The sequence below is a fragment of the Rousettus aegyptiacus genome, unplaced genomic scaffold (assembly GCF_014176215.1).
Source record: "Rousettus aegyptiacus isolate mRouAeg1 unplaced genomic scaffold, mRouAeg1.p scaffold_m13_p_6, whole genome shotgun sequence".
NCBI lineage: Eukaryota > Metazoa > Chordata > Mammalia > Chiroptera > Pteropodidae > Rousettus > Rousettus aegyptiacus.
The window spans coordinates 60,553,857-60,698,035 of NW_023416309.1; the positions used below are offsets into that span (position 1 = coordinate 60,553,857).

At 39.1% G+C, this 144,179-nt stretch overlaps 3 protein-coding genes across 3 annotated transcripts; 2 read left to right on the forward strand and 1 right to left on the reverse strand.

Moving 5' to 3' along the window:
• Positions 1-45,370: 45,370 nt before the first annotated feature.
• On the forward strand, positions 45,371-89,978 carry LOC107503324 (uncharacterized protein CFAP92-like). Its single transcript, XM_016131450.2, is given in 8 exon segments — positions 45,371-45,632; positions 49,756-49,946; positions 50,558-50,777; positions 64,194-64,325; positions 65,243-65,339; positions 66,451-66,575; positions 69,303-69,449; positions 89,717-89,978. Coding segments are annotated over 8 exon segments (1,215 nt in total). The 3' UTR covers positions 89,758-89,978.
• Positions 89,840-102,813, forward strand: LOC107503318 (uncharacterized protein FLJ43738). Its single transcript, XM_036223329.1, has 4 exons — positions 89,840-90,615; positions 100,189-100,383; positions 102,346-102,643; positions 102,790-102,813. The coding sequence occupies exons 1-4, from the start codon at positions 89,840-89,842 to the stop codon at positions 102,811-102,813; spliced, it is 1,293 nt and encodes a 430-aa protein (XP_036079222.1).
• A 15,369-nt stretch (positions 102,814-118,182) lies between these two features.
• LOC107503325 (zinc finger protein 25-like) lies at positions 118,183-119,737 on the reverse strand. The gene is made up of 2 exons (XM_016131451.2): positions 119,632-119,737; positions 118,183-119,164 (listed from the first exon to the last, which is right to left on the reverse strand). Exons 1-2 carry the CDS (start codon positions 119,724-119,726, stop codon positions 118,198-118,200), a joined length of 1,062 nt encoding a protein of 353 aa, XP_015986937.1. The 5' UTR covers positions 119,727-119,737; the 3' UTR covers positions 118,183-118,197.
• Between the last annotated feature and the right edge of the window lie 24,442 nt (positions 119,738-144,179).

Genomic DNA, 144,179 nt, shown 5'->3' on the forward strand with positions numbered 1-144,179 from the left:
TAAAAACACTGACCACTGACTAGTATTTTATGTACCCCCTATTTGAAGTTTTATCTACTTACAAGAACATCAGCTTTGCCACTTAGCCCCTTCCCAAGTTGTCAGTTGTAATGACTTGAAACTTTAAATAGGAACTTCTCATATTATGGAACAGCATATACAGCATATGCCCTGTATATGTTTCCACCACAAACCCTCATTTTCCTCTTTAATTGGAGGTATTATGAGTCTGTATGCCATGACACTATAATTGCCAATATTTTTATCAGTAGCCTAAGAAGGGGGGAAACACAGATTATAAATAATCAGTAAAAGAAAAACTGTTAGCAAAGGACTTATTTATGTTTGTAATAATGATGTTCCCTGTGTTGTAATAATGCAAAAAAAGGTCTATTTTTTCTGGATATTATATAGATTTATAGAATGATAATAACGATAATAATCACTGAATTCTGAATTAAAGGGCATAGACACTACCAGAGTCCAGTCCATGAATCTTCTTTTTATAATATTTTAAGTATACAAGTATACTTGGTGTTTTGACTGGCATGTCAAATGGGTTCATCTCTTGGCTGTGGTTCAAGTTGGTCTAAGGGCAGGATTGATTGTATACCTAACCATTGCTTTGTGTATAAGCATACTATATGATTGCATGTGTGTTTTTTCACAAACCTATCTGAAAGGGGAAAACAATGAAATAAACACATTGATACCTCCAACAACAATAAGATAAATCGAAGTTCAGAGCCTTTAACCTATAATCGAAGAGATGCATAAAGACATTCTAATTAGTTAATGCCATGTCATAATTTTAGAGGGTTAGGATACTAATCCAACTTCTTTTTTCATTATGTTGTATTCTGATTAACCATATTTATTCCTGGTGGCACATGCTTATGACCTACATGTTAAGGTTCTTAATATTTAGAATTTTAAAAAGTAAATAGCTGCTTACTATATGTTGTGTTTGTGTGTGTGTGTGTGTGTGTGCGTGCTTAATAAAGCTGTGAACATAATATATTAGGCTGGATTTATGGCTTCAACTTCAGGGAACATTTTCAGAATGCCAGTTTAAGAATTATTTCATAGTGAAATACTTAAAAGCAGAATTAAGATTAGTGAATTAATACAAAGCTATGTACACCTTACTCATGAAACTAGATGTATAAATGTTATGTTTTTATTACTATTTTCATTATCTGATTATTCTTAGTTTCATCAGTGACATTATTGTTAAATATCATGTATAAAGGATTTCTGTTTTGCCATTGCAATGCTAAAAGTTGTACAAAATAAACAATTTTAATAAAATAAAAACTTTCAGAGGAACATATTATTCTAATTGTATACATTAGTGCTGTCCAATAGAACTTTTTGCAATGATGGAAATGCTCTAAGTATGTTCTGTCTGACATAGAAGCCACTAGGCACATATGACTCTTGAACAATTGAAACAAGGCTAATGTGACTATGGAACTGAAATTATAGTTTAGTTTAATTGTAATTAAATTTAAATAGCAAAGGCTACATAGTAGGTGATAAAATTGTGATATAATATTGTCATTATTATATCACAACTGTCACAATATAAATGTGTATTAAGATGCAGCATGAGCCTGATTCTCTAGCTTCAAATTTAATACATATACTTAACCTGTTAAACAAGGTCACTTTGGGATAAAGTGTTCCTTGATTTTTCTAAGTTAAAATCCTCAACTTTAGAATAGGACAAGCTCTGACTACCACCAGATCCCTTTAGATGATCTGGATGGTTTACATAATGACAGAGTTTAGTTTGGGCATTACAGGAATGGTAATTAGATTTCAACATTAGTTCACCTTATTACTTCAAGAGAAAAAAAGAACAAAGAAAAATTAGTTAGCAAAGGTTCTCTTTTTAAGTTTGAACTTCAGAGTTTTTATTCATTTAACAAAGAACAGCATAAGAAATAAAAAAAAAGCCATTTCCAACAGAAGTTAAAATCAGAGTTTAAATCAAGTAATCAAAGACATTTCTTTTATAAACTATAAGCAAATTTAGGACAAATGCCAACTTACTCTAAGATTTGGTTCAATATTATCCTTTAACTTATGATTTACAGGGCCATTTCTGCTAATATAAACTTTTTATTGTTAATGCAAATTTATTGGAGTACAACAAACACACACCAAAAAAATGCAAACATCTTAAGTGTACAACTCAATAAAATTTTGCAAAATATACACATCCATAAGACCAGCATCTGCATCAAGAAATATATTACCAGCATCCTGGAATGTCTTTCATTCCCTTCCAGTCATACTTAGCTCCCCAAGGAGAACAATATCCTAATTTCTAATGCTATAGATTAGTTATGTGTATTTTTAAACTTTATATTGATGGGGTCATAATATCTGTTCTGTTTTCTAACTTCTTTTACTCAATTTGTGTTGTGCAATTCTAAACTTTTATATATTAAAATAGACCTGATAACACAACACAATCACATTTAGACAAGAAAAGATGGTTACGATGGAATCATTGTGATTGCTTGGTACATTAAGCTTCTTTGTACAGTTCTTAGTTATTAACTTACAATTTTAATAAATGAATAATTTCATTTTATAGTATTGCTAATTTATTAAATTATCACAAAATAGCCATATGTTACTTTAATGGATTGAGGTACTCTTTTAAACATACCTTTCATAAAACAGAAATTGTTTAATGCAGAAGTTTGAGTACGGAATGAATAATTAGAACTCAGGGATATCCATTTTCTTTTACAATTTTTCATAGCACATTTGGAGCAAATTATCAAAAATGAGATGAGATTTTTAAAAATCATATTTACTGTACTTTTTTTTTCAAAAATACAAAACTCTATCTGTTGTTAGTATTGACTCCACTTTAAATTTCTATTTCTTTGAAGAGGCTTGATCCTCTTTGAAATCTCGAAGTTCTCATTTCAGAAAAAACTTACTGAGAATAGTTGACAAAATCATTAGCATTCTTTCAAATCTCCCTTCTCTCTCCCAAATATATATAGTGGAATACTAGTAAGTTAAAAAGTAAATGAGAAAAATTCTCATAAGCACTATACTTTTAGGATTTTCAAGTTTAACATTGAGTCTATTCCATTTCTAATGAACAATGAATTTAAGACTGAAACGTTTATATAAGATGTAACTGGAAAATGTTGGATGTGCATAGTACAATCATGCATAGTTGGCAATGTTCTTTTTCTAAAGCAGTTACAAAATATGATTCAGTTAAATACATACCAAGTCACAAAAATACTGACAACAAAATTAAGAATACAATTTTAAATCTGGTTCAAGATGTGAACAAAGTAAGAGAATTTCAGTCCAGAGTGCATTGTATCTATTTGTTTTGCACTTTTAATAATTTTAATTTTACTTGTTTGTTTTTGTATTATGAGTTGGAAAGAGGTGAACTCGAAGGTCAGGTATAACATTTAAAAAGTCACTTAGAATTTCAAGTTTCCTTATAAAATGAGAATATTGATCCACAAATATTATATTAAGATATTATATAGCCAAGTACTGTATAATATCATAATTATCTAAATTTTTATTATAACATTAAAAAATAACATTTTGACCTAGATATTTACAAATGAATATGCAAATTTAACCACAAAACCAAGTAAAACTCTTATTACTTCAGACATATTATCATAAGATTGTAACTCCCTAAATTTAATGCATCGAACTTTTTTCTTCCTATTCAGCTCAAGATGCACGTACTTTGCTCTCCTTAAATATATATATTTTTCTTTTTTTTCTTTTCCTGCTCTCCTTATAGTTTCCTGGTCACTTTTGAATCAACCATGTATGACTGTTCTCTCAATCGGAATCCATGCATTTATATGTAGTATAAATTGTGCCCTTCTATGTTGCTGAATATAATGAGGCTGTGGGTACCTAGCTCTTAGTCTGCCTCTTTAACATCACCCTCATTTTTTATGAATTTTAATGTTTATATAGATGACACACCCCATAACCCATTTCAAATTTTTAGGCATGAAAAACCTTCAATCTTTAAATTGACTGACCGCATTAATTCAATTCTATAACTACACTCTAGTCTTTTGTGGGGTTTTGGGGGGGGCATTATTGTTTCTAAGAAAACTCTTCAGCTCTGGAAACATAAATTTTAATGTATAAATTTTTTACCACAATTTCCCATCACTTTCTTATTTAGTGAATTTTTAGTTCCAAAATATCTTCTCTGCTCTCACACTTCAGGGCTTATGTCTCTTCCTTCTCTATCATAGATTTCAAGTCACCTTGTTCTCATTTATTTTCTTTTTCCAGAGCTGGAACTTCCTCCTCTTGAATTAATTTAACTACCAACCTACTCTTGGGTGATGGACGAGTAATGAAAGGAATTAAATAATCAGGTAGACTAATGCTTCTATAAGTCCATGGTCCTGAGTATACCTGTGCTTTTATTTATTTGTAAAAATAGTGTTTTATGTTCTTTGTCTTGCTCCGAAAGTTCACCCTTTTATTCAAATCACATATTTTTGTCAGTCTCCTCCAGTAAAGTTGTAATTCACATAAAAATTGAGGCTATCAGTGTGAGATATCTCAACTTCTCAGCCTATAACTAGAAAGTAACTATATCTATACTTATCATATTTCTTCAGATCTCAGAGGAATAAATCAGCTCTTCTGTTCTGAAGTTCTAATTCCTTCATCTGAATCTTTCCCATATCTTTGATGTTTAATGCTTCGCCAGCTCTGTCTCTGTACTTTTGACCTTTTCCTTTGCAAACTATAAGACATCTACCTTTCTCTCTTTAAAATGGAACAACTTTCTTGTACTCTATACAAACTTCTGACACTATCTCCACAATTTTCACATCTATTTTTCAGTTATGTTCCTCAGAAAATATTCCCATAATCATTGCCTCCAATTTTTCACTTCACAACCATCCCTTAACTACAGCTGGAATTCTGCTGCTATCATGCCATTGAATCTGTTAAAGTCAATGACTGAGGCCAGCTCAGTCTCAGATCAGTTATCAGTCCAGTGCTCTTTAAACCAAAAAGTCCATTTGCATTATCTGCATGATGTTATTGCTGATGCCACAAGCTAATATATATTGAACATTTACAGTAGTCTAGGTGTTACATAAATATACACATTATAAGACAACTTTTCATTGAGTAAATTTTATTATTATTTTATAGGCAAAGAAATGGAAGCAGAGAGAGATTAGTAATTTGCTCATGATCACACAGATACTTGATACCACAGCTGGCTAGGTCTCACTCCAAACCACTACACAGAATATGTCAGACTAAGTAAAAAGACTGAAATCCCAATGTAAACAACTTTAAATACTAGAAAAAATGTTTTTTAAAAACTCAGGTTATGTTATGGTTATGGTTATGGTTATGGTTAGGATTTAGCGGAAGGGTTTAGGGTTAGAGTTAGGATTTAGGTTAGGGTTAGAGTTAAGGTTAGAGTTAGATTTTGTTTTAGGGTTAGCTTTAGGGTTAGGGTCAGGGTAAGATAGATTTAGGGTTAGAATTAGGATTATGGTTAAGGTTTAAAGTTAGGGTTAGGGTTAATTTTAGAGTTTAGAGTTAGGGTTAGGGTTAGGATTAGGGTTAAAGTGGGTTAGGGTTAGAGTTAGGGTTAGGGTTAGGGTTAAGTTTGAGTTAGGATTTAGGGTCAGGGTTAGGATTGGGTTAGGATTAGGGTTAGGGTTAAGTTTGGGTTTTGGGTTGGGGTGGGGTTGCGATTGAGGTTGGGTTTGAGGTTAGATTTAGGGTTATGTTTCAGGTTAGGGTTGTGGATAGGGTTAGGGTTGGGGTAGGATTAGGATTAGAGTTTTTTTAAGGTTAAATTTAGAGTTAGAGTTGGGGTTAGGGTTAGGGTTAGGGTTAGAGTTAAAGTTTCAATTTGAGATAGGTTTCTGGCTAGGGTTAGGGTCAGGGTTAGGTTTTGTTCTAGGGTTAGTAATATGATTAGGGTTAGGGTTATCTTTATGGGTAAGGTTAGGGTTAAAGTTTATAGTAGATTTAGGAGTAAGGTAGGGTTAGGATTAGAGTTAAGGTTTGTGTATAGGTTTGAGTTAGGGTAAGGGTTCGGGTCAGGCTTTTTTCTTAGGGTTAGTTTTAGAGTTAGAGTTAGGGTTAGAGTTAGGGTTATGTGTAAGGTAAGGGTTAGTGTAAGGTTTATGAGTAGGGTTTCGTTAAGGTTAAAATTAGAGTTAGCATTTGGGTTAATGTGAGGGTTACGGTAATGTTTCGTTTCAAGGTTAGGGTTAGGGTTAGAGTTAGCTTTAGTTTTAGGGTTAGCATTTATGGTAGGGTTCAGGTTAGGGTTAGGGTTTGGGTTAGGGTAAGAGTAAAGGGTTTGGGTTAGGGTTGGGTTGGGATTGGGGATGGGGTTGGGGTTAGGTTTGTGGTTGGAGTTGGGTTTTGTGTTCTGGTTGGGGTTGGAGTTAGGGTTACAGTTAGGTTTAGTGTTTGGTTTGGGTTTAGTGTTAAGATTTAGGGTTAGTGGTGATGGTTAATGGTTAGGGTTATGGTTTATGGTTATTTTAGGGTAGGGTTAGGGTTAGTGATAGTGTTAGTGTTAGTGTTAGGGTTTCGTTAGGGTTAGATTTAGCATTAGGGTTAGGATTAAGTTAAGGTTTAGGGTTAGGTTTAGAATTAAAATTAGAGTTGGATTGGGTTAAGTTTAGGGTTAGGATTAGTCTGTAGATTTGGTTTATAGTTAGGATTAGGGTAGGTTCAGGTTTAGGGTTAGAGTTTAGGGTTACTGTTAGGTTAGGATTTAGGGTTAGGGTTAGAGTTATGGTTTAGAGTTAGGGTTAATGTTAAGGTTAGTGTTAAGGTTACAGTTAGGGTCCAGGTTCAGGTTAGGGTTAGGATTAGGGTTAGGTTTCTGTTTGGTTTAGAATTTTTGTTGAGAATTTTTGCATCAATACTCATCATGAATATTGGGCTATAATTTGCTTTTTTTGTAGTGCAGTTGTCTAGTTTTGCAATCATGGTAATTGTGGCCTCATAAAAAGAATTAGGAAGGTTTTCTCTTCTTAAAAGTTTTGAATACTTTGAGAATAATAGTTGTTAATTATTCTTTGAATGCGTGGCAAAATTTACCTCTGAAGCTTTTTGTTCCGGGACTTTTCTTTTTTGAAAATTTTTTAATTACTGATTTGATTTCATTGGTGGTAATCGGTCAGTTCAGATTTTCTGTTTTTTGACTTAGTCTTGGGAGATTGTATGTTTCTAGAAATGCATCTATTTCTTCTAGATTGTCCATTTTATTGGCATATAACTGCTCATAGTATTTTCTTATAATCTTTTCTATTTCTGTGAACTCCATACTTAATTATCCTCTTTTGTTTCCAGTTTTATTTGATTCCTCTTTCTTTTTTTCTTCATGAGTCTGACTAAATGTTTATCAATTTTGTTTATTCTTTTATATAACTAGCTCTTGGTTTCATTGAACTTCTGTATTGCTTTTTTAGACTCTATATTGTTTATTTCCACTCTGATCTTTATTATTTCCTTCCTTTTACTCATTGTTGGTTTTGTTTTCAGTTCTTTTTATCATTCTTTTAAGTGTAAGGTTAGATTCTTTATTTGAAATTTTTCTTGTTTCTTGAGGTAGGCCTATATTGTATGAATATCCCTCTTAGGACTGCTTTTTCTTTGTGTCCTAAGATTTTGTCATTTTCATTTGTCTTTAGGTAACTTTTGATTTTTTCCTTAATCTCATTATAAACCCATTCATTGTTTAGTAGCTTATTGTTTATCTCCATGGTTCATGTATTTTTCAGGTTTTTGTTGTTGTTGTAGTTGATTTCTTGTTTCATATCAGTTTGTGGCATAACATTTTATCTGTCTTGGAAAATGTTTCATGTGCATTTGAGAAAAATGTATATTTTGCTGCTTTGTGGAGAAAACTCTGAAAATATCAATTACATCTATTTTGTACAGTGTGTCATTTAAGGCTGTTGATTTCTTACTGAATTTCTGTCTGAATGATCTGTCCATTGGTGTCAATGGGGTGTTAGTGGTATAATTGATGATCTCTACCTTTAAGTCGGTTAATAATTGCCATATATATGTAGGTGCTTCTATATTAGGTGTGCATATTGATCCCTCTTATTGTTATGCACTTCTTTACTGTTATTGTAGCCTTTGTTTGAAAGAATATTTTGTCTGATAGAAGTATTGGCACTCCAATGTTTTCTTATTGCCATTTGAGTGAAATATCTTTTTCTATCCCTTTACTTTGGGTCTGTGTGTGTCAGCTGATCTGAAGTGGGTCTCTTGTAGACAGCATAAGCATGGGTCTTGTTTTCATATTCATTGAGCTGTCCTAAGTTTTTTGATTGGAGCATTTAATCCATTAACATTTAAAGTGGTTATTAATAGGTATGTATTTACTGCCATTTCATTATTCACATTTGTGGGTTCCTCCTTTTTTCCTTTTTATTTTGTTCCCTTAACAGTTCTAGTATTGCTGACCTGTTGGTGATGCATTTTTCCACTTTATACAGTCTAGTAAGATCTTTATTTCACCTTCAATTTTAATTGATGGCCTTGCCAGATAGAGTATTTTTGGTGGTAAGTTATAGTTTTTCATAACTGAATATTTCTTGCCAGTCTCTTCTGCACAGCAAAGTTGAAAAAATCAGCCATCATGGCAGTTGACATCCACCACAATAAAGACTGAAAGGTTTGGCACAAGGAGCTCAAGAGCTAGGACATCTACCTAAGGCTATTGGTCAAGTAGTACAGATTTCTAGCCAGACGAACCAACACCACCATAAAACAGGCAGTGATGAAGAAGTCGTTCATGTCACATTAACTGGATACCTCTGACCATTTATCACATGGTCTTGAAGATGAAGATTCCTGGCTTGGAGGGAAAAGCCATTGAAGTTGTAGGGAGTATAACCGATAATGCAAGTGTCCAGGAAGTCCCCAAAATAAAGATATGTGGACTTGTGTGAGCAGCCATGAGGGGAGCCATATTTTTAAGATCTAGGATGAGATCCTTACCATTGAAAAGCTAGACTTGAAATCCACAAAGGATGTAGTACTATCCTGCTCTGATCCTCAAAAGGGCTGAGTGGTGTATAGGAATCTCAACAAAAAATTTCCCTAAATGAATAGTAACTGTGTTGTGGAATGCATATAGAAATTCATGAAGTCTCCTAAAGACTTTTTAGATCAGGCAAAGAAACCCTGGGAGAGCCTTAAAACTAGAACTCAAGTGTGCTTAATGAGGATATTAGCTCACTCTGAGGAATAATGCTTGAGGCAATGGCTTTGAATTGAGCTCCTTCCATGCTGCAAACTTCTACTTCCTCATAGTGTTCCAAAGGCATCCTATATGATAAGTGAAAAGAAGGTAATTTGAATTACCTGCAGTATTGTTCTAAGAGGCCCACAGTATTGTTCTAAGAGGCAACTTGACTTTAGCAGTTTGTGAAGCAAACTTGGGCTCTTCAAACATCTACAAAGTGTGAAAGTTATTAGGGAAAACTGGCAGTTTTCATGATAGAAATTTGTACAAAGTGGGTTTAGGCTTCCATGTGTTAGAAGAGAGCATATATGCTGAAGAAAACTCATACTGTTGAGATAAAAAATGTTGTACACTATTTCAACATTGCGCTTCATTTGTTTTCGTGAAGTGGGGATAGAAAAACTATAAATGAGAGAGACAGTCAGCAGCACCTGCAAAGGAAACAGGTTTTTGAATACCTGAGTACTGTAATCCAGAAGGCCAATAAATGATTCGGTGTGAGTATTGGTGTGTGCTGTGAAGTCTAAGGAGTTACTTAAACAACACATAGGAAAGAATTAGAGTTCTTACCTGTAATTCATATAATATATTTTTGATTTGAACAATCTCTTTGCACCAGTGATCTTGACATGATTCGAAGTTCAAACCCAGTCTGACATGACTGTAGCTCTGTTTATGATGGGACTTGTTTTCATTACCAAAAGAGCAGGTTGGAAACAGTCTTTAGAGATCCATGCTCTCGAACTTACCATGTGTATAGACTGCATGAGCAGGTTCTAATATAGTGGCAGCTTGCTTATAATTTATAGTAGTGGCTCCTTAACAGCTGTCCTGTACAGTGTTTCTTTGCCAAGGAGAATGGAAAGCCACTGTGTCTTGTGTGTAGTGTGACAGTCGAATGTGATGAGAAATCTTTCTGGTGAGAATGTGTTTGTGAACTGTGCCCTCAGCAACACCATTCCATAAATGAACTGTAAATGTGTTGTGGAATGCATATGGAAATTGAAACCATCTCCCAAAGATATTTCTGATGAGACACTGAAATCTTGGTGGAGCCTTAATGCTGGGATCCAAATATACTTAATCAGGAAGATAGATCACTTTGATGAATAATGTTTGAAGCAATGCTTTCCAATGAGTCTTTCCATTCTTCAAGCTTTTGTTTCACATGGTGCTACAAACATATCCTATATGACGAGCAATCAAGAGATAATTTGCATTGCCTGCAGTATTATTCATAGAGGCGATTTGACATTTGCAGTGTGTGATGCAACCTTGGACTCTTCCAAATTCTACAAAGTGTGAAAGCAATTAGAGAAAACTGGCAGTTTCATGGTAGAAATTCTTACAAAGCAAGTTCGGGATGCCATGATTTGGAAGGAAGAGTATATGCTAAAGAGACCTTAAAGCATTGCAATAAACAATGTAGTATGGTGTTTCAATAGTATGGTTCATTTGTACCCATGAAGAGGAGATAGAAAAACTATAAACTTTATGAAAAATCCATAGTAAATGCAAAGAAAACATTTTTTAATACCTGCATTCTGTAATCTGAGGTCCAGTTAACAATTCAATGCTGGTATTGGTGTATGCTGTGAAGTCTAAGGTGGTGTTATGCCCCGACTCGTATCTCATGAACCACCAAGAAGCCGACACTGATGCAAGAGCAAGAGGGAGTTTATTTCAGACTTGAGTTGGGACCACAGTCCGCACACCAATGCAGCAGTGAGTAGGAGGCGGTCCCGAACATGGGGCTTCAGGGGTATTTGAAGGGAAATATCATAAGCACGGGTAGCGATGTCTTGGCGTTACAGGATTGGTACAATGAGCTTGTCACTTAGCAGGATTGGCTGGGTGATGGCGCCAAGGAACAAGGCGGGGAATTTGGAGAGTTACTTTCCATAGTTGCTCTGATTGGCTGAGCCTAGGGTGGGGTGATCGTCTCGCTATCTGCAGCTTTTCCGGGAACTGGCCTGTGCTTAAAATGAAGTCTTATCCCTAAGATGGAGTCACTTTGGTTGTTCAGTGGCACTCACACAATGTAGAGGAAGGTATTATAGTTCTTATCTATAATGTGCGTAATACGTTTTTGTTTTGAGCAAGTTCTTTTCCATACTGTTCTTGGCCAAAGTGAAGTTCAAGCCCAGTCTCATACAAATGTAGCTCTGTTTATGATGTGACCTGTTTTCAGTATCAAAGAGCTGAAGGGAAAACCTCTTTAGAGATCCTTGTTTTTTAAATTACCACTTGCATAGACTGCATGAGCAGATATTAATACACTGACAAGTCACCTGTAGTTTATAAAAGTGCTCTTTAACAGCTGTCCTATTCACTGTTTCTTGCTGAAGAGATGGAAAAGCCACAGTGTCTTGTGTGTAGTTTCACAGGCGAATGTGATGAGAAGTCTTTCTGGTGAGATTGTGCTTGTAATCTGTGTCCTCATCAATGTCATTCCATAAATGTATAGTAAATGTGTTGTGAAATGCATATGGAAGTTGAAACTATCTCCCAAAGATGTTTCTGACATACTGACAGAGCCTTAATGTTGGGATCCAAATATGCTTAATCAGGAAGTCAGATCACTCTGAGGCAATGGTTTTGCATTGAGCGGCTTCCATGCTGCAAGCTTTTGTTTCCTCGTGGTGCTCCAAATGCATTGTATATGCCAAGTGATAAATAGATCATCTGATTTGCCTGCAGTATTGTTGTAAGAGGTGACTTGACATCAGTATTGTGTAAAGCAAATTGGACTCTTTCAGCATCTACAATGTGCAAAAGCAATTAGTGAAAACTGGCAGTTTTTATGGTGGAAATTCATACCAAGTGGGTATAGGCTGCCATGTCTGAGAAAGGAGTATAAATGCTGAAGAGAACTGAAACCATTGAAATAAACATGGTGGTATGGTGGGTCAATACTGTGGTTCATTCGTTGCCATGAAAAGGAGATAAAAAAAACTATAAACTTTAAAGAATGTCTGCAGCACATGTAAAGGAAACAGGTTTTTTAATTCTTGCGTTTTGTAATCCAAAGTCCAGTTAACAATCCGGGATATGCTCTGAAGTCTAAAATGGCACTCACACAATGTAGAGGAAAGTATTACAGTTCTTACTTGTAATGCATGTAATACGTATTTGATTTGAGCAAGCATTTTGCCCCAGTGTTTTTGACCAGAGTGAAGTTTTAACCCAGTCTGATATGAATGTAGCTTTGTTTATGATGCAACCAGTTTTCATTACCAAAGAGCAGGTTGGATAAATGCTCTCAAACTTACCATCTTCATAGATGAATGAGCAGGTACTAATATGTTAGCAGCTTCCTTATAGTTTATAGTAGCAGCCCTTTAACAGACGTCACATACACTGTTTCTTTGCCAAGCAGAATGGAAAGCCACTTTATTGAGCATGTAGTGTGACAGTCAAATGTAATGAGAAGTCTTTCTGGTGAGGATGTGCTTATAATCTGTTTCCTCTGCAGCACCATTTAATAAATGAGCAGTAAATATGTTTTGAATGCATATGGAAATTTAAATCGTCTCCCAAAGAAGTTTCTGATGAGACACTGACATATTGGTGAAGCTTTCAAGCTGGTATCAAAATATGCTTAATCAAGAAGTTAGATCACTCTGACGAATAACGCTTGAGGCAATAGTTTTCCACTGATCCACTTTCATGCTTCAGTCTCCTGTTTTTGTCATGTAGCTCCAAACACAGTCTATATGCCAAGTGATCAATAGGTAATTTGCATTGCTTCCAGTATTGCTTCTAGCGTTGACTTGACATCTGCAGTGTGTGAAGCAAACTTGGACTCTTCCAATATCTACAAAGTGTGAAAGCAATTAGGGAAAACTGGCAGTTTTCATGATAGAAATTTATACAAAGCTGGTTCAGGCTGCCATATGTTGGAAGAGAGCACAAATGCTGAAGAGAACTCAAACTATTGTGATAAACAAGGTGGTATGGTAGTTCAATACCATAGTTCATTTGTTGCCATGAAGAGGAGATAGAAAAACTATAAACTTTAGCCTGTATAGGAAACAGGCTTTTAATATCTACGTTCTGTATTCCAGAAGTCCAGTTAATAGTTTGGTGATACTATTTGTGTATGTTGTGAAATCTAAGGTGGCACTCACACAATATAGAGGAAGTTGTAACAGTTCTTACCTGTAATTGGTGTAATACATTTTTGATTTGAGCAAGCACTTTGTCCCAGTGCTCTTGACCAGAGTGAAGTTCAAATTCAGTCTGACGTGACTGTATCACTGTTTATGATGTGACCGATTTCAATACAAAAGAATGGTGGGAAATACTCTTTAGAGGTCCATGCTCTCAAACATACCATCTGTTTAGATTGCACCAGCAGGTACTAATACAGTGGCAGCTTCCTTGTAGTTTGTAGTAGTAACTCTTTAACAGCTATCCTGTGCACTGCTTCTTTGCCGAGCAGAGTGGAAAGCCATGGTGTCTTGTGTAGAGTGTCATAAGCCAATGTGATGAGAAATCTTTCTGGTGAGGATGTGCTGAGATATTGACATAGAGGCAGTTTCTTCAATGTGTTCTGAAAACCCATGATTTAGGCCAGCAGAGGAAAATGAGGTGGAAGTCACCTGAAAATCTCATAGCAAGGAATAGGGAAGCTCCCTATGCATCATAGGAAGATCATTTGACATTGGGTAATAGCGTGGCACTCACTTACTTTTGAGTTACCTTTCTATACTTCTTGGTAAAATTTACATAAACATTGAGAAAAGTAGAATTCGTATGTAATAGAGTGTAACTGAAGTAGCCATCTCACTGCTCTTCAATCCAAAAGTCATATGTACATGAGAAGCCTTGCTTGAGGACAGCAGTGTAGGATACTAGACAATGATCATTAGATAACTGGCCTGAGGCTTCATCTGTGGTCAGGCAACCTGCTTGAAGGCAATGGGAGTGGTTGTTGCACATTAATCATGCTGAAATTTGGAGGCTGAGTCTGTTTGAGGAAGCTACTTTAGAGCGGTGGAAATGGCCACCATTGATTTGCTGTATTGTAGCAAAAATGCTGGGCCATTGTAAACATAACTTAACTTCTTCATGTCTGACTCCTGCACTATTCTTGGATGTGCACCTTAAGCCACTGCTGTTGAGAGGGAATTTCTTAATGGCCAATGCATCAATGCAGAAATATTGAAAATGAAGCAGTTTATGAGATGTGTTTGGAAAATACAGGTTGAAGATGCAGGAAGAGGAATGTCAGAGTCCAAGGTATTGCTGATCTGACCCAGAAGATTCGACATTGTGAAGCACAGTTGGGCAAATGAACAAAAAGCAAGCAGACATGAGGGTGAAATGGCAGGCACCCACTTTATTGAATGGAGGGCACTTCTGTTGGGAAGTGCTTTTATTGGGAAGTGCAGTCTATTGCATGGGGCACACAGTCTTGCATGCACTTCTCCTGCTCCCCTTTCTTGTCTCACCTTCTGCTCTCCCCTTCTTTCTCTCCTTCTTTCTCCTTCTACTCTCCAGGGAACCAAATGGCTTCTCACATAGCAGAGTACAAAAGTGGCATTCAGCCACCCATGTGTGATACAATAATCTAAATTACGTTTACATATTTTCTAAGTCTGGGATCTTACTCCTAGGTGCAGGCCTGGATTACAGCCAGACCTTGGACCAGCCAGACCTTGGGCCAGTCAGGCCTTGGATCAGCTAAGCCTTGGATAAAGCCAGACCTTGGATGACAGCCAGACCTTGGGCTAGTCAGGCCTGGCACCTACACTCTGCCCCTACAGAGTTATGGTGCTGGATCTGGACCAGAGGGCACTACCTTGGGCCCATAATCCACTTTCCATTCTTGGAGTATCCTAGCCACACAGGGTATCACTCCCAGGGTACTGTCTGTCTATCTGAGTTCTGCTCAGCACACCAGGGACATTGTGACATAGCAACTTGTGCTTGTGCCTGCGTCATTTCACTACCCGTTCCATGGTACAAGCCATCCGTGTACCAGGCATCCTCAGGGATGGGAATCTGACCCTTTACATAAGGACTCAGCATATCTCCCATCTCAGCAGGCTCTGCCAGGACCTCTGCTTGGAACTACACTCATCCCAGTAAGGGGTGCAGTTGACTGGACAGGGGGCTTGCAGAAAACTGCACCTGATGCTCCAGGTAAGTCATTCATTTCATCAGTGTGGGGTCTGTGCAATTTCCGTACAAAGAATCTTCCTTGAGGCCGCAGCCATCCCTCCACAGGTTTTGTAGACTGCACTATTATGGGATTTGGACCAGTGATGGCATCACTGACCCAGCAGGGCTGCATAATGACAGCAAGTTAGTTCTCTATCAAGAGAACATGCACTCCCATGCTTATCAAAAACAAACAAACAAACAAAAAAACACTGCACTTTCGTGTTTTTCCACAGTTGGAACCAAAAGTCTATCAGTGACTTCTGGGAATTGTGCTTCTGCCATTAGTCTCAGCTAAATCCTGCATTATCTACCTTCACCATATACAGGAATGGAAGGGCTTGATCTACTACACAAAGAGTTTGGGCTTTGTGCTATAGCTTGCTTTGTAGCCAGCCTTAACGGCCTCTTCTGTCTTAGGGGATTCAACCCAATTGGGCACCCCTTCACACTAAACAGTGGAAGGGTCAAAACCCCAGCAGTTCCAAATAGGTTTGGAGCTGCTTCACAGACTCAGGTGGGGGATATGTATGTATCTTATCAATCACTGCCTCTGGCATTACTTTTGTCTTACCCGACCAGACAACTCCTAAGATTTTAACAGGGAACCCGGATCCCTAGACCTTGTCCTCATTGACTGCCCAACCCTAGTCAGTGAGAGCCCCTCACAGGCTGGTCACCACTGCTTCCAGTCTTGCAAGAGAATCAGAAGTTAGCATTATATATAATACAAGTGCACTGAAGGTGGTCGTTTCCACATGGCTAAGTTTTGAGCCATGAGACCATGGTACAGTGTATGACCAGAGAGAAAGATCATTTGCCAAGTCCACCACATAATGATATCATCCAAGTACATGTGAGAACCAGTCCATGATGTCCGTGACATTCAGCACGGCAATATGTAAGGTCAGTGTAATTTAATTCAGCTCACAATAGTCTGTGCCAGGAACTGTCAGGCTTCTTAACTGGCCCAACCTAGATGGCCCCTCCACCCATACCCTCCAAGACCAATCACCACAGAGCCCCAGTGGAATCTGAGCAGACACTAACAAAATTGTTGCTAACACTGACGGGGACTGAAACTGATTTCATATGTACAAGAAAATTAAAATGACATTTAGGTTTTATATAAAGCAGGGATCCAAGAGGCTTAAATGCCATCTACTGGAAATTAAAAGAAAAGTCCCTGCTTTGCAGCAAGCTAAAGACAGACCTTTATATAATAAATCTTCTTTCTGGAAAAACAACAGAATACACGTCCATTATTGTCCACAAGCAGAAATAGTCCATTAAATACCATGAGCAACTGAGGTGACAAGGCATCTGCAAAGAAAGAGAAAAATCTCCACAAAATAAGCTTACAGACATAGAAATATGTGACTTAAATGCCAGAGAATTCAAGAAGACACTTCTGAAAAAAACTCAGTGAGATCCAAAACAATTTAAGTTAACAATTTCAGGAATTGAAAAAACAACTAGATGAGCAGAGCAAGGAGATTGAAACCCTCAAAAGGAATCAAATAGAAATTATGGAGATAAAGAACACACTGCAAGAGTTGAGAAATGAAATAACAAGCTTGGGAAAGAGAGTTGACCAAATGGAGGAAAGGATCAGTGATATCAAAGACAAATCTAGAAATATATTAGAAGAAAGAAGAGAGAAACCAAAGAATCAATAATAATGAAATAGAAATCCAAGAACTAGCTGATACTATCAAGAGAGGAAACATAAGAATAATGGGCATTACCGACATCAAGGAAGGGAAGCAGGGACTAGAAAGCATTTTCAGATAAATAGTAGATGAGGATTTCTCAAATTCAAGGAATGAGCTGGAATTCAAGAAGCCAACAGAACGCTCAATTATCTCAACCCAAAAAGGTCTTCACCAAGACACATTGTATTATAGTTATCAAAAACCAATGACAAACAGAATTCTAAGGGTAGCCAGGGAAAAGAAGACAGTAACATATAAAGAAAAACTCATTAGATGATCATCAGACTTCTCAGTGCAGACCTTACAAGCCAGAAGGGAAAGGGAATCAAATATTTAAACTATTAAATGAAAGGAACTGCAGCCTAGAATAATGTATTCAGCTAAGCTCTCATTTAGACATGAAGGAGAAATTAAGGCCTTTCCAAACGTACGAACGTTGAGGAATCCTACACTAAGAGATGTGCACTACAGGAAATACTGAAAGGGGTCAGCTCATCTAAAACAAAATAACAAAACAAAAAAATACATAATTAGGAGTAGTGACTATCAGGCAAATAGAAGCAGGGAGTGCAACCCTTACTAAAAATAGGGCATTATAAGCTTAAATACTAAGAAGAGAATTGCTATAACAAGATAGTAATGAATGTTCAGCATACATACAGACAAACTGAGACAACAATGACCGAAAAGGGGAGGATTTGAAGATCCAAATTTGAGAAGAAGAATGGAGATAAAGTACAACAGAAGAAAACTGATGACTGTATACATATAACTATTCTTTACATATTCATAATAGTAGCCACATGCCAAAGATTCAGAGCTGAAGTATATAACATAAAACAAGAAGGACCAGAGGGAAAACCCATAAAAGCTAACCAAAATAGAGAAAATAGAAACATAAGGATGAGGAAACCATGGAAACACCAACCTATCTGAAAGCAAAAGATAAAATGGCTATAAGAAGACCTCATATTTCAATAATCACCCTAAATGTAAATGGACTGAACTCACCAATAAATAGGCACAGAGTTGCAGAATAGATCAAAAAACAAAACCCAACCATATGCTACCTCCAGGAGACACATCTCAGCTCCAAAGACAAATATAGACTCAAAGTGAAAGGGTAGAAAATGATATTTCAAGCAAATAGCATTCAGAGAAAAGTGGGAGTAGCGGTACTAATATCAGACAAAATAGACTTCAAAATAAAAAAGGTAAAGAAAGATACAGAGAGACACTTCATAATGATAAAGGGAATAATGCACTAAAAAGACATAACACTTCTTCATATCTATGCTCCCAAACATGGAGCCCCAAAATATGTAAAGCAATTACTAACAGAACTAAACAGAGAAACAGACTAAAACACTATCACAGCATGGGACCGAAATACCCCACTGTCAGATATGGATAGATCATCCAAATGGAAAATCAATAAAGAAATAACATCCTTAAATTATACATTAGACCAACTGCACATAATTGATACATAGAGAACCTTCCATCTCAAAACAGCTGCTAATACATTCTTCTCTAGTGCACATGGAACATTCTCAAAAATCGATCACATACTGAAACACAGAAATAGCCTCAACATATATAAGAAAGTTGAAATTATATGAACCACATTCTCTGATCATAATGCTTTGAAACCAGAGATAAACTGCAAAAAGAAATCAGGAAGAACCCCAAATATATGGAGATTAACAAACATGCTACTGAAGAATAACTGGATCAGGGAAGAAAGAAAAAGAGAGATCTAGACACATAGAAAGAAATGATAATGATAGTACAGCATATCAAAACTTTTGGGACACAGCAAAAGTGGTCATAAAAGGAAAATTCATGTCATTACAGGCCTATCTCCAAAAACAAGAATGAGCCCAAATAAATAACATAACGCTTCTTTTTAAAAAACTAGAAAAGGAAGAGCAAATGAGGCCTAAAGTTAGAAAAAGGAAAGGAATTATCAACATTAGAGCAGAAATAAATGAATTTGAAGACAAAAAGCAATAGAAAAAATAAACACAACAAGAAGCTGTTTCCTTAAGAAGGTTAAAAAAACTGACAAACCCCTAGCTATACCCACTAAAGAAAAAAGAGAAAGGACACAAATAAACAAAATCAGGGATGAAAGAGGAGTAATTACAACTGACATTACAGAAATACAAAGGATCGTACAAGGGTACTATGAAAAAGTATATAATAACAAGTTTAATAACCTAGAAGAAATGGACCAGTACTTAGAAAAATACAACCTTCCTAGACTGAATCAGCAAATACAGTAAAGTCTCTGGATCCAAAATCAATGCTCAAAAATCCATAGCATTCTTATATTCTAATAATGAATCAAGAAGATCTAGATAATCTAAATAGACCAATCAGCAGTATGGAAATTGAAACAATCAGCAAAAATCTACCAAAAGGTAAAAGTCCAGGACCAGATGGCTTCACCAGCGAATTCTACCAAACATTCAAAGAAGATTTAATACCTATTCTCCTCAAACTCTTCCAAAAAATCTAAGAGGAGGCAATACTTCCCAGCTTAGTTTATGAGGTCAATATTTCTCTGATACCAAAACCTGGTAAAGATAACACACATACACACACACAAAAAAACCCTACAGACCAATATCTCTTATGAACACAGATGCAAAAATCCCACTATCAAGTGGGCTTTATCCTAGGGCCACCGAGATGGTTCGATGGCATGGTATTGATAGAACAACAGATACACAGACCCATGGAACAGAATCAAGAGTCCAGAAGTAAACTCATATTTATATGGGCAAATAATTTTTGACAAAGAAGCCAAAAACATATAATGGAAAAAGGAAGTCTCTTCAAGAATGGTGCTGGGAAAATTGGAAGGCCACCTGCAAAAGAATGAAACTAGACTGCTGTCTATCGCTATGCACCAAAATTAACTCAAAATGAATTAAGGACATGAATACAAGACTGGAATCAATTAAAATGCATAGAAGAAAACATAGGAAATAAATTCAAGGACCTTGGACTTAAAGAGGATTTCATGAATTTGACCTCAAAGGCAAAGAAGGAAAAGGAAAAATAAATGAATGGGACTATATCGAACTTAAAAGCTCTGGTCAGCCAAAGAAATTTTCAACAAGGTAAAGAGAGAACCACCCAAAAAAGGAAAATATACTTGCAAGCAATGCCTCTGATAAGGGCCTAATACCCAAAATATACAAAGAACTCATACTACTTAATAACAATAAAAAACAAATGATCCACTCAAAAAATTGGCAGAGGACCTAAACAGATACTTCTCTCTAGTGGATGTACAAATGGCCAACAGATATATAAAAAGATCCCCAACATCGCTATCAGGAAAATGCAAATCAAAACCACAATGAGATATCGTCTTACACCTGTTAGAATAGCTATAATCAACAAAACAAGTAATAACAAATGTTGGAAAGGATATGGAGAAAGAGGAACCTTCATACACTGCTGGTGGGACTGCAAATTGGTACGGCCACTATGGAAAACAGTATGAAGATTCCTCAAGAAACTAAGAATTGATCTACCATATGATCCTTCAATCCCTCTACTGGGTATTTACCACAAAGATTTGAAAATCTATATCCCAAAAGAAATTTATTTGCACACCGATGTTCACAGCAGTGGCCAGGACATGGAAGTGTCCTACGATAGATGATTGGCTAAAAGTGTCCTACGATAGATGATTGGCTAAAGAAACTATGCTACATATATACAATGGAATATTACTCATCCATAAGAATAGATGAAATATTGCCATTTGTGACAACCTGGATGGATCTCGAGATAATCATGCTAAGCGAAATAAGCCAGGCATAAAATGTTGAAAGTCACATGAGATCACTTATATGTGAGATATAAACCTAAAAGCAACAAATGAACAAGACAGAGACTCATGGACATGGACAATGGACTAGTGGTTACCAGAAAGTAGGGGGTAGGGGAGGAGGAAAGAGGTAGAAAGGATAAAAGTGGTCAAATATAGGGGATTGGGGAGAGGGTGAAGTGAGTAAAGGAGATAAAATATATGGTAGCTGGGTGGTAATCACACAATAGAATATGCAACTGTCAAATTATAATATACACCCGAAATTATATAATTGTATTAACCAACGTTACCCCAATAAACTTAAAAAAAAAAAGTTAATTGCTGTTCAGGGTGCAGCTGATTCCATAGCACCTGTGGTTTTTAATTAGTTTACTGTTCAATCTTTCTGCAGCAATCCCTGCTTTGAGATCAAACCGCATTTGCCTGTGGCTCACTATTACAGCCAGACGGGCTGGGTGCTGCTCTGCAACACTTTTTCACCATGCCTCTCTCCCTGCTCTGGCCAGTTTGGGAATGCAGAGCACAGTAGGGCGCGCACTTGGGTGGAATACACCTTGCATTTACTTCCACATCCCCCAACCTAGCCATGGTGGAATTCACCTCATGTATCTGCCTATCTATGTAAGGGGCCAGCAGCACCGCCATGGCGCCAAAAGTACTGGCTGAGCCTGAAGTCAAAATCAAGTCCTTCATATGGGTTGCAAATACTGCTTCATTGGGGATAATGTACTGGGTGCAAAACATCATCTGTTGCATGCCCATTTCCTGAATTATTTGGAGCTGTCTCTGGCAGTTCCCCCTAGTCAGCCCACACTTGTGTGTGCAGCTGACATGAGCCTGTTAATCAGGGAGTGATTACTTGCACCCATGCCATATGCGCCACATTCTGGAGGTGCTGCCTGAGGGACAGTCTCATCATTATGGAGACCAGCTGAGCCATCTCTTCCAGAGATAACTCGGACCCTTCGGCCCCATCATCCCACAGCCACAGCAGCCACATCGGAACTGTTTCCCTGGCTCTCTGCCGTACCTGTTTCATCAGGTCCCTGAGTTCTGCTGGGCTGTACTGGATCAAGGTGGTCTGCTTTTTGACCTGAGGGGTGCCATCAGCTTGCCTCACCAGGGCCAACGCTGTTCTACTTCAACCTGCTGCCTTATCACTGGCCGCTTTTCCAGTGCTTCTTCCTGGTGCTGTGGCTGCCACATGCATTGTGCCTGATTCTGAACCTCCAGGCTGGCCGTCAGGAATATCCAGGCTACAGGACTCTGGTGTGCAGTGGGTACATTCGGCTCCAACATCTCCAGGGCTTTCTGGACTTTCTCCAGACGCGGCTTCACTCCATTCCCAATCCTCCACAGGCTTCTCTGTAGCCAGATACGTGGCCACAGATACCACTCGGAGGTAAGGGGTCACACTGCTGGAGCCAGCCGGCTAAAGTTGATCAGTACCTGAAATAGGGGGGTGAAGCCTAAGAAAAAAGAAGACAGGAAAGGACTTTCTGGAGGGCATACAGCCAATGCTGCAGCCTCGAGTTTATTTAGCGCAGCCTTTATATAAGTTTTTGGATACAGTAGCAAAGCACAGAGTACAATAGCAAAGCACAATGTACATTGCCATAGGAATGCTGACATTCACATAAGTTCCTATATATCCTTCCCTCAGGGTACGAACATCCTTTTCTGGGCTGTAAAACATTCTGCTATCTTAAGAGAATTTCTTTAGGAGGCAAACCTCCCCTCCAGGGTCAGTAACGTTTAACTCCACACCCTGCTTCCTAGAACCATTGTTTAAACAGTCTCAACAGTTGCTTCATGGCTATCAGCTACGTGACTTCTTCAGTGTCTCTTAATGGCTCCCAACACCACACATCCTCCATACAGGAACCATCTGGAGCACTGACTGCGCCAATTGTCAGCAGGATGCTAATCCTATTCATGACGCCAATTGTCAGAGCCTAAGCCAAGCAACTCGATCCTGCACTACACCAATTATGAGTCCGAGGTATTGGTGACATGACCTAGCAGGTTCGACGCTGTGAGATGCAGTTGGATGAATACACAAAAGGCAGACATGAGGATAAAATGGCAGACACCCACTTTATTTTGCAGAGTGCACCTTTGTTGGGAAGTGCACTTCTTTGGGGGAGTGCACAGGGCACACAGTCTTGCATGCACTTCTCCGGCTCTCCTTTCTTATCTCACCTTCTACTCTTCCCTTCTTTCCTTCTTTCTCCTTCTGCTCCCCAGGGAATCAATGGCTCCTCACATAGCAGAGTATAAAAGTGCATTCAGCTACTCATGTGTGATACAATAACCTGAATTATGTTTACATATTTTCTAAGTCTAGGGTCATATTCCTAGCCACAGTCCTGGATTACAGCTAGACCTTGGACCAGCCAGACCTTGAGCCAGTAAAGCCTTGGATCAGGTAGGCTTTGAATAACAGCCAGACCTTGGATCACAGCCAGAGCTTGGGCCAGTCAGGCCTGGTGCCCACAAAGAATAAAGTGGAAGTCACCTGAAAATCATGTAGCAATCACTAGGAAATCACGTGGCAGTCACATAAACAGCTTACGGGATTGAAGTGGAGGTCAAAGAAGACCCCACAGAAATCCTATGTCTAGCAGGGGACTATTCTTGTTACTGTGGGTGTAGGGTTTCACTCTACTTCTTAGAATGAACCAGGCTTGAGCATGTGGGAACCATTTTCCACTTGAGTTTACCTTGAAAAAAATTGGCAAAAGGGAAAATTGGTGACGTGGGACCAGGTTGTGCTGAATGGACTGTTAGGATCACACAAGATTGGTTTCTTCAGCCCCAAGTTCTATTGTAAATGCCTTAAAGGGAAGACAGTCTTGGTGCCATCAACCGAGTTCTCTGTTCTTCTGCCTTCTAGGAGATGACAGCTTGGTTCTGTGGGCCAAGGTCTCCCCAAGAGTTTCTGGTAGCAGGGGCTTGGCTGGGTGTTGTGGGCCTAGGTCCTTATTCTGGACTTTGTTATAAATTACATGGTCTTGATTTTGTGGACCTGAGGCTGGCAACCTGTTCATTTTAGGAAGTCCAGGCTTGGTGCCAATTTCTGCAAACTCCATTCTAGTTTTCTTCCAAAGAAAGCCCATTGCTGTGTGCCTAGGACTCTAGGCAACTTTCATCATAAGGACTGACTTAGAAGTGTAGGTCCAGGTCGCCTGTTATGTCTCTATTAGGGAAACACAGAAGAAATGCTGTGGGCCAAGCACTTACCACTACTGCCTGGAAATAAGTGAAGAGATTGGAACTGGAAACCAAGGTCAGCACTCTGGTTCCTGATGAGAAATTCTAGCAGAAGAAAAGGTCCTAGGTCTTGAGGTAAGATTCTCTTAACTGAGGACAGGCTTGTCCTGTGGGATAAGGTCTTCTATACTAGTTTTCAGAGTAAATAGCCTTAGTGCCATGACCCCCAGTCTCCTTGTACCTTTTATTAGGAAAAGACAGGCATTGTGCCATGATCCCCTGTCAGCAATCCACATCCTTTCAAGGGAAGACAGTGTTGCTGGTATTAATGGAGGCCTCCATACTTTTATTTTGTGTGTGAGCTATATACCCCACATGAGTTTCTGTTCACAGGGGCTACCTTGGGTGTTGTGTGAATAGTTGTTTCATCTAGTCTGTTAAAATTAGATGGTCTTGACAGTGAGAGCCTGGGCCTGCACTCTAGTGTCTGTGAGGAGACTCCAGGCTTGGTGTAACAGGCCTATGTCTCCATTCCAGTTTCCATTGCATCAAGACAGGCTTGCTGCTGTGGGCTTAAGATACCTCTCGACATTAGTTCAGGAGGACAGGCTTAGAACCATGGGCCCAGGCCACCACTTCAGTCTCTATCAGAAAAGACAGAAAAAAAAATACTTTGGGCCGAAGTCTCAGCTCTACCTCCTGGAATAGGTGAAGGGATTGGAACTATAAGCCAAAGTCAACACTCTCACTCCTAACAGAAAATCCAGGCCTGGAGCCAAAGTTCTAGTTCTCCTAGATAGATCTTTTTACTGGAGAAAAGGATGGCCTTGTGACTTAAGGTCTCCAATCTACTAATTTTCAACAAAGACAGCCTTGGAGGCTTTAGACCAGGCCTCTGTTGTATTCGTGTTAAGAAGAGACTGTCTTTGTGTCATGGGCCTGGTCTTTATTCTTCACCATTTGAAGGGAGGACAGTACTGTCACCATGAATGGAGGTTTCCTTTCTTTTCTGTATGAGCAGACAACTTTGATATGTGGGCCATGTACTGCTTATTAGATTCTGTCACAGGGTCTGGGTTGTTGTTAGTATAAGTAGGACTTTAGCCTAATCTGAGCAAAATTAGACTGTGTGAACCTCAGGAGTATGGCCTAGCAGGAGAAGTTTTGAGAGGATCCGGGGACCACCCCGTGGGAATCATGGCCCATCAAGAGACTGGCTTTATGAAAAACAGGAAGATCATGTGACAGATGAGTATGACGTAGTGCTCCCTTTGGAATGATGAGTGCACATTACTTGAGAAAATTCACATGAACACTGAGAAAACATTAGACTGCATGTAATAGAAGGTGGCCAGGACAGCATCCTAACTGATATCCAATCGAATGCCACATCCACATTACAAAACTTCCTTGAGGTCAGTGATATATGCGGTCAGACAATGATCATTAATTTGCATCAGGTTTTGTCTGTTGTCAGGAAACCTGCTTTATGGCAGTGGAGGTGGCAGTCGCACATAGGCCACATTGAAAATTGGAGGCTGAGTGTGCTGTGAGGAAGCAACTGGATAGTGCTGGGAACAACAGCTGTTATTTTGCTGTATTGTAGGTAAAATGCTGAGTCATAGTGAGGCTATCTCTTCATGGTGGAAAGGACTGGTGCCTCAGAATTCCTCTATACCAATCCTCAGACTACAATTCTGAGTGGGACTGAATTAACTACCGTAGAAAGAAAGCTGAGGTATTGACATTGAGGAAGTTCCTTCAACATGTTCTGAAAACAATTGGTTTAGGCCAGCAGAGGAAAATGAGATGGAAGTCACCTGAAAATCTCGAAGCAAGAACAAAGGATTCTCGCGATATTTCGTGGCCGCCTCATAGGAATCACATGACTATTAAGAGACTAGATTGAGGGCATCACAGGGAGATTACGTGACATTGGGTGTTGGTGTGGCGCTCACTTTTGAGTTACCATTCTACATTCGTTGGTAAAATTCACATAAACACTGAGAATAGGAGAGTCCATGTGTAACAGATTGTGAGAGAGACAGCCACCTCACTGCCCTTTAATCAAAGAGTAATGTCTGCATGAGAAGACTTGCTTGAGCACAAAGGTGTAGGCTACCAGACAATAATCATTAGATAACTGGCCTGAGGTTTTGTCTGTGGTCAGGCAACTTACTTGAAGGCAATGGGTACAGCTCTTGCACATTAAACATGTTGAAAATAGGAAGTTGAGTTTCCTTGAGAAAGTTACTTTAAAGCAGCGAAAACAGCAGTTGCAATTGTAGTGAAAATGTTGAGTCATTGTGAGCATAACTCTTAAGGGCTTCAGGTATGGCTCTGCCTCTGTTGTCAAGAGGGAATTTCTTAACAGCCAATGGATCACAGCTGATATATTGAAAATGAAGCAGTTTATGATACGTGTTTTGAAAACACTCGACTGAGCATAGAGGAAGAAGAAGAATGTGGAAGTCACCTGAAAATCATGTAGCAATCACTAGAGAATCACAAGGTGGCCACATGAACACCTCACAGGATTCCTGTTGGGGTCAAAAAAGGCCCCACAGGAATTAGGTGTCTACCGAGTGACTAGTATCGCTGCTGTTGGCATATGTCTTCACTCTGGTTCTTAGACTGAATCAGGCTTAAGTGTGGGGAAAACATTTTGCACTCGAGTTTATGTTGAAAATGAGTCTGACATGGTGTCACATTTTCAGACATCCACTCTACTACCCCTTATCCAGGACTGCGTCCTGGGCCATGGACTTCTATTAATTTTTTTTCTACCATGGTCTTGTTAACATATGCCAATTCCTCCTTCTAAATTTCCATCAAGGAAATTTAGGCTAGATTCTGTGGGCCAAGTTATCCACTCTACTTCCTGGAAATAGGAACAATGATAGCCATGATTCCAAGCTCCTGAATCAAGTTCCTGAACGAACAGTCCAGGTTTGTGCCAAGTTTCTAAGTGTCCACACTACCTTCTCTTCCCAGGGGAAAGGCTTAGTGCTGTAGGTTGTCTTTCAATAATTGGCAATGGGAAAATTTGTAATTGGGACCAGATTGTGCTGAATGGACTGTGAGGATGATACAGGGTTGGTTCCATTGGCCCAAATTTCTCTCATAAGTGCTTTAAAGGGAGGACAGTTTTCCATGAACCAAGTCCTTTGTTCTTCCTCCTTCTTCGACATGACAGCTTGGTTCCATGGGCCAATTTCTCCCCAAGAATTTCTGTTAGCAGGGGACAGGGTAGTTGTTGTGGACCTAGGTCTTTAAACTGGACTTTGTTACCAATTGGATGGTCTTGACCTTGTGGTTGGGGCTTCCAACTAGTTCCTTTTAGGAATTCCAGATTTGATGCCAATTTCCACATTTTCTATTCTAGGGTCTGTGCCATTAAGAAGGCTTGATGCTGTGGGCCTAGGACTGAAAGTGGCATTCGTTCAGATAAGAACTGAGGGCTCAGGCCACCCCTTTAGTCTTTGTTATGGAAAGACAGAGAATTGCTATGGGTCAATTTCTTATTTCTACTTCCTGGAAATAGAAAAAGGTATTGGAACTGCAAACCAAGGTCAATACCCTAGTTCCTGATTAGAAGTCCAGGTAGGAGACAAGTTTCTAGGTCTTGAGTTAAGATTCTCTGAACTGAGAACAGGTTTGCCCTGTGGGGTAAGGTCTCCTGTCTACTAGTTTTCAGAGAGGACAGGCTTATTGCCATGGGTCCCAGGATCCCTTGTTCTTATTGTTAGGAAAAGACAGGATTTGTGCCTTGAGCCCATGTCACCACTTCACATTTTTTCAAGGGAACACAGTGTTGCTGGTACAAATGGAGGATGTCATTCTTCCTTCTGTTCAGAGAAGACAGCATTGTTTGTTTCTGTACACAAGGGCTACTTTGGGTGTAGTGTGAGTAGTAATTTCATCTAGTCCATTATAAATTAGATGGTCTTGACCTTGGTAACCTGGGCCTGCACTCTAATTCTTGTGAGGAGAGTCCAGACTTTGTGTCACTTAGGTATGTCTCCATTCTAGTTTCCTTGTATAAAGACAGGCTTGTTGCTGTGGACCTTGACTACCATTCAACATTTGTTCAGGAAGAACATGCTTAGAACCGTGAGCCCAGGCCTCCACTTCAGCCTCTGTTAGGAAAATACAAAAGAAATGCTGTAGGCCGAGGTCTCAGCTCTACCTCCTAGAAATAATGGAAGAAATTGGGACTGCAAACCAAGGTCAACACTCTGGTTTCTGAATAGAAATCCAGGCAGGAGACAAGGTCCAATGTCTTGAGTTAAGTTTCTCTTAGCTGAGGACAGAATTGCCCTGTGGAGTAAGGTCTCCTATCTACTAGTTTTCAGGGATAACAGGCTTAGTGCCATGGGTGCCAGTCTCCATTGTACTTATTGTTAGGAAAGAACAGACTTTGTGTGTGGGCCCATGTCACCACTCCATGTCCTTTCAAGGAATGACTCTGTTGTTGGTACAAACTAAGGCCTCAATTTTTCCTTTTGTTAAGTGAAGACAGCTTTGTACATTCCATATGAGTTTCTGTTCACAGGGGCTACCTTGGGTAGTGTAAATAGTTGTTTCAATTAGTCCATTGTAAACTAGACTGTCTTGACATTGGGAGCCAGGGACCACACTCTAGTTCCTGTATGTAGAGTCCAGGCTTTGTGTCACGGGCCTAAGTCTTCATTCTAGTTTTCCTTGTATAAAGATAGGCTTACTGCTGTGGGCCTTGGACACTGGGTGTCATTCCTTCAATAGGACAGGCTTAGATCTGTGGGCCCATCTACCCCTTCACTCTCTGTTAGGGAAAGACAAAAGAAATACTGTGGGCCAAGGTCTCAGCTCTACCTCCTAGAATAGGTGAAGGGATTGGAACTGCAAGCCAAAGTCACCACTCCACTCTTAACCAAAAGCCCGGGCTTGGATCCAAGGTTCCAGATCTCCAAGAAAGATATTCTTACCAGAGGAAAGGCTGGCCTTGCAGTATATGGCTCCAATCTATTAATTTTCAACAAGGACAAGCTTGATGTCTTTAGACCAGGGCCACATTGTATTAGTGTTAGGAAGAGACTGCGTTTGTGTTATGGTCTCAGGTCTACTATCTACATCATTTGAAGGGAGGATAGTACTGTTACCATGAAAAGAGGTCCATTTTCTTTTCTGTAAGAGCAGAGAGTTTTGATCTGTGGGCCACGCACTATACATTAGATTCTGTCACAGGGTCTAGGATGTTTGTAGTGTGAGTAGGTCTTTAGCTTAGTCTGTTCAAAATAAAACAGTGTGAACCTTGGGAGCATGGCCTCGTGGAGTTCACAACAGGGCCATGTGACCACCCTGTAGGAATCATGTGCCTATAAAGACACTGGCCTGTATAAAACAAGAGAGATCATGTGGCAGATGGAGGTGACGTAGTGCTTCCTTTAGAATGACAAGTGTATATCACTTGATTAAATTCACATAAATACTGAGAAAACATTAGTCTGTGTGTAACAGAAGTTGGGTGAGACAGCCTTCTTACTGACCTCCAATAGAATGTCATGTCCATGTTACGAAACGTATTTCAGGTTAATGCTGCCAGACAATGATTGTATTTCACCACAGGTATTTTCTGTTGTCAGGAAAACTGCTAAAATCAGTGGAGGTGGTGGTCACACATTGGCCACCTTGAAAATTGGAGGCTGAATGTGCTGTGAGGAAGCAACAGGATAGAGGTGGAAATAGCAGTTGCCATTCTCTTGTATTATAGGAAGAATGCTGGAGTATTGTGAGGATAACTCTTCATGGCAGAAAGAATGGCTGCTTCAGAATTCCTGTGTAGCAAGCCTCAGACTACAATTTCTGAGAGGGACTGGCTTAATGGCCATGGAAAGAATGCTGATTTATTACATTGATGCAATTTCTTCAATATATTCTGAAAACCCTTGGTTTAGGCCAGCAGATGAAAATGAGTTGGATGTCACTTGCAACTCTTGTAGCAAGAACAAGGGAATCTCATGATATTTCGTGTCTGTCATGTGGGAATTACATGACCATCAAGAGATTGGCCTGAGAGCATCATGGGGAGATCATGTAACATTGGGTGCTGGTGTAGTGCTCACTTTTGAGTTACCCTTCTACATTCCTGGTAAAATTTACATAAGCACTGAGAAAAGGAGGATCTGACCAAGACAGCCACTTCACTGCCCTTCAATTGAAAGGTCTGTTTGCATGAGAAGAATTGCTTGAGCACAGCAGTATAGGCTACTAGACAATTAGCATTAGATAACTTGCCTGAGGTTTCATCTGTGGTCAGGCAACCATACTGAAGGCAATGGGAGCACATGTAGCACATTTACCACATTGAAATTGGGAGACTGAGTCTGCTTGAGGAAGCTACTTTAGAGCAGTGGAAACAGCAGCTGCCATTTTGCTGTATTGTAGCAAAAATGCTGAGTCATGGTGAGCATAACTCTTAAGAGCTTCAGGTGCAACTCTCGCACTATTCTTGTATGGGGACCTTAGGCCACTGCTGTCTTGACAACTGCTTAACAGTTTATGCATCAAAGATAAAATATTGAAAATGAATCGTACATAGACGTGATTTCGAAACACTTGGTTGATGATAGGGTAAGAGGAATAAGGAAGAATCACCTGAAATCACATAACAATCACTAGGGAATCACGTGGCAGTCACCTGAATACCTCGAGGGATTTGCATGGGCATTAAAGAAGTTCCATGGGAATCATATGTCTACCAGGTGACGAGTCTTGTTGTCATTGTTGATGTAGGATTTCATTCTACTTCCTAGAATGATCCAGGCTTTTGTGTGTGGAAAATATTTTCTACTCAGTTTATCTAGAAAATGAGACTGGGAGTTGTGTTTTCAAACATCCATTCTACTAATCCTAATCCAGGCAGAGGACTGGTTCCTGCACTATGAATTTTTATTGACCTTTTTTTTTCTACCAAGATGGTCTTATTACTATGTGCCAAGTCCTCCACCTTAGGTTCCATTAAGAAAAGATAAGTTAGATCCTGTGGGCCAAGGTTTCCATTCTCCTTCCTGGAAATAGGAACAATGCTTGGTCGTGCTTCCAAGCTCCCCATTTGAGTTCCTGAAAGAAGAATCCAGGCTTTGTGCCAAGTTTCTAAGTGCCCACATTACCTTCTTTTCCCAGGGGAAAGGCTTGGTGCTGCAGGTTACTGTTACCTTTCAAAAACTGGCAAAAGGTGAAATTGTGACCTGGGACTAGGTTGTGCTGAATGGACAATACACCATTTATCAGCCCAAATTTCTATCATAAATGCTTTAAATGGAGGAGAGTCTTGGTGCTGTGAACCAAGTCCCCCATTTTGCCTCCTCCTTGGAGACGACAGCTTGTTTCTGTGGACCAAGGTCTCCCTTAGTTTCTGTAAGTAGGAGTAGGCTGGGAGTTGCGGGTCCAGCTCTTCATTCCAGACAGTTACCAATTGGATGGTCTTGACCTTGTGAGCCTGGGGTTGCCATCCAGTTCCTTTTAGGAGGTCCAGGCTTGGTGCCGATTTCCACAGTGTCCATTCTACTTTCTCTTCCAAAAAGAAGGTTTGTTGCTGAAGCCTAGGACTCTAGTTGACCTTCCTTCAGATAGGATAGTCTTAGGTCGTGGGCCCAGGCCACCCCTTTGGTCTCTGTTAGGAATAGACAGAAGAAATGCTGTGGGCCAATTTCTCAGCTCTACTACCTAGAATAAGGGAAAGGATTGAAACTTCAAAACAAGGTCAGCACTCTGTTTTTTTTTTTTTAATAGAAATCCAGGCAGTAGACAATGTCCTAGATCTCAAGTTAAGATTCTCTGAACAGAGAACAGTTTTTCTCTGTGGAGTAAGATCTCTTGTCTACTAGTTTTCAGAGAAAATAGGCTCAGTGCCCTGGGTCCCAGTCTCCCCTGTACTTATTGTTAGTAAAAGACAGGTTTTGTGCCTTCTGCCCCTGTCACCACTCAGGGGAAGACAGTGTTGCTGGTAGGAATGGAGGCCTCCATACTTTGATTTGTTTAGAGAAGACAGTTTTGTGTGTGAACCATGCACTCCACATGAGTCTCTGTTCTCAGAGGCTACCTTGGGTGCAGTGTGGGTAGTTGTTTTACCTAGTCTGTTATAAATTAGACGGTCTTGATCGTTGGAGCATGGGCCCACACCCTACTTCCTGTGAGGAGGGTCTAGGCATAGTGTCATAAGCCTAAGTCTCCATTCTAGTTTCCCTTGCATAAAGATGGGCTTGTTGCTGTTGGCCTAGGTTACCACTCAACATCATTCAGGGAGGATAGGCTTAGAACTGAGGACCTAGGCCACCACTTCAGTCTCTGTTAGGAAAAGACAAAAGAAATGCTATGTGCTACAGTCTTGACTCTACCTCCTGGAAAAGGAGAAGGAATTGGAACTGCAAGTCAAAGTCTCCAGTCTCACTCCTAACAAAAAGTCCAGGCCTGGAGCCAATATTCTAGTTCTCCAAGAAAGATGCCTTGACCAGAAAAAGGCTGAATTTGTGGTTTAAGGTCTCCAATTTACTAATTTTCAATGAGGATAGGCTTGGTGACTTTAGATCAGGGCTACATTATATTAATGTTAAGAAGAGACTGGCTTTGTGTCATGATACCAGGTATCTAGTTTACGTCATTTGGTGGAAAGATGGAATTATTACCATGAATGGAAGTCTCCTTTCTTTTCTGTAAGAGTAAACACTTTGATCCATGGGCCATGCACTGCACTTTAGTTTCTGTCACAGGGTCTAGGTTTTTGGAGTGTGCATAGGCCTATAGCACAACCTATTCAAAATTAGACTTTATTAACCTCTGGAGCATCGCTCCACTATAGTCATGACAGGATCATGTGACCACCCGGTGAGAACCAAGGGCTCATCAGAGACTGGACTGTATGAAACACAGGAAGACCATGTGACAGATGGGGATGATATAGAGATCCCTTTGGAATGATGAGTGTATATAACTTGATAAAATTCACATAAATATTGAGAAAACATTGGTCTACATGTAACAGAAGGTGGCCAAGACAGCCTCCTAACTGACCTCCTATGGAATGTCACGTCCACATTACAAAACTTACTTGAGGTCAATGGTATATGCCACCAGACAATGATGGTTAATTCACCTTAGGTTTTGTTGTCAGGAAATCTGCTTTGTGGCAGTGGAGGCAGCAGTTGCACATTGACCATGTTAAAAATTGGAGGCTGAGTGCGCTGTGAGGACATAACTGGATAACCATGGAAACAACAGCCACCATTTTACTGTATCATAAGAAAAATGCTGAATCATTGTGAGGATACTGCTTCATGATGGAAAGAACTGGTGCCTCAGAATTCCTCTATAGCAAACCTCAGACTACTAATTCTGAGACAACCTGGCTTAATTACCATAGAAAGAAAGTTGAGATACTGACATTGAGGCAGTTCCTTCAATCTCTTCTGATCCCTTGGTTTTAGGAAGGCAGAGAAAAATGAGGTGGAAGTTACCTTAAAAACTCATAACAAGAATTAATGAATCTCGCAGCATGCACGAGACAGTCCTGCATGAATCACATGACCATCAAGAGACTGCCTGTGGGCATCACAGAGAAATTGCATGATATTGGGGTGATGTTATGATGCTCACTTTTGAATTACACTTCTACATAGTTGATCAAATTCACATAAACACTGAGAAAAAAAGTCTGTGTAACAGAGCATTGCCGAGACAACCACCTCACTGCTCTTTAATCCAAAAATCATGTCTGCATGAGAAAACTTGGTAGAAGACAGTGGTGTAGGCTACCAGACAATGATCATTAGTTAACTGGCCTGAGGTTTTGTCTGGGCAGGCAACATGTTTTAAGGCAATGGGAGTGGCTGTCGCACATTAACTATGTTTAAATTTGCAAGCTGATTCTGCTGTGAGGAAGATACTTTAAAGTAGTGGAAATAGCAGCTGCAATTTTGCTGTATTGTAGACAGTTACACATTTCCACCTGCCTGGATATTTATACACCTGCATCTCTATCTCTCTCTTGGTCTCTGTCTCTGTCTCCGTCTCTCTCTCACACACACAAATGCACACAATCATAGAGTGGTACCAATCATTCTCAGCATGGCACTTATCTGAACTCATTTCCTCTGACATTTAAGTACAGGGCATAGCTCCACAACTCCCACAGCAGGAAAGGCCAATGAGGAAGGCCATGGCTGTGTCTGGGTCAAACAGGGACCCAGCCAGGTTCTTGAGGTCACCTAGTTTTGCTCTTCAAGGCTGTTGCAGGCCTTGGCCTTCTGCACTCTCTTCAGCCATCTGGCATGCCTTGCTGAAGGATAAAAAGGAGTATGTCTGGTGGCATGGCTGGGACAAAGACATGCGGTCTCCCTTTCCGAGCCACTTGACAGGCTATATGAGATATCACCAAACTCCATGTCCCTGGAATCCAGTCCCTGGCTGCCCTACCCTGGATGGGCTGTGGGTATGAAGACAGGCCTGCTCCCATAAGCCGGGCACTTTCCTGGGTCCCATAACCCTTCTGCGGGGAGGGGGTTCAGAGTGTCTAGGATGAGGCTGTTGGATAGGAAAAACAGGCCGGAAGTGGATTGTGAAATAGGTGGGGTGTGGAACATAGGACTGGTTGTCGGGGTCATGAAGATGGTACAATAGGTGACCCGAGGAATGTAGAACTGCCTGCAAGAGTAAAAGAAACCTGAAGGAAAAGGGAAATGGCCAGCTTAGAAATTCACATGAGATGAAATAGAACGGGGCATGAAGGTGGAATGTGAAAGAAGAAGGCCGATGAAATAAGGAAGTCAGGGGAAAGAAGAGGGCTTTAGGGTGATGATTAGACACAGCAAAAGGCTGAGGGAGGGGAGAGTCCACAGCCTGGCCAGCAATAAGTGCATGCACAACAGCTGTGATTGATTGCTAGCTAGTCCTCCCTCCTAGGAGCATTAGTTGGACAACTCAGCTGAGCCAGGCCAGTGGCCCAAAGGCTAAATTGATGTTAAACAGCCCCCACCCAGCCAGAGATCCCCTCTGAGCATTCACTTGCCCAGAGCCTGGACACTTCTAGATTGCAGAAGTGCAACCAAAGTAAGGGCCCAGAAAAAGAATAACCTCCAGAAGGGAAGATGCCTAGCTGAACGAGTGACTCCTGGTCCCTTGTTTGTCAGCCCAGAGACTTGGAGTGAAAGCATGAATATTGGTGAACTGGACAGTCAGGGAAGGATGGTAACAGGAACACAAATGGCCAGCTACCCCGCAGGTCCCCTAGTGTCCGGCCAGGTGCTGATTGCCCAAGTAGCGGAAGAGCAGTGACTCCCAGACCCCCAATGCTGGGACATTTGCTGGCCTGGCCCCCAGGGTGAAAGAGAACACTCAGCCAGCTCTTGGTCTGGGCCTGCACTGAGACATGTTTTCTTCCTCTCTGCTGACACTGAAGGCGGAAAGCCAGTGATAACGCCCCAGATGGAGCCTTGAGCAGAGGACTTCATTCAATAGCCAAGGTTGCATTTGTATGTCCTGAACTTCAAAGGAGTGTTCAGTATTTCTGCATGCAGCTGAGACTCCATCAATAGCACATTCTGCATTGGCCCCAATACTGAGTTGCACCACCTCTTACCCAGCCTCAGCCCAAGCCAGATGAGAGGAATAGGGTGTGCACTCTACTGGCCCCAGTGGTCCTGGAGACCTCATGAGAGCCAAGACTCAGGACTTCTTGGAGAGGGCCAGCCATCCACCTGCCTACTGGGAAGCCAGCCTCATCTGTCTTGCATCAAACTCTTTCTCCATTTAAGTCATGTCTGCATCTGCAATCTCTTGGCCTGAATCCCAAAGGTTGATTCCTTTGGCCCAGTGGCTTGTGCACCTGCCAGTCCTTAGTCCGAAAATGGCTGGTCACCAAACAGCCCTTGGGAATTTCTAGGCTGCCTTTTCCTGGAACTCCAGCCTCTGCCATTTCCCAGCTGAACAACTCACCTAAACATGCTATGACCCTGGCACTTTCAACCAGTTCCCCAGCCTGCCAAGTTCAGGGAATGAGGTCACTGAAAGAAACAGGGCCTTTCCACTTTCACTCCCATGTGGTCCTGGAACAAAACAAACCAAAGCAAATTCTGAAGCTCAGACAACAGACCAGGGCTGACCAGAGCCTCAGGGCAGCAGGAGGACAAATGCATGTGTAAAGAGAGTCAGCACCAGGGTGACGGTCTGAGCACACCATGAACTCAGTGGCTGTTGGCTAATGAGTTAGCACACCAGACATTTTCCTAAGGTTCCGAAGCCACGTCTTTCAGCTAGGTTTAATCTGGTTACAATGACAGATTGCAGTAGGCTTTAGGGTGCCAACCTCGAGTTGGGCTTTCTGGTGATGACAGAACTGTGGACAAACTGGATCGCTTTGTGGACTTGGAGGGATGGTTTTCCGATGAGTCACAGAGATGGTGGCAAAGGACACGGGCGGAAGGTGAGAGGAAATTGAAAATGACTGGTGGACCAGATTGGGACCATTTCATGGAAACACATCAAGCATTTAAATCCCCTGATTGGAAAAGGACTCTCAGTGAGAAGTCAGCTTCTCAAAGGCCAGCAGTGTGACAGCGTCATACTTTCTGGATGCAGTAGCCCAGAATGGAGACATGAAAACAAAGTTGGGATGCTGACTCAATGCTCCATTTCTCAGTATTCATTCCCACAAATGAAGCTTTGTGGGAAAATGAACATTCTTGTCAAGGACAGAGGGTGCTTTTGAGGCACCTGACTCCTAGGAATATCTAAGTCTTGGGAACCTAGGCAGTTCCCAAGACTTAGATATTCCTGCCCTGTCAGGGTTTGTACCTCTGCCTGAAACTCTGCTCTGATTCCTCTGAGTATTAGATTAAAATGGGGGTGGGGGAGGGTGAAAGGGGCCTAGGAAATTGACTGTGTGGTGATGGGTGATGCATAGCCTTCCTTATCATGGCCGATACATCAGGAATGCCCGAATTGCATGGCTGGCCACTGGAAATGCAGGTCATCGCAAACAACCGTGTTCCCACAATCACCTGAAATTCACCATAACGTTATGAGGGAAAGGCGAGATTGAAGCCTATGGTCACTTCGGAGCAAAGGAAAGATTCTGTACTCGCTATGTGGAAAAGCAGGTGAGATGAGCCACAGCCAGGCCCCCTCCTCAGCCATTGGAGCCTTGGGCCAAGCTTTAGCCTCAGGTGGACTGGGCCTCCTTTGGCCCCAAAGGCCGCATGGGGCTCCTTCCCGTTGGTGACAGGAGGCTCTAGTTCTGATGTGGATCCTGCCCTTAACCTGGGCAGGCCAGCCAACAGGAGCAGACAATGAGTCCCCCTGGTGGCCATTGGCATGCAGCAGCTGAAGCTCCCATCCAATGATGTGGGGTTGTGGTGTGGTCAGCGGTCCCTTTGGGCTGACTTCTTGGATTAAATTCCTGGACTTTTTGAAATCGAGATCCGTTATTGAAACATGGATGGAGTCCAAGTTCATATCAGTATCAGGTCCATGACGTCATGATCTGATAGTTACATACCTCCTAATGTGTTGCCTGCAGAAAGTCCAGTCATTCTCTGCCACCCAGAAAATTCTCACAATAGGACTGAGATGATTCCCCTCACTTATTACCCCTTCTTTCAGGCCAGGCCCCGCCCAATGTTTACAGGTTTCTCTGGCAAAAAATATAGAAAACGCTCACACACTTATCTGGACATTATACATGCAAAGGACACTTTGTGCTCACATGCTGATTTACATACCCACGTTAACAAAAACACCAAATACTCACATCATTAAACACCTGAAAATGTACCCAGAAACTCAAGAAATTTTCACACAGGCACACACATGCAGATAGTCACACATTTCCTCCTGCCTGGATATCCACGTTCCTGCATATCTCTCTCTCTCTCTCTCTCTCTCTCTCTCTCTCTCTCTCTCTCTTTCACACACACACACACACACACACACACACACACACACACACGCGCACAGACTGGTACCTAGCATATGCAGCATGGTACTTGAACTCAGTTCACCTGACATTTAAGTACATGGCACAGCTTCACAACTCCACAGCAGGAAGGGCCAGTGAGGCAGGCCATGGTTGTCCCTGTTTGACCCAGATGCAGAGGACACCTAAAGTCACTCTAGCATCCTACTAGCCAGGCCCTTAAGGACACCTAGTTTTCCACTTCAGGGCTGCTGCGGGCTCAGCCTTCTGCCGTCTCCTCAGCCCTCTGACATGCCTTGCTGAGGGATAAATGTGAGTGTGCCTGGCGGCATGGCTGGGGCAAGGACATGTGGTCTTGCTTTCTGAGCAATTTGACAGGCTATATGAGACATCACCAAACTCCCTGTCCCTGGAATCCAGTCCCTGCCTGCCCAACACTGGATGTAGAACATTTAATTCTACACTCAAAATTGGTGAATTTTATGATATTAATATACTTCAATAATGCCATTTGTAAGAGCTTTGGTTAGGATTGAGGTGGCAAAAAGAAATTGGTTGTAGCTAATATGCTTCTTACTGCCAGAATTTTGGTTTAACTTCAGAAAGCCCTCAGGGTGCCCATGAAAGTTTTGGGGCTACCCTATCCTGTGAGGAAAAGGAAGCAGTGACAGTTTGCTCTCAGATTGCTCCCATACATGGGATACCTCTTCGCAATATGTCTTTGCCTTTCCTTTTATCTAATGATAGGGTCTATTCTCCATTTCCTTGAATTTGGGCTTGTCCTTGTGACATGATTTAGTCAATATAATATGGTAAAGTAACACTGTGCCAGTTATATGCCTAGGTCTCAAGAGGCCTTGCAGCTTCCACCTTTGATCTCTTGGAACCCTGCTCTGAGAATGCCATATGAGGAATCCAGTCCAACCTGGGGGAGCGTCAAGGGCAACATGGAAGATAAATGAGGTGCCTCAGCCAATGGCATCCACTGTAAGACATTTGAGTGATGACATTTTGGACCTTCCAGCCCTGTTGACCCTCCAGATGGGTATAGCCTACACCAATTGAGTCCAGGCAACACCAATGAAGAACCATTCAGTTGATCCATAGAACCGTGAAAAGTAATAAGTGGCTACTTTATGCCCTAATTTTCGGGGTAGTTTGTTATGCAGCAATAGATAAGTGAAACAGATGCCCCCTTTGCTTTGACTTTGCTAGCTCTGAAGCCATCTTTGTTAAGATAAAGTTATTGACCCACCTCTTATACCTGAGTATCATGTGGTCTATCTTTGCCCTCATTCCATCCCATTATGACCTGTATTTTGACCTGGACACCAGATTTCTTGAGGCAGCGGTTCCAAATCTTAGCTGTACAATAAAATCTTGGTGGAGGTAACTTTTAAAAATATGAGTTTTGTTCTAGTTATTTATTATTGTGCAACAAAACATCCTCAAACTTAGTAGCTTCAAAGAACAATAATTTGTTTTGGTCATAAATCTGCAGTTTGAGAATGGCTTGGTGGAGATGTTGTAGCCGCCAGCCCCCAAAAGACACACGGACCACCAGAACTCACTGAGTGAGTTATAGGAAACACTCTTTATTCAGCCAGCTGGGTCTGCCAGGAGAATGCAGACCCCAAATTAAGCAGCAGCAAAATGCAGAAGTACAGGGTTTTTAAGCTCAAAATCCTATTCTTCATTCTGTCTAAACACAAAGGTCTATCCTTCTTTTATTCATTACCTGTTGACCCACAGGTCAGGTATGCAAGTGGGAGTACAGAAGCAGAAAGCATGTTATTAGAATGTTATGTTCTTCTAATTAAAAAGCTTGTGTTTCTATGGTGATAGTTAAACAGAGTTAAACAGTAATTTCCTGCAAGCAATAAATTTCTAGCAGTCATTTTTCAGCCACCACAGAGACAGTTAGTTTCTGCTACACACGGTGTCACCCTAGGTGACTCAAAGACTGGGAGCTGGAATCATTTGAAGTCTGGCACTCTCACATATCTAGTTGTTGAGGCCGGCAGTGATCTGGGACCTCAGCTGGGGTTGTTGGCCAGAATATCTATATGTGGTCTTTCCGTGTGGCTGATTGTGGTTCTTTACAACATGATGGCTGGATATTTTAGGATGAATGCCCCAAGAAAACAAGGCAGAAGTACAAAAAGCTTTCATATAATGTCAATGCCATTTGTTCAGCATCATTTTGTTGTAACATTAATGAGATGCCATAGGAACTTAACTCTTGTTTATATCAATTAGCTTATGGTAAAATTGGTTTTGTTATATATCATTTCACTTTAATTCACAGAACCTATTGATGACATTAAGTGAGAGCTTCCCATACATGGTAGTTGTATGACCGGGCCTCTGAAGCTTGAGACAGGACATCACTTGTGAAATTCTTAATCTTTTAGCAGGAAATAAAATGGGACATCTCTTGCAGAGTTAATCTTTTTAGTAAACCTGGTTGTTTTCCTCCCTCCTTTCTTTGGAAAAAGGCTCCCTCCTTCAAATCCTGATAATTTCCCTGGTGACTCAGATCCTCTGGCTATTGATAAAGGTCATCAGCCTATTATTAAGCAGAAATGGTATTAAGCCAGGCAGGGCCCTTAGACTCTTGCGGGGGAGGGGGGGAAGCAGGGGGAGAGACTTTAAGCCAAAGGTCTTTTTACCTTTGAAGAAATATATTAACCAAGCCTGTTTCCCTTTAGTCACTTAATAGGCAAATCAATAATAGAAATTAATAGTATGATTTAAATAACAAATTTGTATCTTCTTTTCCTTGTCTAAGGACTGAGGTGGCACTTCAGCAGGAAACCAAAGACCCCACCCTGACTGAGGCAGGAAGGGAAAGAGCTCCATGAAAGCCCTGTAGGTAGGGACTATGGCCATTCTAAGCAGGAAGCAGATACAGAAGAAAAGACCTCCCGTTCCTCAATATCCATACTAATGAGGTTCATAGCTCTTAGAAAAGAGGTAGGCAGGAAAGTTAGGGGGTTTCAGGTCTGCACTGAGGTCATTCTGAACAACCAAAGTGACTCCATCTTAGGTATAAGACTCCATTTTAAGCACAGGCCAGTTCCTGGAAAAGCCGCAGATAGCGAGATGATCACCCCACCTTAGACTCAGCCAATCAGAGCAACTATGGAAAGTAACTCTCCAAATTCTCCGCCTTGTTCCTTGGCGCCATCACCCAGCCAATCCTGCTAATTGACAAGCTCATTGTACCAATCCTGTAACGCCAAGACATCGCTCCCCGTGCTTATGATATTTCCCTTCAAATACCCCTGAAGCCCAAAGTTCAGGGCCGCCTCCTACTCACTGCTGCGTCGGTGTGTGGACTGCGGTCCGGACTCGAGTCTGAAATAAACTCCCTCTTGCTCTTGCATCAGTGTCGGCTTCTTGGTGGTTCGTGGAGTACTAGTTGGGGCATAGCAATTCTATCCTAGAAGGGGTCTGCAAGCCAGAAGGCATTTTTTAACTCACACAAAGAAACCAGTAAGCAGAGGTTTAGGTACCATTTTAAGTCAGTCACTTGCACCTGTGCAATGAAGACCCCAATGACCTTCAACTCACCTGAATCTCATTATACCATCATTATAATATGATGCATAGACCCAGAGGTTCATTAAAATCATTATAACAGACTCTATTCTAGAAACAAACATGTGCAGAAAAGCAACGTAATGAATCACTGAGCCCTGTCAATCTTAGTTGTCAATCAGGGAAGCCCACTCCTCTAAGAAAAGTAAGCACCCACAGCAAAAAGGGATAAAAACCTTTAAGTTTTTGTTACCAGGCCTTTTGAGCCATGCTTCTCTTGCTCAGGCCCGCTTCCATGTCTGGAAGTTTACTTCCCTTTCTAATAAAGCTTTTCTTTTCTACTGTATTTCGGTGTCTTGCTCAATTGTTTGAGACATCAAGAACCTGGACAACACACCGGGACAGAACCCCACTCTCTGGTAACAAAGTCACATATTGTCACTTCTGCCATACTCTATTGGCTGAGGTAGTCACAAAATTCAAGGGGACAAGACTACTACATTCATCACCAGATAGACATCATACAGTAAGAAGAACACATGGGAGGGACCCTATTGAAGTGGTGGTGATGCAAAATAGGGCAAATTTCCTCAAGTGACAGGGAGACCAAGCCCTATTCCAAAGAATAAGAGAGTCCTTTGGCAGAGAGTGAAAAAAGAATTCAACACACATGCCAAAGTTAGAGTCAAAAGGAAAGTTTATTAGAAAAGGGGTAACACTCCATGGACAGAGTGCGGTCTCCTCTCAGAGGCAGAGAGTGGGAGGGACATTGCAAGAGATAGAGAGATACAGAGTAAAGGCACTGAGAAGGACCCTGAGTGTTCAGGGAATTCAGTTTATATGTCATTCTTTAGTTCCCATTTCCTTTGATATGGACATACAATGAGGAAGAGAAAAAGTATGTAGCATGAAAAGGTAAGAATATGTAGAGGGAAAGGTTTGTTGGCAGTTTCCAGCCTTTAATCCTTAGGTTCCCCATGGCTTTAGCCATAGAGAATGACTCTTGGTTCCTGTTTCCCCTTTACTGGTGTGGGAAATGGGCTCTTAGCAATCCCAGCAAAAATCTTCCTTTGTTCTGAAGGTGTCCTCCTGGCTTGGTTGCAGGGTTCATCAACACATTGCAGTCTCTAAATACGGTTTGATTAACATTTTTAATTCTCTTGCCTCCTCCCTATGTTAAAGGTCTTTGGAAAATAGAATCTGTTACAAGTTCATAAGCCCCACCCTGGAGAAAGAATTCCACAGATCTGAAGTAAAGCATCAAAATGGAAGTTTTAACATTTTCCTGGGTTATTCTGATGAATATCCAGGATGTGGCATTGGCTCTTTGTCCAAGACCTATGGCCTCTCAATCCTGAGTTTAGGGCTATCTCCTCAGGAGATGCTGGAGTGATTGGCTGTTGCCTTCAGTAATAATGTGATTGACAATGACCTTTAGGAGAGAAACCAGCCTCAAGCCAGCGGATGAGACCTGAGGAACAGGAGGCCTGCTGTCTGTTAAAGGTATTGTTGACCTGCCCTTGTGAATGGGGCCTTTTGAAAGCTGCTATATTTTCATAGCCTTCCCCAACCCCCAATCCTCTGTGCATCTCTTTAGTAATTTTTTAGCAATTCCTGGTTTACAGATGGTAGTCTCCAGGCTGGTACGGTATGACAGGATGGTATGGCATTTAGTGGTAAGAGTTTGAGGCCTAGTTTTTTGTTTTTGTTTTTTTAAGATTGATTGAACCTGAGAAATATTGAAGGGCCCCAATCAATGGGCAGTATTCTGGAAGGGGCTGCTTCCAGCCTCTGGGTGTGGTCTATGGAAATGGGCACTGGGAGGCAGAGTACCTGGGTTCCAGTTAGAGAGGCCTCTGCCACAGTTTTGTTCTTTGACCATGGGTAGGTCATATCTTGGCTCAAAGCTTTAGTTTTACCAACAGTTAAGAGTGTGTAGAACCTCAGCTCCCATTCTATTGGACAAACTACTACTGACCAGAAAACCTAATGCCCACAGTCTTGGTGCCCTGCCTGTACTCCATGCTTTGTGCCAGGAGACCTGCTCCCCATTCCAGCCTCATCATCCCTTGCCTTAATTTGCTGTGTGCTTTCACCCCTTGTTCCATCTGTCTTGCTTTCACTGCCTGGCAAACCCCAAAGTTTGATTTTTGTCTCCTCCTTCATGAATCCTTCCTCTTATCCCACCTTCCAGTCACCTCTGCCATGTGCCCCTATGTCCATCCCCTTCCATGTTTTGTGGCCTCCTACAATGGGAGAAGCAGCCAGCGCTCTCTCAACCCTGAGATGGAAATGGGGGTGGGGCTGGAAATAGGGTGTATTTTAGAGCTGAACCCAGGTTTCGGAGTCAGCCTGGATTTTAATCCAGTGCTTTCACACTTGCTGTGTGACCTCAGGCAAATCGCATTGCCTCTCTAAGCCTCATTTTTATCATGAGTTGGGCTCACAATCACTAACAGAGTTTTCATGGTATTTTAAGGGTATCAGTGACAAAAGCAGAAAATCTATATGAGAGAGGTTTTGAATGGGGGAATATGAGTTTATAAAGCACATTGCTTCCTTTGCCTTTAACCCATATTACAGGTGCTCAGGTTCAGAGCAGGAATTCCTTACAGATTGAAGAGTGGGCAGATCAATGAACTAATGCACTGGTTTCCGAAATTGGATACGCCTATTTGCCAGACCATGTCTATATAGCAGGTCTGAGACAGGAAGTCCCGCCTCCAGTGGAGTCCGGTCCAAGGCCTTATCAACGTCCGTTTCCTAGCAACTGTTAAACACAGTTGCGCTGCAGGGTCTAGGTGGCCCCTTGCCGGAGTGGACCGACAACGTCCTCGTCCTCGGGAGCCTCCTCGCCCAGGCAGCTATGCAGTTGGTGTGTGAGCTGACTGACACCTCCTACCGAGCCCTGGCTGCTGTCTAATGCATCTGTTAGCAGGTACCATTGGCGCCTTGAGGGGTCCTTCTGTCCCACCCTCATCCATCCCCCACCCCACGCTGTAGCCTGAGTATCTTTTACTTAGTGTTAGCCCAGGCTCTGCCTCCTTGTGCTTTGAGCCCAGTCCTCAATGCCCATTCATGTCTTGCCTCAGGGTTCTTGCCCTCCTTAACCTCACTAGGTATTTGCACATGCTGTCCCCTGACCTGGTTTTCCTGCATCAAAATGGAAAATGCACATTGTGCTTTGGTGCAGCTCTCCTCAAGACCTCCTTTAACAGAAGCACAGGAGATTCTCCCCCCATCCATATGATTCCTGGAGAACTGCACTCACCTGAGATAGGTATTTCAGGCGTGCCTAATGATTGACTTCTGATTCATGAAAGAAGGAGCAACTGAGGCTGGGGAAGGGCAGAGACTCAAGTTAGAGAAAGTGGGGTTATTCAACATCATGATTACTGCCAGCCACCATTCTCTGTGGTTCATCCATTCATTTTCTAAGTTCGTTGAATTACTACTGTGTGTCAGGCAGTGTCCAAGGCCTTGGCCATTCAACCCAGAACAGGACAAGGGAAGGGAGGGAGGAGAATGGTAGGTGGTCCTAATAAAGGAAAGGCTTACCTCCTGAGAGCAGAGAGTGGTGAAAAAAGTGCCTTTCGGTTTCTTCCAGCTAGGAGCGCTGGGTGTGTGGGGCACTCCGCATCATGTCACTGCATGCCTGGGAGTGGGAAGATGAGGACAGGGCAAGCATGGGGCCCATGCCCTCCATGGGCAGCTTTTACCAGTCCACGAGCGAGTGTGATGTTGAGGAGTACTTGAAGGCCAGGGCCCAGGCCCAGGAATCAGATTCTGACCAGTGCAGCAGCATCGAGTCCTCAGAAGGGCCTGCCAGCACTTTCAACTCTGACGTGCCCCAGGTTGTCCCCTGCAAATTCATCATCTCACTGGCCTTCCCAGTGAATGTTGGTAAGTGCCAGAGCAGAATTCTAATACTTTCTACAAAAAAGGGGGTGGACTAATGACCTTCTCCCAAGAGTTTAGGACACATATGCTCCCTCCACTGGCTCCCCTCTATAGGGTAGTGGATTCCAGGAGCAAAGGTCAGGAAAGAAACTGAAATTTTAGGGGCCCACTATGGATCAGGCAAGTGGTTTTGTGGTCTTCACACTACCACTTAATCCTCTCAATAACTCTAAGAAGTAGGTGATGTTATTTCTGCTTTTTGCAGATGATGAGAGAGGTTAAAGCCTTGGTTCCCATAAGCTGGTTATACATCACCTAATTCCTTGTTTAAAATAAAGATTCTCAGGTGTATTGAATATCTGAGTATAAAGATATCTCAGTTAGCTATTACTGCAGCAATGCTGTGTAACAAACCCAAACAAGCTTCCCGATGTAGAGGCTTCAAACAGGAATCCTTTGTTCTCCTGGATGAGCAGGTTAGCTGATCCAGCCTGGGCTCCCTGTAGTGGCTCCACTCTGCTTCCTGTGTCTCTCATCTTCCTCATGTGGGCTAGCCCGGACACATATTATGGATGGGCAGAGATACACCAGGAGGCAAGCCCAGTCACCCAAGCACTCTTAAAGTCTTTGGGCACCTCCCACCTGCTAACATTTTATTGGTCAAAGCAAGTCATGTGGTTGCAGATGATGAGAGAGGTTAAAGCCTTGGTTCCCATAAGCTGGTTATACATCACCTAGATTAGGGGCAAAGAAAAGTACTCCACTTTGTGATACACTTTTTTTTCTACTTAAACTATCTTGCCCATGATGATTAATTTCAGCTTCTTGTAGATGTCAACTGTTGCTTCAGATATTTTGGAGGCTACTTTGTTAGATGTACACCATATTTAGAACTCATCAATATTCTTGGTGAATTGAACTTTTTGTCTTATGTGGTGACCTCTATACATAATGATACTTTTTTATCTTGGGTCTGTTGATATCAAGTAAAAAGTCTTTTTGCAAATACTAACCAAAAGAAAATCAATGCTTACTTGATCACCTTAACTTTCACGTCTCTTGCAGCATCTTTAGACTTGTTTTTTTCTTTTTTTTGGTACTTTTTCCAGAGGCATTTGCAAAATAGATCTCTGTGCAGCAAAAATTTATGAGGCCTTGTATGCCTGAGATTCTTTTTTATTAATTTATTTTTCAATTATTATTGACATATAATATCATGTTAATTTTAGATGTATAACATAGTGATTAGACGTTTATATTTCTTACAAAGTGATCATCCCAGTAAGTCTAGTACTCATCTGACACTATACATAGTTATCATAGCATTATTGGCTATATTCCCTGTACTATACTTACATCCCCATTTTTATTCTTATAACTAGCAATATGTACTTTCTAACTTCTTTTACCTTTTTCACCCACTTTACCTCTTCTAACCCCTCCCATCTGGTAATCATCAACTAGTTCTCTATATGTACAGGTTTATTTCTGTTTTGTTTGTTCATTTATTTTATTTTTTAGGGTTTTTTTTTATCATGACAATACCTTTGAAGGACATATCTTTGGCTGAGTATAGGCGTTTTTTTCTTCCAATACCTATTTATGATTTGTTTATAAATGTTTATATAAGTTATTTATTTAAGAGAAATGAGATCCTAAACATTCTATTCTACAACTTTTAAAATTTTTGAGTATGTCTTAGATATCTGAGAGGAAATGAGCATATTTGTTTTTACTTTGCTGTTTTGTTTTAAATGTCTATATAGTATTCTATTGTATGTTTCTAATTTATCCTGAGACAGAGGGAGGGAAGAAGGAAGGGAGCGGGAAGGGAGAGGCATCAAGGGGTTGAGTGCACCCTCTAGTGGACCATTGCATCAATGGCTTGTCGCACACTGCTCTGCTCAGTACATCACTGATACCAAACAAACCTGGAAGGAGAGTTCAGTGGTGTGTGAACAGACTGGAGATATCGAGGGAAAATGAGTAGCTAATTTATAATCAGTACTGATTGATCCATTTTAAAATAAATGATTTTCACTCGAAATTCTGCTGCTTTGTAATTTTACTTAGCAAGATATTTCCATAGCATAAAGCAACCTCAGATTGCAATTGAAAGAAATTTTATAACAGCAATAACAGCATCTCTATGTTTGAGGAGCTGCACTTACCTAGGCCAGGGGAGAGAGATTTTATGCTATTATGTGCCTGGAGAAGCAGGAGAAAATCAGTTTGCCAAGAAGCAAAGCTCTTCTCAGAATACTCCCTAACTTTTCCGTGTTCTCCTTATTGGTGGACATTTAAGTTGTTTCCAAATTTTTTCTGTTAGCCCTCCTTGTATGCACATTTCTGTGCATGGTAGTGGGGTGGGGGGCACTTCTGCAGCTTGAATTTCAAGAAGTAGTATTGCTGTATTTAATGTATAGCAGGTCCTTGAATAATGTTTCATTTAAAGTCCAAGACCTATCAATGACATTAAGTGAGGACTTACTATGTACATTTACATTTTCTTATAGATATTGTCAAATTGCCCACCAAAGAGGTTGTGACAATTTTCACTCCAATTAACAGGAAATAAAAGGGTCTATATATCCATTTGCTGGCTCACCTTGGATTGAATCGGAACATGGACTTGTAAAATGCAGCAAGCTTTTTCTGATCAGTTATACCTTCACAAGAAATTCTAATGACTACCAAAGACTGGCTGGAGAAGCTTTATCCCAAGGTCTTCATAAAAGCTCACTCCTCTAGTGGCAGTCTCCAGTGGTCTCTTGGGTGTTAAAAAGTTGAAATTTTAAAACTACTGATTTAAATATAGTAGTCATTTTTATAAAATGAAATTTGGGATATTTATGGAGCTCCTGAAGCATTTTCTTATGGTGTGCAAAGCCCAAGTTTGAAGGGTTCTGTTTAAGGTCAGGGCAGGCAGTAGAGGCCCTGGGCTCTGGCTGAAGCCCAACCTCACTTTCTTCATCTTTTCACCACATTTACCCCAATTTGTACAGTTTCACTCATGAGGTTTTGCTGAGCTCTGACCTCTGCTTGGAATGTCTGCCAGCTTTGCTTCTACAAGATTCTGCTGAGGTCCCTTTGGGGGCTTCCCACACCACTCCCAGACAAAGTTTACCCCTGACTCCTCTGTTACTCTTCAGAACCTTGTTTATGCTGTTGGTATTACACAAATCACACTGTACTATGATTTTTCTTTTTTACCTATTTCTTACTGCTGAGATTAGCATGAGGCAGGTGAAGCCTCTAAGGTGAAAAAAATATAAGGAGATACTCACTTTCAAAGAGTCATGCACTGAAATTTTGCACCCTGGTGCCTAGACCTAGTTGAGTAACCTGCTACTCTGCTGACTAGGAAGGCTAGTGATGCAGGACAGGGCTAATTTCCCTGAGTTAGTAGGGAGACCAAGCCCTGCATGTTGAGAAGAGGGCTCTTTGGTAGAGAGTGTAGAAAGAATTAAACACACATGCCAAAGTTAGAGTCAAAAGGAAAGTTTATTATAGGGAAAGTTTATTAGAAAAGGGGTAACACTCCATGGACAGAGTGCGGTCTCCTCTCAGAGGCAGAGAGTGGGAGGGACATTGCAAGAGATAGAGAGATACAGAGTAAAGGCACTGAGAAGGACCCTGAGTGTTCAGGGAATTCAGTTTATATGTCATTCTTTAGTTCCCATTTCCTTTGATATGGACATACAATGAGGAAGAGAAAAAGTATGTAGCATGAAAAGGTAAGAATATGTAGAGGGAAAGGTCTGTTGGCAGTTTCCAGCCTTTAATCCTTAGGTTCCCCATGGCTTTAGCCATAGAGAATGACTCTTGGTTCCTGTTTCCCCTTTACTGGTGTGGGAAATGGGCTCTTAGCAATCCCAGCAAAAATCTTCCTTTGTTCTGAAGGTGTCCTCCTAGCCTGGGTGTAGGACTGATCAACTTATTGCATTCTCTGATTGTAGCTTGATTAACATTTTAATTCTCTTGCATCCTCTCTACATTACTAGTAGTGTGGAGGTTTGTGGCCTCCTATAGTATGAGGCTCTTTCTTGGTTCCAGAAAACTGTGGAAATGAGTCTGCTTTCCCATGAGAGGAGAAAACAAGGCTCATTAAATCTATATCTTCTAGGTCATAAAGGAAGATATATAAGTTTGATCGAAAAATATAGGAAACACTCTAAAATGGAAAAACCTGTTTCAAAGTTTCGCCGTTTCTACCACATTGAGTATTTCCTTCTGCCGGATGATAGAGAGCCTAAAAAAGTTGACATTGTGGTATTTCCAGCAGTGGTCAAAGTGTTTCTGGATTCAGGAGTAAAGGTTTGTGTGTGTGTAGCCTTGTATATACCATACAGCCTAATAATACATGAAGTGTGTTTGCTTTTCCTGGAAATCGCTAGAAATGCGGAACCTTGGGCCCCACCCCAGACCTACTGAAAGAAAATCTGCATTGACCTAATAATACCAATTACATGACACTCTATTTAGATATTTTACTGAATAATTGCTTTGGTGTTTCAATTTTTTTTGTAGCTCTTATAATTTCTTTATGTGTGCATGTGAATACATGTGTGTATGCATTTGTATACATATGTGTGTACACACATGCCTACCCTCCCCCAGCACACATGCACACACCTGCCTGTGGCCCAGTCAGGGATTGAAATCACTGGTAAGGACACTATTTGCAGTTAATTTCTTTGACTTAATTTTTTCCAAGGAACCCAAAGGTGTGACAGGGCCCAGTCCATGACATCCATTTCCCAATGTGCATTGGAACCTGAGAGAGAGCCAAACACAGAAATCAGACAGGTGGAGAGCAGGGCCTGGATTCACTGACAATAGAGTGAGGCTGGCAGTGGTGAGTACTCCTAGACTGCTGAGCCTCCCGGCTCTCCACACTGAAAATATCTTGGTACTCTTTTACACAGACTGTGAAGCCATGGCGTGAAGGGGACAAAGTCTGGGTGTCATGGACCCAAAATTTTAATATCAACATGACAAAAGAATTACTAAAGAAAATAAATTTTCACAAAATAACTTTGAAGTTCTGGGACACTAAGGACAAGGTTTCAAGAAAAGTCAGGTATTATCGATTAAAGACTACTGGGTACTCAGAAGATGCAGGATCTTTTGGTAAGTCAGATTTTTGTGTTTATTTTTTTATTAGTTTTTATTAAGTTTATTGGGGGTAACAGTGATTAATACAATTATATAATTTTCAGATGTACCTTATAATTTGATACCTGTGTATTCTATTGTGTTTATCACCCAAACTCTAGTTTCCTTTCGCTACCATATATTTGATTCCCTTTACCCACTTCACTCTTAACCTACCCCCCTATATTTGATCCCCTTTACCCCAACAACCTCCCCACTCCTCCACCACCTTCTACCTTCTGGTACCGCTAGTCTATAGTCTACATCCATGAGTCTCTGTTTGTTGGTCCTGTTCATTTGTTGCTTTTAGGTTTATTTCCCACACATAAATGATATCATGTGATTTTCAACTTTTTCTATCTGGGTTATTTCGATTAGCATGATTATCTTGCGGTCTATCCATGTTGTCATAAAAGGCAGTATTTCATCTCTTCTTATGACTGAGTAATATTCCATTGTATATATGTACCACAGCTTCTTTAGCCAATCATCTATTGTAGGACACTTTAGTTGCTTCCATGTCCTGGCCACTGTGAATAATGCTACTATGAACATCAGTTGCAAATATCTTTTCGGATATGAGTTTTCAAGTCTTTGTGGTAAATATCCAGTAGGGGGATTGCTGGATATTAAGGTAGATCAATTCTTAGTTTCTTGAAGAAGCTCCATACTGTTTTCCATAGTGACTGTGCCAATTTTCAGGCCCACCAGCAGTATATGAAGGTTCTTTTTCTCTGCATCCTCTCCAACATTTCTTATTGCTTATCCTATTGATTATAGCCATTCTAACAGATGTAAGATGGTATCTCATTGTGGTTTTGATTTGCATTTCCCTAATAGCTAGCAATGTTGAGCATCTTTTCAAATATTTGTTGGACCTTTGTATGTCCTCTAGGGAGAAATGTCTGTTCAGGTCCTCTTCCCATTTTTGATTGGATCATTTGTTTTTTTGTTGTTATTGAGTTGTATGAGTTCTTCGCATATTTTGGATATTAGGCCCTTATCGGAAGCGTTGCTTGCAAATATACTTTCCTGTTTGGATGATTCTCTCTTTACCTTGTTGACAATTTCTTTTACTGAGCAGAAGCTTTTTAGTTTGATGTAGTCTCATTCATTTATTTTTACTTTTAGTTCCTTTGCCTTTGAGGTCAAATTCATAAAATCCTCTTTAAGTCCAAGATTCTTCATTTTAATTTCTATGTTATCTTCTATGCATTTTATTGTTTCAGGTCTTATATTCATGTCCTTAATTCATTTTGAGTTAATTTTCATATGTGGTGATAGACAATAGTCTAGTTTTATTCTTTTGCAGGTGGCCTTCCAATTTTCCCAGCACCATTTATTGAAGAGGCTTTCCTTTCTCCACTGTATGTTTTAGGCTTTTTTTTTTTGTATCAGCTTACTTCCGGACTCTCAATTCTGTTCCATGTGTCTGTTTTGCTGCCAGTGCCGTGACATTTTGATTACTGTTACTTTGTAGTGTAATTTGAAGTCAAGCAGAGTGATGCCTCCTCTTCAATTTTTTGGAAGAATTTGAGGAGAATAGGTATTAAATCTTCTTTGAATGTTTGGTAGAATTCGCTGGTGAAGCCATCAGGTCCTGGACTTTTATTTTTTGGCAGGTTTTTGATGATTATTTTAATTTCCATTCTGCTGATTAGTCTATTTAGATTTTCCAGATCTTCTTCATTCAGTCTAGGAAGATTGTATCTTTTTACATACTGTTACTTTTCTTTTAGGTTATTAAATTTGTTATTATATACTTTTTCATAGTATTCTTGTATGCTCCTTTTTATTTCTGCAGTGTCTGTCATAATTTTCCCTCTTTCATCACTGATTTTGTTTGTGTCCTTTCTTTTTTTTTTTTTAGTGAGTCTAGCCAGGGATTTCTTAATTTTATTAACCTTCTCAAAGAACTAGTACTTTGTTGTATTTATTTTTTCCATTTTTTTTGTTTTGTTTTCAATTTCATTTATTTCTGCTCTAATTTTGATGATTTCTTTCCTTCTGCTGACTTTAGGCTTCATTTGTTGTTCCCTTTATAGATTTTTTAATGAAGCATTAGGTTGTTTATTTGGGCTCATTCTTGTTTTTGGAGATAGGCCTGTAATGATATGAACTTTCCTCATATGATTGCTTTTGTTTTGTCCCACGAGTTTTGATATGTTGTACTATCATTATCATTCATTTCTATGTATCTCTTGATCTCCCTTTTTATTTCTCCTCTGACCCAGTTATTCCTCAGTAGCATGTTGTTTAATCTCCATGTATTTGCGGTTCCTTCAGATTTCTTTCTGTAGTTGATCTCTAGTTTCAAAGCATTATGATCAGAGAAAATGTTTGGTATTACTTCAATCATTTTATATTTGTTGAGGCTATCTTTGTGTCGCAGTATGTGGTCGATCTTGAGAACATTCCAAATGTACTAGAGATGAATATATAAGTGGTCGTTTAGATATAAAAGATTCTGTATTATCAGTTATGTCCAGTTGGTCCAATGTGTTACTTCTTTATTGATTTTCTGTTTGGACGATCTGTCCATATCCGACAGTGGAGTATTAAGGTCTCCTATATGACAGTGTTTTGGTCTGTTTCTCCCTTTAGTCTCTTAGTAATTGCTTTATATATTTTAAGACTGACTGATTGGGAGCATAGATATTAATAAGTGTTGTGTCGTCATGGTGCATGATTCTGTTTATCATTATGACATGTCCCTTCATATCTTTCCTTACCTTTTTTGTTTTGAAGTCTATTTGTCTGATATTAATACTACTACTCCCACTTTTCTCTGAATGTCATTAGCTCGAAATATCCACTCTTTCACCCTGAGCCTATATTTGTCTTTGGAGCTGAGATGTGTCCCCTGGAGGCAGCATATGGTTGGGTTTTGTTTTTTGATCCAATCTGCTACTCTGTGCCTTTTTATTGGTGAGTTCAGTCCATTTATATTTAGGGTGATTATTGAAATATGAGGTCTTCTTATAGCCATTTTATCTTTTGCTTTCTGGTAGCTTGGTGTATTCATTGCTTTCTTGTCCTTGTGTTTCTGTTTTCTTTATTTTGGTGGGATTTGCCTCTGATTCTTCTTGTTTTATGTTATACACTTCAGTTCTGACTATATAATGCATGGTAACCATTACAAATTTGAAAAAGATACACACACACACACACACACAGAGTCATCCATTTTCTTCTGTGTGTGCTTTATCTTCATTCCCCTTTGCAAATTTGGATCTTTGAATCCTTCCCTCTTCAGTCATTGTTATCTCAGTTTGTTTCTATGTATGCTGAACGTTCATTACTATCTCATTATAGCAATTCTCTTATTATTAGTTAAGCTTATAATGCCCTATTCTTAGTAAGGGTTGTACTTCTCTGCTTCTATTTGCCTGATAGTCACTTTATTCCTAATTATGTATTTTTGTTGTTGTAATTTTGTTTTAGGTGTGCTTACTTCTTTCAGAATTTCCTGTAGTGCAGGCCTCGTAGTGGAGAAGTCTCTCAACTTTTGTATGTCTGGAAAGGTCTTAATTTCTCCTTCATATCTAAAGGAGAGCTTAGCTGGATATATTATTCTAGGCTGGTAGTTCCTTTCACTTAATAGTTGAAATATTTGATTCCATTCCTTTCTGGCTTGTAAAGTTTTCTCTGAGAAGTTTGATGATAATCTAATGGTTTTTCCTTTATAAGTTACTATTTTCTTCTCCCTGGCTGCTCTGAGAATTCTGTCTTTATTGTTGATTTTTGATAACTTTAATGAGATGTGTCTTGGTGAAGGCGTTTTTGAGATTGAGATAATTGGGTGTTCTGTTGACTTCTTGAATTCCAAGCTCCAGCTTATTCCTTAGATTTGTGAAATTCTCATCCACTATTTGTCTGAAAATGCTTTCTAGTCCCTGCTCCTTTTCCTCGCCTTCGATAATGCCCATTATTCTTGTTTCCTCTTCTAATGGTTATCAGCTAATTCTTGAATTTCTCTTTCATTATTTTTCATTCCTTGGTTTCTCTCTTATTCTTTCTGATTTATTTCTAGATTTCTGTCCTGGATATCACTGATCCTTTCCTCCATTTTGTCTACTCTATTTCCCAAGCTTGCTATTTTATTTTTCAACTCTTGCAGTGTGTTCTTCATCTCCAGAATTTCTATTTGGTTCTTTTTGAGGCTTTCAGTCTCCTTGCTCTGCTCATCTATTTGTTTTCTCAATTTCCGAAATTGTTGATATGACTTGTTTTGGAACTCAGTGAGTTTTTTCAGAAGTACCATGCTGAATTCTCTGTCGCTTAAGTTGCATATTTCTATGTCCGTAAGCTCATTTTCTGGAGATTTTTTTCTTTCTTTGTGAGATGCCTTGTCACCTTGGTTGTTCATGGTGTTTAATGGATTATTTCTCTGCCTGGGCATTAATGGAAGTGTATTCTGTTGTTTTTCCAGAAAGAAGATTTATTATATAAAGGCCTGCTGCAAAGAAGGCGCTTTTATTTTGGTTTCCAGTAGGTGACATCTAAGCCTCTTGGATCCCTTCTTTATATAAAGTCATAATAACGCTTTTTAAATGTTCTTGTAGATAGTCAATCACACTTGCTACCCTCAGTTTCTGTCCCCATCAGTGTCAGTGACATTCTTGGCAGCATTTGCTCAGATGCCCCTGGTACTCCACAGTGATGGGTCTGGGAGGGTATGGGGAATGGGCTCCTTGGGTTAGGGGATGGGTACTGTGGCTCGGCTTCAGTTTTGCAACCATTGCCAGCAAAAATCAACTGTTGTTCCTTGTGGTCCAGTGCTGTTTTTCTGCTCTCTGCCCTGATGCCTGGACCCTGCAGCCAGCTGGCCATGGGGAACTCACAGCTTTCCAAGGCAGGGCTATTCAGGGAATTTGCTGCAGGAACTGACTGCTCGTTCTCTCTTCCCCCTCCTTCTGTAGGGAGCTCCGAGACTGCGAGAGGCAGCTTCTTTATTTCTCTCATTCCACTGCCCAACACTCGGGTTCTGTCCTGTGGTAGCTCTTATGTATAGATCCCACACTCAGACGTGCTGGTGTGCAGTTTGGGTGTTTTTTGTTGAGTTTTAGATGTTCCACTTGTTTCAAGGGAAGAGATCTGGGGATGTCTCTCACTCTGCCATGTTTCCACAAAGTCCTCTCATGTTTTATTTTAAATATTTCTAAAGGCTTATATTTTCTCACCAGTAACAGGATAAACACCAGTGTTCCCTCATTTCCTTCATTTAAGTTCTCTGGTACACACGTTTGTTTATGCATCAGTAATAAGTCATCCCTACAGGATGCACTCAGGTATTAGGAAGTGCCATCCCATGTCTATGTGCATACACATTAGGTACCACCTCTGTTGCAGGATTCTTAAACTGGTAGACGGGACACCAAGGCAATAAACAGGAAGCAGCATTTATTGATGCTGGCACTGGCTCAGCGGATTCTTATCCAAAGGCTGAGCCCTGATTGTCACATAATGGGCAGTTTTTTTATAGTCTTGTCATTCTTATTAGCCAAAGAGTCCTTCAGGTGGGGGATGGGCAGTCAGGAACGAACTCGTTCGAACAGGAAATGGCCAAGCAGGGTCAGGCAGCAACATTCCCTGCTTTGGTGATTGGACCCAGCACTGGGTCAGAGAGCATCATCTTTTTTTTTTTCTAACTTTTGGTTTAGAGGCTGGTACCTCTATAGTATGAGGACTTTTGTTGCTGTTTTATTGGCCCAGTACCAAGAAGGAGCCTTGGGCCACCAGTTTAGTTCTGTGTGATTTAAAAATAGCATTTTTTTACATGGGGTTTCTTCAACCCACTGAGTGTATCCTGGACTCATCTGGCCAAGGCATTCTTTCCCTACTACTTCTGAGGAAAGGGCCCAGCTCTGGGGTCAACCCTCTTTGTGGTGAGCCACCGTGTGGTTCCACTGGAGGAGATAAAAGGCATCTAGGCTAGTTCCTTTCTAAGGTCAATACTCACTCATGAGTACTCCTCCACAAACCTAGCATTTAGTGACACTAAATACACGGGCTATCCTCTCAGCTAGGTCAACAAAGAGGTACTTCTGTAGGTTTTAGCCCAAGGTGGCCTTTAGCCGATCATACATTTGTGGGCTTTGGGTCCTAGGAAATAGGGTAGGCTTAGATGAGGATTACGCAGCCATTGGACAATTTCTCTGCTGGGCCCTCTGCACAGTTATGGACCTTTACCCTGCTTAAGGAAACATGTCCAAGTTTTCCCTAATTTTTCAGGCTCTCGGCAGGATTTGTAGCTCTCAGATTTAACCTTTATGTACCCCATCCAATATTGGAATCTTCAATGATTACAGAGTGTGGCATTTAGGGCACACCATTTAGGTAGGCCGATTATGGAAGTGAAGCCAGTGGCAACTTTGGACCCTATCCTGTACCTTTGCATGCAATGGGTACAAGGGGAAGAAGAAATGAGGAGACCGGCACCACATATGTGACAGAGTAGAAGAAGAGGGAAAGAGTCTTTAGGGGTGCCATCCTGATGAGACATCGCCCTCGGGCTTCTGCTGCAAGTAGATGGGTCAGCTTTTGGAATAGGTGCATATAAAGACTAAAAGATACTTGAGGCCCCATAATCAATATATTTCAGTGACGTCTACTTCAAGTTCCTCAAAGGGGGTGCCACAGACACTTTGGACCTCTGGTGGGGCACATGGCCCTTGCCTGGGATTGTTGTGGGCACAGACTTCACACCATTCACACACTGTTCAGGAGATGCTAGAAAGCTGGAAGACGTAAAAGTACTGGCTCACAGTGGTTTCTAGGGCAGTGCAACCAAGGTGAGTCCTTTGGTGAAACTGCTTGACAAAAGCTGGGGCTAGGATTTCAGGGACTGCAATTTGCCTGTCCTTGAACTTCCACCATACACCGGGAAGTAGGCTTCTCTCTTCAGTCTTAAACCAGGCTTCTTCTTGAGGCAAGTACTTGGGGTCCCATTCGGCTAAGGCCCTGGGAAACATGGAAGCAGTTAGAACTGTAGGGCTGACCATTTCCTTGGCTGCTGCTAGTTTGGCAATGTGGTCTGTCCTTTGGTTGCCCTGAGCCATTATGGTATCTCCCGTTTGATGTCCTCTGCAGTGCATGACTACTACTTCCTTGGGGGCCCACATAGCATCTAAGAGTTCTAGAATTTCCTTTTCATATTTTGTGTTTTTTTCCCCCTGAATTAATTAGACCCTTCTCTTAGTACAAGCTCCATGTACATGGAGAATGGCAAAGGCATACTTAGAGTCAGTATATATGTTAACACACAATTCTGCTGCCAGCTGAAGGGCAAGGGTCAAGGCAATGAGCTCTGCCATCTATGCTGAGGTTCCCCTAGGCAGAGTTTTTGCCTCAATGGTGGAATGTAGGGTCAACAAAACATATCCTGCAAGGTGATCTCCTCCCCTCACAAAGCTACTACCATCAGTGTAATAGTCTATATCAGGGTCGCTGAGGGTCTGGTCTGTCAAGTCAAGTCAACTGGAAAACACTTCATCCATGACTTCAATGCAATCATGGTCTGACTGGCTGAGCCCAACAAGTAGCAGGTGGTTGGATTTTGGCAGATGTGTGGATTCTCAAACAGCACTCCTTGATATCTCTGACCATCTAGGCATTAGTTAGCCAATATTGTCCCTTTTACTCCAGTGATGTTATTACTGAATATTATTACTATCAGTTCTTGCCCTATAGTCAGTTTTCCAGCCTCTGACACAAGGAAGGCCATGGCTGCAAGTGCCCACAAGCAGGGTGGCCAGCCCTGGCCAACCAGAATCAAGCTATTTGGAGATATTAGCCACAGGACGGTGCCAAGATCCTAGCAGTTGGGTTAAGACCCCTACTGCGACACACGTGCACTCATGTATGTACAGAAAAAAAGATTTGGTTAAGTCTGGGAGTCCTAGTCCAGGGGCATTAGTGAGTGCCCATTTGATTTCTTCAAAGGCATTCTGTTGTGTAGATTCCCAGAGCAGGGCCTTCTGTTCTCCCCTCTTTGTGGCTTCTTAGAGAGGTTTGGCTAGGATGGAAATATTAGGTATCTAGATTCTGCAGAAGCCAGCTGCTCCAAGGATGTGTGGACTCGTCATCAGGTAGTAGGGATGGGAATTGAGCAGACCATTCGTTTCCTTTCTGGGCTGAGTTGGTATTGTCCCTGTGACAGGTAGAAGCCAAGGTATTTGACTCTTTCTTGGCAGATTTGAGCCTTCCTTTTAGAGACCTTGTAACCCACTTCCCAGAGGAGATTGAGGAGTAGATGCATTCCTTCCATGCATTCCTAATAGGTCTTTGCTGCTAAGAGGAGGTCATCTACATACTAGAGTAATATACGGCTGTGTTGGTTTTCCAGGAAGCCCTTTAAATCCAAGGCTAGATCTGTCACAAAGATAGTTAGGGAGTTTTTGAACCCCTGAAGCAGTTGCATCCATGTCAACTGGCCCTTGTCTCTGCTTTTAGGACTTTCCCATTGGAAGGCAAACAGTGGTTCACTCTGAGGAACAAGGCATATGCAGAAGAAGGCGTCCTTGAGATCCAGGTGCAATTAGCTACCTCAGCAGGAATGAGGCCTAGGAGGGTATATGGGTTGGGGACAACAAGGTGCAGGGTGACAGTTGCTTGGTTGGTTGCTGGTATTCACTGGTCTTTGGCTTCTGAACCAACAGGAGAGGTGTATTCTAGGATAATTGGCAGGAACAAATAATTCTATACTTCAGAAGTTTCTCTAAATGTTTTTGGATCCTCATTTGTGCCTTATGGGGGATGAAATACTGTTTTTGGTGGGCTGGCTCAGCTCCTGGTTTTAATTCTACCCCTAGTGAAGGAATGTGTCTAGCCAGTCCTTGAGGGTTGTCTTCAGCCCACACTCTGGGCACTTTGAAGAGGCACCTGGGTCTCTGTTGGGACCCTTCTATGAAACTATAGAGGCGCCACTCTTCTCCTTGGGGAACCATGAGCAACATGATCCATGCTTTTAGCCTCCCCAGGGTTACGGCTACTTGGCCACATGTGTCAAAGTAATCAGAGCCTGGAGTTTTCCTAAAAGATCTCACCCCTTAAGTGCCGCAGGGCAGTTGGGCAGATATAGAAATTCCTGTACAACTTCCTGTACCAGCAGGGATGCAGGAGGGGACAACAGACATCCTCCAGTTGCTCCCACAATGGTAGCTTGTCTTTGAGAAAGGGGGCCCACAGGATGACTTACTACTGAGTGTTCAGCTCCAGTGTGAATCATGAAGTTAGTAGGTCACCCCCCAACTATCATTTGGCCTTAGGCTCCTGGGAGCCTAGCAGAATGGAGCCCATTCTAGCCTAATGCTTGCAACACAGGCTCCTTTTCTTTTAACTTGCCTTGTGGGGACCCTACAATTCTCCTCTAGGCAGACTCTCAACCAAGGGAGTTGGTTGTGAACTATTGCCTCCCAAGAATCAATATAAGGGAATTGGTCTCTGTGGCCAGGTTGACCAGTAATGACTTGAGAGACCTTTGTGATGACTTCCTTAAAAAGAGTTCCCTCTGCTGGCCACCCAATATCAAAAGAGGATCAGTTGATCTCACAAAAGGTGAGGAGTTTCTGTGGGGTGACTTTACATAATCTCTTGAATAACTCTTTTTAAAACTCTTATGCAAACAATCTAAAGATTTCTATTTACTCTGTTATCCACCCATCCTTCCACCTGTGGTCAGTGACACACATGTACTCAGAGATTCACTTTGCCCATCTCCAGCTGTTCCTCTCACAGGGATATTTCAAGCATCTCTTAGCAATTGGTCGGTATGAACCCCCGACTTGGATCACTGGAATAAATTCCTCACGGAGATCCAGTGACAGCACCCTAAGCAGTATGAGGTTCACCACGGAACCGTAGATAGGGGCTCAACTCTCACTTTATGAAAAGGCCACGTCTCAATCACATGCAGTCATACACCAAACGCATTCCACCCTATGTACCTGAGAGCTCACTATTTCCTCTAACAAATATAGAGTACTTGAGTGACCTCGGGAGTTGATCAGACTCCCCTTCTGTCCTATAGCGAATGGGCTGTTCCTGGGACCCAGGTCCTTACCAATTCAGTTGGGTGGTGCTCCTTGGCTGGTTCCCACACCTCTCCAGGTCCTTCTGTGCTCTCAGAGCTAACGCCCCAGCCCACTGGAAGAGTCATCCTCCCCTAGAGATAATAGGTCTGCTAGCATGCCAGGTGAAGTTTGCTTTTCCCAGCATCCTGGCCAGACCCCAAAGACAAGGGAAGTGAAAAATTGCCATTTCTGCATCTCTGATGAGCCCCAGAAATGTTGCAGGATTCTTAAACAGGGAGACAGGACACCAAGGCCATAAGCAGGCCATAAGCAGGAAGCCAACACTGGATCAGCGGATTCTTATCCAAAGGCTGAGCCCTGATTGTAACATAACAGGCAATTTTATCCAGTCTTGTTATTCCTACACAGCTACAGATATAAGGAAGAATGTTAATTGGTTGGCAAGCTCAGAAAAAAACTGATGTTAGCCAAAGAGTCTTTGAGGTGGAGGGGAGGACAGTCAAGAATGAACTCCTCAGAACAGGAAATGGCCAGGCAGGGTCAGGCTGCCACACCTCCACTTCTGCAACCTTTCAAGACCTCTTGTCCCTAGGCAGTGCCAACATGGGCACCCACCCCCAGGAAACATTTTTAAAAATCCCACCACCATGACTCCATGTTAACATTTTTACATAGACACTCTAGACTGTTACTTGTGTCAATATTATATCAACTACAGAAAGTCACCTTTTGAATTGCCCTTGAATGAGAATGTTGGAAGAAGTAGAAAGACTCAGGCTTTGAAGTCAGATAATTGAATTCAATTTTGTCTTCATTTTGAACTAGGTGATGATCTTAAGCTTGTATCTACTTCCTCTAGTCAGATGCCTGGAGGCAGGGAAGTTAGAGTGATCCCCCCAGGCACAAGCAATAAAGAAGATGTGCATTGTCTATAGAGAATTTGAAAACAATAATAAAACCCAATTAAACTATGCTATGGTATTAATTGTAAAGATGTATCCCAGGTTTCAAAGATGTTAAAAGGTAAAATCAATGTGAATCTAAAAATCCTTGGAGTGTGGTACTATTATTTTTGTTGTTAGAGGCTTCCAGATAAGTACAGTTATTCCCTTTTTATAGTAAGCATAGTGAGTCCATCACTTGCTTGAAGCAAATTACAGTGCCAGAATCAGAACCCAGATTTTTATAACTGGAAAATCTCTCCTTTCTCCAGGTTTTCAGACTGACTTCTCAAGGATTCTTTCTGACACTGGGTGCTTAGGGCTTCTGATTTTTAATCTTTCATTTATATCCAGGAGTTCTTATCCTCATTACTATTGGCATTTTGGGTCAGATAATTTCTTGTGAGAATGTCCTGGGCAGTTTAGGATGTCTACTCCACTAACTGCCAGCAGTAGCCTCCCAGTTGTGATAATCAAAATTTCACATAGTGTCCCCTGGAGGGAAGGGGAAAACTTACCACTTGCTGAGAATCACTGGTTTATATCTAAACTACTAATTGTATAATTCTTGAGGGAGAAAATGGGATTTGAGGTGACTTTTCTCACTTTGACCAAAAGAAAGATCCACATCCTCCAATTGTGGGCTGTACACCACCTGCACTATGTGCACTTGAAGTGCCACCTAAATACAGATTCAAAGGCCTGTCCCCAAACTGCCAAGTTAAAATTTCTGGTAAACATCTACCCCTCAGTGGGCTTATATTGGAGCAGGAGTGCTGGGGTAAGTGTATCAGGAAGGTTTCCTGAACAAGAGGCCATGAGAGCCAAGATTGGAAGGGTAAATGGAATCGCCTGGTCAGAAAGGAAGGAGGAAGGGTGTTCTTGGCCCTATAGGGAAGGCTCACGGGCTTTTACTGAGTGTTCTTGAAATGACCACCTGCTCTTCCTCAAACCCTGTCTCAAGACTGGTACCACTGCCTCTTAGGTTAATTTTTTTTTCTATCAGAGAAATCAGTGTATGCTCACTTTATAAAACATTTAGAAATAGACTAGCAAAAAGGAAGGAAAAAAATAAAATCACATAATGCCTGACCAGAGCTAGTCATTGCTAACATTTCCTTGTCATTTTATATATGGGTACAAAATTTTAACAAAAACGAACCCAGTATATATATTGCTTTAAGTCTTGCCTTTTTTTTTTTTCACTTAAAAATATATCTTTTGAAACTCGTGTTCTTGGAAGTGCAGAAAGACCATAAGAGGTTTGTTTCATGTTACAAAGGGGATAGGAAGTTTATTTGGATTCACTATAGGTCATGTTCCTAAATTTGTTAGCTTTCAGCCTGCTGGTATTGAATGAAACATTCTAGTCAAGAGTTAGCATTTCTCCTTTATTAAATCTGCTCATCTTCTTGATTTCTCAGTATTGGATAAAGAAGACATCATACTTGAAGAACCCCTGCCAAGTCATAGTTGACTCAACTCTTGGCTATCCCACTCACCCTGTCTGTGTGTAATTCTTTGGAGGTCTCTTTCTCTTAGCTGGCTCTTCTCTCTACACCAGGTTTTTCCTGTCTCCTCTCTCCTACCATTGTTCCATGGCCTGTCTATGTCACCCCTAACCCTGGAACTTCATTGCTCTGCAACATGTCACATGGTTGCTCAGTGCCTTCAGGAACCAAGTCTGACTTCTAAGTCCAGCCTTAAAGGCAACTTACAATTTGTTCCCCAAAGCTCCTTTCTCATTGCTACTTCTACCTTCATACCTGGTCCCTGAAGACACAAGGCTTTTCCTCATTGTAGGGCCTGCATTTGGCCATACAAAGGGGCTGTTAGTTTTATTTCTTTCTCCAAAATTTTTATCTATCTTTCAACAATGAATGCAATTCCACCTCTTTTCCTTATATTTTTCTTGTAGCATCCATTATCTTCATTCATTCACTTACTTCCTCTGTTCATTATTTTACACACATTTGTTACTGCCATGTGCATGCAAAGCTCCATATTGATAGAAGTGAAGGACATGAGGAGTCATCTCCGTAGCTGAGGAAAGGAGCTCTGGGGGTGGTCCTGACTTTGCTAAAGCCAACTCTCTGATCACAGAAGTTACTCCAGTGTCAGATTCCTCATCTATGAAATGGGGAAATGGTAATGCCTTCCTTAAAGTGAAGTGTAATGATTAAATGGAACAACATAAATCAAGTAATTAATGGTCTTATTTAGAAGAAGCCATTGCCAGTTGAGGTTTGTGTTTTCTGGTATTTTGAAGCGGCAGACCCCTAGGCAACAAGCAACTCAATGAGGTCAGGGGCCTTGCCCACCTTATCCATTGCTCCATCTCCGACACTAAGAAAATGACTGTCACATAGTAGGTATTCAATAAGTATTTCTGGTTGATTGGGTCAATGATTCTCTTTTTCCCTGCACTCTAGAGGAAGTGAGACGTTTGGTTTTAAATCAGAGAAGATTGTCTGAACAGGGCATTCATGTCAAAGAGGAGTGGGGTGAGGAGTATGCAGTAGGAAAACCAGAAAAAGCAGAAAAATACTTAAAGTCTTTGGACGGTGAGTGGAGATGGCCTTTGTGAATAAACTGAGTGCAAACTATGGCAGAGAAAATGATTGATTGGTGATACTGGTCTAGTGTGTGTGCACTGATTTCCTTCATGTGTATCAGCTGCTTTTGCTGGTTCTGGTTCACCCTGCCAAAGCAAGCACTGCTCTCTTTGCACAACTCACTTTTTATTGTTGATTATTTTTCTTTGTTTAATTTTTATCAATTCTGTGGCTTACAAAAAATACTTTTCTAACTATAGAACTTATATATATGTGTGTATTTTTAAGAAAATTCTGTGAATGTAGAATTTAAAATAAGGGAAATAATCTATAATTCCACCATCAGGAACAAGTATTATATTATTTTGGTTATCATATTATGGCAAATTCCTTTTTATTTCACTAAGACTTTTTTTTTACATAGATGAAGTTATCCTGGTTATATAATTCTGTATTCTGATATTAATATGTCATTGCATGCACTTTCTTATTTCCTTCAAAACTTTCCATAAACTTCATTTGTGGTAACTAAATAATACTGCATTTGCTGGTAATGTTGTAATTTGCTTAATCATTCCCTATAGGTGGGAATTTAGGACTTTGGGAGTGTTTTCAGTATTTTCTAATGTAAACTATTCTGAAGTGGACAACTTAATAGATAGTAGGCTTTTCTTTTATATATATTTTTTTCTTTTTGGGGTATTATATAAAGAACTGGAGGGCTCCTCTTGCCTCCATTTGCCAAAATAATCATAGTTAGTCTATATACTCAGTCATTTTCTTATTTATTATTAACAAAGCTTTTTTACTGAATGCTCACACAAACCAGGCCTTCTGCTGAAGCTGGTATTACAAAATATGCAAAGGGCTCTCATTTCTTAGTGAACTAGTATGAAACAAAAAGTTTGAAGACATTTGCTAATAAGCGATTTCATGTTCTCACCCAGCAGAGCCTGAAACTCTTTCCAAGAATACTGAGGAATGTGAAAAGCTACTCAGAACAGAAGATCTTGCCACAGTTGGGTAAGGATGAACCGATATTATTTTGGAGAGTGGAAATACAGCCCCTTATTCCTAGCCCTACAGACTCCTATCATGAGTCAGTGTAGATTTTTAGTAATTTAAGTTATGTTGGAGCTCATGCAATGCAAGAGAAATTAAAGGAATGAGAAAGGCATGCTTGTGTTTATGAGTACCTAAAATATATATTAGGCACAGTACTTTGTCATGCATTGCTTATTTAATCCTCATAATGATCACTCTGTGAGGCAGTATTACTATCTCTATTTTCTATATAAGGTGACTGAGTGGTTAAATGGTTTTCACAAAGTTCTAAAACAAGAATTCTTGGGAATCTTGGGGGTGTTGTTGAAGCCCAGATGCCAACCCACACCTTCAGATTACTGAGTTCACAGCCTTTCCTGCTGTGACTGCAGTTGCTCTTGGGGCCTCTTGGAGCCAAAGAAGGATCTGGAGAAGGAGTTTCTTTGGATCAGGACCAGGAGTAGAATGGAGGCCCAGTTGGTAGATTGGAGGAATGGGATGGGGACAACCAAGAGAAAGTGTCATTTAAAAAGATCTTGATTTAAAAAATTGTTTTTGCATTGAATTTATAGATTAATTTAGAAAGAATTGACATTTTTACATTGTAAAGTTCTCCCATCCTAGATCATGGTGTATCTTTTCACCTATTTCAGCAACTCCTTTATGTTATTATTGAGTTCATTTTTTCTTCCTATATGTGTTGTGGATAATGCCTATAAATGAATTCCTCAATATTTTAAACTTTCAGTTGCTTTTATTAAAAATATATTATTTTTCATATTTTCTAGTTGGTTAGGAATTGATAGTACAAGTGTTGTCTACAGACCAATAGCATCAGTCTTACTGGGGAGCTTGCTAGAAAGGTGGAATCTCAGGCCTACCCCAGGCTTATTGAACTACAATCTGCATTTTATTTGACAACATTCTCAGATGATGCATGTGCATGTGAAATTTGAGAAGCATTGGTTTAGAAGAATTCAATGTTATTTTTTTTTAATCTGCTCACATTTAGTCCAATAAATAGATTCCTAGATCTATCTGGTCCCTGATTTTTCACCTTTATTTATTTTTCTCTTTGTGAATTTTCTAGATGGAATGTTTCAAGAATACCAACTATTTCTTTGGGTGGGGCAACCATGATGGAGATGAAAGAATTAATTGAGAGACCATCAGTTAGCAGCTTAACAAACATATTAGACAAGCAAAAATTTCAAAGTAAGAATGGGATTTTGGAATTTTATAATATAACTGAGCTTGGAAGAATTATGAAATATTTCAAATTCCAAATACTTCAATAAAATTCTGTGATATCTGACCAAATATTACTCAAAATAAAAGAATACTGCATATACTTTCAACTTATCCATTCTATCTCACCTCATCTATCCATCTCCAACATCCATCCATCCATTCATCTATCCATTCATTCAGTCCCATTTCATCCCATTCACTTACCCACATTATCCCTTTCATCTACCCTCTATCATATCCTTTCTCACTCTTCCAATATTTTTGTGCTCCTGATCCATAGTGTTGTGAATATGGGAAACATGGAAATCTCTAATGTCTAGTGGAGACTTTCAAATAAATAATTAAAATTCTATGTGATAAATGCTATGGTAGGAGTAGGTATATGGTATGTTGGGAAAGCACAAAAGAGTTGAGGATATCTTGGAGGATAGGAAGCTATTTGCTTCGTATGGTGGAATGAGGGAAATAGCATCCTAGATTGCAGGAACTGATCATACAGAAGCATGTTATTTTAGTGATAGACTGCCAAGAGGCAAAGATCCTCAGGAGACAATAAATCTATTTGGCCTATATCTCCTCATCAGTTTTTCAGCAAGTCGTTGGATTTCTACTACGAAGGGGATGATTCTGGATCTAGTATACTTATTGCGTCCTAGGATGGCCATTTCTTGTTTATTCAACTATAACTACTGTAAGTCATTTCCTTAACTCTCATTCATTTAATCTGCTTTTCCTGGTTCTAGTTCAACACTGAAGATGCAGAGAGAAGTGATTGAGTCAGGCTCTCTACTAGGTATTGGAAACATAGCTGAATAAAATTTATTCCTATTTGTGAGGTCCTAAAGAATTAGTTCACACTTTCATATCTGAACACATCTCAGCTCCTTCTGAGTTTTCTCTTTTCCAGATTAGATGGTCTAACTCTTTTTTTATGTTTCCTGAGTATTTTAATAAGGTTTTTAAACCATTTTTTAAATTTTGAAATGATAAAAGAGTACACAGAAAAATATAACGACACTGTACCCACAATTTAGGTGTTATTATTTTGCTATATTTCCTTCATTTCTTGTTCTTTTTTCTTTTTTAGGAAATAAAAGTTTACAGGTAAAGTTTCCATCCCCTTTGCATCTTGTGTTTTAAAATCTGTACCTTATGCTGAGGTAGATAATTGATGTGGTTCTTCCTTTTGGTAGAGTGCCCCATTAGATGGATATACCATCCTTCATCCATGTAGTCCCCCACTGAGGAACATTTGAGTTGTCTTCAATTCCCTGCTGCCACCAGCACTGCAATAGCTATCATCTTTGAGCAGGTGTTTATGTGCATGTATGGAAGAGTCTATGGCATTGGCCAGCAAGGTCACCAGGTGTAGGAAGTGCACATTTACTCCTTATCCCATTTGCTTACTGGAGATGCTGCCAGTTTACTCTCTAGAATGTACCTATTTTTTGCCCTCTTGACAGCAGTCCCAAGAATTCCCGTTTCTCCACATCATCACCCATGCTTGGCACAGTCAAGGGCTTAATTCATGATTCCCAGTGGGGTTAAAAGATTCTCATATGCTTATTTGGTCACGCTCATGTGATTTGCCTATTCTTATTTCTTTGCTTATTTTTCCTTTGTGTTTCAATTTTTTCTTATTGATTCATAAGCTTTATTTTTATATCTTCTGGATAATTATGCATTGTCAGTTACATGCATTATAAACACAGACTGAGATCTGTAACTTATCCTTTTACTCTATATATGTTATCTTCTTTCGTATACCAATTTTTAACTATTTTTTTCTAGTTTGTACTTTGGGTAATGTTTAAGAAATTCATCCTCATCCAGATATCAGTATAGTCTATTATGTATTATTCCAATCATTTTGAAGTTTTTGTTTCCACTTCTGGGCTGAAATTCCTTTTACATATAGCATGAGGTGCCTGATAATTTTATTTACCTCCAAATGGATAGTCAGTATGATTAATTTATTACTCTATTCTTTCTCATTGATTTTAAACACCACCTCTGGCATTGAGTAAGTCCCCCTATGCATGTGGATCTAGTTCTGGGCTTTCTAGTCCATTTAATTGGCTTTTATATAATGGAACCATGGTTTTAACTATCATAGACTTGTGACTCTTATCCTCTCCTTTTTACTTTTGATCAAAGCTTGGCACTAACCCTAACATTTTCTGTACCCTTACTCTTCTCAACACTCTAGAGGCAGGTACTATTGCCTCATTTGACCGATGAGGTAATTGAGGCTTAGAATGGTGAAGGCACTTTCCCAGGGTTATATTGCAGGAGAGGCAGAGCTAGTTCTGGAACTCTGGTGGTTAACTCCAAAGCCCAAACCTCAACCCTATTTTGTGGTGAAGAGCTGACTTCAAGGAGTATTTAGATATGCTGTGGTGCTGCTGTTATCATAACAACCTTAGCCCCCTTTTGACCCATGTTCTCGGGTAGTAGCAGGTGGGGGACCAGGACACCCCTCCATTTCTCCCTGCATATAACTGGTAACTGATCAGCTATCCACATTTAGACACCTCTTCTGATTTCTGGGAAAGGGCAGCAGCACTAAGGACAATTCTGCCTCCAAGGAGCTTCCCAAACTTTCTCAAATCTCTGCAGCATATGTATTCACATATTATAGCTTGGATATGAGCTCCTCTTAATGCTTATTTCATTCTTTTGATTTCATAGTTAAACAGAAAGAATCAGAAGGAAAGAAGAAAAGCCAGAAGAAAAGGAAGAAATCCCGAGCAGAAGAGGACACTGACCCCAAGCTGGCAGGCCACTGGAAGCAGGGCTCCTTTTCCATCCAGCTGGCAGTAATGCCACTCCTTGCAGGTAGCTACACCTATTCCCAACAGTTTCTCATTGTCTTGTCAAATTTAGCCAAAAGTTTATAAACAGGATTCTCATTATGACCAAACCCCTGCTCTATGCCACCAAATTTCACATTTGCCAAGTAAGGGTGTCTCTATTACACAGGGGAGAAAAGGGAAGCATGGAGAGTTAAATGCATTGTCTAAGATCATATAGCAAGTAAGTGTGATGCCAGGATTTAAACCCAGGTCTTATTCCCAAGTCTAAGGAAATTTATGAAAAAAAAAATGTCACAATTTTGTTTGCCAAAAGAAGATGCTGCTTTTTAATAAACTTGTTTCTATAGATTTTTACAAAAACATCTAGTAAAAAAAATTAGGAAAGGGAACCCGTATTTATGTCCCATCATTTACTTCTCATGACAAACTCTGATCCTCCCAATAAACTTGTAGCAGTGGTGTGAGAAGTGGTTATTATTGTCATCATTTTTTTTTCAGTGAGGACTCAAAACTCAGAGAAGTCAAATAACTTACCTGAGTCACATAGCTCAGTGGCAGAACTGGAGTTTAATTCTTTTTCTTTGCAAGATCTATCACAAGTTATAAACTAAGTTTTCTACAGTTTGATAAATAATAAACAGGCATTTATTATATCTGTATGTTTTGATGATGAAAGCTCAGAATATATTTGGGTAAAGTTATATGGCTTCATTTTTAAAAGGGTAATATGGGTAAGGGGAACCCTCTTCTTTTCTCCTCAGGGAAACTAATTTCAAATCTATTTCATTGCGGGTTTTTGGTTTGGGGTTTGGGATTTTTTGTGTTGGCAGGCAGGATGGAGGATGGAAATCAGGGTGAATGTGCGCCCTCTATTGGCCAATCTAAAGAAATTTAGGCTTCAGTCTTTTCTGAGATGGAATCAATTTTTGCAGACATATAGGGTAAAAACCCCATAAAGTCAGCACTGAGTTCCACAGATACTGGAAAAATCATAATCCTCACAGACTCTTTGGTTAGTGTTGATACATTATGAGGAAATACCATTAACTTTTTAATTAAATTTATTGAGGTGACACCAGTTAATAAAATTATATAAGTTCAAGGTGTATGATTCAATAACATATCATCTGTATATTGCATTATGTGTTTACCACCCAAAGTCAGATCGCCTTCTGTCACCATGTATTCACCCTCCCCCTTTACCTTTTTGTTTTGCAGCTTTAAATGGATTTTTATTAAATCAGCTTTTCCCTAAAGTTGGGCCTTTCAGACTCCCTTAGCTTTCCCACCATGTCAGAAGCTTCTAGAGAAATGAATCTTCCAATTTTTATCCATTCTCATGTTGTCCTATGGGAGAACTAAGTCTTCCCAAATAGCTGTTGCCTGCTTCTGCTTGAAGCAAACATCATGGTACATGTTTCAACATGTTTCATGGTCCTTGAATCCCAAAGATGTTCTCTAGTGGGTGAGCTCTGGATGACCTGCATGACTTGGCCCTTAATTTTGCTGTGAGGGGAAGGAAAATCTTAAATGATCTTGATTTGCTCAGCGTGACTGTTTCCAGCAAAGTGAAGTCAGGAGGTACCTGGGCCTCCCCTTTCTTTAACCTGTGTTCTCATGGCTGTGTAATATGAGAGTTATTGCAAGAACTCTGGCGACAGACCAAAATTTGGCTCAGCCACTTAACAGCAAGTTGCCTGTTTTCTCTGAGTCTCGGTTTCCTCATATGTAAAATGGAGTGATAATTCCTACTCCAAGGGCTGTAGTAAGGATCACACGAAATAATATGTGTAAACTGCTTGGCATGGAAACTCGCATACAGTAGGACACAAAGAGGTTGCTGGTATGAAGGTGGAAGCTGCTTCTGGGTGCAGGGCAGTGAGCCTCCAGCAAGGAAAAAAGAAAGATAACCTCTTCCCTTATGCTGATGTCATGGTTTATGGTGATAAACTGAGAATGGCCTTGGCTCAGCAAGCCAATTGTATGTTAGTGTTTGCCATAATATAGTAGTATAAGATCTATTCCAAAACCAGATGATTATTTTGGTAATCATCTTCAGTTTCAAATTGGGCCATAGACTTTGCAAACCTTAGTGACAAATATTGGTTAACTAGTAACCCAATAAGATTCTGTGTTTAGACTAAATTATTATTTTTATTGCATAGTAGAGGGGCCAAACTTAGCCAAGCAAAACTGGTGTAAACACTGGATCTAACACTTACTAGCCAAGAGACTTTAGATGATTATTTAACATCTCTGGGCCTCAGTTCCCATCTGTAAAGCAGAGACAATAGCAACCACAAAGTTTCATTTGAGGATTAAGTTGCATTAATGCGTCGTTGAGGCTAGTATGGGCAGCTGTAGGTGCACAAGCCACAAGGTGTCGGCCCCTACCTTTTCTCTTATTCTGGAACAGTGGTTCTCAACTCAGGCCCTTGCATCCCCCAGGGAACATTTGGTAGTGTGTGGAGGCATTTTCGGTTGTCATAAGTGGGAGAAGAATGCTAATGGCATTGAGTGGAATTCTGCTATATGTCCCCATAACAAAATGTTATCTGTCCCCAAATGTCTGTATTATCGAGGTTGAGAAACTCTACCCTGCAAGTATGGCTGACACTTCCCTAAATTTATGAATGATTTGAGTATATGTTTGTACTGGAGATATTTTTCTAAATTGGGCAATCTTTATATTAAAAGGCTTACAAAGTTCTAGAACACAAATCATATTTAGGTATGGCCTTGATGAGTCGGCTTTATTGAAGAGAATCACGTGGGAGTAGGGAGGGCTACCCCAAGGAGATGCTCAATTCCCCATGCTTACGGCCCATGCAGACAACTGCATACACAAGGCCCACAACTTGTTTTGGAAGTGACTAGGCTTTCTGAGAATGAGTGAATTGGTTTTTATGTGCCCTAGAAATATATTTACAAACATTTTGAAAGGAATAGAACTGATGTTGAGCATGTACAATGTGTTGGGCAGTGTTCCTGGCACCTTCACATATATAACCCTAAGAAAGGCGGTATCTGTGCCCATTTTTCACTGAGTAAACTGAGCCTCAAAGAGTCTCTAACTTGTTGGTCATGTGACTACAGAGTCTGATCTGAAATTTGAACCTAGACCTCTCTACTTGTAGAACTGGAGCTTTTTGCATTTTTTTCTACACTTAAGTATGTCTCCACCTAGTGAAATGAATGGACATCTTTTATCAGAAAAGTATTCTCACAGCTATGTACCACGCAGTAGTTCAAGTCAACCACCTTTTTTCTAGTCACACTATTGCAAAAGTGTGCCACACTTGATTTGGCTCAAATATATCAGTTATACCCTACATCGATATCTATGTTTTTCTCATTAGACCACCAATTTCCAACATTTTTGGCACCAGGGACCAGTGCTCCTATGAGAATCTAATGCCTGATGATTGGAGGTGGAGTTGAGGCAGTAATTCTAGAGCTGGAGAGTGGTTGAAAATACAGATGAAGCTTTGCTCACTTGTCCACCACTCACCTCCTGCTGTGCAGCCTGGTTCCTAACAGACCATGGACTGGTAGCAGTCTGCAACCCAGGGATTGGCGGCCCCTGCATTAGACCACAGCAATTAAAGTGACATTACTAACCACCAAAACACACATAGGCATAATTTGTTCTTGAATTTATTCTATTCTAAAATAATTGCCTTAAACAGCACTCTGCAATAGAGCTCTCTGCAGTGATGGAAATGTTATATATCTGTATTGTCCAGTCCAGTAACTCATAGCCATACATGGTTACTGAGCATTTGAAATGTGGCTCATGTGAAGAAGGAACTGTACTTTAAATTGTATTTAATTTTAATTAATTTAAATTTAAGTAGCCACACAGAGCTGGTAACTAATGTACTAGACAACACAAGTCTAGGATGGTGGTTCTGAATCACCTGGGGAGATTTTAAAAATCCCAATGCGAAGGCTACACCCAAGACCAAGTCAATCAGACTGGTGGTACCCAAAGCATCTGTATCCTATAGATGATTCAAGAACTGCTAACATTGTAAGATTATCATCAAGATTAAATCATAAAAATTAAATTCTCTTAGAGAATCTATGGAACCTCGGTTTGAGAAACTGATGTATAACATACTGCCTGTAGGTGTTTCCCAATTCTTTTTTTTTAATTTACTTTTTTTACTTGTAATTTTATAATAGGCTCTTCTCAGATTATCTGATCCCTCTGTACTTGTTTTGGAACTGTGATGTGTAACTATATAATGCTATGTTTATTCCACCTCCCTCCACCAGGATGGCAAACTGTTGTTAGTCGTGGCAGTGGACAGTCTGCCAACATTTTAGATTGTTTTTTGACTTTAAAAACAGAAGTTCCTATCATGACTGAAGAACAAAAGCAAGACTTAAACCCCCTAACTATAAAGATCAAGTGTATTTCCTGCCTTCCATCACAACCTGTGCCCATCCATGAACTAGAGGTAAGAATGAGACAGGCAAATTGATTTGAGAGTTCCTTTTCCCAGCCAATTCCCCAGTATGTGTCATCTTTATCCCCACAATGGCCCTACATGAGATGTAGAATCATCATCCCCATTTCATCATTTAGGATCTCACAGCAAGACATGAAAAAGATTAGGTTCCTTGGATTAGGAGCTACCAAGTCTTGAGGTCTCCCCTCAAGTGGAGGTAGTGATCTTCAAATGTTCTTCAAATGGAGGTAGTGATCCTCCCTTCAGAAGAAGTTCCTAGACTTCCTTACTACAGCAGCAGTGCTCATCTATTTGCTCACTTATTTTAAACCAACCAGGTTTAGCACTGATGTTTATTTTAGGAATTCTCTTTTCCCTTTCCTGGAGGGATCCCCGTCTCCTAGATTCTGTGTCTTCCTCTTGCTTTGTTTGCTCTCTGGTTTTGCTGGAGCACATCCTCCTGTAACTTCTTAAGAAAAGGTCAATTAATAAAAAATATTTCTTTTGAGATACCATATGTCCGAAACTATCTTTATTCTACACTTATATGTGATTGAAAGCTTGGCTGGGTATAGAATTCTAGGTTAACAATAATATTGCTTCAGAGTTCTAAAGGCATCGTTCCATCATCTTTTTTTTATGTTCCAGGTTGGAACTTTGTGTTTTGTATGTGATTTTTACTTCTCTTGAAATTTGTAGAATTGTTATCTTCTGAAATGCCTTAATATTATCTGTCTTAGGGTGTATATATCCATATCCATATATTATGCTTTTATTTTGAAATATAAGTTCACAGAAAGTTGCAAAGATACTACAGAGAGGTCCCATGTACTATTCTGCCAGTTGTTACATGACATAACTACAGAACAATAACAAAGTCAGAATGTTGATATTGTTTCAACATGTGTACATAGTCCTTTGCTACTTTATCACATGTGTAGATTTATGTAACTGTCATTTGGCACTCAAGATACAGAAATATTTTATCAATGCAAAGATCTCTCATAATATCCCTTTATAGTCACAACTAACTCATAACCTCCCACCATCCAGAATCACAAATTTGTCTTCCAGCTTTATAATTTTCTCAATTTGAGACTGTAATTGTTATAGGTTGAATTGTTTTTCCTCAAAAGATGTTTCTTTTATATGTAGGATATAAAACTGAAAGCAGTAAACAAATGCAACGAACAAAAACTCATAGACACAGGTAACAGTTTAGTGGTTACTAGAGGAAAAACGGGGCGGAGGGAAAATAGATAAGGTGAAATATATGATGACAGAAGGAAATTCGACTTTGGGTTATGAACACATAATGCAATATACATATGACCAAAAGAAAAATGCCTTCTTTGCAACAGACTAAAGAGAGACCTTTAATAAATCTACTTTCTGGGAAAAAAAGCAGAGTACACTTCCGTTAATGCCTATGTGGAGAAATAGTCCATTAAACACCATCAACAACTAAGGTGACAAGGCAGCTCAAAAATCTCCAAAAAATAAGCTTAAAGACATAGAAATATGCAACTTAAATGACAGAATTCAGGATGATACTTCTGAAAAAACTCAATAAGATCCAAAACAACTCAGATCAACAATTTCAGGAATTGGAAAAAAAACACACTAGGTGAGCAGAATGAGTTCTGTAGCAAGTAGATCAAAACCTTCAAATAGAATAAAATAGAATTATGGAGATGAAGAACACAATGCAAGGTTGAAAAATGAAATAGCAAGCTTGGGAAATAGGGTAAACCAAATGAAGGAAAAGATTAGTGGTATTGAACACAGAAATCTAGAAATAAATCAGAAGGAAGAAGAGAGAAACTGAAGAGTGAAAAATAATGAAAGAGAAATACAAGAACTAGCTGATAACATCAGGAAAGGAGACATAATACTAATGGGCATTAGTGAAGGTGAGGAAAAGGAGCAGGGAATAGAAAGCATTGTCTGACAAATAACTGACGAGAATTTCCCAATCTAAAGAATGAGCTGGAACTTGGACTTCAAGAACACCCAGTTATCTCCAGTTTAAAAAAGCCTTTTACAAGACACATTATATTAAACTTATCAAAAATCAAAGACAAAGAATGAATTCTCAGGGCAGCTAGGGAAAAGAAGATGGTAACTGTTAAAGAAAAACCCATTAGATTATCGTCGGATTTCTCAGTTCAAACTTTACAACCAAGAAAGGAGTGGAATCAAATATTCAAACTATTAAAGGAAAGGAACTACTAACCAAGAACAATGTATACAGACCTTTCCAGTCATACAAAAATTGAGGGAATTCTTCAATACAAGGCCTGCATTACAGGAATAACTGAAAGGGGTCAACTCAGCTGAAACAAAATGATTTAAAAAAATACATGAGTAAAACAACTAGCAGACACATAGAAGCTGAGAAGTGCAACCCTTACTAAAACAGGGCATTATAAGCTTAAACAATAAGAAGAGATTTGCTATACCAAGATAATAATGAACGTTCAGCATACGTAGGGACAAACTAAGACAACAAAGACTAAAAACGAGAGGATTCAAAGATCAAAATTCACAAAGGGGAATGGAGATAAGGCACATGCAGAAAAAAATTGATGACTGTACATATATAACTATTATTTACATATTTGTAATGGTAATCACGTGCCAGAAATTCAGAACCGAATTATATAACAAGAAGGTCCAGAGGAAAAATCCACAAAACCCAACAAATAAATTAAAAATAAAAAAAAAACAACAGAAACACAAGGACAAGGAAGCAATAGAAACACCAAGCTACCAGAAAGCAAAAGATAAAATGGCTATAAGAAGACCTCATATTTCAATAATCACCCTAAATGTAAATTGACTGAACTCACCAATAAAAAGATACAGAGTTGCAGATTGGATCAAAAAACAAACCCAACCATATGCTGCCTCCAGAAGACACATCTCAGTTCCAAAGACAAATATAAATTCAAAGTGAAAGGGTGCAAAATGATATTTCAAACAAATGGCATTCAGAGAAAAGTGGAAGTAGTGGTACTAATATTGGACAAAATAGAGTTCAAAATAAAAAAGGTAAAGAAAGATACTGAGGGACACTTTATGATGATATATAAAGGGAATCATGCACCAAGAAGAAATAACAGTAACATTTATGCTCCCAATCAGGGAGCCCCAAAATATACAAAGCAATTACTAACAGAACTAAAGGGAGAAACAGACCAAAGCACTATCATAGTGGGGGACCTAAATATCCCACTGTCAGATATGAACAGATCATCCAAACAGAAAATCAATAAGAAAATAGCATCCTTATATTGTACATTAGACCAGCTGAATATAATTGACATTTACAGAACCTTCCATCCCAAAACAACTGCTTATACGTTCTTCTCTAGTGCATATAGAACATTCTCGAGGATTGACCGCATACTAGGACACAGAGATAGCCTCAACAAACATAAGAGGATTGAAATCATAATACTTTGAAGCTGAAGATCAACTTACAGACACCACAGATATACAAAAGATCAAAAAATAATTCTATGAAAAAGTCTATAACACCAAATTTAATAACGTAGATGCAATATACAAGTAGTTAGAAGGATACAACCTTCCTAGACTGAATCAAGAAGAACTGGAAAATCTAAATAGACCAATTAGCAGTATGGAAATTGAAACAATCATGAAAAACCTACCAAAAAGTAAAAGTTCAGGACCAGATGGCTTCACCTGTAAATTCTACCAAACATTCAAAGATTTAATACCTACTCTCCTCAAACTCTTCCAAAACATTGAAGAAGAGTCAATATTTCCTAACTCATTTTATGAGGCCAGTAATGCTGATAAAAAAAAAACAGTAAAGATAACACAAAAAAAGAAAACCACAGACCAATATCTCTCATGAACACAGATGCAAAAAATCCTGAAGAAGATACTAGTGAACAAATTACAGTAACATATTAAAAAGATTATACACTGTGATATAGTGGGCTACATCCCAGGAGCACAGAGATGTTCAACATATGCAAATCGATTAATGTGATACACCATATAAACAAATTTAAAAATAGGAAATCATATGGTCATATCAATAGATGTGGAAAAAGCCATCGACGAGATACAGCATCCATTTATGATCAAAACACTAAACAAAATCAATATAGAAGGAAAGTACCTTAACATAATAAAGGCCATCTATGACAGACCTTCAGCCTGTCATAATGGTGAAAAACCAATAAGTATAATGTTGGCTGAGGGTCTGTCATAGATCAGGAACAAGACAAGTATGTCCACTATTGCCACTGTTATTCAATACAACACTGAATGTCCTATCAAGTGCAATCAGGCAAAAGAAAGATATAAAAGGCATCCAAAGAGGAAACAAAAAAGTCAAACTGTCACTATTTGCAGATGACGTTATTATCTATATAGAAAACCCTAAAGGCTCCACAAGAACACTACAAGAAACAATAAGCAAATATAGTAATGTAGTTTCTTTTTACAGATCAATGTTCAATAATCTATAGTGTTCCTATGCCCTAATAGTGAATTGTCAGAAAAAGAAGTAGAAAAAATAATTACTTTTGCAATTGCAACAAAAGGAATAAAATGCCTAGGAATGAATCTAACGAAATATGTGAAATACCTATATAATGAAAACTATAAGACCCTATTACAAGAAATCGAAGAAGATACAAAGAAATGGAAAGATATTCTGAGTTCTTGGATTGAAAGAATCAACATAGTTAAAATGACCATATTACCTAAATCAGATTTAATGCAATTCCATCAAAATCCCATCAGCATTTTTTAAAGATACAGAACTAAAAATTATCATATTTGTATTGGAGCACAAAAGACCCCAAATTGCCAAAGCCACCCAGAGAAAAAAGAACAAGTCTGGAGGAATCACTCTGCCTGACTTCAAATTATATTACAAAGTAACAATAATCAAAACAGCATGGTATTAGCAGGCAAAAAAAAAAAAAAGAAACATAGACTGGTAGAGAAGAATTAAGAGTCCAGAAGTAAACCCATGTTCATATGGGCAAATGATTTTTGACAAATGATCCAAAAACATACAGTAGAGAAAGGAAGCCTCTTCAATAAATAGTGCTGGGAAAACTGGAAAGCCACCTGCAAAAAAAATAAAACTAGACTTTCATATCACCACACATAAAAATTAACTCAAAATGAATTAAGGACTTGAATATAAGACATGTAACGATAAATTACATAGAGGAAAAAATAGGAACCAAACTCAAAGACTTTGGCCTTAAAGAGGATTTTATGAATTTGACCTCAAAAATGAGGGAAGTAAAGCCAAAAATGAATGAGACTATGTCAAAATAAAAAGCTTCTGCACAGCAAAAGAAACCATCAATATGGTAAAGAGACAACCACCCGAATGAGAAGATATATATTTCCGAAAAGGGCCTAATATTCAAAGAACTCATACAACTGAATAACAACAACAACAACAAACCCAAATGATCTAATCGAAAAACTGGCAGAGGACCTGAACAGACACTTCTCCCTAGAGGACATACAAATGGCCAACTAAAATATGAAAAGATGCTCAACATTGCTAGGTATTAGGGAAATATAAATCAAAACCACAATGAGATACCATCTCACATGTGTTAGAAGAGATGTTTTCAACAGGACAAGTAATAACAAATGTTGGAGAGGATGTGGAGAAAAAGGAACCCTCATACACTGGTACAGCCACTATGGAAAACAGTATGGAGCTTCCTCAAAAAACTAAGAATTAATCTACCTTATGATCCAGCAATCCCTTTACTGGGTATTTACTCCAAAGTCTTGAAAACTCATATCTAAAAAGATATTTGCACACCAATGTTCATAGCAATATGAACAATGAGATACCATCTCACACCTTATTCATGGTGGCCAGGACATGGAAGCAACTGAAGTGTCCTACTATGGATGATTGGATAAGAAAGCTGTGGTTCACATATACAAAGGAATATAACTCAGCCATAAGAAGAGATGAAATACTGCCATTTGCAACAACGTGGATGGACCTCAAGATAATCATGCTAAGCAAAATAAACCAGACCGGAAAAGTTGAAGACTACATTATATCACTTATATGTATGATATAAACCTAAAAACAACGAACAAACAGGACAAAGAAGCAGAGTCTCATAGACATGGACAATAGACTAGTGGTTACCAGAGGGTAACGGGGAGCGGGGAGGTGAAAGGTAGATGGGGTAAAAGGGGTCAAATATATGGTGACAGAAAAAAATCTAACTATAGGAGGTGGACACACAATGTAAAAAAAAAATATATATATATATATATATATAACAGTAAGGCATATATATATATATACATACATATATATATGCCTTACTGTTAAAATGTACAGCTGAAACTTTCTGGATTTCATTTACCAATGTCACCGTTAAAAAATTAATTAATTTAAAAAAATTTTAATGAATAACCTAGAAGAAATGTATAAATTTTTAGAAACATACAACCTATCAAGACTGAAGAAACAAAATCTGAACAGACCAATAAAGAGTGAGGAGATTGAAGCAGTAATCAAAAACCTTCCAACAGATAAAAACTCAGAACCAGATAACTACATGAGTAAATTCTACTAAACATTTTAAATAAGAATTAAAATCAATTGTTTTTAAACTCTTCCCAAAAACTGAAGAGGAGGTAACACTTCCAAACTCATTTCATAAGGTCAGCATTACTCTCATGCCAACATCAAATGAGAACACTACAAGACAAGAAAGCTACATGTCAATATCCCTCATGAACATGGATATAAAAATCCTCAATCAAATACTAGCAAACTGAATTCAATAGCATATCAAAAGGATATACACCATAATCAAGTAGGATTTATTCCTGTGATGAAGGATGATTTCATATATGCTAATCAATAAATGTTATATACCAAATTAACAAAATGAAATATAAGATTGTGATCATCTCATTAGATGTAAAAAAAAATATTTGAGAAAATTTGACATTTTTTTCATGATAAAAACTGTCAATAAATTATCTATAGAAGAAATATACCCCAATATAATAAAGACCATAGATGACAAGCCCACAGCTAACATCACAGTTGAGGTGAAAAGCTGAAAGCCTTTGCTCTAAAACAGGAACAAAGCAAGTGTGCTCACTCTTACCACTTCTATTCAACATAGTTCTAGAAGTCCTAGCCTAAGGAGATAGTCCTAGCCTATGGAAAAAGAAATAAAAGGCATCAAAAAATGGGCAGAGGACCTGAATGAATACTTCTCCCTAGAGGACATACAAATGGCCAATATTTGTATTATCTTTCTTTGCAAATAACACGATCTTATAAAATGGAAAACTCTAAAGACGCCACACATACACACACAAAACTAGTTAGACCTAATAAAAGAATTCAGGAAAGTTGCAGGATACAAAGCCAATATACAAAAATTACTTTCATTTCTATATACTAACAATGGAGTACCTGAAAAAAAAATTAAGAAAACAGTTCCATTTGTAACAGCATCAAAAAGAATAAAATATTTAGAAATAAACTTAACCAAATTGGTGAAAGAGCTGTACACTGGAAACTATAAGACGTTGATGAAAGAAATTGAAGATGACGCAAATGAAAAAAATATCTCATATTCATGGGTTAGAAAAATTAATATTATTAAAATGTCCATATTACCCATTGATCTCTAGATTCAATGCAATCTCTATCAAAATTCCAAAGGAATATATTACAGAATATATTTAAAAAATCCTAATATTACTGTGTAACCACATAAGACCCCAAGTAGCCAAAACAACCTTGATAAGGTGAAGGCATCACAGCTTCTGGTTTCAAACTATATTACAAAGCTACAATAATCAAAACAATATGATACTGACATAAAAACAGACACATAGACCATTGCAACAGAACAGAAATAAAACCACACATATATATTTCAACTAATCTATGACAAGGGAACCAGGAATACACAATGGGAAAAGAATAGTCTTTTCAACAAATAGTGTTGGGAAAACTGGATATCCACATGCAAAGAATGATATCAAACCCTTACCTTATACCACATACAAAAATCAACTCTAAATGGACTAAAAACTCAAACATAAGAAGTAAAACCATAAAATTCCTAGAAGAAAACCTAGTGGGAAAGCTCTCATTGGTCTTTACAATGACTTTTTTTTTTAATATAACACTAAAAGTATAAGCAACAAAAGCAAAAATAAACATGGGAGCGACATGAAACTAAAAAGCTTCTACACAGTAAAGGAAACAAATTTAAAAAATGGAAAGACAACATAAGGAATGGGAGGAAATATTTGCAACCTGTATGTCTGATACATATAGACAGATAAGGGGAAAATGGGATGTATATGTGTATGTCTGTGTGTGTATTGACAGATGAATGGATAAAGAAAATGTGATATCAGACACGTGAACAGAATGGAATATTATGCAGCTATAAAAATAAACAAGGAAACTCTGCCATTTGTGATGACATAAATGAACCTGGAGGATTTTATTCGAAGTGAAATAAGCCAGACAGAGGAAATAAATACTCTATTATTTCACATATATGTGGAATCTAAAAAAGTCAATCTCATAGAATCAGAATAGAATGATGGTTAAAAGGGGCTGAGGAGTGAGGAAAATGGGAAGAAGTCAGTCAAAGGGTACAAACTTAAGATGAATACGTTCTGGAGATCTAATTTATAGTGTGGTGACGATAGTTAATAATACTGTATTGCATACTTGAAATTTGCTAATAGATCTTAAGTGTTCTCAACATACTACCAGCAACAACAAAAAAGGTAACTATATGAGGTGATAGGTGCATGAATTAACTTGTTCGTGGAAACGATTTCACAATATATGTGTACCAAACAACCATATTGTATATATTAAATATATATGATTTTATTTGTTAATTATACCTCAATTAAGCTGGGGAAGAGAAGAAATGATAAAGGGATCACCACTACTGATTATTAACAACTCTACCCACAACTTGACAACTAATTACTTGAAAGACACAATTTACCAAAACTCATACAAGAAGAAATAGATAATCTGAAGATCCATATATATCTATTAAAGAAATTTAATCAATAATTATTAACTTGTAAAAGCAGAAAGCACCAAGCTCAGATCAATTCACCATTGAATTCTACCAAACATTTAAGGAAGAAATTATACCAATTATACTATCCCTTTCAGAAATGAAAGCAGAGGGAATACTTTCTAACTTGTTACATAAGGCCAGCATTAGTCTAATACCAAAACCCAACAAAGAAATTACAAGAAAGGAAAACTTCAGAGCAATATCTGTCATAAACATTGATGCAAAACTCCCCAATAAAATATTAGCAAATCAAATCCAATAAAGTATAAAAAGAATTATTATAATGACCTAGTGGTAATAATTCCACTATAACAGTTCAATGTTTGAAAATCAAGTACTGATATCCATCACATCAAGAGGTAAAAACATGTCATGTTGGATTAAGGCTCACCCTATGACCTCATTTTAACTTGATTACATCTGCAAGTACCCTATTTCCAAATAAGATCACGCTCTCAGGTCTAGGGGTTAGAACTTCAACAAGTCTTTTGAGGGACATAATTCAACATAAAAAAGTTCTCCTTTGCCATGTAATATAACATAATCACGATTTTGAAGGATTAGGATGTGGGTGTCTAGGGATCATTACTCCGCCTACCACAGTAAGCACAGTTTATTTTTAAAAGAAAAAAAAAGGCCACATGTGATAATTCCAATATCTGGAGCATGCTGGATTACTTTGGATTTATCAAAACACTGCTTAAGTTACACCTGAACTTTCTTCGATATCCTATAAAACTATCTTTTTTGTTGTTGTTGAGATGCCCCTAGTCCCACTATTGTGTTGTACTCCTAATTGCTGAGTCAATAAACCTGACTTTGCTGGACATTTTACTTGTGCTTTGTGATTTTATGCTGATTGAGCTAGGATACCATATAGACTTTGTTTCCAGGTCATTCTTCTGAGAAAAATTTCCTTTTCCTGAAATATAATAATAGCCTTTAGAAATTCTTTAATGAATTCCCACTAATGGGAAAGTCTCTTAATTTCTATTCAGCTGAAAATATCTTTTTTTCACTTTTGTTCTTGAAAGATAGGTCAAAAAGTTTTTCTTATAGCATTTGGAAGTTATTCCAATTTATTCAAGCTTTCTTTATTTCTCTCAGATTAATTGTTCTTTGAAATATAAGCTTTTTCTCTCAAGCTGATTTCAACATCATCTTATCTTTTGTGTTCTAAAATTTCACCATAATAACATGTTAATAGAAAAAAAGTATGTTTTTTCTATTAATTATTCTTGTGACTTGGGCTTCTCCAGCCTAAATATTGATGTCTTAGATGTTTTTTAAAAAAATTCTCTGTACTCATCTTTTCTATTTTTACCTCTCTGCTATTCTATGTCATTGTCTTCTGAATCTCCAATTATATATATGTTGCATCTAATTTCATTCTCTTCTATTTTCTTTTTACCATTCTTTTATAATTTCTATAGCCTAGTCTTGTCTGTAAACATGGGTAATCCATTCAGCTATATATTCTAGTTCACTAATAATCCTCTCTTCAATTTTTTCTTTTTTTACTTATATTTTAATTACAGCTGGCATACAATATATTAGTTTCAAGTGTACCACATAGTGATTGGACATTTATACCTTACAGAATGATTCGCCAATTAAGTCTAGTACTTGACACTATTATAGTTATTATAATATTATTGACTATATTCCCTGTGTTAAAATTTACATCCCAGTGACTACTTTGTAACTGCCAATATCCTTAATCCCTTTGCCTTTTTTCACCCAGTTTTCCAAACCCCTCCCAGCTGGCAACCATTAGTTTATTCTCTGTGAATCTATTTCAATTTTGTTGGTTTATTTATGTTTTTCGAATTTGACATGTAAGTGAAATTATATGGTATTTGTCTTCCCATATGACTTATTTCACTTAGCATAATACCCTCTAGGTCCATCCATGTTATCGCAAATGGTAAGATTTCATTCTTTTTTAAGGCTGGAATAATAGACCATTGTATATATGTACCACCTTTTCTTTATCCAGTCGTCTATTGATGGACCCTTAGGTTGCTCCCATATCTTGGCTATTAATAATAAATTAGTAAATAATGTTGCAATAAACATAGGGGTACATATATCTTTTCAAATTAGTGTTTTCATTTTCTTTGGATAAATACTCAGAAGTGGAACTGCTGGATCATAAGGTAGTTCTACTTTTAATTTTTTGAGGAACCTCCAGAATGTTTTACATACTGGCCACACCAATTTGCAATTCCACCATCAGTGCATGAGGGCTCCCTTTTCTCTTCATCCTCACCAAAACTAGTTTTTTGATTTATTGATAATATCCATTCTGACAGGTATGAGATGATATCTCATTATGGCTTTAATTTGCATTTCTGTGATGATTAGGGACGTTGAACCATTTTTTATATGTCTATTGGCTATCTCTATTGGCCCGTTTTGATGAAATGTCTATTCACGTCCTCTGAACATTTTTAAATTGGGTTCTTTGTGGAGTTTCCCTGGTGTTAAGTCATATGAGTTCTTTATACATTTTGAATATTAACCCCTTATCAGATGTATTATTGGTGAATATATTCTCCCAGTCGGTGTGGGTGCCTATTTGTTTTGCTGATGGTTTGCTTTGCTGTGCATCACTTGATGTAGTCCCATTTGTTTAATTCTTCTTTTGTTTCACTGGCCTGAGGAGACATATTCAAAAAATACTGCTAAGAACAATGTCAGAGAGTTTACTTCCTCTGTTTTCTTCTAGGAGTTTTATGGTCTGGGGTCTTTCATTTAAGTCTTTAATCCATTTTTGAGTTTATTCTTCTAAATGGTGTAAGAAAATGGTATAGTTTTATTTTTTGCATGTATCTGTCCAGTTTTCCCAGATGCATTTATTGAGAGACTGTCTTTACCCCATTGTATGTTCTTGCCTTCTTTGTCATAGATTAATTGGTCATATAGGCCATATAGTCATGGTTTTATTTCTCCATTCTGTTCCATTGATCTATGTGTCTGTTTTTATGCCAGTACCATGCCATTTTGATTACTATAGGCTTGTAGCATAGTTTGACATCAGATAGCACAACACCTCCAACTTTGTCGTTCTTTCTCTACATTGCTTTGGCTATCTGGGATCTTTTGTGGTTCCATATGAATTTTAGGATAATTTTCTCTGGTTCTGTGAAAAATACCACTAGTATTCTGATAGGGATTGCACGGAACCTGTAGATTGCTTTGGATAATATGAACATTTCAACAATGTTAATCTGTCCTTTCTATGAGTATGTTATAGCCTTCCATTTATTTGTATTTTCAGTTTCGATATTTTTCTAATCTGGAGTATAAACCTTTTGTTGGAATTTTTTTAATTAAGATATGGATTAAGGTTTTAAAAATATTTTTCACTAAAATACATTATTACTTATAACATTCCAGAAGTCTTCTTACCCCTTGCAATCTCTCTAATCCTTCCTCCATGCTGTGCCTTTCTAGTAAACTCTACCCCTACCTTGAACACCTGAAAATCACTGATCTGTTCTCCACCCTTATAATTTTGCCTTTTCTACAATATAAATGGAATCGTACAGTAGTAACTTTTTATAGCATGTCTGCTAGAAACAAATTATCTTCTAGTTTTCTTTCATATGAGAATATCTTTATTTCACCTTTATCCCTTAAGTATATTTTCAATAGTTTTAGAATTCTGGGTGGAAATTTTTTTTTTCAGCACTGAAAACATTTTGTTCTACTTTATTATTACCTCCATAGTTTCTGATGAGAAATCCAGTTATTCAAGTTATTGTTCTCCTAGGAGTAATGTATCATTTTTCCCTGGCTGCTTTCAAACTGTGTTCTTTGTCTTTGGTTTTTACTACTTCAATGAGGATGTGTCTAAGCATGTATTTCTTTGAGTTTACCCTGATGAGACTGACTGAATTTCTTGAATCTGTAAGTTTATGCCTTTTGTGAAATTTGAAACATCTTTAGACATAATTCCTTCAAATATCTTCTTACAAATAAATGTCTTTTCTCCTGTCCTCCTGGGAATATGTTAGACCTTTGATATTGTCCCACAGCTTCCTGAGGCTCTGTTTGCTTCTTAATTTTCAATCTTTTTTCTCTATGTGTTCATATTGCATAATTTCTATTGATCTGTCCTCAAGTTTAATTATCTTTCCTCTCATCTCCATTTTGGTTTTGGACCATACAGTGAATTTTTATATCAGTTTTTGTATTTTTTGTTCTAAAATTTTTATTGAGTTCTGCATTATAATTTCTATTCACTGAAACTGGGTACTTTCCAGTGATTTCAAAAGTGTTTGTTGTTACTTCTTGGATCATGGCTATAATAGTGGTTTTAAAGTCTTCCTCTGATCATTCTGATACTTAAGTCACCTCAGAGTTGGCATCTTTTGACTGTCTCTCCCCTTGATAATTGGTCAACATTTCTAGTTCTTTGTATGTCAAGTAATTTTGTATTGTATTTTATATATTTTGAATATTATGTTTGAGACTTTGAGTCTTATTTAAATAATTTGGAGAATGTTGGCTTTTTTGTTTTATTAGCCAATATACTCAGAGTAAAGCCACAATTTCCAACTTATCCTCTGTAGACTGTGGTTTTAAGGTCAGTTTAGTTTTCAAAGATCTTTTTAGTGATATTCAAATCTTTCCTGCATATGTACTATTCAGGGACTAGTCTGAGGCCTGTGTAGTGGTCTCCTCTAATTCGTTTCTCAAAATCTCTGATATATGGCTTAAGGTCAAATTTATACATGCACAGTTCAAGAATAAGCCCGTGAGTTTACAGATAACTTTATGGAATCCTTTTCTTGATTCCTCCCCTTTCCCTACTCTCCAGCTCCTAAGGAGTTCCCCCCCTAGTCTGCTTGCCCAAAAGGTGTAGCTTTAGTGTTTCCACTCTAATATGCCCTTCCTGACACTGGACCTGCCTCTGAGGACAAGTGGTAAGAATCCATATAGGGACAAAACAATAATGAGACCCTCCATACACTCTTTGTATCACAGTTTCTCTAATCAAAGAGGATTCCCCTCCCTTAGATTTCCCCTGTCACCAGATTGCAGCTTTGGAACTTGAACTTGCCTGAGAGCAGGGCCGAACAAGGAAATCAACAGGGAATTTCCCCTCCCATTCTTTGGAATAGAAAGAGAGTTATTCTTAGAGCTTTCTTTTTCCATAAAGAGAGAGCTTTTCTTAGAGCTCTCTCTTTCCATGTGTGACACACAATTATGGGATTCAGGATTCCTTTGAGTCCATTCAGGGACATATAAGAGGAAATTACAACCCAGGAAACTCAATGGGTTTGATTTCACAATCCACTCATTACCTTCTAATTTTCAGAGTCCTCTATTAGCTGCTTCATGCATTTTGTATAGGGTTTTTAGTTGCATTCTCTAGGAGGTAAAAGTTAGAGTATGCTTTTACTCTATTTAACCAGAGTTAAAAGTTCCTCTTACTATTTTTATTTTTTTTATTTTTAATTATTGTTTTCTAGATTTTATTTTTATATTCTGGCTACAAGCCCTTTGTCAGGTACGTTACATATTTTCTGCCAGTCTGAGGCTTGACTTTCATTTTCTTAATGGTATCTTTGATGAAATCAATTTTATTAACTTTTTCTGTTATGACTAGTGCTTTTTGTGTCCTATCGAATAAATTATTGCCCACCCCAAGTTCATGAAGATAACCTCTTATGATTTCTTCTTGAAATTTTAGCTTTTATATTTAGGTCTATGATTAACCTAAAATTAATTGCACTTTCATGACTATGAAAATGGTCTAGATAGTGATTTTCTTTCATTACATATTTATTTTATGTATTCAATCATTCTAATACCTTATGCCTCTGTGCAACTGATTTCATTAGTAGTACCTTTTCCCTTAGATGTTTTGTGATTTTTATTATGATCTCATGTTCAATGAAACATTCTCTCTGGGAATTTTTTGAGGCCTTGGTTGAAAGCGGATTTTTCCAGAAAAGACTTTCAATTATGTCTTCCAGATACCTGGAAGCACTACCAACCCAGGATTGTTTTAAAATAAATTTTCAACATCATTATAAAATAAATAGTATACTTGGGATATGAATTTGAACCACAAATTTGTATGACAGTTATCTTTTGAATATAAAATCTTAGTGCAATGATTGAAACGAGGTTCTCAGTTTCCTGCCTCATTACAGCTCTGCATTCCTTCTCATTTTATTTTCCATGCTCTCTTAAGTCCCAAATCTCTCTGAGTCTTTCTTTCCCTTGTCATAGCTTTCTGCTTGGATACTTAATATGCTAAAGGTGAGCCTGTGCCAACCACCCCTCCCCACACATATATGTCTGGAAAATATGGTTTACCCATGTCCACGTTTTCTTTGCCTAGTCTTGGGTGAAGAGCTAGAAATATCGATGTGAAAAAGGCACATGGCCTGTCTTCATGGCACTCACTGTTTGGGAGAGAGAAATAGTGACAAATATTTATTGAGCCCTTTTCTTGTGTTAGCCATGATCTTGGTGCTTTCATATATGTCATTCAATCTGGTGAATAATCTTGCAGAGCAGGCTCTCTCATCAGTATTTTGTAGATGAAGAAACCTAGGCTATAAGGGCTACAAGCTGAGTGTGGCACTGGGATTTGAGCCCCATGTACTGGGAGCCTTCTTTTAAAGGGGAGACAGGGTGACTGCCATGGCAGCCCAGTGACCTGTTGTCTCCTTGTTCTCTCATAGAGGCTCTGCACCCCTGTGTACTGCAGGTACCAGTTCTATAAGACTCCGGTTCACCAGACTGAGGGGCAGCCTCATAGGAGCCATGTCTCTTTCCAGGACATCAATGTCATTTTTCTTGGGGCAATGAACCCCAGAGACCTGAAGGAATACCTACAGGGCCCTCCCATGGTGGTGGAAGTTCATGACCGGGACCGCAAGTCAGAAGAGTATTCCTGGAAGCCCACCCTGTTTGGGGAGGACCCTCTGGATTCATACCTCAACTTCCAGGCCCTCATCTCTCCAAGAGAGACAGAGAACAACCCATTTGAATCTCAAAACAAGATATGGGATCCTTATGGGATTGCTCAGGTCAGTTTTGCTGACCTCCTCCTCGGCCACAAGTACTTGAACCTGGCTGTTCCCATCCACAGCTGTGAGCCCAAGCCCATATACCAGGACAGCAGAAGCAGAAAAGTTATGGGGTTTCAGGTACCTACGGATGGCCTCCATCACGGCCCAATGCCCATGGGCAACTATCTAGAAGCCAATTCCATGCTCAAGCTGCGAGTAGACATAGCAGTTCCACTGAGGGCTGGGGCAGAAGCCCCTGATCCAGACCTCACAGGCACCCAGTTTGGCCGCATCATTTTTGTATTTAACTGCAGGGAGATCTTCCTCTTGTACAGCCTGCTGCAGGACATCACCATGATCAATGCCAAGGCCCTTGATCTGGACTCCTACCCTATCCAGAACATCCAGCAGATCCTATCAGCCTTTAAGATGCGGGTGAAGATCCAGGAAAAACAGGACCTAGATGTGCTTACTGGCTTCCACCTGCTGGATGGGAAGATCCATCTCCTCATTCTGGAAGGCTTGGCTGACCAAGGCTTGAAGAGGCTATGGGAGAGCCACCAAAGCCGGTAGGTGATTCGTTTTGCATTTCATATAAAAGCAATGTCATCTGGATGCTGAGTGGAGAGATTTTTAAAGCCAAGCTGAAGTTCAGTTTCTTCGTTTGTGTGTGGGGGCTGGGGGGGGGATATGTTAATTAATTTCCTCTTGGGGTTTATTATATGGTGCTTAGAAGGGCTCAGTAACTGGAATTTCTAATAGGAAGAATTGATTGGCTTTAAGTGAAGGCAAGACCTAGGAGGTATAGAGAAGAACAGGTGGTTCAGGAAAATAAGTCCTGCTTTCAGACTTCTGAGGGGCTTATTTGATTAACAGGGAGCAAAATGTTCTATATGGCCCTAAGGTGGACACCACAAGGAAATAGATGTCAACTCACCTAAGTAAAACACACATGTGATTATTTTGAATCTAGAGGGGCTGCCTAGGCTACAGAAAATTCCCCTTTCCTGGAGGCCTTCAGGAGCACTTGATGGCTGCTCAGTGGGAACATAGTAGAGGCAATTAAATATCTGATTTCAGGCTGGAGCAAATGGTTCCTCATGGTCCTATTATTCTTTAGTTTGGGTAACATGATACATCTCTTTTCTTTTTATGATTTTGAAGTTTGGATAAATAAGACCATCCCCCTTTAGTCTATAGGCCCCCTATTTGTCCTCAGAGCTCAGATGCCCCAGAACCCAGATATTGCTAACAGCAAAGAGTCTAGAAGTTGCATCTATCCACTCAGGAAGGCAGTGAAACCTTGTTGGGCCTGTCTCAATGTGCTGATAGGCCAAGAGGCACTGGGAAAAAGCTAGTGTTAAATAAGACTGGTTATCTTCCTAGGAGAACTGAAAACATATATTCATACAGAAAACATGCAAGTGAATGTTCATAGTAGTATTATTTATAGTAGTTAAAAAGTTGAAACAACCCAAATGTCCATAAACCAATGAACAAAACGTGATTTGTCTACACAAGGGAATAACATTCAGCCATAAAAAAGGAACGAAGTCCTGAACACTTCCTTCAACATAGATAAACCTTGAAAACATTATGCTAAGTAAAAGAAGCCAGATGTAGAGGCCACATATATGATTACATTTATATGAAATGTGTGGAATAGTCAAATCCATAAAAATAGAAGTAGGTCAGTGGTTGCCTAGGTCTCAGGGGAGGCATGATAAAAAAGTGGGGTGTGACTACTAATGGGTACATTTTCTTTTTGGGGTGATAAAAATTTTCTAGAATAAGATAGTTTTTATGTTTGCACAACATTGTGTGTACATTGAAAATTAAAGAACTGTACACTTTAAAAGGGTTAACTCTTATATGTAGGAAAGAATTTGGCCTTGCCCAAGAGAGGTCTGGCCTTTGCCCTTGTCTTCTTGGGAAGTAATCTATGTTATACCTTATAGGAATGTCTTTGTTTAAGTTGGGAGCTGACAATACCAGATCTTAGAGTGAGAGCAGCCTTACCTGATAGTCACAGAATGAAGATTGGCTTTACCAAAAAGGCCCACAACATGATTTAGGGTGGGAGATTTGGATTATGCAGTGTCAATTGACCTGGAAACTGAGATTGCCACATGGACCATCAAGCAATTAATCAATCATGCCTCTGTAATGGAGCCCCAATAAAAACTCTGGACACCAAAGCTCAAAGAAATTACCCTGCCTATTGTCACTCCTTAATGTCATAAGGGAAATACATCCTGATTCAATGAGGAAATACTAATAGGAGTTTTGTGTTTGAAAGCATCTGGACTCTGCACTATGTTATCTCTTTCTTTGGCTGATTTTAATCTGTATTTTTTCCCTCTAGTAAACTGTAAGTGTGATCATAACAACTATCTATGAGTTCTTCTAGAAAACTGAGGAAGCTGAGTGTACTTTTAGAAACTACCAAATTTGTTGGTATCAGAAGTCATGGCAGTTTGGAGGACTGTGCCTTCAAACTTTGCAGTATGGCTAACTAACAAGGAATATTCTAACTAAATGAAAAGCTCTTTTTCTAATGGCAGAAATTATATAAAGTATGTTTACTGACTTCAGTTCGTTAAGAAGAAAAATTAGAATGCTTGGGAAATTAACAAATACTACCAAATAATCCATGGGTTGAAAGAGAAACTTTGATAGAAATTAGGCATTTTTGAACTGAGCAATAATGAAAATAGTCTAATATCTAAATTTGTAGGATGATGTTACAGCATTATTTAGAGAGAACTTTGTAGTCTTAAATGCTTATTAAAAATAAGAGAGACTAAAAATACTGAGCATTTGCTGAAAAGTACTGAGACAATTGCTGAGAAGTTGCAGAAATTGAAATAAGTGTTTTAAACTATGTTGATCTGTTTAAAAATATATAGGAAATTCAAAAAATAATGCCAAAAATATTTTACATTTATCAATGAAGTTTCTCAATATAAAAATTAATAGATTAACCTATTGAATTTCTAAACACCATTTTCAGGCAAAAAATATTTTTTAAAAAAGTTTAAAAGTATCACAAAATATGACACAGGAGTAAATTTGACAAAAAGGAGCAAAAAACCTCTGCTATAAATATTATAGAACTTTTAGAAACATTAAAGAAAACCAAAATAAGTGAAGAGAGGTACTATGTATAATGATTGGGATATTCATTATTGTAAAGGTGTCAATTATCCCTAAATTAGATCTATAGTTTCAGTGCAATTCCTATTTTAACAACCAACTTTTAAATATTTTTTGATATTTGACATTATTTTATATTAGTTTCAGGTATACAGCACAGTGATCAGACATCCACATAATTTATGAAGTGATTCCCCAATCAATCCACTACTCACCTGGCACTATACATAATTATTAAAATATTATTGACTGTATTTCCTACATCGTACTGCATATCTCCATTACTATTTTGTAACTACCAATTTATTCTTCTTAATCCCTTCAAAAATTTCACCTACACCTCCAAAACCCCTCCTACCTGACAACCTTCAGTTTGCTCTATCTATAAATCTCTTTCTGTTTTCTTGATTTGATTTTTTTTCAGATTTCACATATAAGTGAGATCATATAGTATTTGTCTTCCCATATGACTTATTTCACTTAGCATAATACCCTCTAGGTCCATCCATGTTATCGCAAATGGTAAGATTTCATTCTTTTTTAAGGCTGGAATAATAGACCATTGTATATATGTACCACCTTTTCTTTATCCAGTCGTCTATTCATGGACTCTTAGGTTGCTCCCATATCTTGGCTATTAATAATAAATTAGTAAATAATGTTGCAATAAACATAGGGGTGCATATATCTTTTCAAATTAGTGTTTTCATTTTCTTTGGATAAATACTCAGAAGTGGAACTGCTGGGTCATAAGGTAGTTCTACTTTTAATTTTTTGAGGAACCTCCAGAATGTTTTACATACTGGCCACACCAATTTGCAATTCCACCATCAGTGCATGAGGGCTCCCTTTTCTCTTCATCCTCACCAAAACTAGTTTTTTGATTTATTGATAATATCCATTCTGACAGGTATGAGATGATATCTCATTATGGCTTTAATTTGCATTTCTGTGATGATTAGGGACTTTGAACCATTTTTTATATGTCTATTGGCTATCTCTATTGGCCCGTTTTGATGAAATGTCTATTCACGTCCTCTGAACATTTTTAAATTGGGTTCTTTGTGGAGTTTCCCTGGTGTTAAGTCATATGAGTTCTTTATACATTTTGAATATTAACCCCTTATCAGATGTATTATTGGTGAATATATTCTCCCAGTCGGTGTGGGTGCCTATTTGTTTTGCTGATGGTTTGCTTTGCTGTGCATCACTTGATGTAGTCCCATTTGTTTAATTCTTCTTTTGTTTCACTGGCCTGAGGAGACATATTCAAAAAATACTGCTAAGAACAATGTCAGAGAGTTTACTTCCTCTGTTTTCTTCTAGGAGTTTTATGGTCTGGGGTCTTTCATTTAAGTCTTTAATCCATTTTTGAGTTTATTCTTCTAAATGGTGTAAGAAAATGGTATAGTTTTATTTTTTGCATGTATCTGTCCAGTTTTCCCAGATGCATTTATTGAGAGACTGTCTTTACCCCATTGTATGTTCTTGCCTTCTTTGTCATAGATTAATTGGTCATATAGGCCATATAGTCATGGTTTTATTTCTCCATTCTGTTCCATTGATCTATGTGTCTGTTTTTATGCCAGTACCATGCCATTTTGATTACTATAGGCTTGTAGTATAGTTTGACATCAGATAGCACAACACCTCCAACTTTGTCGTTCTTTCTCTACATTGCTTTGGCTATCTGGGATCTTTTGTGGTTCCATATGAATTTTAGGATAATTTTCTCTGGTTCTGTGAAAAATACCACTAGTATTCTGATAGGGATTGCACTGAACCTGTAGATTTCTTTGGCTACTTGGACATTTTAACAGTGTAAATCCTTCCTATTTATAAGCATGGCATATGCTTCCATTATTTTATTTTCTTATTAAAATTTTTTGGGACAACACTGGTTAATAAAATTATATAGTTGAAAGTGCACCATTCAACAATGCATCATTTGTATGTTGCATTGTATTCAACAAAACAAAGAGGCAACCAACTGAATGAAGAAGATATTTGCAAACAACACTTCCAATAATGGGCTAATATCCAAAATATATAAAGAATTCATACAACTCAAAATAAGAAAACAAACAATACAATTTAAAATGGGCAGAGGACCTGAACAGACACTTCTCCCAAGAATACGTACAAATGGCCAATAGACATCTGAAAAGATGCTCAACTTCACTAGATATTAGGGAAATGCAGATCAAAATCACAATGAGATACCACCTCACACCTGTAAGAATGGCTGTTTTCAACAAGCTAACTCTAATAATAACAAGTTTTGGAGAGGTTGTTGGGGTAAAGGAACACTCATACGTCGCTGGAGGGGATATAAATTGGTATAGCTACTATAGAAAACAGTATGGAGATTCCTCAAAAAATTAAGAATAGAATAATCAAATGATGCAGCAAACCCTATTCTGGGTATCTGCTCAAAATTTTTGAAAACATTTATTTGTAAAAAAAGAAAAAAACATAAACAAGTTGTACAGAGCACACTGAAGCCAGTCCCACTTATTTGGTGTTTGTGGACCTTTCTGAGATTTTAGGAAAGTCCACAGCAGAAGTAGAAGCTGGATCCTTGTAACTGCTGCTGAAAGAGGTTTCAGCCTGTGCTCAAGTTGGGTGGGGTATATCACCCCACGGAGAGAATTTGATGGAGACTCAGACTTGGCACCTGCCTGCATGCTGGGTAGGGGTAGGGCTTAGCAAAGGAACTGTGACACCTATCAGCACTTCTATCACATCCAGAGCTACTAGTCCAGTTTTTATCCTGAAGCCAGACAATTTGGTTCCTCTCCATATGCCCTTGGTACATTTCAAGCTATTTTTCAAGCTATTGTTCAAGCAATGGAGCTCACACACAGTTATTCAATTAGCAAGTAAGTCCACATGTGGGCTCCTTGAGAGGAATGCCTGGGAGTTCTGGTCCAGATGGCAGAGTAGGAAAACACTGTGCTTGCCTCCTCTTACAACCACATCAAAATTGCAACTAAAATACCGAATAATCATTGAGCATTGCCTGAAGAGTAGCTGAACAGAAATCCTATAACTAAGGATATACAGAAGAAGCCACCTTGAGACTAATGTGGGGTGCACAGAGAAGTGGATCAAGCTGGCCCACACCCACATGTGGCAAATAAAAATTGGGAGGGATATCTCGGTTGTGGAGGCACTCTGGAGGAGCAAGGGTCTCAACCCCGCACTGGGGTTCCAGTGCCATAAAAAGAAATCTCCAGAACTTCTGGATGTGAAAAACAGTGGAGATTGTGGTTGAGTGAGATGGAAGACTGCTGGGATTTCAGGCAGTCCTCTTAAACAACTCACACATGGACTTACTAGTTAATGGATTCACTTGCTCTGAACTCCACCGCTGAGCCAGCAGTTCAAAAGATGACAGAAATATATGGGGAGGAACTGGAGTGTCTGGCTCCAGGGCGAGAAGTGGAGGGGCAGCTTCTTTCCTGAAGTGATAGCAGAAGCCATTGTTTTTTTGTTGAGTCTTCCCCATCTCAGCATGCAGATGCAGGTGGGTTCCATATCTGAATCTCTATCAACCTGGCTAACACTAGTTGTCCCACTCCAGTGATTCCCTGAGACTCTGCCCCCCCACCCCAATTTCAGTGACTTTTCCATACAATGGCTTATCTCGGCTCATCCCAAACAAGCAGCATCTGACCTCGGTGTGCTCCGTATCTCTTTCTAAGCAGTTCCAAACCTGGCATTAATGTCAGCCAACCTTGGATCACAGCTTAGCCTCTCTCAGGCACTTCCAAGTCTAACATATACAGATCATATGCAGATCTGTACAAGCATTCATATACAGATCACTTTGTAGTTTATACCAAGTGTCCCTGGGAAGGACACAGGCAGTGGTTACACTTGGCCTGCCCTAGAGGTCTGCTCAAGAGGCCTTGAAATCAATACATTCTGTGGCCAACTTCAGACCACACCAGAGTACCACCCAACCATCTCCAGAATTAACAAACCCAAAGAGAAAACTAGGCAGGCACCAGAGTCCTGCTAAAGCAAATCCTGCTCTGTAGGGTCAGCCCCTGAACAACAGCTTCTCCACTGTATTCATGGCCAGTCCTCACAACAAATCAGCCTGAGGGTCAATCTCTTTCACTGACATGCAAACAGCAACCAAGGCTCAACTATAGCAAAAGAGCACACACGACCCACACAAGGGACACATCTAGAGCACCCGGCTCAGGTGACCAGGGAGGCTATGCCACTGGGCCCCATAGGACACCTCTTACATAATCCCACTCCACTAAGACCAGGAGACATAGCAGCACCACATAATACACAGAAACAAAGGCAGGAAGTCAGCCAAAATGGGGAGACAAAGAAACATGACCCAAATGAAAGAACAGAGCAAAGCTCCAGAAAAAGAACTAAGCAAAATGGAGATGTGAAATCTACCAGATGCAGAGTTCAAAAACTGAGTAAGCTCAGTGAGAACTTCAACAGATAGTAGAGATAAAAATGTAAATAGAAAACCTAAAAAAGAACAAGTCAGAAATAAAGAATACAATTACTGAAATAAAGAACACATTAGAAGGAATCTAGATTAGATGAAGCAGAGGATTGAATAAGCAATTTAGAAGATAAGATAGCAGAAAACACCCAATCAAAAAAGCAACAAGAAAAAAGAATTTTAAAAATGAGAGATTAAGAGACCTCTGGGACAAAATCAAGCATTCCAACATTCACAAAATAGGAGCACAAGAAGGAGAAGAGAAAAAGCAAGGAATTGAAACCTATACGAAGAAATAATGACTGAAAACTTCCCTAACCTAACAAAGGAAATAGACATTTGAGCCCAGGAAACCCAGAGAGTTCCAAGCAACATAAACCCAAAGAAGTCCACCCACACCAAGACATGTCATAAAATAAAATGCCAAAGGTTAAAGACAAAGAGAGAATCTTAAAAGCAGCAAAAGAAAAGCAGTTATTTACTTCAAGGGAGCTTCCATTAGACTGTCAGCTGATTTCTCGATAAAAACTTTGCAGGCCAGAAGGGATTGGCATAAAATATTCAAAGTGATGAAAAGTAAGGACCTACAACCAAGGTTACTCTACCCACAAAGCTATCATTTAAAATCAAAAGAGAAATAAAGTGCTTCCCAGACAAGAAGTGCTTTAAAATTAGCAAATAAGTCTCTATGTAAAGTCTGGGTGCTTTTCAAAGAGGTGCTTCTGCACTGGGCCTTGGGGCAATTGAGTCTGGGCACAAGCCCTTTAAAAACCATTTTTTCCTCAGTTTGCCACAGACTCGCTGATTTTGTGGGAGTGAGGCTCAATGATTTTCAAAGCTAAATATTTTGTGGTCTCATCTCTCAGGTGCCAGTCTTAAAAGCTGAGGTGCCCAATGTGTAGTAAGAATCCTTCACTCCTCAAGACAAAGATCCAGGTTTTGAGTTTCCTTCACATAGTGGTTTGCTGTGCCGGAAGATTGTATCAGGCTTTTCTATCTGCTTCTATTTGGCTTTTTCTTGTTTGCCCTTTGTATAGGGGTTGCTCAGCTAGTTTTTAGGTTTTTTTCCCCAGAGAAAACTGTTCCATATGTAGCTATAGGTTTAGTGTGTTTGTGAGAAGTGAGTTCAGGATCTTACTATATCACCATCTTGAGCCAGAACCTAGGTTAAATTTGTTGTTGTTGTGTTTTAGTTTTTTTTTTTTTTGCCCTTGCATATCCAATTACTAAAGCACCACTTGTATAAAGAAATACGATGGATTTTTCTTTGTAGATCCTGCAGCTTTTTGTAGGAGATGAGCCTTATAATTAAAGGTTTGAGGAATATGTGCTTGTTAGTTTATTTGTTTTTGGTAGATTCCTTGAGATTTTATACATAGACCATCATGTCATCTAAAAATAGGGATTTTAATTTCTTCCTTTCCAATCTGTATGTCTTCTTTAGTGTGCTGGCTAGGACTTGTAGTATTATTTTATATCAAAATGGTACCATCCTTGCCTTGTTTCATATCTTTGGTGGAAGGCATTCAATATTTCCCCCTTACATATGATATTAGGTGTAGGGTTTTATAGATGTCTTTTACCAATTTGAAGTTTTATTCTATTCCTAAATTACTGATAGTATCCTAATTTCCTAGCTCACACAATTCATGAAAATGAGTTCCAGATAGATTTAAAACCTATTTTAAATAATTATAGACTTATAATATGTTGCAAAATATTATAAAGAAGCCCCATGTACCCAATACCCAGTTTCTCCCAGTAGTGACATTTGACATGCCTTATTGGTGGACAGTACAATTAACTAGACCACAGTTATCTGGTCATACTCAGATTTCACCAGAAAAAAAAAATCTGTTTTTGAAAAGTAATATTATAAAGGTTTTAGATGATAATATAGGAGAATATATTCATGACCTTAGAATAAATAAATATTTTTTGAGTAAGAGAGAAGTACAAAGAATAAAGTAAAAGGATGATAGATTTGGTCATACTAAAGTTAATAACTTCTGTCCATCTAAAGAGACCATAAAAATTGTGAAAACGCAGGCCATAAGCAGAAAAAAAAATATTTGCAATGTGTGGAGCTAGTATGCTGAACATATAAAAATGCCTGTGAATTAATAAGAAAACAGAAAACATCCCAGTAAAAGAATGAGCGAAAGACTTGAACACATACTTCACAAAAGAAGAATCTCCAAAACACACAGATCCACCAGGAGGTTATGCAGGATATCACCAATTCAACAAGGTTTAGGAACAACATGTGCCAAACACAGGGGGTGACATAGCAGGGTGGGTTTAGAAACTTCCAGGCTGGTATAGCCAGCATGCAAAATGAGAGTGCCAGTGGGTGAGGGGGAGGCAGTGGGCATGGGCAAGACAAGGCTGGTTTCAGCATTTTTAAAGGTACAAAAGCCCTGCCAACCAGAGCTAAATCACACAGTATTCCAAGAGCCTGCAGAGCAGTGTTAAGTCCCTGTCCTGTGGCCTTCTCTTGCAGAATTACCAAATCAGAACATGGGAAATACAAGGTGCTCTACAACTCTCAGCTGCTGTTTCAACACCGCCTCTATGCAGACCTCGAGACCATCCTGTACCATGTGCACCTCTTCAAACCGCTGTCACAGCTCATGAAGCACGCAGCACTCTACATTCGCACCTCAGTGCCGCAGAAGGCTTTCCAGGCCCTGACCAGGTGTGCACCCCAGACTGCTACAGGAATAGGAGTTCAGCCTGCCTTGTGGTGGCCACGGTTGGCAGCAGAGTGTCCTTTGGAGGTGCAGTTTTTATTATTCTTTATGCCCAAAGAAGCTGATCCAGGAGTAGAGTGCAGTTTCAAGAGACCCCAAGCCTGGATCATTCCCGCTATTCCACATGTTCTCCCAAGAGAGTATGAGAAACATATTGGTAAAATGAAGACAGTTTGTTCAAACACGTCACATGACTTTATCTTCTGTACTTGGGGAATATCCTAGAATAGCCTGAGCAGTGAGAAACCCATGTGTTCAGTTAATTATAGGAAAACAGTAAGGACTGAATACGCAAGATCTACCAGGCTAACAAAGCTTTTTCTCTCAATCGTTTGCTTTTCTGTCTGCTTCTCCCCAAATCTCCTGCTCCACCCTCTCTCCCTATTCCTTAGAAAAATATTCTCCAAAGATCTAGATCTTCTACTGCATGCACCCTTTTGCCCATGCTGTTTCTTCTGCTCCAATGCTAGTGACCTCCCAGACCTTCAGTGGTGAGCACTGGGAAGCTGTGTACTCCTTCTGGGTTGCCCTGCTCATGTTTGCCTAAGGAGCTCTTCTACTTGTGTATATAATGGCCACTTCCTAGTGCCTGCTGTAAGAGGAGCGCCAAGAGAAGCAGACCCTCTTTAGCAGTGAAGACTGACAAATAAGAGTGTTGTGAGGTACAATGAGACCATAGCTAGTCTATGCCAGACTCAGTAGTGCAGTAAAAGGCAGTGGCTGGTTCTTTCAGCAGGTCAGGAAAGACTGACCTTGAGAAGCGGCAGGTATACAATCCATTTGCTGCCAGTTTGGGGCAGGAGGTATAAAATATCTATATTTTTAAAGCCAACAATAGGTCTGACCAAGAGGAGAGGGTAAAGGCAGGAAAGAGAGAGAGAAAAGAAGAGAATACAAGGGACATGGAAAAAGAAAACTCAGTCAAGGCTAAGGAGGCTTTTATTCCCCAACCCTCCATGCACAGCTCTACCCAAGGTACTGGGCAGGTGAAAATTGGGTAACCTCAAAACAGCACCCAAAGCTGCAAGTCAGGAAGGGGCACAGCAGGAGGCTCATGTTGGAGAGGTAGTGGAGCATTTGGACGTTCACAACGATGGTGGTCAATTGAGGGAGGGTGGACCCTGCTTCTCCTAGTGGATGATAGAAAGTAGCTGGAGGATTCTAGTAAAAGAAGGGGGGGGGACTGCTATTTATTAAGTGCATATAGCATCCTAGGTAATTATATCCGTTATGGCTAGTTTATTCCTATCTGAAATGTCTTAAAACAGAAGTTCAGAAAGGCTAAGTTGGTGGCTCAGGGTACTCAGCTAGTGAGAAGCAGAGAAGCAGATCCCACTATCTTCAGGCATCCACCTCACATTAGACCTCAGAAGCAGCAGAGACAGCAAGAAGCAAAAATAACTCCCCACACATATTCTTGAGGTCATCAGAATGAATCAAGTGCCTGATGCATGCTAAGCCATAGGAAAAGGCAATTAAGGGGAGTCCTTGGGATGGAAGAAGGCATGACCACTCAGTCCTTGAGCTTTGCCAAGATATGAAGCTGTGTGCATAACACCTTCCTCTTGGAGCAGAAACTCCAAAATCAATGCCCTTGACAGTCAGTTTCTTGGGGCTTCTTCCCAGTGGTTGGCGAGAGGCATGGAATAAGACCACAGTAGGAGAAAAATAATCATAGCATGAGGTAAGAAGACTTTAACTTCTGGGGGCTGGGAGGACAGAGAGAAACAGGCCTTCCCCTTTGTGGGCTCACTGACTGGACTCTAAGCTCCTTGTATACAAGCTCTGTGACTTGGGACCACATAATCATTCTCTCTGAGTTTTCATTTCCTCTTGTAAAGTTGGGATGGCTTGATCTATCTTGCAACGTAGGTGAAGCTGAGTAGGGTTGCTCTTCTGTTTTCCAGGATCTACTGTATCTGCCATCACAGCACCAAGTTCAGAGAGGTAATCACAAGAGACCTACTGCCTTCTTCCACCATGATCAAAGACTTGAGCCAAGAGTTTGGGTTGCCCATTTCACAAGAAGAACTTACAGATGGAAAACTTTCGGTCATGCCACCTCATCCTGCCCCCAATCTTGAGGACTTCCGAAGTCGGAATTCCACCCTCACTTGTGAGATCCTTGCCCACCAAGAGAAGTACCTGCAGTGGCGTAACACTGTGATGATGAAGAATAAGGGCCAGAAGCACAATCTGATTCAGGTAGGCACTCTCTCCAATCCAGGGTCAGAGGACCCAGGTCTTTGCCTCACCTGGGCTGTCTAGTTACATGCCAGGAAATATCGTGAAGATGGCCAATTCTTGAGTCGAATATCTGCCTCTAGCCTGTGTCTACTCTCCTTCCCTAGAATCCCAGACAAGATGGGCAGTAGGTACTTGGTGCAGGGAAGAACCATGCCACAAGCACTTGCTTCTGGCTCTGGCATCCTTCCTAAAGTGAAAGAAATGCTCTTAGGTATATTACCTTAGCCCCAGAGTTTATTTTTGAGGAAGGACATGTGTGTGTGTGTGTGTGTGTTTTCACATATGCATGTGTGTATGTGTGACATCTTGCTTAAGCTACTAAGGGCATGGATGTTATGAGATGTCCAAGTAACACAGGAGAGAAATGCCTGATAAACTAAATGATAAACTACATGAGAAAATGTAAGAGGAAGAGAGTAGGAGACTGAGAAGCTGGTGAGGTGATGAAAGGCAGGTTGTTATGTGCTTGAATGGCTAAGGAGAACCTCCTTCATCACATACCAACCAAAAAGACAAAACACCAACACCCAAGATATGACTTGAAGTTGTCTGACTGTGGTCTGTATGAAGCTGCCCACCTCACCCAACACCACCCCAATCTCTAATAAAAAGAAAAAGATAGGGAGCCTTAGAAGTGTGTAAGCTTTGTATGTGTGCATTCTTTATAATAACCAATGAAGAAGTTTTTTTTCCATTAGTGTTTAAGTTTTTAGTTTTTTAAGAAACCAGTTTTTAGATTTAATCTTATTTTTCTGTTTTTATTTTTCTTTTAAGTTTTATTTTATTATTAGTTTCAAGTATACTGTATATTGGTTAGACATTTATATAGTTTATAAAACGATCACCCTAATTGCTCTTTCTCTCCTCTGGCTCTCCACCTAGCCATGACATTAATGCAACTGCATTCCCTATGCTGTGCTCCCCATGCCCATGACCATCTATCAACTTCTAATTTGTACTTTTTTAACCCTTCACTCCTTTCTCCCAGTACCCTATTCCCTGTCCCTCTGGCTATCACCAGATTATCCTCTATATTTGTGAGTCTGCTTTTGATTAGTTTTTTGTTGTTGTTTCTCAGATTCTGCATATAGGTGAAATATGGTATTTAACTTTCTCTGTCTGACTTATTTCACTCAGTATAATAACCTCTAGGTCTACCCATGTCATTGCGAATGGTGAGATTTTATTTTTTATGGGTGAGTAATATTCCATTTTATATATATATATATATATATATATATATATATATATATATATATATATATATATATATAGATATATATACCATAACTTCTTTATCTAGTTGTCTGTTGATGGACATTTAGGTTGCTTCCATGTCTTGGTTATTGTAAATTGTGCTGCCATGAACATAGGGGTGCATAGAACTTTATTAATTATTGTTTTGGTTTTCTTTGGAGAAATACCCAGAAGTACAATTGCTGGGTCAAAAATATATCCATTTTTAATTTTTTGAGAAACCTCCAAACTGTTTTCCATAGGGGCTGTACCAATTTGAAATCCCTCCAACAGTGTGTGAGGGTTCCCTTTTCTTCACATCCTTGCCAACACTTGTTCTTTGATTAATTGATGATAGCCATTCTCACAAGTGTCAGGTGATATCTTATTGTGGTTTTAATTAGCATTTCTCTGATGATTAGTGACCTTGAACATCTTTTCATATGTCTATCAATCATTTGTATTTCCTCTTTGGAGAAATATCTGTTCAGGTCTTCTGCCCATTTTTAAATTGGATTGTTAGTTTAATTGTTGTTGTTGAGTTGTATGAGTTCCTTATGTATTTTTGGATATTAACCTCTTATCAGATGTGCTATAAGTGAATATCTTCTCCCATTCAGTCAGTTGCCTTTTTGTTTTGTTCATGGCTTCCTTTTCTATATAAAAATGTTTTAGTTTGATGTAGTCCCATTTGTTTAATTTTTTTTTGTTTCCCTTGCCTGAGGAGATATATCTGGAAAGAAATTACTGTTAGCAATATCAGAGTGTTTATTGCCTATGTTTTCTTCTAGAAGTTTTATGGTTTCAGGTCTTACATTTAAGTCTTTAATCCATTTTGAGTCTATTCCTGTAAATGGTATAAGAAGGTGGTCCAGATTTTATTTTTTGCATATATCTGTCCAGTTTTCCCAGCACTATTAATTGAAGAGACTGTCTTTACCCCATTGTATATATTTTTGCCTTCTTTGAATATATTAAGTGAGCATTTATGCGTGGATTTATTTCTGGGCTATCTATTCTGTTCCATTGATCAATATATCTGCTGTTATGCCCATATCATACTGTTTTGATTATTCTAGCCTTGTAGTATAGTTTTCTATCAGGTAGCACAACACCTCCAACTTTGTTCTTTTTCCATGTTGTTTTGGTTATCTTGGATCTTTTGTGGTTCCACATGAATCGTAGGATAATTTTCTTTGGTTTTGTGAAAAATACCACTGGTATTTCTATAGGGATTAAACTGACTCTGTAGATTGTTTTGGATTGTATGAACATTTTAACAATGTTAATCTGTCCTTTCTATGAGTGCAATATATCTTTCCATTTATTTGTATTTTCAGTTTCAATTTTTTCCTACCCTTTGATTTTCAAATTATTTTTTCCTTTGCATCTGAAGTGTGTCTTCTATAGATAGCATATAGTTGGATCCTGTCTTTTTTTTTTTAATCCAGTCAAACAGTCTCTGCCTTTGTCTATTTATGTATAAATGTTAATATGGTTAGATTTACATCTTCTATTTTCTATTTTTCCTATATATTTCAAATTGATTTTGTTCCTGTTTCTCCTTTACTGCTCCTTCTTTGTGTTGAATATATATTTTTAGTGTACCATTTTAATTTCTTTATTGATTTTTACCTTTAAAAATATTTCTTAATAGTTTCTCTAGGATTCTTTTATAATATGTATCTTATTTTATCACAATCTTCAGATAATTACTAACTTTATTTGGGTAAAATATAAAAATTATTTTACAATATAGTCCTATTTCATCTCCTCCTCCTTTAGGCTATTATTTTCCTCTTATAAATGCATACATGCAACAAACCCCAAATATAATGTTGTAATTATTGTTTAAGGTAATAATGTCTTTTAAAGTATAAGTTAAGAGAAAAAGAAAAATTTTATTTATATAATCTTTTCTATTTACCCACATATTTTTCTTTTTCAGTGATATTTATTTATACAGACACTAGTTATGAATTGGTGTCATTTAGTCTCAGCTCTAAAGACCTCCTTCAGTATATCTGATAAAGAAGGTCACTACCAAAAATTCTGTCTTTATCCGAGAATATCTTTATTTTACCTTCATTTTTGAAAGATAGTTTTTGCTGGATGTAGAATTCTTGATATTCACCAACAATTTTTTTTCAGCACTTTGATTTACCATGTGTTCTGTTATCTATTTTTTCTGCTGAATATTTAACTATTAATCATGTTGTTGTTCCCCTGTATATAAGTCATTTTCTTACTATTTCCAAGATTTTCTCATTGTCTTTTAACTGTTTGATTCTATTATGTCCAGATGTGGATCTCTCTTATGCTTATTCTACTTAAGTTTCATTGAGCTTCCTCAGATTGATAAATTAATGTTTCATGTATTTATTTCTTCAAATATTATTTTCTGCTCTTTCTTTTCTCTTCCTCCCTTCTCAGACTTCCATTACATGTATGTTGGTTCACTTAATGGTGTCTCTAAGTCTTGAGGCTCTGTTAATTTTTTAAAATTGTTTCTATTCTTCAGACTGGAAAATACCTATTGATCTATGTTCAAGTTAAGATTATTTGTCAGCTTGAATCTGCTGTCATGTCCTTCTAATAAATTTTTATTTCAGTCATCATGGTTTACAACTGTAGAATTTTCATTTAGCTCTTTTTGAAAATATTTATTTATTTAGATTTTCTATTTCTTGACTCATTATATACTTTCCTTAAATTTTTGAAATAATTTTTTTTCTTTCGAAGTCTTTGTCTGCTAAATCAACCAGATGGACTCTCTCAGTTTCTATTGACTGCTTTATTTTCTTGAGTAAGGTTTACATGTTCCTACTTCTTTGCATGTCTCCTAAATTTTAATCAAAAACTGGATATTTGAAATATATTACAGCAACTCTAGATTATTTTTCTCCAGAGAGGGTGTAAGTGGTAGTGATTGTTTAGTAATTTGCCTACACTAAATCTATGAAATCTGTCTCCTCAGTGATGTGCGCCTGCTGATATCTGTTTTTCACATTATTCTTTATTTTCAAGCCTATCTTTGTTGAGGTCATCTCTGTGTCTGCATCAGTGAGTGATTAGCCAATAATTGGTCAGAAGTTGTGCTAAGACACTTTGAGCCAGTAGGCTTCCAATATTTATCAATAGACCTGTGTATGGGCAGAGGAGTATATTCAAAGTCTGCTCTTTTACTTTCCACTGGTCCCACTCACATCCCTCTGCATATGCAGGCAGGCAGTCAGAAAGGGATGTGTGAAAAGGTTTTCTGTGGCTATCTCATTTCCTATGTCTTCCTATTAAATGCTGGTTAATCTGCTAGCCTGTTGTTTGCTCCATCTAGGACTCCAACCTCAGGCTCAATGAGCAGGTGGCCTTTCCTGTTTGGTTACTGCTGAGATTGCTATTGTTGCTTATAATTAGCTGTGGACATGAGGTTTTAAAATACCCGTTCTCAAACAAGTAAGCCTTCACTCAAGTGAGTAGTGCAACTGCCGATATTCATGACTTGCCCCATCCTAGAAGAACTACTGCTCTAACTGCACTGGGGTGACAGGAATGACACTAACTCCTACAGTTCTTACCTGAAGTTCAGTAGGTTTTGAAAAGATATTACCCTGTTTATTGTATGACTTTGGACAATTTCCAATGGTTGCTTTTGCTAATTTCCCCCCCCATTTTATCATTGGTTTTTGAGGAAAGGATTGAGCTTCTTACTCTATCCTACTAGAACTCTTATCTTCCTCCTGATCAACTAGAAATTGTACTTATTTCTGTGTTGCCTACTGTTTTGGAGCCCTGTATCTACTTCATCCTTTGCTTTATTATTTTTTTCTTTCAGAAACTTTTTGTGGATAACAAACTTTCAGGGCACTTGCAAGTCCAAGGTCATCATTCTATCTTTACATTTGAATATCAAATAACCTATTTCAATTAAAGATTATATATTCAAATCCTTGTGCTGCATGCACACACACACATACACACATCACCACCACCATTACCAGCAGCAAAAAAATCTATTGCTTTCTCAAATCAAGTGTGGCAGATAAAACTAATGCCTATCTGATTCTTTTTCCTTTTTAACTCTACTTTGACTGCCTCTAGAGACTTTTTGAACTTTCTCTTAATCTTTGCTGTTCATATTTCTCTGTGTTCAGATGGGAACATTTTTGTTTTCGCTAAAACTTAAAGAAACTTCCTCCATGAGTTTTCTTCCCCTCTTAATTTGTACTTGTTGATACTTTGCATTGAGTTCTGATCTATCTTCCTCTTCACTAATTTGATCTTCCTCTGTGACCAGAATTTAAAATTTAAAATTTATAATTTTAAATTGCAAGAGTCATGTTTTTACTTTCCAGAAATTCCCATAAGATCATGTTTTATTTTCATGAATGATAGTTTTGTTAATACTTTTATTAAATATACATATAAGAGCATATGTGTATGTGCTGTTAAAAATAATAAATCCAATATCTTACACACACTTTCCAGCTTAAGAAATCAAACATTATCAATCCTTTTATAGTTTTTTTTTCCTATTTCTAACACCTTACCCCTGAAGTTATCACTATCCCAAATTTGATCTTTCTCTTGTGCTTCTCTCTTTAGGTTGACTGCATATGTATATATTCATAAACATTTTGTTTACATTTACATATCTTTGAATGTGATAAAATGGAATGAAACTGTATATAATCTTCTGTGGGTTTAATTTTTGCTCAGTATTAATGAGATTTAAGCATTTTTTGGCTATATATAAGAATATACCACAAGTTATTGATGGATATTTGTATTGTATCTTGTGTTTTGCTGTTTAAACAATATAATTGTAAATATATTAACATGTCTTCTTAAAAAATACACAAGATATATTCCTAGATCAGAATTGCCTACTGTTACTTCCACTTGCCAAGGTAATACTTTATTTTCAAAAATGTTTATACCAACATATGCCCACCAACCATTAATGATTTCTCATTATTCTACTTCCCTGCACACATGGTATAGTCAGACTCTCTAAATGGTGACTTTTAGCGGATAAAAGTTACTTTAAGTTCTGTAAATTTTCCATTTCTTCCCTTATGACGTAAGGTTTTTTCCTTAGGAAGTTTTTCCTACCCCAGACCATAAAAATATTGTTTTCTTCATATATATATATGTGTATATATATATATATATATATATATATATATATAATATTTTGTTCATTTAAAATTGTTTAAGCCACCAGGAATTTATTTTTCTATGAGGGTAGAAATTTAATTTTACTTCTTCCACGTGATGAATGGTAAGAGAAACTTTGCTTAAAAGTCCATCTCTTCCCCCAATAACCTATACTGCCAAATATGTCAGGTGAAGTTGCTATTTATGCACAAGTCCTTTATGGGTGATTGGGAACTTTATTGAAATTGCATTTATGAATGTATCATTCTCTTCAAAGAACCAATGTTCTCTGTTGCTTTTTTGATTTCCATGTATTTTATATTTCATTGATTTTTGTTTATTTCTACATTTTTTCTTTAGATTTTATTTCATCTTTTTCTAGTTTCTTCAGATAGATGTTTAGATAATTGATTTTCAGGCATTCATCATTTTATTATAATATACTCATTTGAGCTATAAGTTTCCTATGAACATGAATTCTCCAAGTCTTTATACATCATTTTTATAACTCTTTTCAAATATTTCTAATTTTCATTTTCATTTCTTCTTCAATACATGAGTTATTTAATAGTATATTGTTTGATTTTTAAATACTTTAGAATTTTTAGTTATCTATATCTTTTTGTTATTGAATTCTACCTAGATTTCATTGTTATCAAAGAATGTATTTTGCATAATTTCTATCCTTTGTTTTTTGTGGTTCAGCATATGTCAGTTCTGGTAAATGGTCCAGTATACTTGGAAAAAAAGTATATACTGTAATTGCTGATAGACTGTTCTATAAGTGTCAATTATGTCAACTATCTTTTTTTCAAATCTTTTATATCCTTACTTATCTTTAAATTGTTTCTTCTCTCAGTTACTAGATGAATTTTTTAAAAATTTCCAAATATAATTATGGAGTTGTTTCTATCTCCCCTCTGTGTCTGTTTTTGCTTTATGTATGTTACAAACACACACACACACATACTTAGGACCGTTTTATTCTATTGACTCAATTCTTTTATAACTTTGATAGATTCCTCTTTATCTCTGGTAATATTTTTTATATCTATACATTAAAGTTAGTTAAATGCATAAATCTTAAGTGTACAGCTTGATTCATTTTTATCTATGTGTGAATATATGTGTGTGTGTATACCTGTGAAATTATTACTCAGATCAGGATGTAGAACAATTCTTTCATCCTATAAAGTATTATACCCCTTCCCAGTCAACTACTGTCTAGAATTCTACCAACATACTAGTTTTGCTTGTTGTTAAACTTCATATAATGGAACCATACAGTATTCATTTTTGCCTTGGCTTCTTTTTAACACATATATATTTATAAATATTTGTTATTATATACATATTTATTGCTGAGTTTTCCATTGTGTATATGCTGCAATTAATTCTGTATTCTCCTACTGATTTACGCTTGTGTTATTTTTAGGGGCTTTTTTGGGAGGGGGAGCAGGCTATTATGACTAACATTTTTGTACAGATCCTCTTTGATCTGTATACTCATCACTCCTGGACATATACCTAGTAGTAAAATTACTGGGCCATAGACTAGGCATATAATGTTGAACTTTTCTTTTTCCAACTTTATTGAAATATAATAGATAATTGGTTGCTCATATTCACATTGTACAATTCAATGAGTTTTTTTCAACTATAGCTGACATACAATAATATATTAGTTTCATTTGTACAACATAGTGATTAGAAATCTAAATCACTATGCTGTGATCACCCTACTAAACCTAGTACCCCCCTTCCCCTTTACATATTTATTACATTGTTAACTATTTTCCTTATGCTATACTTTATATCTCCATGTCTCTTCTGTAACTATCCATGTGTACTTCTTAATACCTTTGCCATTTGGTGCTGTCCCCCAACCCACCTAACATCTAGTAGCCCTCAAAATATTCTCCGTATCTATGAGTTTGTTTCCATTTTTGTTGTTGTTTGTTTTGTTCTTTAGATTCCACGTGTACATGAAATAATATTTGTCTTTCTCTGACTTAATTCATTCAGTGCAATACCCTCTAGGTCCATCAAGGCAATGTATTTTCTTATCCCCTTCCTTTTAGACTCAATGTGTCTTTTAATCATAAACGAGTCTCCTGTAGGCAGCAGGTCTTCTTTTCTTATCCATTCAACCACCCTATCTTTTTGTTGGAGCACTTAGTTCTTTTCTGTTTGAGATACTTGTTGATAGGAATGTAGTTATTAACATTCTTTAGTCCTATTTTTGATACATGTTTTTTCTTCTTAAAGAAGTCCCTCCAACATTTCCTGTAATAATGGCTTGGGGTAAATAAATTCCCTTAGCTTACTTTTGTCTGGGAAGCCCTTTATCTGTCCTTCGACTCTTAAAGGGGCCTTGTGCACCAGTGGACTTTCGGAGTGATGGACTTGCTCACTCTGAGCACCAGTACTGGGTTGGCTGCTCAAGGGACACCATGGACTTACAGGGAACACTGAGTTGTTGGAGCCAGGGCTGGAGACTAGGCTTTCTTGATTATAGATTCTGGGTTCTCATCACAATGAATATTTTATACTTTGTCTTGCATAGTTTCTTTTGAGAAATCAGCTGCCAGTCTAATGGGTGCTTCCTTGTAGGTAACTAACTGCTTTTCTCTTGCTGCTTTTAAGATTCTCTCTTTGTATTTAAACTTTGGCATTTTACTTATAATGAACACCATATTGTGTGGGCCTCTTTGGATTCCTCTTTTTAGGGATTCTCCGAGCTTCATGGAGTTGTATGTCTATTTCCTTCACAAAAGGAGGGAAGTTTTCCATCATTATGTCTTCAAATAGCTTTTCAACTTCTTGTTTTCCTTTAAGTATCCCTATGACGTGGATAGTTTTACATTTAATAATGTCCCATAGGTTCCTTAAATTATTATTATTTAGTCTTGGCTTCTTTTTTTCTTGCCATTCTGATTGTCTTTGGCTTCCCTATCCTCTATATCACTGATTTGATGCTCCTCTTTATCCACAATGTTTATTCCCTCTAATATACTCTTCATCTCAGATAATGTGTTCTTCATTTCTGAGTGGTTTCCTTTTATAATTTCCATTTTCATTTCTATGTTTTTTAAATCTCTTTGTAAAAGTTCTCACTGAATTCATTTACACTTCCCCTAAGTTCATTGAGCATCTTTATAACCAATGTTTTAAATTCTGCATCTATTAGATTGCTTGACTCCATTATTCCTGGATCTCTGTTCTCTTCTCTAATATGGTTTCTGCTTCTTCGTCTTCCCATTTTGGCTACCTTTTCATGTCTGTTTCTATGCAGTAAGCAAAGCTTCTAAGTCTCCCGGGTCTTATTAGTGTGACTTTGTGTAGTAGGTGTCCAGTGGCACAGTCCTGAGAGAGGTTCACTAGCCTGTACCACTCCAGGACCACCTGTTAAGATTTAGTTAGCAATTCACCAAAGCTGTGCTTATAATTGCCTCATTTTTTTATTTTTCAAGTATAGTTTACATACAATATTTTATTATGTTCAGCTGTTCAACATGATTAGATATTTATACAACTTATGAAATGATCTCCCTGATAAATCTAGTATCAAATTGTCACCATACAGTTATTATAATATTATTAACTAAATTCAGATTAGTTTCTTAGTGAAGAAAACTTTAAAAAATAAATTTAATTTGACCAATGTGTTCAGTGTTTATGAAGACTACAAAAGTCTATAGTAATGTCCTTGGCCTTCATATTCACTCACCACTCAATCACTGACTCACCCAGAACAACTTCCTGTCCCGAAAGCTCCATTCATGGTAAGTCCCATATACAGGTGTACTATTTTTTTTATACTGTGTTTCACTATACCTTTTCTATATTTAGATATGCTTAGATACCCAAGTACTACTATTGTGTTACCTACACTTGCCTACAGTATTCAGTATAGTGACATGCTATACAGTTATAGCCTAGAAGCATGCTATAAGCTATATCATATAACCTAGATGTGTAGTAGGCTACACAATCCAGGTTTGTGTAAGTGCACTCTTTATGTTCACACAATGAAATTTAATTTCCTCATGATGCATTCCTCAGAAGGTAACCCCATCATTAAGCAACACATGACTATTTTATGATGTTTTGACATCTTATAAAGATTGTTGGCCAGGGAAAGACTGCCTCTCACAGGGCTAGGCAATTCTTAGAGATAGAAAAGGGCTGGAGACATGCCTGTAGCATGTCTTTCATATGTATACCAACCAATCCTAGCCCCAACAATCTCCATATGTGATTCTCTCACACCAAGTCAATAATTCCCCTGTCCTAAATCACCTGAGGCCAGGTACCAGGAACCTGAGGCCAGGTACCAGGTACCAGACATTTATAGCCCAGAGCTATAATGCTACATTAGGGAGGGTTGCAACCACATCTGAACTTTACAGATAAGGAAAGATCTGATCACTCGTTGAATCTCCTGGATAAAATCTTTATTGTAAAAAAAGCATGGGCAAATTTCCCATCAGTTGCATTCATTCTTTGCTATCTACATTTCAAAGTCTCAATACCGTTGAGGTGACATCAGATAGTACAAGACAAATTTAGCCATTGTCTCATGGGGGCAGATTGTTGTATTTGGATGTCTTTTTTAGAAATCAGATTAAACTTGTCATTATAGTGTTAACAGTGGGAGAACTTCTAAGGGCTACTGAAGCTGCATGACTTCCTGTGAAAGAGACTAACCATTCAATATCTGAAACAAAAACTTTATTGCTCACTTTTTGTTTATTACGATGTAGCAAAAACATCCAAAACTTGGCTTAGAACAATTTATTATTTCTGTATGTAGAATGAGTGATTTTTCTGCTTTACCGAAGTCTCTTATTGGGCCGGCTACATTTAGGCAACGATGGGTCTGGGCTGGAAGGTCTAAAAAAGAAAACTTTCACTCACATCTGGCATCATGGAGTTTCACCACCAGTAGCTTGAGTTTCTTCACAGCTGGGTGGTCTCAGTCAGACTAGTTAAACTTTTTGCGTGAAGGTTAGCTTCAAGAAAAAAAGTGGAAGCTGCCACACTTCCCAAAGGGTAGACCCATAACTTCGGTCAGATTATGATAAACCAAAACAAGTCACAAGGCCAATCCAGACTCAAAGGGCAGGGAATTCATCAACCTAAAAATGTCCAAACCTGTAGACAATTGTTATGAGTTCATCAGTTTATTTGAGCCAGGATAGTTAACAAGATTATGTGCTCTCTAGAGGGCGGTTACAATTCCCACGGGTCTGAAAAAAGAGGCATTTCAAGATGTGGTAACCTAGATGCGCAAAACCAATGGACAGGGCTTGCTTAAGGCAAAAATAACCTTTTACTAGGGAAGATACAGGCCTGAGGGGTAACTCCCCACTCTGACTTGCCCTGTTAGAATGTTATGATCAGACCACCCTGTGAGATTACTTTTGGTCAGTGAGTTTGTATATAGCTCTTTTTTCATTCACACTATCTTTGACCATCGCACTAGCCAAAGGAGTACTATACTTGTAAATCAAACACAAATTGAGAAATGATACATAGTTTTAGGAAATGAAGGATTCAGGCATTGGCAGGCTTTTGAAAGCAGGAGTGCTGAGAAACTTACTGGATGGCCTCAGTCATAAAAGTGTAGTCATTGGAGTGAGGCTGTAGCTGACTTGCTGACTTTCTAGAGCATGGTCAGAATGAAAGCTGTTGTTGATTAGCTTTCAGCAATGTGGAACTGTCATAGATTGGTTGGCCTTCATAAGTATGTGTACTGATGAAGCATTCTCCAATAAGTGGCTATCAATGTCTGATCAGTTGTCTCTGCCACCAATTCTGGTGATTACTACTAATTCATGGCTTGAGGTTATGGCCAAGAAACAGTCAGTCCTAGGCTTTCTTGAATTTGGAGAGTAGAAACATTTTATTATTATCAGATACTTACTTTTTAAGTATTTTCATTATTACAGGCTTTATTCTTTAAATTTATTGGGGTGACATTGATTAATAAAATCATATAGGTTTCAAGTGTACAGTTCAATAATATATCACGTGTATATTGTATTGCGTGTTCACCACTCAAAGTTAAGTTTCTTTATTCTTAACAACAGATTTGCCAGTTATTGGACTGTCCTCAAAAAGTACTAATTAATTTTGATTTAAGTTTTGTTTGAGAAGATGGAAGAAGTTAGAAAATGTATTTGCTCTTAAGTAGGTTGAAATAAATAACTCTAAAGGCATTAAAGTTCCTCTTAAACCTCTATCAAGATGGAACGCTCATGTCAGAGCTGAGTAGAATATTGATAACAGTATTTTACCACAGAGTACTCACAAGTTATTATACATAAATACAAAGTATACTTTATTCTTAAAATACAAACAATCACTAAGTATAATCATAATAAGTGCTCATTAGAGTTAAACATCAGATAAAGCAGAGTGAAGCATGCGTAGAAAGTGAACACCATGAATGTCATCTTCATTAAGAAGGGGAAGTAAGGTCGCAAGATTTGGACTGGAGCAGCATTTGACAATCACATGAAGTATGGGCAATAAAATAATTTTATTAGTAATGTAGTAGTACCAGTAATACGTATTATCAGTAATGTAGCCGGTGGAGTTGGGTATTGTTTTTTTTTTATGTTATTAGGTTACATTAACTAATTATGACATAAAGATGGTATTTTATCATGGGATAGTAAAAAAATTATAAAATGTTACAGAGAAAACTGGCCATTGGCTTAGAAGAAATAATACTATGGGCAGGGATTCATTAACAATTCAATTTAATTCAGACAATGTTTATTTCATACATTTACTACTACATTCCATCAGGAAAATTCTTGATGTTATGATAAATCAACTAAAACACATTTCTTTGAAAAAACTCTAATGCTTAGGCTTTTAACATACAAATATACTGCATAAAATAAATATACTGCACAGAACTACCAACCACAAATTGCTGTATGCACCATTTACGAAACATATAATATATATATACATACATATATACGCACACATATATGTGTATGTGTGTGTGTGTATGTATATATTTCTAACATTGGTTGTGATGTGTGTGTGTGTATATATCTATATCTATCTATCTATCTATCTATCTATCTATCTATCTATCTATTTCTAACATTGGTTGTGATGTTTTCAGCTCTAAGGAACAGAAAAACTTAAGTTTGTAAAGTGCCAGATAGTAATTATCTTAGGTTCTGTGAGACACATGGCCTCTGACAGAACTAATAAACTCTGCTCTTCTAATGTGAAGGTGGTCACAGGTAAAACAGAAACAAATGCTTTTTCTCTGTACTAGTGTTCTAATAAAAGTTTATTTATGAACACTGAAATTTGAGTTTCTTATAATTTTCACGCACAAAATACTCTTTAATTTTTTCAACCATAGGAAATGTAGAACCATCCTTAGCTTGCCAGCTGAAAAAAAAGGCAAGCCGTAGGCCAGATCTGAACCACTTGTGGGACAATGCACAGCCAAACCAAACCAAGGCACTACAGCAATAAAGTGGGGGATGAATGTTGATAGCCAAGCTTTGTTTTTATGGCAGCATAATTCAAGAAATACAAATTATGACAATAATATCTAACATATAGCTGTTTTTGTGTCTGACACTATTCTAAGTGCTTTAAAAATATCAACTCATTTACACCTCGAAGCAATCCTAACATATTGTGATTATCACTTCTTTTTTATAGAAAAAGAAACTGAGGCATAGACAGATTAAGTGGCATGCCCATGCTGCAATTTGAGCCTATGCCATGCTGTCTCTACCAGAAAGAAAAAGGTAATGAAGAACATTTAGGACTCCCCTACAAAATACAAATGCAGGTAGCTCTGCACCCTGCTAAAATACCAATAGTAAGATAGATAACATTTCTAAACATAGCATTATTTGTTTTTATTGTGTAGAGTCTTTTCAAAAACAAACTCGGGCTTTTCATATTAATAAATGTGTCCTTAATGTAAAATTCAGTTGACAGTTGGAAATTTTACAAAAACATTTTAAATTTCTTTCTGAATGATTAGTTCAGTAACAACACATATATCTACTTAGAAATGCCAAGAATCAGGAAAAAAAAGATGTATTATAAGATGTATTATAATTTTTTAAAAATAATACAAATATACATTATATTAACAATAGGAATCACTGCTGAGACTCAAGGTGAAACGTTTTCATATACATTAAAGTTACTGAACTAAGGTCACATTTTTCCCTATGTACAATTATAGACAGATTCCACATGCACATCAAACATCCACAATCTGTGTTATGTAGCACACTCACAAATACGAGTCCTCCATATTGCAGGACTCCATGTGTTTAATGATGTTGCCTGATTATTCAATTTATTTGTACCTTTTAAAAAGCTTCATATAGCTAGACACTTGCGGTTAAAAAAAAAAATCCTTAAAATCAACATGGCTTCTAGAAACTATTTCCCTCGGTACAGATTCTCCTTGAATTTTTGTTTAAAAGCTTTCACATATTTGAAATATCTATAAAGATTCTATCCCAGTATCAATGATCTGAAATTCACTTCTGATAAAGGCGTCTATATCTGATGCAATCTTTGCAGACACCCCTTTGAGTTTCTAATGAGTCCAACTGGTGTAAAATATTTCTGAATGCTCAGGATACTGATAGGAGTTTCTCATTCATGTGATGTCTAGTGATGGTTGCCTTGACAGAAAATTTCAACATTCGTTTTACCTATAGGATTTACCTCCTGTGTGATTTCTATGTTATACAATAAAGTATGACTTCTGAAAGGTTTCCCCCATTTTACAATTTGTAGCGTTTCTGCCATCTATGTTGTCTGACATTTAGTAAAGACTAACATATGATAAGAATTTCTTCCTTATAGATTTACAGAATTTCCATGTAGTTCTCCTCTGTGAAGAAAGATTGTGGCTCGAATTTTCCCATACTGATGATATGCGTAAGGATTGTGTCTTATGTGAATTATGATTATTCTGAAGGCTCAATTCAGACAGAACAATTTCTCAATTTATACTACTTTATATGTTTTTCCCCTCTGTGTGTGTCTTCTGATGTGCAGTGAGTTTTGATTTCTGGATAAAAGTTTTCCTACACTCTTGACATTCATAGGGTTTTCTCGCCTGTGTGTTTTCTCTGATGTATGATGAAATGTGACTTCTGAGAGAAGGATTTCCCACATTCCTTACATTCATAGGGTTTCTCCCCTGTGTGAGTCCTTTGATGTAATCTGAGGACTGAATTCACAGAGAAAGATTTACCACATTCGTGACACTCGTAGGGCTTCTCCCCTGTGTGTTTTCTTTGATGTTTAGTAAGATCTGATTTATAGTAAAAGTTTTTTCCACATTTATTACATTCAAAGGGTTTCTCCCCTGTGTGACTTCGCTGATGTACTGTGAGGGCTGACTTCTGGTAGAAGCATTTCCCACACTGACTACATTCATAGGGTTTCTCTCCAGTGTGAGTTCTCTGATGAGTTTTGAGGTGTGAATTTCTAGAAAAGAATTTCCCACATTCCTTACATTTATAGGGTTTCTCCCCTGTATGTGTTCTCTGGTGTACTGTAAGGTGTGATTTCTGGGAAAATGATTTCCCACATTCCTTACACTCATATGGTTTCTCCCCTGTGTGTGTTTTCTGATGTACCATTAGGTATGCTTTCACATAGAAGAACTTCCCACATTCAGTACATTCATAGGGTTTCTCTCCTGTGTGTGTTTTTTGATGTTCTATGAGGTGTGGCTTCTGGTAGAAGGATTTCTCACATCGATCACATTCATAGGGTTTCTCCCCTGCATGAGTTCTCAAATGTCTACTAAGAGATGACAAGTGGTAGAAAGATTTCTTACATTCTTTGCATTCATAGGTTTTCTCTTTGGTGTGAGTCTTCTGATGTCTTGTGAGGTCTCTATTCCTAGAGATAGATTTCCCACATTCACTGGGTTTGTCCTTTGAATGAGTGTGCTGATGTACTATGAGGACAGACTTCTGGCAGAAGGACTTTCCACATTCATTGCATTTATAGGTTTTCTCTCTGGTATGAGTTTTCTGATTGGTGAGTTCTCCAGTCCTAGAGAGAAATTTCCAAATTCATTAATGTATAAGGCTTTTTTCCCCCTGTATTTTCCAAAACTCTGAGAACCGATTTCTAGAGATTTTCCCATATTCATTAGATTCATAAGGTTATTCCACAGTGAATGTTCTCTGACATACACTGTGGCTTAACATTTGGTAGAAGGAATCTTCACTTGCGTCACATTCTCAGGGTCTCTCAACTGCCTGAACTTGACTTTGCATAATAAAGCCTTTCTTATTGTATTACTCTGAGGAATCAAAAAGCCTATTTCAAAATTTGAATCTCCCGATTCCGAGTAAGGCCTCTATTATGAAAAAGTGCTTTCCCATTTAGAATATATTCTTTGCAGTGTTAGTTTTTGCACATTTAGTATGAAATGGTGCTCTTCCATCTCTAGTACTCTCGTCAAGACCCTTTTTTTACAAAGCTTCTAATCTTAAAAAATAAATTCTTTAACTTGCCTTGAATTTTCAGCTTGGCTTTCCTGATATCTTGCTCCTGGGTCATGAATATTCCATAGGTCTTCTACAAAGCAATCCAAAATGTAATAGCACATAAATCTTAACACTTTATTATAGTCGTAGGGTTGATTCTTAGGCTTCAGGCCAATCTCTCCAAATGAAGGAACTCTCAAATGCAAATCTCCTCTATTTCACTTGGTTAAAAAAATAATAACAAACCCCAAAAACTTTTATAGCATATAGGTGAAGGAAAATTATTATAAATGCAAGTAATCTGACACTTTATAAATATAGCCTTAAAAACTTGGAGGAGAAAGTTTAAAAAAAATATGTAAAAGCCATCCAAATAGGAAACAAAGAAGTTAAATGGTCATTATTTTCAGATGACATTATTCTCTATATAGAAAACCCTAAAGACTCCACAAGAGCACTACTAGAAACAATAAACAAGTACAGTAAAGTTTCTGGATACAAAATCGATGTTCAAAAATCCGTAGTTTTCCTGTCCTCTGATAATAAAGTATTAGAAAAAGAAGTAGAAAAAAAATTCCTTTTCTAATTGCAACAAAAAGAATAAAATACCTAGGAATAAATTTAATGAAACAAGTGAAGGACCTTTATAATGAAAACGACAAGACCCTATTAAAAGAAATCAAAAGAAGATACAAAGAAATGGAAAGATATTCCATGTTCTTGGATTGAAAGAATCAACATAGTTAAAATGACCATATTACCTAAAGCATTATACATATTTAATGCAATCCTCATCAAAATCTTATTGGCATTTTTTAAAGAAATAGAACAAAAAATCATCAGATTTATATGGAAGCACAAAACACCGTTAATTACCAAAGCCATCTTGGGAAAAAAGAATGAAATTGAAGGCATCACTCTATCTGATTTCAAATTATACTACATAGTCACAGTCATCAAAACAGCATGGCACTGACAGAAAAACAGACACATGAACCAGTGGAACAGAATTGAGAGTTCAGAAGTAAATCCATATTTACATAGGCAAATAATTTTCAACAAAGAAGCCAAAAACATACAGTGGAGAAAGGAAAGCTTCTTCAATAAATGGTGCTGGTAAAACTGGAAAACCACCTGCAAAAAAATGAAACTACACTGCTGTCTATCACCACATGCCAAAATTAACTCAGAATAGTTTAAGGGCCTGAATATAAGACCTGGAACAATAAAGTACATAGAAGAAAACATAGGAACTAAACTCAAGGACCTTGGTCTTAAAAAGGATTTTATTAATTTGACCTCAAAAGCAAGGGAAACAAAAGCAAAAATAAGTGAATGGGACTATATCAAACTAAAAAGCTTCTGCTCAGCAAAAGAAATTGTCGACAAAGAGAGAACCATCTGAATGGGAAAATATATTTGCAAACAACACCTCTGATAAGGGCTTATTATCCAAAATAACAAAGAACTCATGCAACTCAATAACAACAAATTATCAAATGATCCAATCAAAAAATGGGCAGAGGACCTGACAGACACTTCTCCCTAGAGGACATACAAATGCCAACAAATATTTAAAAAGATGCTCAACATCGCTAGCTAATAAGGAAATGCAAATCAAAACCACAATGAGATACCATCTCACAGCTGTCAGAATAGCTATCATCAACAGGACAAGTAATAACAAATATTGTAGAGGATGCAGAGAAAAAGAACCCTCATACACTACTGATAGAACTGAAAAATTGGTACAGCCACTATGGAAAACAGTATGGAGGTTCCTCAAAAAATTGATCTATCTGAGAATTGATCTATCATATGACCCAGCAATCTCTCTACTGGGTATTACCCCAAAGACTTGAAAACTCATATCCAAAAAGATATTTGTACACTGATATTCATAGCAGCATTATTCACAGTGGCCAGGACATAGAAGGAACTGAAGCGCCCTACAATAGATGATTGGCTAAAGAAGCTGTGGTACATATATACAATGGAATATTACTCTGCCATAAGAAGAGATGAAATACTGCCTTTTGTGACAACATGGATAGACCTCTAGATAATTATGCTAATCGAAATAACCCAGACAGAAAAAGTTGAAAATCACATGATATAACCTCTATGTGGGATGTAAACCTAAAAGCAACAAAATAACAGGACCAACAAAAAGAGACTCATGGACATGGACTATAGACTAGTGGTTTCTAGAGGGTAGGGAGAAGGGTGCACAGGGGAGGTAGTCAGGGTGAAAGGGATCAAATATGTGGTGTCAGAAAGAAATATAACCATGGGAGGTGAACATACAATATAAAAATATATATGCTTTACTGTTAAAATGTAGAGCTGAAACTTATTGGATTTCTTTAACTGTTGTCACCCTAAAATTAATTAACTAATTAATTATTAGTTAATTAAAAATTTTAAATAAGAAAGATATATTTTTTCCCAGTCTGGCTTGCTCTTTTATTATTTTGGTATATTTTGATGAGAAGTATTTAATAATATTGAGTTACAATTAGTCATTTTTATTTGGCTAAGTATTTTTTAAAATATTTTTCCTGACAAAATGCTAGCCTGTAAGTTATTTTACCATCTTAATGATATCATTCCATTCTCTTTTGACTTAAATGGTTTCTTCCATTGTTGAAGTCAGCTTCAATATTATTCTTGCTCTTTTGAAGAGAATTGCCTTCCTCTGGTTGTGTTTACAATTTTTCTCCTTATCCTTGGTTTTCAGCAGTTTTACTATGATGTTCGTATATGTGTTTTTCTTTGTATTTATCTTTCTATATAATTGTAGAGTTTATTGAATCTGTGACTTCATATCTTTCAATTATGAAAATTCTAGGCCACTATTTCTCTTCAGATATTCTGTTTTATTCATATTCTCTTACCTTTTCTTCTTGGGATTCAAATGACAAATAAGATATTTCTACGATAAGCTATGTCTATAGTGCTTATATATTTGATACTTTTAAGATTCCATCTTTCAAGTATATGTGTGTGCTTTAATCTGGATATTTTCAACCAGTCTCTCTTCTGGCTCATTAATCTTCTGCTGTATGTCCAGTCTTTTAAACCTATACAGTAAATTATAATTTTAATTATTTTTTTAATTCTAAAATGACCATTTTATTTTTCTATAAATTCCAGGTATCTTGATTAAGTTCTTTACCTTTTCATTTCCTTATCTCATTATATCAATTATAATTTAATAATTTAATTAATCATAATGAATTTCCTTGTCTGATCATTTCAATATATGGATTACCTTGGATCTCTTTTTATTGGCTGCCTTTCCTCTTGGTTTTCATCATTGAGTTCCGGGTCTTGTTTTCTGGCATGTCTGTTAAATTTTTTTAATTGAGCTATAACTGACATTATATTGCATATTAGATATACAACATGATTCAATATGTTATATATTGTGAAATGATCACAAATCTAGTTAATGTACACCACCATACATAGAAAATTTTTTTCTTCTGATGAAAACTCTTAAGATTTACTCTCTTAACAACTTTCAAACATAAAATACTATTATTAACAATAAGCACCATGCTGTATATTACAACCCCATGACTTCTTGTTTTACTGGAATTTGTACCTTCTGACCATGTACATCCATTTCATTCACCCACCCCCTGCCTCTGGCAATCTCCTCATCTTTTCTCTGTACCTTTTAGTTCATTTTGTTGTTGTTTAATTTAGATTCCACAAATAAGTGAGATCACACGGTATTTGTCTTTGTCTTATTTCATTTACTATAATATCCTCAAGATTCATCCATGTTGTCACAGTGACAAGATATTTTTCTCTTTTATTGCTGAATAATGTTTAATTGTTGGTGTGTGTGTATCTCACATTTTGTTTATCCATTCATCTATTGATGGACAGTTAGGTTACTTCTATGTCTTGGCTATTGTGAATAATGCTGTAGTGAACATGAGGGTGAAGTTATCTTTTTGAGTGAATGTTTTTGTTATCAATAAGTGGAATTCTGGATCATATGGTAATTCTATTAATTTTTTGAGGAACCTCCATAGTGTTTTCCATAGTGGGTATGCCAGTTTACATTCCCACCAACAGTAAATAAGGGTTCCCTTTGCTCCACATCCTCATCAGCACTTATTTCTTGTCTTTTTGATGCTAGCCACTCTAACAAGTGAGGTAATAGTTCGTTGTGGTTTTCATTTGCACTTCCCTTAATGATTAATGATGTTGAACACTTTTTCATTTACTTGTTGCCCATCTGTATGTCTTCTTTGGGAAAATGTCGATTTAAATCCTCTGCCCATTTTTTATTGGATTAGTTTTATTTACCTATTGAGTCGTATTAGTTCCTTATGTATTTTGAGATTGACCCCTTATCAGACATGTAATTTGCAGTTCCTTTCTCCCATTTGGTAGGTTGCCTTTTCATTTTGTTGGTTTCCTTTGCATGCAGTTTTTTAGTTTGATGTAAGTAGTCCCACTTGTTTGTGTCAGATATAAAAGACTATTGCCAAGACCAAGAAGCTTACTAATTATTTTTTCTAGCAGTTTTATGGTTTCATGTCTTAAGTTCAAGAGTTTAATCTATTTTGAGTCAATGTTTGTGTGTGGCATAAGATTGTAGTCCAATTTCATCCTTTTACATGTGGCTGTCCAATTTTTCTAACACCATTTATTGAAGAGACTGTCCTTTCTCCATTGTATAGTCTTTCCTCCTTTGTTGTCAGTTGACCATATATATTCCATTGATCTATGTCTGGTTTTTCTTTATGGCAATACCATACTTTTTTGATTACTATACCTTTGTAATAAAGTTTGAAATCAGGAAGCATAATGCTTCCAGCTTTGTTCTTTCTCAAGAATGCTTTGGGGTGTTAATTTTTATTAAATGGTGAACACTGTGTAGGAAATATTGTAGAGGCATTTGATGATATTTTCTTCCACATAGGATTTAATTTTCTTTTAGTAGAAAAAAGACAAATTACCTTAAACAGGTTCGTTCCTGGTTTGCCCTTACTTCTAAAGCAGCAATTTTCTGAATTCTGAGCTGAAAGTTTGGGGTGTTACCATGGCTCTTCCTTCATGGCACACTCTAAAATCCAATTTTCATGTCCCTTTCAGTGTCACTTTCCAAAAATATCTGCCTAAAATTTGAACTTCTAAGCTGCTTTTTATGCTTGTGTTATCTGATTTGTTTATTTCATTAATGTGCAACTTAGAAATCAACAAATGCCTTGGGGAAAAAAAACTGTGCAAAAAAAAATGGACTTGCTGTATATTTCTTCTCTTCAGATTCTTGGCGCCTCAAATCTTGACTGCCTTGATTGCTCTCCAGTGGTGTCAAACAGATATCTATTTCTCTCTGCAGTACTGCCAGCTGTTGCTTAAAAAAATTTAAGATTCTCTTTAGGTGCAAAAGATGTTCATGTCTATGTTCTTGTTCTGTTTCTCAATATATAAAAATCCCTTCTGCCTCTTTTGATAGATTTTTATATTGAGTTATGTAGTTAGATATTAATAATGCTATTTCAGCTTTTTCATCTTGGCTTTCTGGTCCCTTTTTGCCTAGATATATTCTTACTCCTCTTAATTTGAAACCCATATCATTTCATCTAAAGCAGTTTTTATAGATAGCATATTGTTAGCTTTAAAAAGTAATCTGAGATTCTTTAATTGGCAAATTTAACTCATTTACTGTAATTACAGTTAGATTAGGCTTTTGAGGGCCACCTCACTTTCTTTGAAATCCCTGCTATTCTCTTTTTTGGGTAGATCATGTTTTTTTTTTCTGCTGACTTAAAAACTATACATCTTTTGTTTCTAAGGTGATTATCCTAAAGACTATATTTTTATGCATTCCTATTGAATTCTGAAACTTTTATATGAATTTCCTTTATAAAGACAAATAGCATCCTTTTATCCCTTTTCCTACTTACTTTATGTGTCCCTAGAATTTTAGTTCTAGGTTATGAAGGCATTTTCCTGGTCCTTTTTAGACAAGAAAACTTCACTAGGATACCGAACACCATCAATTGACAACATTGTTCAAATAATTCTAGATTTTTCTCCTCTATTTTAAATTTCCTTCTAAGTATATTTTCAAGGAAGGTCTTTTGTAAACTTCCTAAGGCTTTGTAAACCTTAGAGTTTGTAAACCTCACAGTTAAATGGACATTTTGCCTGGATATAAAATTTTTGGTTCAAGTTCACCTTCTTCTTTACAGTACTACTGTTGTGCAATCTGAAGTTAACCATACTTTTTCCTTCACAAGTGGTTCGATCCTTTTCTCTGGCAGTTTTGAGATTTTATCTTTGCTTTGTTGTTTTAAACCTCACTAATAATGTGTCCAGGCTTGGAATTTTCCTTATTTATTTTGATATTATTTCTTCGAACTTTCCTATTCTCACATTTCCCCTCCTTTTTGGGACTTTTTTTTTTGGGTGTTGCTACTTCTATTTCCATCTTCTAAACTCAGGTTTTCCAACTTTATCTTTTTATATAGGGCTGCTTCCTTCAAGTATATCTCAAGCTAATTTTTCAATTTACTAATTTATTCCACAGCTGTTATCACTTATGCAGTATATCTCATTCACTTGTGTTCTTTATTTCAACTACTTTTTTTATACCCAGTGTTTTTCTTTGGTCTCATTTCTGCTTCATATTGCTTATCTAGTAATGCAGCTTTTAAAATGATTATTACATTTATCTTAAATTTTTATCCCATCCCTTCCAATAACTTGGCTTCAGTTGTTCAGTTTGTAGTCTTTCTTTAATATTAGATATACTTCTCAGGCATCTGGTTACTTTTGCAGTGAGTCCAAATTCCCCAGATACCTGGCCAGATCATTCACAGGGCAGAGAATCCCAGGCATCTAGTACAACAGTTGACCACTGTTTTTACTTAACTAAGTAAGTTTTTTGGTCAGAACTTCAACTTTAAACTCTAAAGAAGAAATTTTATGGAAGGAGAGAAAATTCATTAGCTCTAGGGCTTAGAAGAAACAGGCAGACTAATTTGGAGCAACCCTACCAGAGGACAACCAGAAAAACTAGACAGAACACTAAATATTTGATTGAAAATACATGTGATCCATGACAGACCCCTATTTCAGATGGCCTTTCTAGCATAATCATCTTGAAAGTGCTGGAGTTTTGTTCCCCATCCAATGACCTTTGCCTTGCCTTTGACTTTAGCTCCTTTTGCTCTAAGTCACAGGGGTCTCATTGCCTAGACCAAATTTTCTCTCACATGTGTGAATCACAGATTTATATAGTCCTTCCCTTGATTACTTTGCACTCCCTTACAGAAATTCCTCAAAGATTAATAAGTCAAATAACTGGGGCTTGGCCATAAGTAATGTTAATATGTGAATCAAGGGCACAATCTTGAATTAAAAAAAAAACTTTTTTAAAGCAAAAGATGATAATTTTGCTGAAGGTGGATAGGCAAGTGAAGGGCAAGTTATATTGCACAGTACTTAATAATTTAGAGTGCAACTCCTCCTTCTTTTTATTTGTAGGGGGGAGGATCCCAGCCACTTTCTCTGCAACCTGTTTTACCTTTCCTCATTACTATTTTCACAAAGGAAGCCAAAAAACTATCTTGAGACTCTGGAGAAAAGAGGGTAACACTCCCCATGTGCACAGCACTAAAAGGCAACCATGGTCAAGGATGGCAGTCCTTGCTGCTTTAGTTTATAATCTCCCCTATACATACCATGAAATCCTCAAGTCTCTCCCACTCTGACCATGAGCCATAAACTCTATCTGTGTCCTATATGTTCCAGGTGCTATAAGTTCCAGTTCCAGTGACCTTAGGCAAATTTCAAGTTTCTGGTCTACTGAATTCCACTGCGGACAGTAAGGGGTTAAACTAGATGGCTCTTTGGGAGGGATCTGTGATGAAATGGCAGCTCCAGTATTCAAGAATGGATACCCGAACCTTAGCCATGTTCCAGAGCTAAATATGAACAGATAGTCAATGATGAGGGGGCCTTGTGTGGATAATAACTGGTGTCTCTTTCTTTAGAAAAATATCACAGGAGCCTACCAGATTAGCAAGAAGCCTCCAAAGTCTGTGGTGAAAGTGATTAGAATTTCAGCCCCTACCAAAGACGCTGTCTATAACTACAGTATTCAGACTCTGAACACTACAGAGCTTGCCAAGAAGGAACTGTATCGAGAGATGGCCAAGGTGAGAGAATAAGAGGCTCAGAGAGTGATAAAGGGGCAAATACTTATACTCCAGACAGGGTAATAGCAGTTTGATAATCCCATGAGCTTGTTGCTCTCTAACTATCCTGCCTGAAGGTCAGCAGGAGATTTCCAGAGTGTGGATGAGAGCCAACCAGCTAGGAGGCGTAGACAAGGGATCAGGTTCTGGGAGAGGTGTTCTGTTCCCACACTAAATGTGAATCCACATGCAGAGGTAAGCCAAGAGGTCCTCAATGTATACTCAGATGTTCATGCTGCAAACCACTGCAGGTTCCTCATCTCTAAGGAGCATTTTTGTTGCTGCTTATGAAAGCAATTGTCAACCCAAAAGAAAAACCTCAGTGTAGGCTTCCAGCACACAGTAATTTAGAAAAAGTCTTCTTCTGTCAAAGATAACAATAATGTGATTTTCCCAGGGCTGCTGCACAGTTCAGTTAATCCAAATGCAGTGTTTATGTTGTTATGAACTATCACTATGCCCTCAGCTGTTTCTGATACTTGCTTGGAAACCTGAGGCTCAGTTAGCCCTATCCAAGTCTGCCACCACTCTTCCAACCACATGTTTGCTTCTCATTTCCAGGAGCCAAGGAAGAGATTCACATATTCACAGGATTACCTCTCAGCCATGGTGGAACCTCAGGATTCAGAGGAAGAGGAGAAAAAGGCCAAAAAAAAATCCCGCCAGGCATGGCTCACAGCCAATGGGTTCCAAGTGACAGGTCTTCATAGCAGCATTGAAAGAAACTATCACCTCAGGCTGCCCACTGGCACCACCACAGAGCAAACTGAGGTCCGTAGAAAGGAGCAGGGGCTCAGGTGTGGTGTCCATAGGTACCTTCCTCCTAACTTACTGTTTCCAATTTAGGAATGGAGGGAAAATGCCCTGTTTACTAACGTGCTGGAGCCCGTGCTGGATCGAGAGAGGTGGAGCTGGGACCAGCGCCACAGGGACTTTGATCTGTATAAAAAGCCACCACCTTTCCTTGAGCTTCCCACTTCTCCAGCACTGAACCCTGTAACAGGTAACAGATGTGTCCTTTGCAAAGCTGAGCCCTTGATGCTTTTAACAGGCAGGAACTCAATGTCACTTTCTATCCTCTGCTGTACCCATTTTGTTTTAGATACTTATAATTGAAAATCAAGATTCAGAATGGCTCTAGTATAACAGATTGAATGCTGGGCTGGGACTCAGAAGACCTGAATTCTAGTTCCAGCTGTAATATTAACTTGCTATGTGACTTTGGGCAGGTCGCTTCATTGCTCTGGACTTGGTTTCTTAACTATAAAATGGTAAGGTGGAAGATCTAAAGGCTTTCCAAGCTTCAACACTGTGTTACCCATGACTGGTCTCTGAAAACCTAGGTAACAGCTGGGGGCAGAGGCTCTGGTCTTCACTAGGATCAACTCCCAGCTCAAGACACTGCCATCTCTTCCTGTTGGGGAGACTTGGGTCTTGCTACCTCAATCCCTCTGAGACCTCTTTTCTTTTTCTCCATTCCTCTATTTATGAAGGACATCAAAATTATTTATAGGTTGAGAGAATACAAGTTCTTTGGTTAACAGAGCCAGGACTTTTGTTTAGGGAGAAAGAGATGGGCTTATCTAGCAACAAGATTTGCCAGAGAACATTTTCTCAGAAGTCAAGATGGAATAAGCAGGATGGATTTCTTTCCTCTAATTCCCATGTAAAGTTGGTGACAGCTCCATGAAATAGGAGAAAGTGGTGACAGGCTGCTGAAATTTCTCTCCTTAATTTGGACCTAACTGTCTCCCTTTATAACATGCCCCAGGCTCTGGGGCTGTGTGAAGATCTGCTAATTTTTGGTGTGACCCAGGCTCAGAGTCGCAGCTATGGTCCAGCTCAAGTATGCTAGGCTTGCCTCGCTGGCCAGAGTGTTCCAGTGGGCTCAACTGTACACCTCCCCAGCACAAGTTCCTTGGGCATCTCAAGTACCCTGTGCATGTTACTGAAAAAATATAATAAGTACATGCTGGGGCCTCTCTTCCCTGCACATGTTTAAGAAAAACTCAGAAATGGCAGGTGAAAAAGGGGACTTGAATGGGTGGCTTTAGCCTTTTAAACTCAACTGAATGAAGAAAGAACTTGCTGCTAACATGGGACTTACATGCCACAAGACCTAGAGTGCAGCCCTCTTTCCTGAGGGCTGCCTAAAGGGAGCAGTGTCTGCATACTTTCCAAGCTTCCTCCAGAAAAGGAGCTCTATGCATCTCCTTTCCCTAGCACCATGTGAGAAGATATGTAGAACCTGTAATGCCTTCTTGCCAACAAAATACTTTAAGAACTTTGAATTTCATTGGAAAGTTATTTCCAAAGTCATAATATTTCTAAACTTTCACCTTTTGAAGATTAGCTACCAAAACCTTGTCAGAATGTTCAGGCAAACCCACTAAGCCAACTCAGGTGTTATCATTCCCAATTTTCTTTCTGCCTGTTTCTCTCATCACAGGAAAGAGCCTGCCTTCCTCTTCCCACCTTAAGGCAACTTCTACAATTGAATTTTTTGGAGGGAGGCCCAAACCACCCAGTAACCAGACCAAAGCTTGAAACCTGCCAGTACATCTAACAAGTAACAGCAGAATGGATCTTGGAGAAATGCAAAGGCCTATTAGTACCAATTAAAGATATCTTTTTCCCTTACTTCAAGAGTGGAGGCCACTCATTGCAAAGGAAGCAAATAACCCAGGTGGGAATAAAAATATGTTGTCATATACCAGGCAATGGGTTTTTCACCCATCACTTGAGAAGGACCAAACAGAGGGCACCTGCCCCTCAGCTTTCAAGGCCTTCTTCTCGTAGGGTAAGGACAAAAAGGGTTTGAAGCCATCACCAAAGTATGGTTCTCAGGGTCACACTGTCATCCATTAAAGGCTGATTGTGAGGAAAAATGAGACTAGTATAGCAAATGCTTGAAGGGTAAATACAAATTATGCCATTTTATATTTTCTTTTGTTAAATGCTTCCTGGTACATGTTTTAAGTGTATTTTGCTCCTAGTATGAATGAATGACATGTACACAGCTTTCAAAGTGTTTCTTGGAGAATGCGTGGTCTAATAGAAAAGGCTAACCATGCCTGAAAAAGATCCCATAGTATCATGCCATGAAGGCAGCAGCACAAATTCCAGTTTCTGTGGTGGAGTCTCCTAAGCTAGCAGCATATCCTCAGATCACTGGTCTCAGCAATTCCATTCCCTCTACATCTCTGTTCTTAACCTGGGATCATGTCAGGCAGCAGTGCCCACAGGTCAAAGTCTAGCTTAAGTTCCTTTAGGCCAGGAGAAAGACCTTCAGGTGAAGACTGGAAAGAAATAGCTCAGGTTGGAATAACTCCAAGTTCTATACCTTCTAGAAAAAAAAGAGTTGTCCAGCAATGGGCTATGGCCTGGGAGCTGGCAGCAGCAATATATACCACCCTCTGCTTCAGGACATCCAGTCCAGAAGGTGGACATAGATATATGTTCACCTCTCTAGTACCTGCTGGGACATTTTCTTGATCTGTTTGTCTGGATTTTCTGGAGAATCTTGGAGGGGAAAAAAAACATTTAGATGATCTTTCTGCAATGTGATAATAGAAATAGTGCTGGAGCACTTTTTTCCAATTAAGTCAGCCTGTAGGTGACCCCACCACTCCTACAAACCTCTAGGAAGTGATCCTGGGCTGAATAACAAAGGGCTTATCCTATTAATCCCTAAAAACTCCAGATCTTGTGGCAATAGTACAGTATATTAACAGCCAGGCCAGCACCCAGGTGCCCTTCACCACTATCTCCTGGCAATAGGTCTGGGCTCTGCAGGGGACACAAGACACAAAGCCTTAAAGGCAGCAGGACTATAAGGCCATTCTAAGATAAAGCCATATGGCTATGGAAGAAGAAGAACATTCCAGACAAACTAAGCAGCACAAGCAAAGCCTACATATGGTCTAGGGCTACAGACTCAGCATCTGCCAGAAAGAAGCTTCATTTTCACTGCAATGCAAGGGTTTAAAGACAGGTAAAATGCCTCCTTCATGAACCTTCCCTTGGCAGATGCCAGCAGTGCTTGCACAGGGAATCTGACAGAGCTCTCATCTGTAGATACATGCTCCTCCCTAGCAGGCCTTGCTGTAGATCAGTATGATCTTACCCAACCCTCACTCGAGGCAGAAATCTGAGTAATCAACAGGCCCTGGGAGCCTGACAGGGTCGAGAAACAGCCCACCATCAGTTGCCTTGAATCAGACTTTCTCCTCCCTCCCCCAAGCTACCCTACTCACACTTGTCCAGCTGAGATAAGGTGAAGAGATTCTAGGAAAAAGCTTTCACACAAAAGATGTTGTCCAAAGGAACCTACCAGAACAGAAGTCGGAGAGAACCCTGGGATTCTGGGCCATGGGGCATCCCCTCCCTTATGTCTGACCTCTGAGCTTTAAAGAACTACTGGGCAGCTTGGTTGGGGTCAAGATGCCTGGGTCAGGGGTCACATAGTCTTAGGTTCTAATTCCAGGCCTGAGCCAAACTACCTCTGTCCCAAGGGAAAGTTACTCAATATCTCTGAGCCTCAGTTTTCTCCTCTGTAAGAGAAACATCAATTCCTGTGGCCATGGGCTACTGTGGGACAATGCACATAAAGACCAAATACAGCAGGCACTCAGTGACTGCACCTACCACCTCCAGAAGGGTGAGGAGGGCAGACAGGGTGAGAATGCTGAGTTTGGGACCCCATCACTCACCCACCCTCTTCTGTCAGGTAGGAAGACAAAAGGGAGTGTCCTGAGCATCACAGACCCTACCATCACAGTTGGCAGTACTCACTGGAGGCCACAGCCACAATTCAGCAAACTTGCCAACCTCTAGTCAGCTGCTGCATGGACCCTGCGCTTCACCCACTCTGGAAACACAAGTGGGCGCCAAGCTCTTCTTGACTTGCCCAGCTCTCTCACCTAAGACTCCCTAACTGAGCCATGCCACCCAATGACCCATTCCCCCAACCACCAGGCCTCATTAAAGTGCAGTAGGATAAAAACAGCTGGAGGCTGCCTATCTGTGGGGGGATGGGCAGGGCAAGGCGGGCTCACTTCATGGGTCATGGAGGGGTGGGATGGGGAGGCAGAAGCTATGCTCAAATGGAGTGGCTGGCCCAAGACAGCACAGCCATCATGCCATGCAGGTAGATGAGGATGTCAGCCATCCATTTCAAGACCACCTGCTCCTCCATGATGGTCTGGGAACAGAGGCCCAGGGTGGAGGCCCATTACCTGGGACCCCCCCACACACACACATACATACGGTCTATCATCAGGCACATCTTCACCTATCTCCAAGCCTCACTTTATTTCTTGGGAGGATGGGCTAATATTACCTTTCCCTATGGGCTGTGGGATGTTGGCTCTTGAACACCTTCTGTTTTCCCTTCACTCTGTCTAGATTTGGGCAGGAGTCAAGACAAGACCAGGTCCTAGGAGCCGGCTGAGACCAGAGGCTGGCGCTTAATACACCTTCGGCAGCAAAAGCTTCATAGATTAGGTCCTGAGATTCAGGCTCCAGTGGGGCTGCCCCTTCTGAATACAGGGAGCATCTCTTCCCCTGGAAGGTGATCATCCAGCACAGGCTCCTACCCAGCTAGCGGAGTAGCCAGCCCCTGGAACAGGCAGACACAGCCAGCTCTACCTCCCCATCCCGTCCCTCCATGGTGACTAAGATTTCTTTCTAGGCCTGGTCCCAAAAGTAGACACTTGGTAAAACATTATCTCATAGATGCTTGTCCCATTTCTCTGATCTCTACATTGGAGGGCCTGGTATCCCCAGGGTCTGGCAGGGGCCTGGGTAACTTGCCAAAGTGTAGCAGCAATGTCACTACAGTGCGGTCAAAGTAATTAACATTCTCCTCAAGCTTGCTAGCACTCTCCTGGTAGGCCAGAAGAAAGGATTCAGCTTAGGACCTCCTACTCATGATTCCCATCCTGTCTCACTGGCACAAGGCATGACAGGGGCCCTAGGGCCCAGGTCCTGATACCATGCTGGGCTGTTCGTCATAACAGGGTGGAAACAAAGTGATGCAGGAAAGGGAAAATTTCCCCAAGTGATGGGGAAACCAAGCCCTGTACCAAGAGAAGAAAAGGATCCTTTGGCTGAGAGTGAAGAAAGAATTCAACACACATGCCAAAATTAGAGTCAACAGGAAATTTTATTAGAAAAGGGGTAACATTCCACAAAGGGTGGAGGCCGAGAGTGAGAAAGACAGTGAGAGAGATAGTGAGTGGCAGAGTAAAGGCACTGAAAAGGACCCTTAGTGTTCAGGGAATTCAGTTTATATGTCAATCTTTAGTTCCCATTTTCTTTGATATGAACATACAGTGAGGAAAAGGAAGAGTACATAGCATGAAAAGGTAAGAATGTGTAGAGTGAAAGGCCTGCTGGCAGTTCCTAGCCTTTAATCCTTAAGTTCCCCATGGTTTTAGCCATAGAGAATGACTCTTGGTTTCTATTTCCCCTTCACAGGTGAGGAGAATGGATTGTTAGTAATCTCAGCAGAAATATTCCTTAGTTCTGAAGGTATTCTGGTCTGATTTCAGGGCTGATCAGCATATTGCAGTATGATTGTGTTTTGATTAACATTTTTAATTCTCTTGCCTCCTTCCTACATTAAAAGGACATTGGCTGTCCCTCGGACCTAACCACTTCATCTTCCCCAATGCCCCTGGTCACATCCCTTCTGGAAAGGAGATATCCAACAGGCTACACCTGCTGGGCTCACTCACACTGCAACACTGGGATGTACAGCTCCAAGCTTCTCTGTCAGCCCCAGGTCCATGATTCAGCCCAGGGAGTTCCAAAGCCTCCAACCACCAGTATCAAGGATAGTAGTCACGTTGCTCTGTTTTAAGTCATTACAAAAAGCCCAGGGTCCCATGACCCTAGGCCCTGCTATTTCTTTCACAGTACAGCAACACAACCCCCTCCCTTTCTGTACCCCAGAGATCTAGGGCACCCATTCCTGACTGTGCAAACCATAAAAGACCAATCCAGGCCCAATGTGTCCCTCCCCCAGCCTGGGCATGCTGAACACCTTCTGAGGCTGAACCCTTCCAGCCTGTCAGAGAGCAGCCAGTCTCCTCTGAGGTGGAGCTACACAAGTGCTACCTCCAGGAGGAGCTGAGTTACAACCAGCATCTAAGTTGTGCTTTCCCTTTAAGTAGTCTGAAATTGCTCTGAGCAACTCGTCTTTGGGCTCCAGCAGTGATTTCTAACTGCTCTGGCCCCAGGATAGGAGTCAAAGGGAGAAGAGAGCAAGGGAAGGAGAGAAGAAAGAAATTAGTCTTATATTGGCCTTGGAGCCCAGCACCTGTTTAAGGGGCACCTTTTATTCCCATAGGTTCTGAAAATACAGTTCCCCTATAGCATAGGAAACAGGTGTTTCCAGGGAAACGATCACAAGGACAGGGTGATGAGGGCTTCCCTGAGCAGCTGGCCCCTCCTATTGTTGCAGGATTCTTGAACAGAGAGACAGGATACCGAGGCTATAAGTAGGAAGCAGCATTTATTGATGCCTGCACTGGCTCAGTGGATTCTTATCCAAAGGCTGAGCCCCGATTGTAACATGATGGGCAGTTTTATACAATCTTGTACTTCTTCATTCCTACACAGCTATAGAATATAAGGAAGGAGAACATAAGGCGAACATTGATTGGTTGCCAAACTATAAGGAAACCGGCTTAATTGTTTAAGCTGATTTTCGGACTGCTGCGTCCGCTGGAGAATCCTGGGAAAAGATGGGGGTGTGCAGTCAGGAACTAACTTGTTCAAGATGGAAATGGTCAGGCAGGGTCACCCTGCCACACTATCACCCTCAGGTGAAGGCCAAGGTCTGGAGCTCCGCCTTCGAGGCCCCATAGTTACTAGCCTAGGCTCCTGCCTACTTCCTTCCCTCCAGCAAGCCATAAAATAAGCTTAGCTCTGCAAGGCTGCACTGCCTCACTCTTGCCACTCCAGGTGGGACTCAGGGAACAGAGAGTGGAAATGGCACCTACTTGATCCTTGCAGTCAAGATGCAGCCGGCATGTTGCAGGCCTGTCAGGGGAATATACATCTGGAGAATTTCATTGGTTCCTTGTGCCCAGTAGTATGGAAGTCCAAGACAGCCCCACTACTGAATATGTGACTTGGCCATGCCACTGCCTGCTCACCTTTAGTATAAAACCCACTGCAAGCAAAGCTGTGACATTTTATAGCTTCCATTGCCCTCACAGTAAGATCCAAGGTCCTTTCCAATCTGACTACTTGTCTCCCTTTCCATCCATCCCTCACATGCTCCACCACCGGCCTCAGTCCCACCCAGCAGGATTAGCCACTACTCCCACAAAGATTTGTTTATCCTATTCCTATTCACTTGGCGGGTAAGGTTCTGTCTGGGTCTGACATGTTTTAGTTCCCTGCCCTTGGCCCAAACTGCCCTCCCCTAGGCCTGGTCAAAATCCTTTCTACCCCCAAGAGCCAAATGCACTTGTTTCATGAGACTCCAGCCCCCACAGGAGAGGCACACCATTGTTCCTCACTCCCTGGCATTCGGGTTTCCTCCTGGGTCAGTCAGGCTATGCAGTCAAGACCACTAGCACCCCCAAAGGTTCTGGGATGGTGTCTGAGGTGTTTTTGGCTCCAGCTCCTTTCTTTCCAGCCAAAGTTTCCTTGCAGCACACATTCAATGAACTGACTCTTTAGGCTTGTGAACTCATGGTGGACAGCAACTAGAGAGTGAGAAGTGTCAGCTGAGTCAATATATTGAGAAAACCCAGGCCCAAAGGGAGCATTCAAGGCTGAACCCAGGCTTCCTATGAAGAGACCTTTGTTTGTCCCATCATAGCCAGAAGAAGCAACTTGGCAGACCTGTAGCATGTCGCCAGGTGGTGGGCTTGGCAGAAAGGGCCCTTGGGAGTGGGTCCCTGAGTGAGCTGCTTGGCCTCTCAGCCTCAGACTCCTTGTCTGCAGAATAATGTCTAGACAGTGTTGTGAGGAAGCTCAAATAAGAAAACACACAAGCCAGCCTGGGCCTAGTACCAAGAGGCTCAGGGGGCCACAGCAGAGGTAGGTAGAGCTGACAGCAGGACATGCACACACCTCAAAGATGAACAGGATGTGGGCATCATGCAGTATGCAATTGTACAGGTAGTCTCTCATGTAGCCCTAGCCCCAAAGGATCTGCAATGCCTCACTCACACTGACAGGCACACTCTTAAATTGAATACCTGTCATGGACCCAAGAGCAAGATCAACATAGTGTCATTGGTGCCAACTCCCTTCCAAAAGGAGGACCTTAGGATGGGAACGGTGTGGCTGGGGATAGAATTGGAAGCTTGTTATGGAGAACTGGGCTTTGTGATGAGACAGGAGCCTTGACTGTTATGGTCTCACTAGGAGGCCTCAGGGAAGTCATTTTCCTTCCTTGTTCACAAGGACCAGCTATGGCTAAGGAGGATTTCTCAGTTTCCCTCTAGCTGTGTTGGGATTGCCTTCACCATGGCAGCCTCGAGAGAGGAGTTGGAAAACGCTGGCTGGTCCAGTATTCCTGCAGTGAGGTAGGCCATACTTTCTGTGGGTCTCAGATCTGGCTGTGATCCAGGCTTGCAGCTAGGAATAGGACCCTGAATTTAGAATATCACCTTAGTAGAGCACCTGGTCCTAAAATATGTAAACATATATCAGCTTCTTGTATCATGCATGTGTGGCTGAATATCACTATTGTACTCTTATATGTGTGGAGCCCATGTGGTCCCCTGGGGAGCAGAAGGAAAGCAAAATAAGAGTAGGAGCAGAAGTGTGTTCCTCACAACAAAGTCAGTGCCACCTAACCCACAAATTAACTGTGGCAAGCCTGCTCGCAGACAACCCAGTTCCATCCTATGCTTTCCTTGGGTCATGAATTCAACAGTAAGCAACAGTACTCAGTTCATGGGGCCCACACAAAGCCCATATATCTGGAAGAAGCATTCAGTGGCAGGCCACAAACTTATGCCCACGAGCTTCAGAAATTCTTAAACAGAGCTTGGGTGTTTATAGGACCAAGGGCAGCAGCAACTGACCTTGCTACAATCTGAAAATTGTACAGAGAGCCACAGAGACAGTGCTGGCATATAAACTGACACTAAGAGACAGGGGAGAATTTACTGAATAGATCCAGGATACTCCTGGGGTCCCAAAAAGCATATCACCCAGAGGCTCTTCCAGTTTTAGAAACTTACAGGCAGCTGAAAGGCAGTGTCAGGCCTTGAGGAGCACTGGTCCCTCTGCTAAACTGCCCTAGGTCAGGGACAGGGGATAACCTAACCGCTGCCTACAGCATTGTCTCTTCTACTTACCTATAGATCCAGCCTAGGCAACAACAAGCTGTGGATCACTTTGCAGCTCCCACATGTATCCCTGAGCAATCAAAGGCAGCAGCTGACCTTCGCTTACTGGGGATCCTCTCCCAAGGGGCCACAAAACCAATGTACCAGGAGGTTGGCACTAGACCACAACAGAGCAATTCCTGACTACCCCATACACAGTACCCACAAAGGGTGCTTGCAACAAGTACACAAGCCTGCTAGGGCAAATCCCAGTCAATAGGGTTAGCTCCAACACAGCAACTCTTACCCTGTGGGTGCAGCTAATTCCCACAATTAGACTGATGTACTAAAACAAATAAAGGCTCTGCTAAAACAGAAGACCACATACAACCCACACAAAGATCATGTCCAGAGCCCCTGGCATAGAAGATAAGAGAGAGTGTACCACTGGGCCACATAGGACACCTTCCATATGAGGCCATATGGCCAAGGCCGAGAGACAAAAGAAATATTCCTGACACATAGAAACGAACACAGAGAGGCTGATAAAATAAGAAAACAAGTCACAAATTAAACAATAGGAGAAAACTCCAGTAAATAAGCTAAATAAAATGGAGGCAAGCAACCTACCATGGACAGAGTTCAAAATAATGCTTATAAGGATGTTCAATAAATGTAGGGGGAAAATGGATGAACACAATAAGAACCTCAACAGAGAGATAGTAAGCATAAAAAAGGACATAGAAACCATAAAAGAAGAACCAAACAGAAATGAAGACTATAATAACTGAAAAGAAGAATACACTAGAAAGATTCAACAGTAATTGGAACGAAGCAGAAGATCGAATAGTGACCTTGATGACAAGGTAGCAGAATATACAAAATCAGAACAACAAAAAGAAAAAGAACTTAAAAATGAGAATAGTTTAAGAGACCTCTGGGACAACATGAAGTGTAACAACATCCAGATCACAGGAGTCTATTTCACCTGCACCATGTATGTACCCTCTGATACTCCTCAGAATCTGTCTTCCTCTGGGTGCCTTTCTTCCATCAGAGATCTCTTTGAAACTGGTTCCTACATTGTCCATGAGACCCTTTCAGCATCGCTTTCTCCTCATGAATACTCACATGCCAGACCATATTCCATAATTAGACCCAACTGTTCCTTCAGATGCTATTTTCCTACATGACCCCACACTCTCTCAGGATCTCAAAAATTGATCTGCTTCTGATGGCATGGATAAAGAAGGGCAGATTGTGAGAATGTCCTCCTTTAATTGTACTCATAGACTGGCAGAGGTACCTTAGACTCAGGAGAACAGAAAACAGGACAAGAATCTATCATGGACCTAGGAGAAAGAGGCCCTGAGGAGATCAATGGCAGCATAGAATGAAATAATGGATACAAAATTTGACACCACTCTCCCTGGGGAGATGGCCCCCTGTTTAGGATAGGCAATTAGCAATTTCTGTCCCCACTTCCATGACGAGTGCCTTAAAAATAGGAGGAGGCATTGGTTTCACTGCTTTCATGCACTGAAGAGAGAGAAGAGACATAAATACCCATGGCACAAAGCCACCATGCATATCCCAGGGCCACTAGAAATCAGAGTTACCTCTGTAGGCAAAGGGTACATTGAAACCAGATGAACAAGCCACACATTGCCCAGATCCTGGAGAAGATGGTGGAGCTTAAGTGAGGAGTTAATGCAAGGAAAAGAAGTCCACTCAAGGAGTAACCTAAGGCTCAGGCAGAGCCTAACATCACATCTTCCTATAATTTCAGGGTTCCCCAATTCCCTGAGCAAGGGCAGGGCTGAGGGCTGAATCCTGCCACCTTCACAGACTCTGAGAGGCTGAATGTTCCACACAAGCAGGGTTAGGAATACCAAGGAAATTGCAGTTCCATGATGAGTGACTATGTTTGAGTCAACCCACTCCCATGCTGCTCAGGACATTGTCACCAGCCAGAACCAAGAATGGATGGTCCATCAAACCACCTTACACCTGTTCTAGGCTCTGTCTTAGGGACCAGGGTGGATAGGGAGGGTTGGGGAGTAGGGGTTCCCTTCGATCAGTCAGAAAGTCCTTCTCCATCCCCTACTATAAGCAAAATTTCTCTCAAAGAGTTTCCATACAACTTTTGAAAATTAATTGTCTCTTATGTTACACATCCTCTGAAGAGGATCATCTTTGTTTCTTATAAATAGTGGCACTGATTCTTCCCTAATATTTACAATTTATTCACAAAGAAAAGTGTTTTCCCCTCTTGTTGCTGAATTTGGAGGAAATTTAGAATAGCCCCAGAATTTCCACTTAGATGTCAGCTTCACCTTTTACTGAGAGCAGCTTTGACTTCTCAGAACAGACAAGGCTTGCACAAAGAGATTCATGGTGATGTTACACACCCACTATCATCCAGCTTCCTTCATTTGTTACTATGAATCCTGCCTTTTAAAAACAAATACGAAACTCCCTAAAGAATTCAGGGACTTAAAAAGTGAGAAAATCCACTGAAGAGAATACCTCAGGACCTGGAGTTATTGATCCTTTCACTTCTGTATCATTATATTGTGCTGTATGTAAACAGCTATGGCTGGAATGCTCAAAGCTATACAGGTTACATATGGTCACAATTTTTCCCATTCATGTCCAGAACATAGAGAGACAAGAAACTTTGCATATGTCCAATGTGGAGTTATATTTTGGGAATCTTGGATTTCTAAGTTCAGAAAGGCCCTGAATATCTTGGTGAAGAATAGCTTCCATGTGTCCCTCAAGACCGCTTTCATTTCTAATGGAGACTGGGGAGATAAGCAACTCCTCATTTCTTAGCTTAGCCTTAATGAAAATAAACAGTCAACTACAAACTTCCCTTTCCTCTCCCAGTATAACAGGCATCAGAGCAGCAGAGAGCACAAGCCAACTTTGTGTTTTAGCAAGTGGGAACAGGAGGAGGACAAAGGGCAGGCAGAGCAGGGATAAGGTCTTAGCACAACTGTGAATGGAAGGAGAACATGTTATCAGGTGTGGCAAAGGAAAAAGAATCTCAACATATCTTCAAGTAGCACTTTCAGCTCATTCTCCAGCTTCTAGAAAAGAGATAAATTCCAAGCTAGACTCGAAAATTAGCCTAAGACCTGGTTCACCTTGCCCACCTTCTGCACCCTACAAGAAAGCTTAGCTCTGAAATTATTCAGAAATAACATAACTTACCAGAAATGGTGACTCTGGATGGTGGACAATCTGGTGACTGTACAGTAGACATTGAGCTGAGTCAGCTTTAAGAGGGCTAATGTTTGAAGATATTGCTGAGATAGATCATTGGATGAGTGTGGCAAGGTCAAGGAACAAAGTGATGGCTGCTGAGGGATATTACAAGTCTGTGAGGTTCATCTGCCTTGAAACAAATCTTACACTCCATAAGAATTCTCCCTCCTGAGTAGGGACCTGGGGAAAGGGAAATCCCTCTCCATATGGACTATATGGGGACTGACTTGATGACAGGGCAAAAGGATCACACAGCTTGCAAGAAAGGGATGGCTCGTGAGGCCACCTGTGAGTCAGATAGGAAAAAATTTGAAGGTTGAATATGTGGGAAAAGAGGAAGACAAATAAAGAGAGGAAAGGATGACCTAGATAACATAAAGGATTATTTCCATTGTCACTAATAATAAAACCTAACTCACTAAATACATACACATGCTTATGACCAGACACAAGCTCCCTGTGACTGAAAAGGCTTCTGTGGATCATCGGTGCCATCTGGGTTGAAGTGTGTAGCCAGTGTCTGCAAGAAGGTTGTCTTAGCTGGTACCTTCTGTCTTGGTTAAGTGGTCTTGTTACCCTACTTACAGTACTTCTTTATGACTGCACAGGAGAAGTCATATAGGATAATCTTGTCCCCAGGGTAAGCAGTGGGCTCATGAGGACTGAGGCACCCCCAGTGAATTTTGTGTGCTTGATAGAGTCCTGGGAGATCTCCTTCAGGGACATGCACAGCTCAGGTACCACAAGTGGGTCCTGCAAACTGTGATGATGATGCCTGGAAAAAATTAATGTCTGTTCTTCATTACATACTCATGTATATTACATATACATGTACATATTACAAATCCAATAACACTGCATATGAAACTTTTTATTGAATTCTCCCAAGTTCAGAGAGGCTGACTCACACAGTAGGTGGACAATTCAGGACTGGAGAGCTTAGAGGTGGTGACCCCGAGGCTTTCTGTCTTGACTTCTCCATTCTGTCATGACTTAGATTACTCATTCATCAGGAAATGGTGGTGGCTTGGAGGTTCTGAGTGACTGTCTGCAGGTCATATAAGCTGCATTGGCTCCAAGTCTGTGGTTCTCTCCAGAGGTACACAATAGGTGAAGCATCAGGATTGCATACACAGGAGACTAGTGAATGGTCTGTCCAAAATGAGGTGGGGCTCACGACAGGAAAAATTGCTTACCCTAAATTGGGTTCTAGATCCTTTTCTTAAATTTTGCCCATATGAAGAAACAAGGTGGGCCCTCAGAGCAAGAAAGCCATTAGATGAATGCATAATACTGAGGGGAGAACCTATTTCTCAAGAAAAGTTTCCAGAGCTCTGTTCCTTCTCTCAAGATCCTCAGGACTGCACAACTCCAGAAAGCATTGTGCATAGTGTATAGATCTATGCCTGGCCAGATGCCCCACTTGAGCTCCCTGGTGGACTTAACAAATTTTGGAGGTCATGGGTGGACATAGACTTTAGGAAAATACTTGTAGAAAACATGGATGAATCATTTTTATCCTATAAGACTGGAATTAAGAAGGTCCTTCAAAAGCATAAAACAAAACCCAGAAGCCATCAAAGAAATAATTGATGAACTTGACCACATAAAGTTTAAACAAAATTTACCTTTGCATATACCACAAAAAAAGAAAGTCAAGAGACAACAAATGTGTTGGGACATTTGAACAAATATATGCATGATGATAAGATTATTGATGTTAGCATTATTTATCATAATAACAAAAAAAATGGGGCAAAATAATAGTTATGCATTAAGAGGGACTGGGTTAAATAAATCCCATACAAAGCTAGGTATATCCATACAACATACTACTATGAATCTGTGGGGGTTTAAATGAGGTAAATATTCATGATGAGCTGTTAAATAGAAAAAAAGCAAGTTGTAGAACTTCCTTTGGTGTTTTAAAAAAGTAAACATATTTATCTTTAAAAAATTATATGGATAGGCAGAGGTATTAGAATTGCTATGGCAATTTCAAGCAATAAAAATAAAGCCACCTCTGTTTTGATGCTTATTTATAGAGCTGATAGAGAACATGTGATGCCGACAGAGACACATTTATCAACGGAACAGAAAAGAAACCCAAACAAATATGTGCAAGCACAGCTGACTTTTGACAAATATGCGAAAGCAATTTATAGGATGTCTCTCCATCAAATGGACATCTACAGGCAAAACATGCAAGCAAGCAAGCAAGCAAACAAACAAATTAACAAAATATCCTTGATCTAAATACCTATACATAGCCAGTTCACACCTCATAAAAAATGAACTTGAAATAAATCATGCACTCTTATGTAAAACATGAAATTAGAATACACCTCAGGAAAGGGGCAAGGGTTGTAGTAAAATTCTCAGAGAAAAATTTGGAATCTAGGACCAGGTAGAAATTTTAGATTTGACACCTGAAGTGTAGTCCATAGAAAGAATTGGAGAAATTGAAATTCAGCAAAATTAAAAACGTAGCTTAGTGAAAGACCCTTAAGAAAGGATAAACAGACAAAGTATAAACAGGGAGAAAATATTTGCCAGCCACATATATGATCCTGGTCTAGTATCTGGAATGTATAAAGAATCTTCAAAATTCTAGGATGACTTTATTAGAATGGTCTCCCTTACTGGCCTGCCAAAGAAGTTACCAGGCTCCCAGTTTCCCCCACAAACTTAGAAAACTTTGCAGGGTCCATAGAATGACCTTCTGTGTGCTTCAAAGGCATGGGGATTCAACATGTAAAAAGACACTATC

Coding starts and splice junctions, on each gene's coding strand:
- LOC107503318 (XM_036223329.1), top strand. CDS start 89,840: ATGAACCCCAGAGACCTGAAGGAATACCTACAGGGCCCTCCCATGGTG. Junction 90,616..100,188: donor TGGGAGAGCCACCAAAGCCG/GTAGGTGATTCG, acceptor CTTCTCTTGCAG/AATTACCAAATCAGAACATG. Junction 100,384..102,345: donor GCTTTCCAGGCCCTGACCAG/GTGTGCACCCCA, acceptor TCTGTTTTCCAG/GATCTACTGTATCTGCCATC.
- LOC107503325 (XM_016131451.2), bottom strand. CDS start 119,726: ATGTGCTATTACATTTTGGATTGCTTTGTAGAAGACCTATGGAATATT. Junction 119,165..119,631: donor AGCCAAGCTGAAAATTCAAG/GCAAGTTAAAGA, acceptor ATTTCTCTCTAG/GACTGGAGAACTCACCAATC.